The sequence below is a fragment of the Salvelinus namaycush genome, chromosome 24 (assembly GCF_016432855.1).
Source record: "Salvelinus namaycush isolate Seneca chromosome 24, SaNama_1.0, whole genome shotgun sequence".
Classification (NCBI taxonomy): domain Eukaryota; kingdom Metazoa; phylum Chordata; class Actinopteri; order Salmoniformes; family Salmonidae; genus Salvelinus; species Salvelinus namaycush.
Window position 1 is genome coordinate 22563397 of NC_052330.1, and position 144179 is coordinate 22707575.

At 44.1% G+C, this 144179-nt stretch overlaps 4 protein-coding genes across 6 annotated transcripts; 2 read left to right on the forward strand and 2 right to left on the reverse strand.

Moving 5' to 3' along the window:
- Nucleotides 1–23737: 23737 nt before the first annotated feature.
- On the reverse strand, nucleotides 23738–42171 carry LOC120019336 (MAX gene-associated protein-like). Its single transcript, XM_038962629.1, has 23 exons — nucleotides 40922–42171; nucleotides 40009–40762; nucleotides 39760–39838; nucleotides 39443–39547; nucleotides 39190–39306; nucleotides 37795–38365; nucleotides 37319–37544; nucleotides 37012–37240; nucleotides 36687–36877; nucleotides 36312–36473; nucleotides 34991–35030; nucleotides 34630–34871; nucleotides 34068–34304; nucleotides 33536–33815; nucleotides 32984–33328; nucleotides 32009–32898; nucleotides 31780–31874; nucleotides 31631–31676; nucleotides 28667–28849; nucleotides 28355–28466; nucleotides 28060–28203; nucleotides 27247–27384; nucleotides 23738–27004 (listed from the first exon to the last, which is right to left on the reverse strand). Exons 1-23 carry the CDS (start codon nucleotides 42169–42171, stop codon nucleotides 25434–25436), a joined length of 8007 nt encoding a protein of 2668 aa, XP_038818557.1. The 3' UTR covers nucleotides 23738–25433.
- A 7266-nt stretch (nucleotides 42172–49437) lies between these two features.
- Nucleotides 49438–51413, reverse strand: LOC120019337. The gene is given in 8 exon segments (XM_038962630.1): nucleotides 49438–49792; nucleotides 49794–49852; nucleotides 49855–49944; nucleotides 50219–50328; nucleotides 50331–50571; nucleotides 50882–50936; nucleotides 50938–51231; nucleotides 51379–51413. Coding segments are annotated over 8 exon segments (1017 nt in total). The 3' UTR covers nucleotides 49438–49659.
- A 7505-nt stretch (nucleotides 51414–58918) lies between these two features.
- On the forward strand, nucleotides 58919–95751 carry LOC120019088 (bromo adjacent homology domain-containing 1 protein-like). 3 transcript variants are annotated; one of them, XM_038962333.1, is made up of 7 exons: nucleotides 58919–59320; nucleotides 83478–85271; nucleotides 86170–86528; nucleotides 86739–86898; nucleotides 88052–88131; nucleotides 88504–88595; nucleotides 91260–95751. In XM_038962333.1, exons 2-7 carry the CDS (start codon nucleotides 83498–83500, stop codon nucleotides 91447–91449), a joined length of 2655 nt encoding a protein of 884 aa, XP_038818261.1. In that variant the 5' UTR covers nucleotides 58919–59320; nucleotides 83478–83497; the 3' UTR covers nucleotides 91450–95751. The 3 variants fall into 3 exon arrangements, with proteins under 3 accessions (XP_038818261.1, XP_038818260.1, XP_038818263.1); XM_038962332.1 differs by lacking the exon at nucleotides 58919–59320 and adding an exon at nucleotides 70045–70233; XM_038962335.1 differs by lacking the exon at nucleotides 58919–59320 and adding an exon at nucleotides 70045–70233 and having other exon boundaries at nucleotides 86239–86528.
- Nucleotides 95752–100213: 4462 nt separating this feature from the next.
- On the forward strand, nucleotides 100214–113475 carry LOC120019338 (mucin-2-like). The gene is made up of 7 exons (XM_038962632.1): nucleotides 100214–100369; nucleotides 103250–103435; nucleotides 109905–110046; nucleotides 110208–110324; nucleotides 110873–110901; nucleotides 111779–111805; nucleotides 112333–113475. The coding sequence occupies exons 1-7, from the start codon at nucleotides 100219–100221 to the stop codon at nucleotides 112836–112838; spliced, it is 1158 nt and encodes a 385-aa protein (XP_038818560.1). The 5' UTR covers nucleotides 100214–100218; the 3' UTR covers nucleotides 112839–113475.
- The last annotated feature ends 30704 nt before the right edge of the window (nucleotides 113476–144179 follow it).

Below are 144179 nucleotides of genomic sequence, written 5' to 3' on the forward strand. Positions count from 1 at the left end.
GGCTCCCTTGAGCACCGAGCCTGCCCAACCTTACCTGGTTGAATGCTCCCCGTAGCCCGACCAGTGCGGGGAGGTGGAATAACCCGCACTGGGCTGTGCTGGCGAACCGGGGACACCATGCGTAAGGCTGGTGCCATGTACACCGGCCCGAGGAGACGCACTGGAGACCAGATGCGTTGAGCCGGCTTCATAGCACCTGGCTCGATGCCCACTCTAGCCCGGCCGATACGTGGAGCTGGGATGTACCGCACCGGGCTATGCACACGTACAGGAGACACCGTGCGCTCTTCCGCATAACACGGTGTCTGCCCGTACTCTCGCTCTCCACGGTAAGCCTGGGAAGTTGGCGCAGGTCTCCTACCTGACTTCGCCACACTCCCCTTTAGCCACCCCCCAATAAATTTTTGGGGTTTCTTCTCGGGCTTCCTACTGCGCCGTCGTGCTAACCTCATTCGCCGGTATCCCTCCGCACATTGCTCCATAGAATCCCAGACGGGCTCCGGCACTCTCCCTGGGTCGACCGACCACCTGTCTATTTCCTCCCAAGTGGTATAACCCAGATCCTGCTCACGTTGCTGAGCTAGCTCCTCAAAACGCCGCCTCTCCACTTTTGCTGCCTCCAGCTCAGCTTTGTGGCGGCGATGTTCCCCTGGCTCTGCCCAGGGTCCTTTTCCATCCAACTCGTCCTCCCAATTCCAAGAATCCTGTGTAATGGGCCGCTGCTGCTGCTTCTCGCTGCTGCCCGTTACTACGCTGCTTGGTCCGAGTTTGGTGGGTGGTTCTGTAACGGCAGCCTTCCTCCTCTTCACGAGAAGAGAAGGTGTAGCAGGGATCGGACCAACACGCAGCATAGCCAGTGCTCAACATGTTTAATAAACGAAACTGTGAACACTTACACAATACAAAAATAACAAACGTGGCAAACCGAAACAGTCCTCTCTGGTGAAACGAACACAAAGACAGGAAACAACCACCCACAAACCCCAACACAAAACAAGCCACCTAAATATGATTCCCAATCAGAGACAACACAAAACACCTGCCTCTGATTGAGAACCATATTAGGCCAAACATAGAAACAGACAAACTAGACACACAACATAGAATGCCCACCCAGCTCACGTCCTGACCAACACTAAAACAAGTAAAACACACAAGAACTATGGTCAGAACGTGACAGAACCAAAGGGAGTGACATATATACAGTATATATATATTTCACCTTTATTTAACCAGGTAGGCCATTTGAGAACAAGTTCTCATTTACAACTGTGACCTGGCCAAGATAAAGCAAAGCAGTGTGACACAAACACAGAGTTACACATGGGATAAACAAACGTACAGTCAATAACACAATAGAAAAATCTATATACAGTGTGTGCAAATGTAGTAAGATTAGGGAGGTAAGGCAATAAATAGGCCAAAGTTGCAAAATAATTACAATTTAGCAATTAAACACTGGAGTGATGGCTAGTGCAGAAAATAAATGTGCAAGTAGAGATACTGGGGTGCAAAGGAGCAAAAAAATAAATAACATGGGGATGAGGTAGTTGGGTGGGCTATTTACAGATGGGCTGTGTACATTTCACGCTCGTCGTAACGTTGAAGAGAGGAGGACCAAGGCGCAGCGTGAAATGAATACATTCTTGATTTATTTAACGAAGACGAAAATGCAGAACACTTGACAAACTAATACAAAACAATAAACGACGAACGTGAAGCTAATGAAAACTAGTGCTGACACAAACACTACACATAGACAATAACCCACAACCCACAATACAAAACAGGCTACCTAAATATGGTTCCCAATCAGAGACAACGCAAAACACCTGTCTCTGATTGAGAACCATATCAGGCCAAACACATAGAAATAGACAAACCAGACATACAACATAGAATGCCCACACAGATCACACCCTGACCAACCAAAACATAAAACATACAAAGCAAACTATGGTCAGGGCGTGACAGTACAGGTGCAATGATCGGTAAGCTGCTCTGACAGCTAATGCTTAAAAGTGAGGGAGATATAAGACTCCAGCTTCAGTGATTTTTGCAATTCGTTCCAGTCATTGGCAGCAGAGAACTGGAAGGAAAGGCGACCAAATGAGAAGTTGGTGTCACGCTCGTGATTAAAGATGGACCAAGGCGCAGCGTGTGTAGAGTTCCACATCTTTATTTCGGTGAAACTTCAAAACAAAACAATAAACCAACAATGAAACGTGAAAGTAGTGGTGCATGCACAAACACAAAACAATATCCCACAAACACAGGTGGGAAAAATGGCTACCTAAATATGATCCCCAACTAGAGGCAACGATTACCAGCTGCCTCTAATTGGGAACCATACAAAACACCAACATAGAAATATTGAGCTAGAACACCCCCTAGTCACGCCCTGACCTACTACACCATAGAGAACCAAGGGCTCTCTATGGTCAGGGCGTGACAGTACCCCCCCAGTGTCGGCTCCTGTGCGGGTCGTAGCCCCCCCCCAGACCCCGGATCCGACCATGGGGCCGTGCTGAACGCCGTGCTTGGACTGGGCACCGGTGCAGAGGAGGGCTCCGGCCCTGGAGCTGGGTTGGACGCCGTGCCTGGACTGGGCATCGGCGCAGAGGAAGGCTCCGGCCTTGGAGCTGGGCTGGCCGCCATGCCTGGACTGGGCACCGGCGCAGAGGAAGGCTCCGGCCTTGGAGCGGGACTGGACGCCGTGCTTGGACTGGGCACCGGTGCAGAGGAGGGCTCCGGCCCTGGAGCTGGGTTGGACGCCGTGCCTGGACTGGGCATCGGCGCAGAGGAAGGCTCCGGCCTTGGAGCTGGGCTGGCCGCCATGCCTGGACTGGGCACCGGCGCAGAGGAAGGCTCCGGCCTTGGAGCGGGACTGGACGCCGTGCTTGGACTGGGCATCGGCGCAGAGGAAGGCTCAGGCCTTGGAGCGGGACTGGACGGGACTGGACGCCGTGCTTGGACTGGGCATCGGCGCAGAGGAAGGCTCCGGTCTTGGAGCGGGACTGGACGCCGTGCTTGGACTGGGCATCGGCGCAGAGGAAGGCTCCGGCCTAGGAGCGGGACTGGACGCCGTGCTTGGACTGGGCATCGGCGCAGAGGAAGGCTCCGGCCTAGGAGCTGGTTCTGTATGTTCTTCTTGAGGTTTAGCAGAACCACCACACAGCTACAGATCAACACACACACACACACACACACACACACACACACACACACACACACACACACACACACACACACACACACACACACACACACACACACACACACACACACACACACACATTACTACACTGTTAACTTTATTGAACCAGAACTTGCCCATGCAGTGTCATTTTCAAAAATTGCCTCACGTGCCTTGTCTAGAATAACTACATGACATAAAGGCAATTTGCGTTTCCAAAAAGGCTGTGATTTGGTATTTTATGAATACAGAATGGACAGGACAGTTGGGCTATGTCTGAAGTAACACTAGCAACCCAACAGGTGTGTTAGTTAACTAACAGGATTCCAAAGGGCTGTTTATTCTACTGTTCTGATTCCTGCAACAATGCTTCTCTTAATCCTTAATATGTAATATGTAAAGTAGTATTAATACTGCAAAGCTTCCATTGATCCTAAACAGAATCGCTAAGCCAGGCTGATAATCGTATGAACCTCTTTGAGCTTCTACCTGCCTGCCATTCAAATCTGATACCTGAGTCCCCATCATAATGTATGTCTATCACTCCTTGATATCACCAATTCCTGGTCACAGTTATTGTGGGGTTGCAGACACCCTGGCAGCTCTGAATATTGTAACACAGCGCTGCGTGAACCAGGTCCCTGGACTATTAAGTGTACCAGGAGCATGCAGTACACACACACACTCACACAGACACAGACACACACACACACACACATACAGTCCTTGGCACAGAGCTAGTCCAAGGACCTAATGATCTTGTTGTTCCAGGCATTGGCATGATAATACGGTTATGACAGAGGTTTTAAGGAAGGAGAGCCTACTTACTGCATTTCTGCCTCTGTTTAATGTTTCTGCTTACAGGCAGCGTTAACAGCAACCCTGAGAAACTCTGATTATCCACTAAATACTTAATTTGTCCATCACTCTAACCCCAGCCAATCTTAGTGTGGACTCATTCAACACTGCTACTGTTGAGCCAGGACCTTGCATAGTCTGCATGAGGCAACAGCAACTTTGTGCAGAGCACAGCTAAGCAAAACCTCAGAACAGAGGAACAAATGTAGGGAATGAGTCCCGGGATAAAGGCAGAGAATTACAGAGCCATCTTGATGGGTTTAAACATCCGATGAGCACTGTCAGAACAGAGAAGAAAAACTTGGTTCCTCCATGATAGCACACAACACACACAGTTACCACAAACAGTGCACTGTTTCATTGTACAGTGACAGAAATCTCTCTTTTGTTGTTTACAAATACAAGCACGGATCTCTCTCTCAGTCTCATCTCACCCAGCAGGATAGGCCACCAAACCAGAGTGGGGGTCACAGGCCAGACAACTGTTGTCAGATGCTGTAATTCCCAGGACCCTCTCCAGAGTCACATACAGGGGGAGACAGAGAGTTGCCATTTTAACAAACATTTTTTCCATTCCCAAATCGACCCCTAGCCCCCGACCCCTGGCCCCTAGCCTGTAATCATTATGCACTGGTGGAGTTCTGAGAGGGTTTTATAGGTAGGTATTGCATGTTTGTTTATGAACCCAGGAAGATTAGTCCTGGTGGACAAATTGTGATGCTTTAAACAGCTTTTGGGGCCTTGACAGGTAAAAAAACACTTTAATACCTCACTGGAACATTTGGACATTGAATTGCATCTATTATCGATACAGTATGAGAGGAGGCTTGATTGATTAGTTAGCACGCTGTTAGTGTGTGCTGTTCTGTTCTTGATTTTCTGAACAATAGATCACATGATCAGATGGAGGATCCACTGATTCAACCTCATGCAATGGAAAAGTGTCAGTCATCTATCTTTGACACTGAACTGAGGAAAGACGCGTAAATGCCTAAAAAATATATATTTATATTTTTTAAGCCTAAAGCCACCTTTCTGAATTGGTGTTTTGTAATGTTCATCTGTCAGAGATCAAGAAACTGAGATAAAGTGTATTGAACAGATTTAACCCCTCCAAGCCCTTTAGGTCAGGGACGGCAGCCAGGGAAGGAGACCTGACACTGTCCAGGCTTGGTTTGGCATGTCAAACTGAGATAAAGTGTATTGAACAGATTTAACCCCTCCAAGCCCTTTAGGTCAGGGACAGCAGCCAGGGAAGGAGACCTGACACTGTCCAGGCTTGGTTTGGCAGTTAGTGTCTTCTTTCCTAATAGGCTATGTGATATTCAGCACAAAGGCGAGCAATATATTCAAAGACATATAGACTACAGTACACAATAGGCATTTGTATTGTATTAATGGCAAAATAAAACACTAATATATCTTGATTAGATACGTATTCAACCCCCTAAGCCAATACATGTTAGAATCACTTTTGGCAGCGATTACAGCTGTGAGTCTTTCTGGGTACGTTTCTAAGAGCTTTGCACGCCTGGATTGTACAATATTTACCCAATATTCATTTTCAAGCTCTATCAAGTTGGTTGTTGATCATTGCTAGACAGCCATTTTCGAGTCTTGCCACAAAGTGTCAAGACGATTTAAGTCAAAACTGTAACTAGGCCACTCAGGAACATGTATATTTGGCCTTGTGTTTAGGGTAATTGTCCTGCTGAAAGGTGAATTTGTCTCCATGTGTCTGTTGGAAAGCAGACTGAACCAAGTTTTCCTCTAGGAGTTTACCTGTGCTTAACTCTATTCCATTTCTTTCTACCCAAGCATACACATAACACGATGCAGCCACCACCAAGCTTGAAAATATGAAGAGTGTTACTCAGTAATGTGTTGTGTTGGATTTGCCCCAAACATTCAGGACAAAAATATAATTTATTTGCCACACTTCTTGCAGTAATGCCTTATTGCAAACAAATGCATGTTTTTGAATATTTGTATTCTGTACAGGCTTCCTTCTTTTCACTCTGTCATTAAGGTTAGTATTGTGGAGTAACTACAATGTTGTTGATCAATTTTCAGTTATTTCCAATCACAGCCATTGTTTCTTGCTTACCAAGAAGACAGTGAATGTTCCTGAGTGGCCGAGTTATACTTTTGACTTAAATCTGCTTGATAATCGATGGCAAGACCTGAACATGGTTGTCTAGCAATGATCAACAATCAATTATCAGACAGAGCTTGAATCATTTTTTAAATAATAATGGCCAAATATTGTACAATCCAGATGTGCAAAGCTCTTAGAGACTTACCCAGAAAGACACAGCTGTAATCACTGGAAAGGTGATTCTAACATGTATTGACTCAGGGGTGTGAATACTTATGTAAATTCGAAATGTCTGTATTTTATTTTCAGTAAATGTGCATGTTTTCTAATTATGGGGTATATGTCATTATGGGGCATATTGTGTAGACGGTTGAGAAAACAAATCAATCAAATGTATTTATATAGCCCTTCTTACATCAGCTGATATCTCAAAGTGCTGTACAGAAACCCAGCCTAAAACCCCAAACAGAAAGCAATGCAGGTGTAGAAGCACGGTGGCTAGGAAAAACTCCCTAGAAAGGCCAGAACCTAGGAAGAAACCTAGAGAGGAACCAGGCTATGAGGGGTGACCAGTCTTCTTCTGGCTGTGCCGGGTGGAGATTATAACAGAATACGGCCAAGATGTTCAAATGTTCATAAATGACCAGCAGGGTCAAATAATAATAATCACAGTGGTTGTAGAGGGTGCAACAGGTCAGCACCTCAGGAGTAAATATCATTTGGCTTTTCATAGCCGATCATTGAGAGTATCTCTACCGCTCCTGCTGTCTCTAGAGAGTTGAAAACAGCAGGTCTGGGACAGGTAGGACATCCGGTGAACAGGTCAGGGTTCCATAGCCGCAGGCAGAACAGTTGAAACTGTAACAGCAGCACGACCAGGTGGACTGGGGACAGAAAGGAGTCTTCAGGCCAGGTAGTCCTGAGGCATGGTCCTTGGGCTCAGGTCCTCCGAGAGAAAGAAAGAAAGAATCAGAGAGAGCAGAATCATAAAACACGGGACGAGATGTTAAAACTGTCCATTGTGCCAATAGATGGTATGCACTCACATGAGATTTGCCGTGATATTGACAGAGTGGCATGGGAGGTTTATTTCTTAGACTGGGTTAAGATGTCAATTTTGGGACACATCCTCAGTAGTGTGCCTTCGAATCAGTGGGTGTTTCGGCCTTTAATCACTAAACACCCTCATCAAAGGTGGCCAGCTAAAGGGTGATCAAGCCTTAGCTTGTGTCCCATGCCCAATTAAGATTTCCCACTGGACTATGCAAGGCAGGGGTGTCCTCTTCCCTGAGCCAGCCCTACAGCTGACCACATACCTCATATGCCCTCCTCAAGTTGGAGGGATCTGAATTGGGTTCTCAGGTGGGGGTGGGGGTCATGAAGTTATAGCCCAGCAAGGGTCCTTCCGTTTGATCCAGATCCACTGGCTGCCTCTTTCAGCTGCTTGAGAAACTGCTCTGACGGTCTGCCGCAGAGCCTGTCCATGGATTCCAAGTTCTTTCAGCAGCCTGATGGTGGAAGAAGCCACGAATCCTCTGCATCCCACTTCAACTGGCCAGACTTTTGCATTCCAGCCACGCTGAGTTGCGTCTGCTGCCAACTCTGTGTAACGCAGTTTCTTACGCTCGTAGGCCTCTTCAACAGAGTTTTCCCACGGGACTGTGAGCTCTATGATGTACACAGCCTTTCGTGAAGGGGACCAGAGTACCATGTCTGGCCTAAGGTTGGTAGAAGCAATCTCAGGTGGAAAAATGAGTTGCTGGCCAATATCGACAAGCATCTTCCAGTCCCGGGCCATGCCTAGGTGTCCAGTTTCTGGCTTTGTAGGAGGATGCTTGGGCCTTTTCTGTCCCTCCCGGATGAATGTTGTTGTTTTGGCGGGATTGCTTGTTTTTGGAGGTAATGAATTGGTTGCACAACTCTTGGTCTCAAGTGCTGCAGCCAGGCTCTTGAGGACCTGATTGTGCCTCCAGGTGTAGCGACCTTGTGAGAGGCTGGTCTTGCAACCTGTCATTATATGCCTGAGAGTCGCTGGAGCTGGGCAGAGGGGGCAGGTCGGGTCCTCGCCATACCATTGATGTAGGTTTTTTGGTGATGGAAGCACATCATAAACAGCTCTTATGATGAAGCTGATGTTGCTTGCCTCCATTTGCCAAAGCTCACTCCAATTGATCTTTCTCCTCTCCAGGCCTTCCCACCGCGTCCATTGCCCTTGTTTAGCAAGAGAGACAGCCTTTGCACTTCTTGCAGACTCCTCCTGTCTGCGCACCTCCTCGACCACCAGCTTCCTGCGTTCAGATGTTGTTGCCTTATGGAACGTTGGTTTGCTTGCTGCCAGGCCAAAGCCTCCTCTTCCATGCTGGATATTCCCCACAATGTCTTGGTGTCTCAGGGCTGAGGGCTCAGGGCTCATCCAAGGCACAGCCTTGGATGATGTCCATTTCCATCCAGTTTGTAGGGGAGGTGCAGCCTTGCTAATGGTCTGGTCTTTGGAGTCCTTCAATGTCATCTGAAGTCTTACTTTAGAGCACTTGTACTCCTCCGTTAGACTTGTAAGAGGTAGTTCAAGGACCCCTTTGCCATAGAGGCCGATGTTACTCAGGCATCGTGGGACACCCAGCCATTTCTTCACGTATGAGGTAATGGTTCGCTCCATCTTCTCCACTGTTGTTATTGGGACCTCATAGACTGTGAGTGGCCACATTACCCGGGGGAGAAGTCCAAACTGTAGGCACCAAAGCTTGAGCTTCCCAGGCAGTAGGGTCTTGTTGATGTTCTCAAGACCGTCGGCGATGTCCTGTCTTACTTGCTGCACTTGATCTTTATCCCGGAGGCTTTCGTTGTACCATCTACCCAGGCTCTTGACGGGTTGCTCAGACACCGTTGGTATCGGGTCATCTCCAATGCAGAACCTCACATCTTTAAGCTGTCCCTTGACTATGGAGATGCTTCGAGATTTGCTTGGCTTGATTTTCATCCGGGCCCACTTGATGTTATCCTGCAGTTTTGCAAGTAGCCGCCTGGTGCATGCTGCAGTGGTGGTCAGTGTAGTCATGTCATCCATGTATGCTCGGATAGGTGGGAGACGGAGCCCTTCCTTAGTTCTCTCACCGCCGACCACCCATCTCGATGCCCTGATGATGACTTCCATGGCCATAGTGAAGGCCAGAGGTGAAATTGTACAGCCTGCCATTATGCCCACTTCCAAGCGCTGCCATGTTGTTGTGAAGTCAGGTGTTGTGAAACACAATTGCAGGTCTTGGAAATAGGCCTTTACCTGTGTAGTGATGGGTTCTGGTACGTGGAAAAAGTTGAATGATTCCCAGAGGAGTTCATGGGGAACTGAGCCAAAGGCATTGGCCAGGTCGAGGAAGATGACATAGAGGTCTCTCTTGTCCTTCTTAGCTGTTTGGATCTGGTGCCAAATCATACTAGTATGTTCCAGGCAACCAGAGAAACCAGGAATGCCTGCTTTCTGTACAGATGTATCAATGTACTTGTTCCTTTCCAGGTAAGTGGACAGCCTCTGTGCTATTATACTGAAAAAGATCTTCCCTTCGACGTTGAGAAGGGAGATTGGTCGGAATTGACTGATGTCTGTCGCATCCTTCTCTTTCGGGATTAGCACACCACCAGCCCTTCGCCATGCCTTTGGTATTATTTCCCTCTGCCACACTATCCTCATGAGCCTCCAAAGAAAGCGTAGAACATCCGGGGCGTTCTTGTAGAGCTTATATGGTACTCCATTAGGCCCAGGAGCCGAGGCCGCTCTTGCTCGTCGGACAACGTTCTCTACTTCCTTCCATTTTGGAGGGTCAGTGTCCAGATTGAATTCTGGTGGTTGAATAGGTGGGATGTCATGTGGGATGATTATCTGCTCATGCCTTTTCGTGTCCTGGTGGACCTTTTCCAGATGTTCTTCCAGTTCTGGCTTTGGAGTTTTAAGGATTCCGCACTTTTCCTTTGCGAAGAGGTCTTTGACAAACTTAAAGGGGTTTTAATAGAACCGTGTTCTTGAGTGTTCCTTCTTCCTACGAAGTTTCCTTAAGTTTTCCGCTCTTCGCAAGGTTGCCAGCCGACATTTGATGTCTGCTTGGAGTAGCATGAGACCTTCTCTCTCTGCATCAGAGGCCTTCTTCCACTGCTTTCTCAGCTGCCTTCTCTCTCTGACAAGTATCTCGATCTCTTGCTGCCTCCTAGATTTGGCTGGCGCGGGTGGTGTCTTGCCACTTCTCCTTTCGTTTACTCCAAAGCGCTCTTCTCCGTAGTGGTAGATAATGTCTCCCATCCTTTCAAGCTTTTTCTCTGCTGTTCCTACCTGTTGTTCCAAGATTTTTGTCAGGTCGTTGTTGATTGTTTCCCACTCTCTCTTTTCAACAGCTTTGGGCCACTTCACACTCGGTCTGTGCCCTTTGACCTTTTCCTCTTTTAGAGGTCTCTGTGGTTGGGTGAGTTCATCCACCGGCATTTCTGTGCTTGTGTTATCCTCCTCCGTTACAGGGGTGCTGATGCTCTGCGAACTTTGGTTTGCGTCCCGTTGCTGTGCTTCATTCGACTGATTTGACTGGCTGCTTCATAAGAAGTACTGGTCAATGCGAGGTCCCTGTCTCTGCTCTCCCAAGCACCTTTTCCTCCCTTGATGGATCCTTAACCCCCTTGCCGATGTTACGCTCTCCCAACCACAGCTGCACACCTGAAGTGTGTGTCCTGCTGCTGTTATGGTTGTCTCATGTGCTGTGTTCCTACTCGTAGTCGTTTCCATTCCTGGGTCCGTAGCCGTGTGATCAGTCGTTGAGCCATCTTGCGCCCCAGCTCTCGCAGGCTCTAGGGGTATGTTCCTTTGTTGACTTTCAGTAGCACTTAGCGGGTGTCTCCAACATACTGAAGCAGCGTCGGAGACTGCCAACATGGGTAGCTAGCCCATTACAGCCCCATTGGGGTCTATTCCCTCCGGTCAGCTGTCTCTCCAAGCTGTCACACAGACTTTCCTATGTTGTCAGCTGTCCTTTCACAGCAGTCACTGGACTAGTCACTGCATACTTAAATTCACACAGGACACCGGATAAGACAGGAGAAATACTCCAGATATAACAGACTGACCCTAGCCCCCCGATACATAAACTATTGTGCATAAATACTGGAGGCTGAGACAGGAGGGGTCGGGAGACACTGTGGCCCTATCCGATGATACCCCCGGACAGGGCCAAACAGGCAGGATATAACCCCACCCACTTTGCCAAAGCACAGCCCCCACACCACTAGAGGGATATCTTCAACCACCAACTTACAATCCTGAGACAAGGCCGAGTATAGCCCACGAAGATCTCCCCCATGGCACAACCCAAGGGGGGGCGCCAACCCGGACAGGAAGATCACGTCAGTGACTCAACCCACTCAAATGACGCAGCCCTCCTAGGGACGGCATGGAAGAGCACCAGCAAGCCAGTGACTCAGCCCCTTTAATAGGGTTTGAGGCAGAGAATCCCAGTGGAGAGATGGGAACCGGCCAGGCAGAGACAGCAAGGGCGGTTCGTTGCTCCAGTGCCTTTCCATTCACCTTCACACTCCTGGGCCAGACTACACTCAATCATAGGACCTACTGAAGAGATGAGTCTTCAATAAAGACTTAAAGGTTGAGACCGAGTCTGCGTCTGTCACATGGATAGGCAGACCATTCCATAAAAATGGAGCTCTGCAGGAGAAAGCCCTGCCTCCAGCTGTTTGTTTAGAAATTCTAGGGACAGTAAGGAGGCCTGCGTCTTGTGACCATAGCATACGTGTAAAGAAAGATAGGTAGGAGCAAGCCCATGTAATGCTTGTAGGTTAGCAGTAAAACCTTGAAATCAGCCCTTGCCTTAACAGGAAGCCAGTGTAGAGAGGCTAGCACTGGAGTAATATGATCAAATTTTGGGGTTCTAGTCTAGATTCTAGCACCGTGTTTAGCACTAACTAAAGTTTATTTAGTGCTTTATCTGTGTAGCTGGAAAGTAGAGCATTGCAGTAGTCTAACCTAGAAGTGACAAAAGCATGGATTAATTTTTCTGCATCATTTTGACAGAAAGTTTCTGATTTTTGGAATGTTACGTAGATGGAAAAAAGCTGTCCTTGAAACAGTCTTGATATGTTCGTCAAAAGAGAGATCAGGATCCAGAGTAACGCAGAGGTCCTTCACAGTTTTATTTGAGACGACTGTACAACCATCAAGATTAATTGTCAGATCCAACAGAAGATCTCTTTGTTTCTTGGGACCTAGAACTAGCATCTCTGTTGTGTCCGAGTTTAAAAGTAGAACATTTACCGCCATCCACTTCCTTATGTCTGAAACACAGGCTTCCAGGGAGGGCAATTTTGGGGCTTCACCATGTTTCATCGAAATGTACAGCTGTGTGTTGTCCGCATAGCAGTGAAAGTTAACATTATGTTTCCAAATGACATCACCAAGAGGTAAAATATATAGTGAAACAATAGTGGTCCTAAAATGGAGCCTTGAGGAACACCACAATTTACAGTTGATTTGTCAGAGGACAAACCATCCACAAAGACAAACTGATATCTTTCCGACAGATAAGATCTAAACCAGGCCAGAACTTGTCCGTGTAGACCAATTTGGGTTTCCAATCTCTCCAAAAGAATGTGGTGATCAATGGTATCAAAAGCAGCACTAAGGTCTAGGAGCACGAGGACAGATGCAGAGCCTCGGTCTGACGCCATTTAAAGGTAATTTACCACCTTCACAAGTGCAGTCTCAGTGCTACGATGGGGTCTAAAACCAGACTGAAGCGTTTCGTATACATTGTTTGTCTTCAGGAAGGCAGTGAGTTGCTGCTCAACAGCTTTTTAAAAATATTTTGAGAGGAATGGGAGATTCGATATAGGCCAATAGTTTTTTATATTTTTGGGGTCACGGTTTGGGTTTTTCAAGAGAGGCTTTATTACTGCCACTTTTAGTGCGTATGGCACACATCCGGTGGATAGAGAGCCGTTTATTATGTTCAACATAGGAGGGCCAAGCACAGGAAGCAGCTCTTTCAGTAGTTTAGTTGGAATAGGGTCCAGTATGCAGCTTGAAGGTTCAGAGGCCATGATTATTTTCATCAATGTGTCAAGAGATATAGTATTAAAAAGGTCCTGGCAGTGTTGTGCAGACTCTGGACAACTGAGCTTTGGAGGAATACGCAGATTGATAGAGTCCGTAATTTGCTTTCTAATGATCATGATCTTTTCATCAAAGAAGTTCATGAATTTATCACTGCTGAAGTGAAAGCCATCCTCTCTTGGGGAATGCTGCTTTTTAGTTAGCTTTGCGACAGTATCAAAAATACATTTTGGATTGTTCTTATTTTCCTCAATTAAGTTGGAAAAATAGGATGATCGAGCCGCAGTGAGGGCTCTTCGATACTGCACGGTACTGTCTTTCCAAGCTAGTCGGAAGACTTCCAGTTTGGTGTGGCGCCATTTCCGTTCCAATTTTCTGGAAGCTTGCTTCAGCGCTTGGGTATTTTCTGTATACCAGGGAGCTAGTTTCTTATGACAAATGTTTTTTGTTTTTAGGGGTGCGACTGCATCTAGGGTATTGCGCAAGGTTAAATTGAGTTCCTCAGTTAAGTGGTTAAGGAGGGAGTCTGGAAGGGCATCTAGGAATCTTTGGGTTGTCCGAGAATTTATAGCACGGCTTTTGATGATCCTTAGTTGGGGTCTGAGCAGATTGTTTGTTGCGATTGCAAACGTAATAAAATGGTGGTCCGATATTCCAGGATTATGAGGAAAAACATAAAAATCCACAACATTTATTCCACGGGACAAAACTAGGTCCAGAGTATGACTGTGGCAGTGAGTAGGTCCGGAGACATGTTGAACTAGGGTGACCAGACGTCCCCGTTTTCCGGGGACAGTCCCCGTTTTTGGTGGCCTGTCCCCGGCTTATTCTTGAGAATGACCGGGCAGTGGAGCCTACCGGTTGACGTCTCAATCGCGTTGTGCTTGTTTTGGCCAAGAGAGGGGGCTGAGGGGGGGCTCGCTATAGCAGCTTCATTCACTCTTCTTCTTCTACTAACTACTTGCTCGCGTTAGTTTTAGAGAAAACTGCTGTGGAAAACTTGGCCAGAAGCTAACAAGTGTCAAGTGAATCCACAACATCACCACAAACGTCTTTTCAAGCCAGGTAAATTACAATCGTTTGAGATACTAGCTAGTATTGTTATGTCACAATTTATTATATAGATATATGATCTGCTCTATAAGGTTTTAAATAGGTTATGCTAGCCTATGTTAGCTATGTAGACTAAGTTAGCGAGCTAGGTTAGCTCGCTACTGTTATGGTTTCTAGGTTTTAAAAAATCCACATGTAAACATGCAGTGGACGGGCTATTTTGAAAATATGATTATATTAAATGATTGCACAATTAATTATGAGAATATTTTTGTAGATTACAATTTTAATGGTTTGACATAATAAGTAGTGTGAAAATATATTTTGACATTTTGAAACATTAGCATAATGTTTTCTGTTAGAGTGGAGAGGAGGAAGACTGGATAGGAAGAAGAGTGAGATAGAGGAGGAAAGGTAAAGATATGATTACAGAGCCTGCCAATTCACTATTCCAAACAATGTTTTTGAGATAAAATACAAAAATGAGGCAGCAATGGGAATCTGTTAACCAAAGTATTTTATCTAATAATGTACTATTTATTATTAAAGATTGGAGAGGAAGGAGAAGGAAAAATGAAGGGAGTAAAAAGAGTGAAGCGAGGAGAGTAGAAGAATGAGGTGGAAAGGTAAAGAGAAGGAAAGGAAGAAAGACGAGGAGAAAGATTAGAGAAGAAAAAGTTAAGAGAGTAACAAGAGTGACACAAGGAGAGTGAAGAAGAGCAGACGGAGGTACAATGAACAATTTCCAAGAAACGGAAATGCACTTTTTATGACAACATGATGAGAAAATTTCCATTTATACACTCAGGTCAAGACGATAGAATGGTTCACTGCACCCTTTGTAATTCCTCTTTTTCAAATGGCAGCGGGGAAGAACAGCAGTGATAGAACATCAACAGGCAAAAAAGCATAAAGCCTCTCTGATTGCCCATGTTGGTATGCCCTCTGTCACCACATTCTTCAAGAAGGTAGAGCCTTCCCAAGAAGAATATGATTTAGCTGTGCAGGAGGGTGTCTTTGCATACCACACTATGCGACACAATCATAGTTACAGATCTATGGACTGCACAGCACAACTGACACGGAAGCTTTATGAGCCAAAGTGTACATGTGCTAGGACACAATGTGACGCCATAGTGAGTAACGTGTAGCACCATGGACAACTACTTTGGTATCACAGGACCTAGACCAGGTTAGGTTACACTTAGGTTGGAGTCATTAAAACTCGTTTTTCAAACACTCCACAAATTTCTTGTTAACAAACTATAGTTTTGGCAAGTCGGTTAGGACATCTACTTTGTGCATGACACAAGTTATTTTTCCAACAAATGTTTACAGACAGATTATTTCACTTATAATTCACTGTATCGCAATTCCAGTGGGTGAGAAGTTTACATACACTAAGTTGACTGTGCCTTTAAACAGCTTGGAAAATTCCAGAAAATGATGTCATGGCATTAGAAGCTCCTGATAGGCTAATTGACATAATTTGAGTCAATTGGAGGTGTACCTGTGGATGTATTTCAAGGCCTACCTTGAAAGGCCTACCAAACTCAGTGCCTCTTTGCTTGACATCATGGGAAAATCAAAAGAAATCAGCCAAGACCTCAGAAAAAAAATGTGTAGACCTCCACAAGTCTGGTTCATCCTTTGGAGCAATTTCCAAACACCTGAAGGCACAACATTCATCTGTACAAACAATAGTACGCAAGTATAAACACCATGGGACCACACAGATGTCATACCGCTCATGAAGCAGGCACACTGCAGGAAAAATGCCCCAATGTGACCATCAATGAGGATTGTTTGACAAGGTTACTGGCTTGCAATAGTTCCTAAAGGGGGGATCGCTTGAAGAATGGAAAACATCTGAGACAGTAGTCAGAGATGGAGCACGGTGGTTACCCACTTCAAAGAGAATGACATCCCACACACTAACCTGGCTAGATTAGCGTCTGTTGTCATGTGCTTACCTGGAAGTAATGCACCAGTCGAGAGTGTTCTGCCAAATGAATGATATATGGACAGCAGCAAGAAATAGGTTCACTGTTCCTACCATCAAGGCCATGCTTATTGTGAAGACAAACTTCAACCTCCCTTGCCAGGAGTTCATGGAGAAGCTGGCCAAAGACAGAGCAATCCTGGACAAAATACATTCTTCTGAGAAATATACAGATTAGGTTGGTATAAGTATTTTATGTAGTTACCAATCTCATCAGCATCTTATTTCTTTATTATGTTAAGTATTTCACATATACTATTGTCTGTTTTTTAAATTTTGCTCATGTTCTCTTCTGCTCTTATTCTACCCAGACTACCAGGACCACTGAATGGCTGTTCAGATCGGACAGTTCTGTCTTGTCTGTAGTGTTTCTGTAATATAGTTGTTTTCTCTATCACAGTGTGCCTATTAGATTAAATACATGAAACCGGAATTGTCCCCCTTTTTTTATTTCATAGATAATAACATTGGATATTTTAATGATATATTGACTGCCGAACTGGAAATGTCCCCAGTTTTCATTTCAGAAATCTGGTCACCTTATGTTGGACAAAACCCCCTGAGTTGATGATGGCTCTGAAAGCCTTTTGGAGTGGGTCTGTGGACTTTTCCATGTGAATATTAAAGTCACCAAAAATTGTAATATTATCTGCCATGACTACAAGGCCCCATATGAATTCAGGGAACTCAGTGAGGAATGCTGTATATGGCCCAGGAGGCCTGTAAACAGTAGCTATAAAAATTGCTTGAGTAAGCTGCATAGATTTCATGACTAGAAGCTCAGAAGACAAACGTCAGGTTTTTTTTTTGTAAATTGAAATTTGCTATCGTAAATGTTAGCAACACCTCCGCCTTTGCGGGATGCGGGGGGATATGGTCACTAGTGTAAACAGTAAATTCATCAGGCTTAAGCCATTTTTCAGTCAGGCAAATCACATCAAGATTATGATCAGTGATTAGTTCATTGACTATAACTGCCTTGGAAGTGAGGGATTTAACATTAAGTAGCCCTATTTTGAGATGTGAGAGATCACACTCTCTTTCAATAATGGCAGGAATGGAGGAGGTCTTTATTCCAGTGAGATTGCTAAAGCGAACACCGCCATGTTTAATTTTGCCCAACCTAGATCGAGGCACAGACACTGTCTCAATGGGGATAGCTGAGCTGACTACACTGACTGTGCTAGTGGCAGGCTCCACTAAACTGGCAGGCTGCTAACAGCCTGCACCCTATCTCATTGTGGAGCTAGGGGAGTTAGAGCCCTGTCTATGTTTGTTGAAGGATGGAGTCATCACTCCTCAGCAGGCCAGGCTTGGTCCTGTTTGTGGGTGAGTCCCAGAAAGAGGGCCAACTATCTACAAATTCTATCTTTTGGGAGGGGCAGAAAACAGTTTTCAACCAGCGATTGAGTTGTGAGACTGCTGTAGAGCTCGTCACTCCCCCTAACTGGGAGGGGCCAGAGACTCTGCTGTAGAGCTCATCACCCTAACTGGGAGGGGGCCAGAGACTCTGCTGTAGAGCTCATCACTCCCCCTAACTGGGAGGGGCCAGAGACTCTGCTGTAGAGCTCATCACCCTAACTGGGAGGGGGCCAGAGACAATTACTCGAAGCCGACACATCTTTCTATCTTATTTACAGGCTGAAGCTATGTTGCGCTTGGTGACCTCCGACTATTTCATCCTAACATCGTTGGTGCCGACATGGATAACAATATCCCTATACTCGCCAGTTTTAGCTTTAGCCAGCACCATCTTCAGATTAGCCTTAACGTCAGTAGCCCTGCCCCCTGGTAAACAGTGTACAGTCGTGGCCAAAAGTTTTGAGAATTACACAAATATTAATTTCCACAAAGTTTGCTGCTTCAGTGTCTTTAGATATTTTTGTCAGATGTTACTATGGAATACTGAAGTATAATTACAAGCATTTCATAAGTGTCAAATAATTTTATTGACAATTACATGAAGTTGATGCAGAGTCAATATTTGCAGTGTTGACCCTTCTTTTTCAAGACCTCTGCAATCCGCCCTGGCATGCTGTCAATTAACTTCTGGGCCACATCCTGACTGATGGCAGCCCATTCTTGCATAATCAATACTTGGAGTTTGTCAGAATTTGTGGGTTTTTGTTTGTCCACCCGCCTCTTGATGATTGACCACAAGCTCTCAATGGGATTAAGGTCTGGGGAGTTTCCTGGCCATGGACCCAAAATATCGATGTTTTGTTCCCAGAGCCACTTAGTTATCACTTTTGCCTTATGGCAAGGTGCTCCATCATGCTGGAAAAGGCATTGTTCGTCACCAAACTGTTCCTGGATGGTTGGGAGAAGTTGCTCTCGGAGGATGTGTTGGTACCATTCTTTATTCATGGCTGTGTTCTTAGGCAAAATTGTGAGTGAGCCCACTCCCTTGGCTGAGAAGCAACCCCACACATGAATGTTCTCAGGATGCTTTACTGTTGGCATGACACAGGACTGATGGTAGCGCTCACCTTGTCTTCTCCGGACAAGCTTTATACCGGATGCCTCAAACAATCGGAAAGGGGATTCATCACAGAAAATGACTTTACCCCAGTCCTCAGCAGTCCAATCCCTGTACCTTTTGCAGAATATCAGTCTGTCCCTGATGTTTTTCCTGGAGAGAAGTTGCTTCTTTACTGCCCTTCTTGACACCAGGCCATCCTCCAAAAGGCTTCGCGTCACTGTGCGTGCAGATGCACGCACACCTGCCTGCTGACATTCCTGAGCAAGCTCTGTACTGGTGGTGCCCCGATTCCTTAGCTGAATCAACTTTAGGAGACGGTCCTGGCGCTTGCTGGACTTTCTTGAGCGCCCTGAAGCCACCTTCACAACAATTGAACCGCTCTCCTTGAAGTTCTTGATGATCCGATAAATGGTTGATTTAGGTGAAATCTTATTGGCATGAATATCCTTGCCTGTGAAGCCCTTTTTGTGCAAAGCAATGATGACGGCACGTGTTTCCTTGCAGGTAACCATGGTTGACAGAGGAAGAACAATGATTCCAAGCACCACCCTCCTTTTGAAGCTTCCAGTCTGTTATTCAAACTCAATCAGCATGACAGAGTGATCTCCAGCCTTGTCCTCATCAACATTTACACCAGTGTTAACGAGAGAATCACTGACATGTCAGCTGGTCCTTTTGTGGCAGGGCTGAAATGCAGTGGAAATGTTTTTGGGGGGATTCAGTTCATTTGCATGGCAAAGAGGGACTTTGCAATTAATTGCAATTAATCTGATCACTCTTCATAACATTCTGGAGTATATGCAAATTGCCATCATACAAACTGAGGCAGCAGACTTTGTGAAAATTAATATTTGTGTCATTCTCAAAACTTTTGACCACGACTGTATGATTGCTGGATGATTCGTGTTAAGTCTAATACTGCGTGTAATGGAGTCGCCAATGACTAGGGTTTTCAATTTGTCAGAGCTAATGGTGAATGGTGGGAGGCTTCGGCATCTCAGACCCCGTAACGGGAGGAGTAGAGTCCAGAGGATGCTCGGCCTCTGACTCTGACCCGTTGGTTAATGTGGAGAACCGGTTAAAAGTTTCTGTCGGCTAAATGAGCGACACCGGTTGAGCATTCCTACAGCATTTCCTTCCAGAAGCAATGAGAAAATTGTCCGGCTGCGGGGACTGCTGAAGCTGAGCTATCCTTGCCGTAAGGCGATCGTTCTCCTGTATATTATGAGTACAGCGATTGCAATTAGAAGGCATCATGTTAATGTTACTACTTAGCTTTGGCTGTTGGAGGTCCTGACGGACCACGTCCAGATAAAGCGTCCGGGGTGAAAAAGTTGAATGAAAAAAGTTGAGCGAGGGAAAAACTAAAAATATAAACGGTAATTAAAAAGTTAAAACCGTAAAGTTGGCAGGTAGCAAAGTAAGGTTAGCAACAAGCCGCACAGCAGCACGTAAACAAGTCTACAAGTTGTCGATTTAATCTATTTTGAATTCATGCTGTAATACAACCAAATGTGGACTAAATCAGGGGGTATGAATCCTTTCTGAAGCCAATGTAGTTAGTTATTTTTTTTCATTGAGTTACAGTAATTTTAAAGATACTTTAGCATGATTTGGACATGATTTGGTGCAACAATAAGAGGGACCTTACATCAAAACATCATAGTGAGGATATTAATAATGAGATTATTTGATTTAATTTAAATAAGATACCTAGACTTTAGCTTTTAATAGTTCATTACAAAAGAAATGTCAAACAAATATTTACAACATGTATTTTAAGACGCTAATCTTAGGGGGAGGTAGTTACCCCACGTCACTCTGTTATCTGGGTTAATTTATACCACACTAAAGCAAATTGTTGCTTTAAAAATTTTCCAAAGTGACACCCAATAGAAATATAATCTACATGCAATGACATTAAAAGCCTTTATCCTAGTTACCCTATCATTCACTGGCATAAAACTCTAGAAAATCAAAGCACCGGTCTCCCACCTTGTTGTCAATGTTGCACTTCCTATTGTTCCGTAGTTTGACGGATGGGGAACGCAGCAGATTCTTTATCCGATTTTTTTTATTGTTGACCCGTGCCCGTCTAATGTCATCCTGGTGGTAAAATACCCCGATAAATAGACTGTTGCATTAAAAGTTACTGCGATGTTTCAACCGTGAAATCCTTGTTTAGGCAACAAACGGCATAGATTTGTGTACAGTAACACTTTTAATCTCTTGAGTAGGTTAAGGCACTTGACGGCCGTACGGTAGTCGGATTAGCTCACATTTGGTGATTAAACTCCTCCTCTCTCTAGTGGAGTAGGAGGCCCATAGACGCTGATCAAAGGTCAGTTTTGTTCCCACATCCCAATGGTATATAGGCGGGGTGAGAGCGGCAGAGCATGCTGATCCTAGATCAGTGTGTGTCTGTCATTCATCCCTACTTGGCAAATTGGGTAAATTAACACTGAGAAAAATAAAATGTTATTTATCTAATATGATAGTGAGATTAATATGATTGAATTTAGTAGATCAATTAAAGTCAGCCTACATCTGAACACTGTAGCTTACAAGGCCTATAATCAGAGTGGAAGAGGCCAAGCGAAAGGGATAATTGGGCCCAAAATCAGTCTTCTCTACCAGGTGGTTTTATTTCTTTCGCTCCCCAAGCGGGGAGTTTTTGTATGGAGGTCAATGAGTATGTCGAATTAGTTTTACAAGAAATGTAATAGCTTTTTTGCTACATGTCACTTATTTGATCTAATAGAAGTTTAGTAATGCTTAGGTCAGGGACGGGCAATTGGCGGCTCGCAGACCCCGTTTTGTAGGCCTGCGGACCAATTTCACTCAGGTCTCAATTTACTGTTGACTTAGAATAATAGAATACACATGGTGCAATTTCACTCAGTGGGGGTCTCAATTTACTGTTGACTTAGAATACACATGGTGCAAATTCGACATTTGTTTGTTCAACAGCAGTCACTCAGTTAGCCCATGTCAGCAAATATTTTTAACGTTTGATTGGTAAGTTAGTCTAGCGGCCAGCTATGTAAACTTTTAGTAAAACCGACTGAAATGGGGCCCATTGATCATCAGTTATCATATTAAAAACTGCAAACATTTTCCTCCACCCTATGGCAAAATGTGTAGAATTGCAAGAAATTAGCTGTAAAACAGCACATTTTTCTTTCCTTCCCATAGCAAAGTAAGTAGAATTGCATGAAATTAGTTATAAAATTGCAACATTCTCTCTCCACCCCATGGCAAAATGTGTAGAATTTCAGGAAATTAACTTTAAAACTCAAATGTTTTGTTCACAAGTTGGGCATAGTGTGGGTACGCAGACACACTGCGGCCACCATGATGAGTTCTGTTTTTTTGTGGCCCCCACCCCTATCAGTTACCCATCTCTAGCTTAGGTTGTTACGAGTGTACTGATATAAGTAGGACACGTGACAACTTTGAGAAAAACACTTTATACCCAAGTTGTGCACACGCGTATCTGACCTCTCATTGGACATTATGTTAACTAACCTCCAGACAAGCTTCAATGCTATACAACTCTCCTTCCGTGGCCTCCAACTGCTCTTAAATGCAAGTAAAACTAAACACATTCAACCGATCGCTGCCCCGCACCTGCCTGCACCTGCCCGCCCGCCTAGCATCACTACTCTGGATGGTTCTGACTTAGAATATGTGGACAACTACAAATACCTAGGTGTCTGGTAAGACTGCAAACTCTCCTTCCAGACTCATATTAAGTATCTCCAATCCAAAATTAAATCTAGAATCGGCTTCCTATTTCGCAACAAAGCATCCTTCACTCATGCTGCCAAACGTACCCTCGTAAAACTGACTATCCTACCGATCCTTGACTTCGGCGATGTCATTTACAAAATAGCCTCCAACACTCTACTCAGCAAATTGGATGCAGTCTATCACAGTGCCATCCATTTCGTCACCAAAGCCCCATATACTACCCACCACTGCAACCTGTATGTTCTCGCTGGCTGGCCCTCGCTTCATATTCGTCGCCAAACCCACTGGCTCAAGGTCATCTATAAGTCTTTGCTAGGTAAAGCTCCGCCTCATCGCAGATCAATGGTCACCATAGCAGCACCCACCCGTAGCACGCATATTTCACTGGTCACCCCCAAAGCCAATTCCTCGTTTGGCAGCCTTTCCTTCCAGTTCTCTGCTGCCAATGACTGGAACGAATTGCAAAAATCACTGAAGCTGGAGACTCATATCTCCCTCACTAACTTGAAGCATCAGCTATCAGAGCAGCTTACAGATCATTGCACCTGTACATAGCCCATCTGTAAATAGCCCATCCAACTACCTCATCCCCATATTTTTATTTTTTTGCTCCTTTGCACCCCAGTATCTATACTTGCACATCTATCACTCCAGTGTTTATTTGCTAAATTGTCATTATTTCGCCACTACGGCCTATTTATTGCCTTACCTCCCTAATCTTACTTCATTTGCACACACTGTATATAGACTTTTCTATTGTGTTATTGACTGTACATTTGTTTATTCCATGTGTAACTGTTGTTTGTCGCACTGCTTTTCTTTATCTTGGCCAGGTCGCAGTTGTAAATTAGAACTTTTTTCAACTGGCTTACCTGGTTAAATAAAAATAAAAAATTGGCTAGAATGGTCCCACCTGATCTTGCCTCCTCCCGACTGATTTCCATTTAAGACATTACTTTTCATTGTTAGAGCCACTTGAGTATCTGGTCAATAGAATGGATAATCTGTGCTATAATGCAATCATTACCCGTATTCGCCAGTGTAACAGACGTTTAAAACATCAGTTTAAGCATTGTGCCATTAGAACCAATAACAAAACTGCAATAATTAGTCAAATTATGATTCTTCTATAATATCCTACACCATCACATTGTGAATTGGTTGGGTTTCATGAAGGTTAAGACAACTGCCACAGCAAAGAAACGCATGTACAGGTTTATTTATTTTCAAGGCCACAGTATCTTGCCAGCACATCTGAGTGACTGAAGTAAAATGGTAATTTCTTTACAAAAAAAGGAAAGAGGAACATTATACAACAAGACAGATTTATAAAAAATAAAACACATATTTACAAAGGTTATTTTCATAGATTACAGTATAGCTTAGATTGAGTCATGATGAGTCACACACGAGGTTGAAATACAAATGTCTTGACTACAAGTTTTTTTTTTAGTTTTTTTTTTTTACATGTTATGCATAAGTTCCTCAAAAATCAGACATAGGAATCATTGAAAAACAGATGGGGAAGCAATCCATAAGGCAAACCAAAATATTCAACATGGTTGTGACAGTGTAGAAGTTACAGAAGATTTAAAGTGCTAATTCAGATTTTTTTAAATTCATAGGCCTGGGAACCAAGAGCGCATTTGAAAGACTGGACGCACCAACCACAGCTAAAATACAAAAAGTCTTTACAGTGGCATAGAAAGAACATTTACAGTGTTTTTGACATGAACAAACATGAATGTTGTACATCTCAAATTAATGATTTTCAGGGCCTATTGATAATGTCTAATTGGGCCAGAAAGTAATTGATCTGTTTTGTTGTCATGTTCATGCATGTTCATTATTTTGTAGGTTAAATCGAAGACAACACACCCCTACATTAATAAAGACACAGGGAGTGAAGTCATGAACAAACTGTGATACTGAAGAGAAAAAAAACAGACCTTCTCTATACCGTAATCTTCAAAAATGAGTGGTTTGATGATTAAATAACAAGAAATCAACTTTCCAGAACATAATAGACTTCATCAAAAATGCATGACGTGTCACATTCACCCCAATATGGGGCTAACGTCCTATGTACCTGTACAACGGCTCAAACAGCAGTCAAACCTGCAGTACACATTCATACAGTACATTAATTTAATGTTTTGCTCAAAGATTTAGGATGTTGGGAAAACGGACTGTCCTTTAGGTGTAAGTTATTGTCTACTTTGTTGTGTTCCAGAGAAGGCAGATGAGTGCTAAAGCTAAGAGAGGGTTAACTCACACAGGCATAACTGTCCAGGGTCCTTTGGATTTGTGAACAGGCACATGCGGTGGTCTCAATGGGATTTCAGGACCTCTTTCCACCAATTAAAGCTTGAATCCTTAATTGAAACAATAACAAAGCGATTCCCCGCCTGTTTTTGTAAAAATAAAAAAAGCAGCTGAGGGACGGGCCTGGTGAAATGTAACCACTCAAATTCATAGAAAAAGCTATGGATGCAATGACTAACCATCCAAGACATAAAAAATGTTAACCGTGTTGAGGCTATGCAGGGTTTGTTTACATTTACTTTGTTTACAAACATTGGAGTAAAACAAGCTTATATTTTGGGTTCTGATGAGGTACGACAGTTGAACTAAGCTCATGAGGCATTTAATTATAAGTTATATTCTTCAAGAATCAATGGATGCAGCAACTAAGGATTCTAGCTTTAAATGACAGTTAATGGCACATCTGTTAGGAGAATGATTCTCTTGCTCCTCTGGTTAGAGCTAGGCTGAAATGCAGCGTCATCGGAGTGGAAGGAGCGAAAACAAGTTGTGGACGCCATTTTAGACTACTACAGTATCGAGATGCACCAATGGAAACAGTGTGGAAATGCAGCCTTAGTCTCAGTTTCACTAGGCCTTATCAGACCTTGTTGTCCTCTTCCCACTGACAAGGCCCTTCACCGATACAGCGCGGGTCACATGTCGTGTTCCAGGCCGAGCCACAGCCTGTGGCGTTTTACCTGGGCTTCCTTTAGTCGTCGCTACAGGGCTAGTAACCTCAGCCCCTCCTCGTGGAGGTTTGGTTGGGCTGCCCTCAGTCTTCACCACAGGGATACCCCCCCCAGCACGAGTCCATCTCGCCGGGTTTAACCCAGCCCGAGTTACAGGGCTAGTAACCGCATCCCTAGTCACCTTGGCCGGACTAGAACCATCTCCAGCTCTCCGCACCTTGGGTGGCCTACTCCAAGTTGCAGGGCTACCGGCAGCACTCTTCACAGGCCTACCCCCAGCCTGAGTCACTCTGGCTGGGCTACCCCCAGGCCCAGTCGTCGCCACAGGGCTAGTAGTAACCCCAACCTGTGATACTTTAGGTTTTCTACCCCGCCTCGTAGGGCTTATGCTACGTTCCCTTGGTGTTAGTTGGATTTCACCACCCCCAGTGTTAGTGTCTCGACCTGGGGGTATTCTTGTGACTAAGGTAGGGTTACTAGCACTACCTGTGGTTTGTGTCACGTTGGTCTGGTCATTGCCACCGGTCATTACCACAGGGATATTCACCACAATCCGTGATACTTTACGGGGCCGACCCCGCGGAGCAGGGTTAGTAGTGATATCTCCAGTTGGTGGTGTTCTGATGTCAGTTTGTGGTGTTTTTATGTCCAAGCGAGGCCTTCCACGTTTTCTCTTTAGTAGTTGAGCCTCTGAGCTGTCTGTCGAGCCTTCCTCTCCCTTTTGTGTCAACAAACCATCCTTTTCCTTTGATGTCACCAAGCCAACCTCTGCCTTCAGAATGATCGAGCTATCATTTTCCTTTGGTGTGACTGAGCTATCCTCTCCTTTTTGTGGGACCAAGCGATCAGCTTCTTTCTGAGACACCGTGCTATCCTGTTCTTTTTGTAGTTCTGAGCTATCCTTGCCCTTTAGTGTCACAGAGCTCTTCTTTCCATTGTGTTGGACCGGTCTATCCTTGCCCTTCCGCCCCACTATTATGCCCTGGTGTTCAGAGAGCGCCTTCACCAGTATGGCTGCCTCTCCCTTGGTCAGAGACAGGCCCCAGCCTCCAGCATCACTCTCACCCCCCATCTGCAGTTCCTCCAACGGCCTCCAGATGGCACTGTTTAGGGGAGCGATCTCCACAAGCGGACACTTCATACCAGAAAGCCTCTTGATTGAGTTTTTATTGATTAGTGACTTCTTCTTTTTGGGAGTTGAGCTGTTATCCTTCTCTGTGGAAGTTTCTTCTTCCATGGATCCATTACAGACAGGGGCCTGTGGTTCCTCCTTACCTAGTTCTGGCCTCTCTGCTGGTGGGCTGTCGGAGGGCTGCTCAGCCTCCCCAGACACTCTCCCCTGGTCCTTTTCTGGGCCAGAGGCAGCTCTCTCCTTCTCCACAACCTCCTTGGCTGCTGAGGAGGTGGGGGTTAAGAGGGAGGTGACTGTTGGTCTCTTCATAACTTTCAGTGTGTAGACTGATCTTCCTGCTGTGGATAAAGGAAATACTCAACCGTTAGAATGAGACTCACAACAACATATTCTAGTCAGAATGCCAGTCTAACGATCATAACCCTTGGCACATTTTACCCATATAGTGGACCTCAAAACAGTTATTACGCTCTTCCAAATCAGCATCGTTGATATTTCATATCTAGATATAGAACTTGCATAACCAATTAAACAAGAGTGTGAGACCAAATATGGGTGTCCTGTTCCTGTATGCGCTCACCTGGTTTGGAAGCACGAAGCATGGAAGCAGGAAGTATGATCTTGCCGCTCTTGGTGCGTAAAACAGCAGCCACTGGTTTCACAGAGCCACTAGCTGCTCCTGCCTGACCCAGAGAGCTAGCTTGAGACACCTGGGACACTGGGATATACAGATAAATATATTTATAAATAAGAGCTGTATCTAAATGGTTTATCAAAGTTAGCTAGCTAACTCATTGATCCTGCTTAGTGTCCATACTCCCTTGGGACACTGGGACACAGAAAAAGGTGAATCAGGTGCATAGGTGTAGGGATGGTACAAAAGCCTGCAGACACTAGCTATCTAGGGGGGCAGGCATGGCCATACCTCATAGCCTTTCTTGCAGTCAAATGACCAAATTGCCCTCTAGTGGCCTCATGGGTGGAACATTATTAATCAACATTTCAAAAAACGTGCAGAAAATCTGGATTTTCTATGTCAAACGATTTTGTTATATTTTGTATTCTGTGATGTATAGAAAGTGTAATATTGGGATGAAACCTCAAAAATGTAATACATTTAAACTATGACATGGTAAATGTGTCTTCTTTGTTTTAAGACCATAACCATGTGTGTGATGTGTATACTTTAGTTTTAAATTAGATTTGTTTAAGACTACCAAGAAACACTCTGTGTGACACTGATTTAGCCCACTACAGTAAAATGATCATTATTAAAAGGGGTCACAAATCCAAAGCTGTATCTGAATGTTTATTTAAGTTAGCTGGCTACTTCATTGATCCAGCTTAGTGCTATACCTCCTGTTGTCAGACATAAGAAGCAGGTTATTATTACCTGTCATGGTGTTGGGACTAGGGGTGGAAGTAGAGGAGGTGGGGCTAGAGGTAGGGGGGACAGCTGCTCTCCTCTGGGCAGCTAGAGTCCGTTTCTTCTCCCAGATCTCCTTCAGCTTGGCCTTGATCAGCTCCTCTGGCTTTCCTACAATACAAATGAAAAAAACACAGAGTTCACATTAATATGCTTCTTGCAATCACATAATAAAAGCATCTCAAGTAAGTCAGTGTTAAGTAATGTTTAAGTAAGAAAGTGATTAAATAAGTAAGTGATAAGTAGCTCCAGTCAAACGCACCAGACATGTATGCGATCTCCTTGACATAGACAGTCTGGATCTCAGTCAGCATCCTCTTTTTCTCCTCCAGAGACTCAGAGTCCACCGACAGGGTACGAATCTCCTTCAGAGCCTGATGAAATAATACATGTTAAAATCCTTTTTATTATTAACCATCTATACCAAAAAATGCGACCATGAAAAAGTTGAGGTTATTCATTAAAAGGATATGAAAATAATGTATAGTTCTTGTGTCTACCACAGTACAGCACAGGACAAAATTAACCAAAACAAATAGCCGGTTACACAGCCACATAACATACTGTCCCATACCTGTGAGAGGAGGTGCAGCTTGGAGACCTTGGGGTCCAATTCTTCCATGAACAGCACCTGTTTGAGTCTGGTGAAGAGCTTCTGGTGCTCGCCGCGACGCAGCCTCTCGGTCAGGGTGCGGTTCTTACGGCCCCCTCCCTCACCAGACCCAGACCCCTCCTCCTCTCTCATATCCCTCTGATGCTGCAGGGAACAGGAGTCAAAGGTTAAGGGTTGAGAGTTATTGAGCATTCTATTGGGTATTCCAAGGTATTCTTAGACCTCTTAAAGGGGAATGGAAACACTTTAGGAAGTAAAACTAAGCAAAGAGATTTATTCCATCCACTAATATTAAACATGTGCATTTGACATATACACCTCTATTTTTAGGATTTTGATATTGAACAATGTTTATTTGAGTTATGGGTAGCGCCATCTTGAATTGCCATAGTAGCGATTGACACCAATGCGTCATTGGCAGACTTGAGCAAATTGTGAGTTTTAGCATGGGACTGAAAGTGAATGTTGCCACCAGGAGGCGACTCACCCCACTGGACCTGAAAGGTTTCTCACAACTTTTGACAGCTTTGTCATTGAGATCAGGACAACAATATTAAGGTAAGAAACTGTGTACGATAATTTGTACATTTTAGAGTATTTTTTCCAATTGATGAGTATGTGACTTGCCAACAAGCCAAGTAGACAGTCAGCTAAAACGAAGCAAGGTAGCTAGCTAGTTGATTTAGCTCCTATCTTGTCTTGTCTTTTTGATGTAAGTGTACAAAATAAAATTACCATATTGACAATTTGTAACCACGCCAGCCCAGGACCTCCACATTCGGCTTCGTCACATGTGAGACCAGCCACCCGGAAAGCTGATGAAACTGGGTTTGCACAACCAAAGAATTTCTGCACAAACTGTCAGAAACCGTCTCAGGGATGCTCACCAGGGTCTTGACCTGTAGTTTGGCTTTGTAACTGACTTCAGTGGGCAAATACTTACCTTCGATGGCCACTGGCACGCTGGAGAAGTGTGTTCTTCACAAATTAATCCCCTTTTCAACAATACCAGGCTGACAGGAGTGTATGGCGTTGTCTGGGTGAGCAGTTTGCTGGTGTCAACGTTGTGAACAGAGTGCCCCATGGTGGCGGTGGGATTATGGTATGGGCAGGGATAAGCTACAGACAACGAACACATTTGCATTTTATCGATGGCAATTTGAATGCACAGAGATACCGTGATGAGATCCTGAAGCCCATTGTCATGCCATTCATCCACCACCATCACCTCATGTTTCAGCATGGTCCCATGTCTACATCTGTACACAATTACTGGAAGCTGAGAATGTCCCAGTCCTTCTATGGCCTGCATAGAAGGCCTGCATACTCAGACATGTCACCCATTGAGCATGTTTGGGATGCTCTGGGCCGACAGGTTATTGAAGAGGAGTGGGACAGCATTCCACAGGCCACAATCAACAGCCTGATCAACTCTATGTGAAGGAGATGTGTTGCGCTGAGGCATGAGGCAAATGGTGGTCACACCAGATACTGACTGGTTTTCTGATCCACACCCCTACTTTAATAAAAATAGTTTTCTGTGACCAACAGATGCATATCTATATTCCCATTCATGTGAAATCCATAGATTAGGGCCTAATGAATATATTTCAATTGACTGATTTCCTTATATGAACTGTAACTCAGTAAAATCTTTGACATTGACATTCTTTCGTGAGCTGGCTGCTCGTTCTAAATAGTATAATCGAATCTGTTCAAAACAGTGGCAGCATGTGCAGCACTGGTCATTGGGTTTTCGACATGCAAAAGTGAAACAGGTGTATTTATGCTGTTAAACGGCAACTGCTCCGCCCACAACCGTAAGGCTCTCCAGAGGGTAGTGAGGTCTGCACAACGCATCACTGGGGGCAAACTACCTGCCCTCCAGGACACCTACACCACCCGATGTCACAGGAAGGCCAAAAAGATCATCAAGAACAACAACCACCCGAGCCACTGCCTGTTCACCCCGCTATCATCCAGAAGGCGAGGTCAGTACAGGTGCATCAAAGCGGGGACCAAGAGACTGAAAAACAGCTTCTATCTCAAGGCCATCAGACTGCTAAACAGCCACCACTAACATTGAGTGGCTGCTGCCAACATACTGACTCAAATCTCTAGCAACGTAATACATTTTTTTTAATGTAATAAATGTATCACTAGTCACGTTAAACAATGCCACTTTATATAATGTTTACATACCCTACATTACTCATCTCAAATGTATATACTGTACTCTATACCATCTACTGCATCTTGCCTATGCCGTTCGGATATCACTCATCCATATATTTATATGTACATATTCTTATTCATTCCTTTTACACTTGTGTGTATTAGGTAGTTTTTGTGAAATTGTTAGGTTATATTACTTGTTAGATATTACTGCATGGTCAGAACTAGAAGCACAAGCATTTCGCTACACTCGCATTATCATCTGCTAACCATGTGTATGTGACCAATAAAATATGATTTGATTTGAAAAATGCACAGATCGCATTACATATCTTAAAGAAACTATCAGTAGTTCGAAAACTTGGCATCATATTTTCTGTCATGCTGCTTTGTTGACAATTCCAACCAACTTTCGCCCCAGACATTCAGCCGCCGTCGCTGTGATGTTTTAATTTATGGTTGGAAACCAGTCAATTTAGCTCATTAACGCACGCAGTGTTCATGGTCTTTCAGAGAGTTTTGGGATTCAGCCATTTTTGGAAAATCCTGCAAGTGATGCAACAATGCCAATTTACAATTCCAGTTAGCTGGTGTTCTTAAAGCCTAGTGCTTTCATTCCCTTTTAAACTATGTTTTTTGCAATACATGAGAGCTAAGAACTTAACTAGACAGCTCCGTAAGAGGGCCTAAGAATACTGCAAAACAAGATGTTACTCTGCAGTTGTAATGGACAGATGGGAGAAGTCTTACCTTTTCTTTTGGTTTTGGTGCCGTTTCCCCATCCTGACTGGTTTTTCTGTTAGGAAAAAATATACATTTTATTAACCCCAGCTTCCTTGAGACAGTCTCACGCAAAATCATACAGCTAAATAGCCTACACAAACACACTCCAGTCTTACTGTGTGTGTTTGACAGCGGCCCTCATCTGAGCGATGGTGATTCCCTGTCTCCTCTCCTCCACCGTCTCGATGTCCACTGGTTCCTCCTCGTCCTCCTGGGGTGAGACAACAACAATCTGGCTTTACAAAACACTACACCACAACTCAAACAAGTGCAACTGCAGTGAATGTTTACACACAGAATACAAAAATTACAAAAATCAAACCAGCAAAAATTAAGCTCGCTTACGTTGGCATATTCATCACTGTCGGAATCCGAGTCATCCGAGGAATCGTCCGTGGAGTTGTCCGAATCAGAGTCCTCAACCTTAAAATCAGGATGTCCGTTCTCATGCATTCTTAGAGTGGTAAACCGACTGAACTCAGTGTCTTTCTTCCATGATTCTGGGCTCCATAGTCCCGAGCCCTCCCCCACCTCCCCTCTCTCTGCATCACTCTCGTCCGACAGCATCTGCTCATCACAGGTCAGCTCATTGGGCTCCACGGGACAAGAGGTGTTGGCTTTGGCTGATCTACAGTCAGATTTAAGGTCCTTTGACTGAGTCAAACTCTGCTTTTTCTGGGCTAGAGCTGATCTGGAGTCAGATGTATTGGTATTGAACCCTGGGGTGTAGGAGTGGTCTTCGGTTTTAACTGGTGTCAATGCCAGAGGCAAGGGAGAGGAAGAAGAGGTTCCTCTTGGGTTCTTCTGTGCCTTTACCTCGCCAGGTCCAGCAGAACCCACGGCTGTGGTTCTGATTAGTTCAGGTAGCCGGGGAGCACCTCCTCCAGTACCTCCAGGCTTAGGGAGCTGGATGAGGGTGAAGCCCCCAGGCAGGGACACTCCAGCTGGGCCTCCCACGGTGCCCTGGCCTGGACCCCTAGAGCCCTGGTCCCCTGCAGTCGGAGGACAGATCCTGAAGGAGTAGGTCCCAGTCTGGCCCAGGAAGCTGGGGGTCTTCAGGGAGGAGGAGACAGTGAGAGACAAGGGGGAGGAAGAGGAGGAGGTCTGGGTTGGGGTGATGGCACCCAACTGGCCCATGATGAATTTGATGAGGGGAGCGTGGGGAGGGGGGTGGATGGAGGTGAGAGGGCTGGGAGGTGGGAATGTCTTGGGAGTGGACGGCTTGGTAGCAAAACCTGTTGGGACAACACAAGACATTAGAGGGTGTTGAGGATGTGGTTGTGCGTGTGTGTGTGTACATTCATCAGTACATGAACTCACGAGTTGGCTTGTCTTGATTCTTGGCCTTTATGTGACGCATACGATTCAGAGGTACCAGCTTGATCAACTGTCCGTTGGGCTGACGATACATTTTACAGCCCTGGGAGGAGGAGACTGTCTGTAGTAGCATCTTTCCAGCAGGGGGCGATACACCAGGGGGCGATACACCAGGGGGCGAGCCTTGGGAGGTGCCTGGGGCAGGAGGAGGGGCCATGGGTACCAGGAGCAGGGGAGAGCTGACTGGGTCTTTAGGGTTTGTGGTGGTTTGACTGGTGGAGGTTTTGCCTTTAGATTTGGTGACACCTAGGGACCATGGTGGTCTGTACGGAGGAAGCCTGTTCTTCCCTGGAAACAGACCGCAGGGACAGTAAGAAAGAGAGGCCTTTTCTGAGAGAATACAGAACTATCGCCATCCTTGAACCATCAGGCTTCGGTTACTCTACTGTCTAATTACATCATAATTAATACAGTACAACAAAATGTGCAAGTGTAAAGGTTAAGTTGATAACTTCTACTTCAAGCCTCTATTGAGGAGCAGTGAAAGGATCTTACCTGCTGGTGTCTGGAATACTTTCTGGGCCAGAGCTACTTTCTTAGCCATAGCTATAATGCTACTACTGCCTTGAGGAGCAACAGCAGTGGCTGCGGTCTTCAAGTGCCCAGCACCCACAGGTGTTTTCTTCGCCCTGGGGAAGCAGTTTAGAGACTTTTGAGGGGCCTTGGCTACAGAGCGCAACCTGCCTGTGACGAACGCAGCTAGCCGATTGGCCGGGTGCAGAGCTCCCATCTGCCCCAGCAGCAGTCTGGCCTGGGAGTAGGATTTACCGTTCACCTGGGGAGGAAGAAAAAGAAAGAAGAGAAAGAATGGAGATAATATAGGCAGAACAGATGAACATAAAGAACAGCTTCCCTGTGGAGGATAGAGCTTTTCACAAAGTCTAGGTACAATTGTTAAATTAGAAATAACTCAGAGCTCCTCAATAAAAACAAACCACTACAAACTACACTTTATGGCTAGGTCTCTTTTCAAAAATTGATTTTAAAAATGTCCAAAATGGAGGTCAAGTGAACCTAATAAACCCACCTGGATTAGTCCTACAGCAGGGCAGGTTGGTTGTTTCTTCCTGGCTTTCAGTCTGCCTGCTGGCACTACTCCTGTCAGGAAGGGAGTCACTCCAACCTGCATCTCCGGCTCCTCAGGCTTAGGGATGCCCTCTTCCTCCTCGTCTTCATCACTGTCGTCACTACTGTTGTCTGTGACTTCACTATCAGATTCATCACTATCATCAGTATCACCGTCTTCAGCCTTACTGATGCAGACCTTGAAGTAAGGAAGTGGATGATAATAAATCACACTAATGAGCATTCATTTGTCACTGATCAAGTTATGCATTTTAAATCTGAAACATGGAGCATTTCTGAACATTATGTATGACAGCATGAGTTGGTCCAAATAATTGCTTCTTTAAGACAGGAACGGAAACGGCATGTTTATTGTTGTTGTTGAGTTGAGTTTATTTTTACAGGGACAGTGCACATTAATCAACGTTTCAGTAAAAGTGCCGGTTTTAGCCAGCCGGCTAATTTTCAACCGCAGTCCCTGGGCAGGTTATTGCTTCATTCTAAATGGTTATTATCCCCCCTACCTTGAATATGATGATGGTGCTCTCAGCCTTGCGTTTGTGTGTGTTTGAGAGGAGGCGGACGTGGTAGGGGCCAATGTTGAAGGGTTCGGACAGACGGTTCTGGGTCATACGTCGACACAGAACCCCCAGGACCAGTTTCCGGTGCTGGTCCCAGTTACACTCTGACTGGATCTCCAGCTGCCTAGTGGGCTCAGGAACTTTAGGCTTCTTGGCCTGGGTGGAGGGACTTTTCACTCGTACTACTACAGGGGGAAAGGTCAGATGTCACAGGTTAAGGGTTTCGGGGTAAACAGATTAAAACACAACATCTTGAACGGCCTCTTAAGAACTGTGGTGAGCAGTGATTCTGTGTTCATCTTACCTGGTTTATTTGGAGGTGAGAGGATGGCAGCGATAATTTTCTGCAAAGACAAGAACATTTATAAATGACATTAACTGAGAGGGACTCAGACTAGCTTGGTTACTCCTCTTCCATAGCAAAATGTTTGTCTGCCCCTAGTGACTAGATTAACTTCCTAAATCAGTGATCGCCAACCTTTTCTGAGTCAAGATCATTTTCGCAGTCAAAAAGCAAGCCGAGATCTACCGCTCAGAATTGATTTAATACATGACTTTAAAAAATGTAAGCCTATGCAACATTAACCTAATAAAACACTTAGGTAGGAATGAGGTTTGTGCAGTAGGCCTAATACATTATCACAGCATATTGGCTATATGCCTGGCCTGCCAATATTGTTCTTCTCAAACCATATTATATTTCAAAACTCAAGCTTTGATAACAAAATAGATCAGTTGGTGAGGCACAGCGGAGCATAAATTTAAACAAGCTTTTTTATTTTACTGGACTGATGGTACCTGATGGTCAGTCTCGGTGGAGGTAGAGAGAGAGCAGCAGAGGGTCTGCCTCTCACGGTCCCTGCTCTCCTCTTTCCTCCAGTGAGACTGACCAGAGAGGGGACACCGTCTTCCACCTGATGATCGAGTCTCACTGCATCTGCCTCATGCACAAATTCATGTTGTTCTTATGACCAGAGAAAGTGAAACATTCCTCGATATTTAAATAGACGAGCTGCTAACAATAAAAACGCAGGCCTATCGATACACTTGGCTGCAGAGCGAGTAGAAGTAGGGAGAAGCGTGTTTTATGTTTCGCAATAGTGTTCAATAAAAACAGTGTTGACAGTGCTGAATAAAAACATGAAGTCACTCATAAAAACAGCGGCTGTTTGCTGTATTCTTTGACAGTCTCTCTCTGGTCATGGTTTTAAAAAGTTCTGAAATCTCACGTAGGCTAGTATCAAACTTCGGTGTGGGGTCATGGAAGCTGTAGGCGTAATGATTTGAGCTATCTGATTGGCCAGCACAGTAGGCACACTTGATTTAGTCACAGCGCTCCTGGACCGCCGGGTAGGCTGAGTTTGTGCCTTCAGACAAATTAAAATGGTTCACAATGGGAACACTTTGCCTACCCAGCGTGCAGGGCTTCTGAATCAAGTCCACCTACGGCCAACAGCGCAAGACAGGAAAACAAATTATAGGAGCACAAGACTTTATCATGGGCTTTTCTACAGAAATGTTCGATGACTGACTAGGAATGCCTTGAAGATTGACCAGTCGATCGCACTCCTTAATGCATCTACTCTGACAATAAATATTTAGTGTGTGTGTGTCCTGTGCCTCACCTTTCTGCTGCTGGGGATGATGGAACTATTATTGTCCTTAAAGAGGTGGACCTGTGGCGGCAGCACCTGGGGCGGCGGTTGACTGTTAAACTCTCTGACTCTGGCGCACGTCATCATACTCTCAAAGTACTTGTAGACTGGGTCCTTGTCCTCCTCTCGCAGCTGCAGATTGCACACACACACACACACACACACACACATTCCTTCATAACTTTTTCATATACAACTTTTGTCAAATCAAGGTTTCCATCATATCACTACAGTTGAGTAATTTAGGGTGGTAGTTTGACACTATATGATGTGTCTCAAATGTTCCCCCATTCCCTGCATAGTGCACTACCAGGGCCCACAGTATACTATGACAGAGGAATTTACCTCGGGGGTGAGACGAGGTACGTAGCGCTTGGGACCAGGGTTGTAGATTCTGGTTAAAGGCTTGATGGGTATGTTGGGGGCAGGTTTGGGGCTGAAGAGGGGTTCGGGGTCCACCCCTGATGTGCAGTCCCACAGGGTAGAGACACAGACGCCTCGATTGGGCTGGACCTCATGCTCCATGTTAGACACAGCTGGGCAGGGAGAGGAGAGGAGAAGACACTTTCATTAGCTTGTTCAAGTTGGTGCAATGTGTTATTCATTTGGTCAATAGAGAATATAATACAACTCTCACAAGTCCCCAATTGCACCCTGGGTATGAACTTACTGTAAACAGGCAGTGTCTGGTGCTGGCCGTTCTCTGCTGCTGTGGTCTGTTTGGTGATCCTGCGTTTAAAGCAGGAGCAGCCCAGCATACAGTCAGGTCTGTAACAGTGGAGCGGACCCCTGGACACCCGGGCCAAGCTGGAACACACACACCCCAGCCTGCAGAACTCAGAACCACACTCTGGACTGTCCACTGGACTGACCTGGGGGGCACGGCTCTTAGGGAGACCCTGGAGGGCAATGACAATGAGGAGAGAGACCATCAGAAAATGCTTGTTATGTGTGTGTGTCTATAAACTAAGTCCTACCTGCGCAGTGAGCAGTGCCATCAGGGCTCTCTCCACTCTCTCAGTAGTGATGTGTGTTCTATCGTGTCCTTGGTAGAAGATGGCATCTTCCATCTCCATCATTCTCAGCTGGATCTTAGAGAGACCAACCAGTCTGAGCTGTTTCTTAGAGAGGCCAGTCAACCCGCTGGAGAGGCCTCTCCCTGGGCTGGAGTCCCTTCTCACGGCCCCCTGACCTGGAGGAGACCTGGAGGTACGAGGAAAATGTTTAATGAAAGGCTTTATTGTCCATTTTAGGGTAAAAAAGGAAACTTGTTGTAGGCTTACATTAGACAGGTTCAATCCCAAATATCTACATAACATCCAAACTATGAAAACAATTGACATTACTGGCATTTCAGACCTATTTCATATTGCTTTGGGACAACAACAAATATAGATGTGTAAACGATATGATTTGGCATGGGTATAGCATGTCTTTAGTGACATTTCCTTACCGTTGCGCAGTAGGAGGGCTGGTGACTTTAACCCCAGCTGTAGCTTTAGCAGCAGTAGTTTTGTTACTGTTGGTGACCTGGATGGGCCGTAGCACAGAGGAAGATCTGGCTTTGCCCTGGGCTGGTGTTATATGGTGCTGTTTGCCCTGTGCTGGTGTGGGTTTGGGTTTGGCTGCTTTAGGAGGGGTCCTGTTGATAGGTGGAGGGGGTTTCTTTAGAGCTGCGTAGAGGAGGGGTTTCCGAGAGAGGGGGCAGGGTCTACAGAAGGCGGGGGGGGGGGGGGCACGTGTCTTCAGAACGCTGTCGAGGGTCCGCACGTAGCTGGTGCTGGTCACAGGCAGCTGATAGGCCACGGAGCCCAGGGGTTTGTGGGAGAAGGCAGCAGCGCGGTCGCTGATTCGCTGGGCCTCGCTCTCCAGGTATTGGTCGAGCATTTCGCTGCAGAAGGCCGAGCGGTTGGGGTTGTGGTTCTTAGAGGTCTCTTTGGTCCTGATGAACTTGTCCCTCCAGCCCTTGATCTTGGTCAGGTCACTGGTCTTCCCCGTCCTGGAGACAAAGGACCTGCTTCCATCTGCACAGCGAAGAGACAAGACCGTTAGAGAAGAGATACGGTCCCAATTCCAAATCAACCTCTAGACCCTTCACCTAGCCTCTACCTCTCTGGTGTTTGGAGACTAAGTAGAGCCATCATCATATTGCACTTATCCAGTCCCTTCAGATCTGCAAATACTGACAGGATTGGGGCTTGTGGGTTATCATCAGACCAAATAATAACCTCACCCATTAACACTCCCCCATTCTACCACAGTGGTGGGAGTCACATTACTAGGGCTAATTCTGAGTGTTTAAGTTGATGTAAATCCCATAATTGCCTTGCCTTATTATCTGCCTGACTGACGAGGGGGTTCAATGTGGATGATGACAGTAAACTGGCTATGAAGTGGTCAGTGACTGATGTATTAAACTAGCTGAGCCATGCAATTGAAAAAGCGCTATCATCTTTCAAGTGTAATTCATTTACTACTAGGCTATTTCTCAATCAGGAAATAATAACATGTCTATTAATACGTCCCCTTGTTGGCAACCACGACAACATCCCTACGGCCGCCACGACAACATCCCTACGGCGGCCACGACATCATCCCTACGGCCGCCACGACATCATCCCTACGGCCTCTACCTATGGCTCTACTCAAAAACCAGTAATAACTCAGTGAAAGTAAATAATACGTTTTGTGTTGGTGTCCCATATAATGATCACTGGAGAGCTTTAAGATATGAGTTTCAACCATTTTTAGAAACAACCAGTAATCTCACTGCTGTTTTGCAGGTCTTATTGCTCCTGTATGCGGCCTACATCGCTAGTAAATTACCCATCACTTAAGTGTGACTCACCAGTGGAGGTAGCGCTGCCCAGCCCAGTGAACACAGGCGGAGACAGCGGTAGACGCACCCCCAGATACTGTAGATCGATGGCCAGGCCTGGGTCCAGGGAACTCAACTTCAGCCCAACTATAGGTAAGGGGAATAACACACACATTATCAATGGTGAACATTACTGTGAAATATCTAACTATCTTAGATGGAGAGGGAGGAAGAGAGAGAAATACAGAGTGCATGCGTGAGTGTGTGTGTATTGTCCACTCACCCTCCTGTAGGACAGGGTGGATGACCTGTCTGTATTTGAGTGTGTTCAGGTCTTGCAGTAAGATAGTCTGCAGACCTGCAATCTTCTCCTCAACACTCTCCAGTACTGCACACACACACAGGTTAGAAAATAATAGAATAGACCGGTGTGTCATCATTATTGGAGACTTTCAGAAATGCATGCTGTATTGTGAATGCCAATCAGGGAAAACAGTAGTGGGTGTTGATGTTCTATTTTGTGTCTCCAGCAGGTCTTGTTGCCAAGTACACTGTAATTGACAGGCCCCAGTAGAATAGAACTTCTTCGCTCCCACTTACCAGTTTTCTCTGGCTGTTCCTGAGTGACTGGTGATGTGTTATTGGATGGCATGTCCTCCACATGGACACCAAGAGCTTCCTGTGACACAGAGGAAGAGATGACCGTGTCAATACTGTCTGCACCTTCAGCAAAGTTAAACAAAGTTTCCCTCCTATATTTCCGACTCTGGGGTTTCTAAATTAACATTTCCGGATGTCTGAAATTCCTATTTCCCATAACTCTGACCGCACACAAGTGTCGTGTTTTACCTTGGAAGTGAAGGACACAAAAAGTAGACCCTCCACGTCATCCAGTTCTGGTTGCATAGCAACAGGTATTGGGCTGCTAGTTGCAGTGACAGCCGCTGTCGCCGCCTTAGTACCCTTAGAGACTTTTCCGACACTGCCCCACCGATTGCCCCCCGGTTTACGCCCCTTCTTCCATGGCTTAGGGACGGCAAAGGGGGACGCGGTGGGGGTCAGAGGTGAGGGGGTAGGAGAAGGCTTCGGTGCAATCTTTTGAGGTTTGGATGTTTTAGGGGTTAAGCTCGCAGCCTTGTCCTCTTGAGTTTCTGTAAGCGAAATGGGTGCGGTCATGGTTGGTTCTACAAGCGGAACCTTCTGTGAAGGCGGAACCTCAGACTCCATTGGTTCTACAGTGGAAGGTTTTAAAGGCTTTGAACAGCTGTTGGTGTGTAACACAGTAGACTGTGAAGTATTCTGAGGGTTAGCAGTCAGGCTGGCCTGTATGGAGGGGTCCATCCCAGCACCCAGTCTCTCCCCCCCAGCCCCCGGGCTGTTCTCTGGCCTGGAGGCTCCTGAAGGCAGGGCTAGCTGGGCTCGGAGGTACTGCCTGTGGAAGACATGGTCACTGTCACTGTAGTCCAGATCTATCCCCTCTTCACTGGCAGACACATTAGTCTGATTGGCGTCTGAATCTGCTGTACCAGGAGCTACTTTCCTCAACTTCCCTGAGACTTCAGCCCCCACAGGGTGAGTTGTAGGGAGAGAACGTTTCTTCATGCTACAAGACAATAGGGGGTGCAGATGAACAAAAATATATTAGCGGTGTATCAAGAACGAATGGAAAACGGAATAGCAACAGTAAAACACTAACATTCAGTGAATTGTAAGGAAAACACTGGAATTATAGTACAACACGATAACAGAAAGCTTCACTCACCTGATATCAGCCACAACATCGTTTACAGTCACAATATGCTCAGTCCCCTCACCACCATTGGACCTAACAGAGCTACGACCAGGGGAGCGGATATCTCCCTTCCCCGCATGAGGGTGCTCCGGCCTGGGCTTTGCGAGGCGCGGGCTGCCGCTGTCCTCCCGGAAGCCCTTAGCAAAGGGGTTATAATCTATCTTCAGCTGGGTGATCCTGGTGTTCTGGTACGACGTCACTGCATAGAACTCGGTCTGCGGGAACGTGAAGGTCATGACCTCCGGGCCGAGGAGCTGGAGGTCAAGCAGCTTAGGGTCAAAGCCAAGGTCGTCTCCATCTGCGACGGGGATCACGTGTAAACTGGGCCTGTAGCGGTGCATGGAGTGCAGCAACACATGTCCCTCCTGGTCCAGGCAGTGGTTAGTCAGTTTGAGTTTATAGAAGGAGACCAGGCTGGCCATCCAGACCTTCCCCAGGGCTGATGAGTCCTGGTGGGGAAAGAGTCGGCATGAGGCCTGGGTGTGTGGTTCTCCAGGACCACTGGGTTCCCACTCCTTCAGGTTCCAGCGATGGCGGTACGTGTCGACGGGGGTGATTGACAGGACCAGGCAGTAACGACGTGTTGGTTCCAAACCCATCAGGCGGTAGCGGCAGTAGGGAAACATGCGCCGGCCCTGTTTGGTGAGGATCATCTCGGTTCCACAGCAGTGGAACTCCCTCCAGACATTGCTGTTCTCCAGAGTGACCCCCACACTACCACATGAGCTTATCGCTGAGAGGCCTCCCTCCTCGGGCTGCAGGCCTCCGGGGGCTGGGCCACTGGCAGCAGATGATGAAAATGGTGAGGGGAGGGCTGGGTTGGCACCAGTGTTTGTTACGGTGGCAGCTGCTGATAAAGATGCTGATGCTATGGGTGGGTTAGCTGGCTTAGCATCAGAGTTTATCCCACTATCTATGGGTACGGCTATGGTTCCACTCGCTTCTTTGTTTGTAATGGCATCAGTGGATAATGTTATTGCTAAGTTCACGTCACTGTGTATGGATGATGCCATAGCTAGGTTGACTTCAGTGTTTGTTATGGTGTCAGTGGATGAAGTCATGGCTATGCTGGTTAAGCTTGCATCCTTGTCTGTCATGGCTACAGCTTGGTCCTCCACCCCATCCTCGTTGGCCAGGCCTGGCTCCATGGTGACGCTGTCAAATGGGATTGATGTGGTGACAGAGGTAGTAATGGCCGAGTCCTCTACACTCTCCTCCATTACAGTAGGGTCCTCCATAGATGGGACAGAGTAAACGGTGTATACTATTCTTCTTCACTTAAACATTTTTTTAAAAAGCACCTCAAGTTGAACTATGGTTATTTTCAGTTGACATCCTGGAATAATGAAAAAATAATGTTACGTTAGAAAAATGTCTCATGTCAATGGCCAGATAGTGAACCAACTAACAACATGTAAGGACATGTCTAAATTAATTATTACAGCATAATATATATGTTGTGAAAATTGTAAGAAAAACATGGAGATGAAATAAGATTTGAATTTATCAAAATACATTGTTTTCAGATGTGTGACCTTTCATGTGAAGTTTAGTGTCACCCAAAAGCAGTAGGCGATCCCTAAAGCGTGGACTTTATCCGAGAACACACATTACATACATTTTCTGTTTATCAGCTTGTTTTTGGAATTTTCTTGAACAATGGCATTGTATTCATGCAATGTGTCATTCAAGTGTAGCAGATGAGGTTGGTCAGCTCACTAGGCTCTCTTCAATAGTAAGTTGCCATAGGCTTTAGTTCAGATGGATAACACAGTCTTGAGTTGGGTCCTATGGAACAAAATTGATTAGCCTAGTTACTAGCTTAAGTTACATAGATGCTAGGCCTATATTAAAAAACGTTATCTAAACTGATTAGGTTAAATTAGCCTAGCTAAACGTTTAGGCTAACGTTACAACAATATTTCCCTGTGCAGGTTAAAATGCAATTATGACATTAACTGGAATGTCCTTGTCAATTTAAGTTCAGAAACAATACAAATACCACGACTTCCTTTCATGTAGCCTATAGAAGTGTTTATTGGAGGTGTTACCGTTATTATTTGTTAAATATGGTTATTCCAAATAATATTTCCATCTCAACAATCAAACCAGTATTATATTCCATGAGCTTTAAATCGTGTATTTCTTCAAAAACACATGCCAGTGTCGAGTATAAAAGTTGCTTGACAACACCCCTCGTCCTCTCCTCCCCAAGCCTTGTTGTAGGCCTCCAGATATTTAGCCAGCAAGTTAAAAAGTTGGACATTCACTGACGCCTACCTTCCACCACCGTATGGCGTGTTGCGCTGTTTGGAGAGCAATAATAACAGTGCAAACTCCAACTGTTGCGTGCCGTCGTCGAAACAAAAGGCCTCGAAATAATCTTCGAGCGTGCACATAAATTCGCAAATGGAGGCCGCCGAAGCCACGCAATGTAGCCTAGCATCGACCATGCACACAGGCTACCAAGGCGCATGCACAACATCAACCCTCAATGGCGCGTGATTTCCCACGCCAGCGCGAGGAAAAGCGGGAGTCCATCCCGAGGATCTCTGCCACCTCGAGTCCAATTCGTGGCGTCGAACAACTCCGGCGAAAAGTCTGTGCAATAAATAACAAATACACAAATTGACTCTACCTTTGTGAATCGTGCAGGAATCGGATAGCGAACTGTCTGTTGTGACTCTTCGAATCTTGTGCATGTCCGTCCACTTCCAGACTATCTCTCACTCCTTTCGAACATCTATCTACACATTCTCACTCCACGGAGACACACACACACACTCAAAACACACACATCCGTGCTCGGGGTGTGACGTAAGTCACCATGGCGGCACACACACTCAGGTTCGGTCCGTGTGTGTTGCGCAGGCTCCCTCCAGAGGTTTAGCGGGCAGTTATTTCTTCCGTGCAGCCGCCACAAAAAAAAAGCATAAAATACGATTCAATCTTTAGTACAGCTGATAACGCGGAAAAAAACGTTTAGCCTATCTGCTCTGTTTTGAACACCTCCATTGGGGGAAATGGCCATTTTAGCCTGTATTCCTGCTGTAGCCTATTTGTGTGTGTGTTTATCTGCCTGTCTGTCTGATGGTTGGACGTCTGCCTGATATTTGGTCTGCCTGTCTGACTTATGATCTCTGTCTTGATCTGTCTGTCTGATGATGGTCTGTCTGTCTGTCAACAGCTAAATTACAAGTTATATTTTCACTAGTACGCTATAGTCTACCCTCAACTTGATAGGCCTATGGGCTGTGGTTATAACCATAAACCATAAGCTATGCCATCAATACACTGAATAATACATATAAACATATTTACCATATGGGACAGGAGCCAATAGACAGCCTATGCTATTATTTTCCCATGTCAAAGTGTTTAAGTTGTTACATTGTTGTAGCCAAACTGCAATGTCAGAAAGTTCCAAATGTAGCCAAATACAATGTTACAGTAGGCTAGGCTAGTGTGATAGAAATGATGCGATTTGTAAAATAGCCTAGTTATTAAAAGTCAATATTGACCATCCAGTCTATCAACCCTGTCCATGGTTACTGCTGTGAAATATAAAAGCTCACAGCGCAAATTGTTACAACTTAAACCACCCAAACTGTTAGCAACAATTGTAGCCCTATGTGAACGCGTTAGTCTGCATGGTTTATGCCCCGTATTTTTATATCAGTACCATATATGACATTTTGTTAATGTTATTTCAGCGCGAGTGACAATGCTTCATATTTTGTGTTCAATTTGTAACTTCTATCCTATATATGCTCTTATATGCGCCATTGTTGTCATTTTTTCGCACTGGAATAACATCAACAACGTGATTCCTGACTCCTCAGCCCACCTCGGGGGGAGTGAAGGACAAGGAGCCCAGACACAGGACTCCAGGGCCAGCAGAGTATTACAACCTATTGCCGCCTTCGACAGGCTGTGAGGGCCGCAACAACAATTTTCTTTCTAGGTTAGAACACTAATTAGAGACAAAATCCTGAATTAGAGACAAAATCCTGCCTCAGACATCTACACCCTGTCATCCTAAAATAAATAGCCGACAAACACCTTTCGGACTATTGGGGGATATTTTGTGAATGCTTCGAATAGTCAATCGTTTATAACATTTCGAGTGTCGGTATAAGCATGCTTAAACACTTCCCTATTGGACTCAGATACAGGCCTCACCCGCACGTTTGATGAATGTTTTAAAAGACAAAAACGACATTTCAGATCTACGAAATATCAAAATAATATTTGCATCTAAATTATATCGGGAATGAGGAATCACGAGAAGCAAAAACGAATGAGTGGTCTTATAATAGTGGCGACGTGTGTATGGCATAAACCTCACAACAACAATAACAACATCAAGACGCATTAGGGAAATACAAGTAGACTAGGCTAGTCTATTCTATTGTAATTCGGCATTGAACTAAATAAATGTGTCAATTGAAATAAATCGTTCATGATTATCAATCAATAATCATCACTACTATTGATGATTAATCACTGATTATTTCAACAGGATTTGAGCAGTTATTTTGAGTTAAAACGAGTCTGAAGCCGACATACGTTTTTTTTGTTAATTAAAATTCCCTGTCTGACAATAGATCTTATATGACTGTGATGTAGTTTAGATTATCATGTTGAGTTGAAAACCTATTGTGAGTGGAGTGAGAAATGAGATGACTTGAGCCTTTACCCTTTCTGCACAGTACAGCCTGTAACTCCTGTAACTATGGACAGATCAATGAATCTAAATCACTCTATTCCTTATTTATTTGAGATGCAATTCATCACCAGTTAAAATTGCTTAGAATGTAACAACATGCATGTCAAATATTTATATTTACACAATGAGTATAGTCAGTTGTTCCTCCAAGTGTGCTACTGATCAGATTTGTTTCAAACAAACATAAAAATGTGTTACTAGTAAAGCTATCCTCTTACAAACATTTTGACCCTGGTTTCCACACAAAAGATCCATTTCCTAAATACTTCTGAAAATGTTTTAGAGAAGTATAGAATATTCCCTATTCCATACAGTTATTGCACTCCTAACACATCATGGTGGATAGTTCCCAATATGATTTTATTTAACAATTTAAAATACATAAAATGTTGCACCAGGCAACCGATACATATACAAAACTTGTTGAGGTTACATAAACAAAAAAGTCAAGACTTATTTTCATTGTTGTCAAGTGTCATGTGCACTCTGTGTCATACATTCAATCATAGACAAAGTTCAATGTTATATATACAGTTGAAGTCAGAAGTTTACATACACTTAGGTTGGAGTCATTAAAACTCGTTTTTTCAACCACTCCACAAATTTCTTGTTAACAAACTATAGTTTCGGCTAGTCGGTTAGGACATCTACTTTGTGCATGACATGTCATTTTTCCAACAATTGTTTACAGACAGATTATTTCACTTATAATTCACTGTATCACAATTCCAGTGGGTCAGAAGTTTACATACACTAAGTTGACTGTGCCTTTAAACAGCTTGGAAAATTCCAGAAAATTATGTCATGGCTTTAGAAGCTTCTGATAGGCTAATTGACATCATTTGAGTCAATGGGAGGTGTACCTGTGGATGTATTTCAAGGCCAACCTTCAAACTCAGTGCCTCTTTGCTTGACATCATGGGAAAATCAAAAGAAATCAGCCAAATTGTGGACCTCCACAAGTCTGATTCATCCTTGGGAGCAATTTCCAAACGCCTGAAGGTACCACGTTCATCTGTACAAACAATAGTATGCAAGTATAAACACCATGGGACCACGCAGCCGTTATACCGCTCAGGAAAGAGACGCGTTCTGTCTCCTAGAGATTAACGTACTTTGGTGCGAAAGGTGCAAATCAATCCCAGAACAACAGCAAAGGACCTTGTGAAGATGCTGGAGGAAACAGGTACAAAAGTATCTATATCCACAGTAAAATGAGTCCTATATCGACATAACCTGAAAGGCCGTTCAACAAGGAAGAAGCCACTGCTCCAAAACCGCCATTAAAAAAAGCCAGACTACGTTTTGCAACTGCACATAGGGACAAAGATTGTACCTTTTGGAGAAATGTCCTCTGGTCTGATGAAACAAAAATAGAACTGTTTGGCCACAATGACCATCGTTATGTTTATAGGAAAATGGGGGATGCTTGCAAGCCGAAGAACACCATCCCAACCGTGAAGCACACGGGTGGCAGCATCATGTTGTGGGTCCACTTCACAAAATAGATGGCTGCATGAGGTTGGAAAATTATGTGGATATATTCAAGCAACATCTCAAGACATCAGTCAGGAAGTTAAAGCTTGGATCTTCCAAATGGACAATGCCCCCAAGCATTCTTCCTAAATTGTGGCAAAATGGCTTAAGGACAACAAAGTCAAGGTATTGGAGTGGCCATCACAAAGCCCTGACTTCAATCCTAAAATTTGTGGGCAGAACTGAAAAAGCGTGTGTGAGCAAGGAGGGCTACAAACCTGACACAGTTACACCAGCTCTGTCAGGAGGAATGGGCCAAAATTCACCCAACTTATTGTGGGAAGCTTGTGGAAGCCTACCCGAAACGTTTGACCCAAGTTAAACAATTTAAAGGCAATGCTACCAAATACTAATTGAGTGTATGTAAACTTCTGACCCACTAGGAATGTGATGAAATAAAAAGCTGAAAAAAAATATTCTCTCCACTATTATTCTGACATTTCACATTCTTAAAAAAATAATCCTAACTGACCTAAAACAGGGAATTTTTACTCAGATTAAATGTCAGGAATTGTGAAAAACAGAATTTAAATGTATTTGGCTGAGGTGTATGTAAACTTATGACTTCAACTGTACACACACACACACACACACACACACACACACACACACACACACACACACACACACACACACACACACACACACACACACACACACACACACACACACACACACACACAAACCAGTCAAAAGTTTGGACACACCTACTAATTCAAGGGTTTTTATTTATTTTTTACTATTTTATACAATGTAGAATAATAGCGAAGACATCAAAACTATGAAATAACACATATGGAATCATGTAGTAACAAAAATGTGTTAAACAAATCAAAATATATTTTAGATTCTTCAAAGTAGCCACCCTTTGCCTTGACAGCTTTGCACACTCTTGGCATTCTCTCAACCAGCTTCATGAGGAATGCTTTTCCAACAGTCTTGAAGGAGTTCCCACATATGCGGAGTATTTTTTGGCTGCTTTTCCTTCACTCTGTGGTCTAACTCATCCCAAACCATCTCAATTGGGTTGAGGTCAGGTGATTGTGGAAGCTAGGTCATCTAATGCAGCACTCCATCACTCTCCTTCTTGGTCAAATAGCCCTTACACACCCTGGAGGTGTGTTTTGGGTCATTGTCCTGTTGGGGAAAAAAATGATAGTCCCACTAAGCGCAAACTAGATGGGATGACGTATCACTGCAGAATGCTGTGGTAGCCATGCTGGTTAAGTGTGCCTTGAATAAATCACAGATAGTGTCACCAGCAAAGCACCATCACACCTCCTCCTCCATGCTTCACGGTGGGAACCACACATGCAGAGATCATCCGTTCACTCTGCGTCTCACAAGACACGGCGGTTTGAACCAAAAATCTCCAATTTGGACTCATCAGACCAAAGTACAGATTTCCACTGGTCTAATTAATGTCCATTGCTCATGTTTCTTGGCCCAGGCAAGTCTCTTCTTCTTATTGGTGTCCTTTAGTAGTGGTTTCTTTGCAGCAATTCGACCATGGAGGCCTGATTCATGCAGTCTCCTCTGAACAGTTGATGTTGAGATGTGTCTGTTACTTGAACTCTGTGAAGCATTTATTTGGGCTGCCATTTCTGAGGCTGGTAACTCTAATGAACTTATCCTCTGCAGCAGAGGTAACTCTGGGTCTTCCTTTCCTGTGGCAGTCCTCGTGAGAGCCAGTTTCATCATAGCGCTTGATTATTTTTGCGAATGCACTAAGAAATTTTAAAAGTTCTTGAAAGTTTCAGGATTGACTGATCTTAATGTCTTTAAGTAATGATGGACTGTCATTTCTCTTTGCTTATTTGAGCTGTTCTTGCCATATTATGGACTTGGTCTTTTACCAAATAGGGCTATCTTCTGTATACCACCCCTACCTTGTCACAACACAACTGATTGGCTCAAATGCATTAAGAAGGAAATACATTTCACAAATTCACGTTTAAGAAGGCAGACCTGTTAATTGAAATACATTCCAGGTAACTACCTCATGAAGCTGGTTGAGAGAATGCCAAGAGTGTGCAAACCTGTCATCAAGGCAAAGGCTGGCTATTTGAAGAATCTCAAATATAAAATATATTTTGATTTGTTTAACACTTTTGGTTACTACATGATTCCATATGTTTTATTTCCTAGTTTTGATGTCTTCACTATTATTCCACAATGTAGAAAATAGTAAAAATAAAGAAAAACCCTGGAATGAGTAGGTTTTCTAAAACTTTTGTCGGGTAGTTTACGTCTAAAAACCGGGCTTTGACTTCTTAAAATTACTTCCAAGAAAATAGAGAATCACCTACATCTAACACAGAGCGTTTATAAATATACCACAATTACTTCGTTACATGTTTCAGAGAAGAGGTTATTCCCTTATCCCATAATCATACTGCACAGAAAATTGCTTACACCTGACACCTAAAAATTATTTCTTACATTACTTCTTAAATTGTTTCACAGTAAACAGGTTACTCCCTATCCCATACACATAAGGGCTGATTGTGGTATAGGACGATGTGATGAAGAATTCCACCTCGGTCCAAAAGGGGAAGTCGTAGGGACTGAAGGATCCATTCCACCTGGAACACCCCCATGGCAGCCAGGATGCCCACTGTGTTCCTATCGATCCCCAGGTAGAGACCTTCTTCCTGGGAGGCTGCTCCACTGGCGCCCCTGCTGCACTCAGCGCTGGCACCACCATCCTCCTCTGAACCAGCAGCACCTGGTGCACCAACATTTTAGTCATTCAGTAAAACTTCTATACATAACGAGTTATAATACGGTAGGTGTGTTCAACTAAAGAAGGGGAGACAAAACATACCAAGACAATGTGTCTGTCAACTGGACAACCCTAAGCAAACAAGTGGTCACAGACAGAGCATTGCCACTATCCACAGATCTAGAATCCGATCACTCTACCCTCAAAACTAACCTTATTAACTATTAGAGGGATGTGGTTAGGGGCAACCTCTACCGACTCCAAGGTGGTTACAGACCTTTACAATGAGACAGGTGGTGACGATGACAATGAATAGAGGCAGCAGGTTGCAGAGCAGGATGAAAATATACTTGAAGACCCAGTTAATGGTCGGGCAGTTCACTGGACGAAGTCTGGAGGGCAGCCTCCGTCTTGCGTATAGTTATCCATATGACCATCCATGTTCATGAGATAGGTAGGAGTTCCCAGGAACATGGCTAGCATCACACACAGCCCACTCACAGCCCAGGCCAACCAGATGTTGTCCAGAAAGACGGGCAAGATGCCCCCAGTCTCAGCATCTGGGAGCTTCTGGTACCAGAAGATGCTGATAAGGAATGTGAAGAGGATGCTGCCGATTTCGCCGAACACCTACATTACAAACGAATAGATCAATAAATTATCACATTATACAATTATCTCAGCTGCTGTCAACTTATTTCTGACAGGAATGATTTCTAAGTACATTTGTACTTATGAGACTGTGTAAATTCCGCCCAACCAGAGCACAAACTCATATAACCCTCCACGCTGTAACACAACAAAAAGCACTGTCAATAGCCTACCACTGAGCCAGAAAAGCAATTTCGAGATCCAGGGTGACAGTACTTCTAGGTCTTGGGAAGGCAGTAGCACTTTAGCCATCCGCTGCTACATATACTGTACTCTACTTTACTCTCACCATGAGGAACTTGAGCGTCCGGCAGGACAAGGGGGTGAGGACAGACACAGAACATGATGACGTTGCAGATGTTTACGACAAGGAGCTCTTCCAGGTTGGAGGTAGCGAGGCTCAGGAGAAACCCCTCAAATGTTTTCAGATGGGAGATCTGGTTCTTTATTAAAGACAGGATCAGGACTACATTACCCATAATGCCCACGATGGAAATGAAGATCTGTTGGAAACTTGGCCAATGTGCTTGTAAGAACCCCTTGCCTGGCAAGCCAGAAGAAGATGGACTGCCTCTCTTGAGCCTGGTGCCTCTGCAGGTTTCTCCTTGCCACTGTCGCCTCTGCTTGCTTGTTGGGAATCTATAGGCTCAGATTATTTGCAAAATTAAATATACACATCAAATTTGATTGATTGAAGAACCGTTGTTCTGTCCTTCTCCACACACCAATACACTTCTTGTGTGTGTGTGTGAGCTTATAGTTGATCTGTTCTCCACTTCTTTCTACTTTTCCACCTCAGTGACCTCAAGCTCTGTTGTCATGCCTTCAAAGGCATCTGAACCCAGACTGCTGATTGGTTAAGATCATTAGGTGACAAGGAAGCAGAGGATGCTGGAAAAGCAGAGGCCTGGGACTGGGAGTCCCTTAAATTGCACCTTGGAGCTTCATTTGGACAGCCTCAACTCTGAGATGAGAACACTGAGTCTAACTTTTAACATTTATACCACTGCATGGCACAAATAAATGAGCTGGCATAATTAAATTGGGTTGTTGCGTAACAAGGTAGAGGTTGATTTCTACCCATTCAACTCGACTCACACAATCTTCCTCTGAGTTATTACTTCCATTGCAAACATGTGTCACCTAAAATCATATGGAAGCAAAAAATCAGTACCTCTAAGAATTTAATTTCATTAAATTCTGATGATTATAATATGGGTTTAATTCAGACATAGGATGTAAAAGTGCCTAAACAAAACCTCTCCTCCCACTTAGAATTACTCCGAAGTCAGACAAGTTCCATATAAGGCCCTTCCTGTAAGGACAACAAATAGAAAATGGGTTAAGTTTCTAGGTTGTCAGCGGTTACACAGTGTGGATTAATAGAGAGATTAACAGGAAATGGAGCGAGAGCATAAAATGTAGGCACAATTATAATTAGTACAGCATACAGGTATTTGGATTTGGTACACGTAAAACACACCTTTTTCAAGGTGAAAAACATTCACTCATCCTTTCACACTCTTCCTCGTTCCTCTCATCACTCTTTCAATCCCTCAGACTCTCATTCTTTCTATCTCACCATCTCTCTTTATTATTTCCTTTAATACCTCATGCTCACTCCCTCGCGTCTTTGTCCTCAATCTCTCATTCCCTTACTTTCACTCTCTTACTGTAATACTCTCTCCATCTTTCACTCCTCTACCCCCTCACCCTCACTATTTCATCTCTTCACCCCCTCTCTCATTTCTCTTGTTTGTAAGGAAGCCTTCATGAAGCAAGACACACTCAGCAAAATAGGACAGCGAGTAAAGATGTGGGGATTGATTCTCAGTGGATAGTACAGAGTGCGGAAATCTGTAATAACACAATATCACTACACTGGTGAATTGTGAGGGAGGAGTGTAAAATCGTGATGAAAAGCTTTTGCCAATTTCAGCAGGCAGTCTATGATTCACAGGTAGACAGTGTTATTTCACGGCACATCTCTTTTCCTCCATCAGCACTGACAGGTCTGTCTTTAACACTTACCCGGTCTCATTTGAGATCTGCAAAGGGGAGTGAACGAGAGCAGAAGGGAAGGGTCAACTTACTAGAACGAGATTGAGATGCAGTCAGACCAGAGAGAGAGAGAGAGAGAAAGAGAGAGAGAGTGCCCAGTGGTTATGAGTGTGGACAAGTGACAAGGAGAGGAAACAATTAGTGGATTGAGATGCATACAGAGAGTGAGTGAGTTCCTGGTGGTGAGGACAGGAGACGATGGGAGGAATGCATCATACCTGCTGTATTTCTGTATTTTGAAAGTTATATACTGTATCTTGAATACTTGATTTCTGTCATGCAAAGCATTTTGGGACTATATCAACAATGGACTAATACCAAAAGATAGTTTTTTGGTGGAGTTTTCCTTTAAGTGGCCTTAAAGCGTAACGGAGGAAAAGAAGACAAGGAAAGGAAACCACTTTAGACTATTGAGATGTATCCCCAGCAACTCAGAATGGGTAAGTGAGTGTCTGCTGGTGCGTGAGTGAAGAGATAAAATGTCCTCAGCCCTGCTGTTCTAACACCATAGCACATTAGATCATGTCCCATCTTGTCTGTTTGTTCCAACAGTCTCCAAACGAGGTCTCCAGCTACCACCACACAGCCTTGTTTAAACCCGTTACTTCTCCTCTACTCTCTTACAAACAGACCCACTTCCCTCCTGCATCAGCTTTTAATCATCAATTGTATTATGTGTCTACTGTGGAAACCATGTCAAAATGGAATAGAAATGTTTACCCTGAAATGGACAATAACGCTTTGGAACATTGAATTCCCCCTTTGTACTCCAAGTGTGGGCTTTTATTTTATCTGAATAAAGCGGGTTACTTCCAAGGGGCTTTTAATGCCTTCAAATACAGTACCTCAAACAAGAATCATAAAGACGAGTCATTCGTTGCGTATTAGAGACTACTAGGCTATGCTCCTTGTGCCCTCGCTGTTGGCCATTTGCCATTATCTCTTTTGACCTAAACAGGACAAAATGGCCACTTGACTGACCGCCACATATAGTAAGTGTTCTAACAGTAGCACGCCAGACTGCATGGGCCAAAAATCTGAACATGCTCCAGTGGCTTTACCTAATGCTACTGTTAGAACTGAATGTTTTAATAGAGATATGATATGGCTTCATACATATTCTACAAAGGACTTTGGTTAGCTTTTTACAGTGCCTTCAGAGAGTATTCAAACCCTTTGACTTTTCCCACATTTTGTTGTGTTACAAAGTGGGATTAAAATGGAATAAATTGTCACTTTTTGTCAACAATCTACACAAAATACTCTGATGTCAAAGAGGAAGAAAAGGTATTACATTTGTGCAAAATGTATGAAAAATACAACATATCATAAAACATAACATATCTTGATTAGATAAGTATTCACTCCATCAATACGTTAGAATCACCTTTGGCAGAGATTACAGCTGTGAGTCTTTCTGGGTAAGCCTCTAAGAGTTTTCCACACCTGGATTGTGCAACATTTGCCCATGATTCTTTTAAAATGTCTTCAAGCTCTGTCAAATTGGTTGATGATCATTGCTAGACAACCATTTAAGTCTTGCCATAGATTTTCAAGAAAAACTGTAACTCTGCCACTCAGGAACATTTACTGTCTTCTTGCTAAGCAACTCCAGTGTAGATTTAGCCTTGTGTTTTAGGTTATTGTCCTGCTGAAAGGGTGAATTAATCTCCCAGTCAATGTCGAACCAGGTTTTGCTCTAGGATTTTGCCTGTGCATAGTTTCATTTAGTTTATTTTTTTTATCCTGAAAAGCTCCCCAGTCCTTAATGATTACAAGTATACCTATAACATGATGCAGCCACCACTATGCTTGAAAATATGGAGAGTGGTACTCAGTATTGTGTTGTATTGGATTTGCCCCAAACATAACACTTTGTATTCAGGCCAAAAAGTGAATTGCTTTGACACCTTTTTTTCAGTATTACTTCAATGCCTTGTTGCAAACAGGATGCATGTTTTGGAATATTTTTATTCTGTAAAGGCTTCCTTCTTTTCACTCTGTCAATTAGGTTAGTATTGTGGATTAATTACAATGTTGTTTATCCATCCTACATTTTCTCCTATCACAGCAATTAAATTCAGTAACTGTTTTAAAGTCACAATTGGCCTCATGGTGAAATCCCTGAGCTGTTTCCTTCCTCTCCAGCAACTGAGTTAGGAAGGACACCTGTATCTTTTTAGTGACTGGGTGTATTGATACACCATCCAAAGTGTAATTAATAACTTCACCATGCTCAAAGTGATATTCAATGTCTGCTTTTACATTTTTATCCATCTACCAATAGGTGCCCTTCTTTGTGAGGCATTGCAAAACCTCCCTGGCCTTTGTGTTTGAAATTCACTGCTCGACTGAGGGATCTTACAGATAATTGTATGTTAGGGGTACAGAGATGAGGTAGTCATTGAAAAATCATGCTAAACACTATTATTGCACACAGAGTGAGTCAATGCAACTTATTGTTAAGAAAATGTTTACTCCTGAATTTATTTAGGCTTGCCTAAAAGGGGTTAAATACTTATTGACTTAAGACATTTCAGCTTTACATTTTTTATTAATTTGTAAAATAAAAAATAACTGACATTATGGGGTATTGTGTGTAGGTCAGTGACAAACATCTCAATTTAATCTAATTTAAATTCAGGCTGTAACACAACAAAATTTGGTGTGAATGCTTTCTGAAGGCACTGTACGTATAAAGTAATCGTGGAATGCTATGCCACCAGAGATTACTAAGGCAAAAAACAAGTTCAGCTTTTAAAAAAACAGATAAAAACATCGGCCCAAGGCAACTTCCCTGAGGGATACCGCAAACACAATTTTCACCATCAGTTTACGAAGAACAGGCAGCAAACTGATTGGGTGGCTGTTTGAGTCAGGAAAGGGTGCTTTACTCTCTTACTATTTTTTGAAAGTGGAATTACTTTCGCTTTCTTCCACACCTGTGGACATACACACTCCTTTAGGCTTTGGTTAAAGACATGACAAATAGGGGTGGCAATACAGTCTGCTACCATTCTCAATAGTTTCTCATCTAGGTTGTCTATACTTGTTAGTAAATCATTGGATTTGATTAATTCATTTGCAATTGCATCTTTGAGAACTACAATTTCGTATCTATTTGAAATGTTATGGTTATTTTTCTAAAAACGTATTAGGTTGCAAATGGAACTGGGGCCATGTAAATAATTGTAAGGCTACTCATTTTGAATCCATAGGTGGCACCTTGTGTGACCATAAAAGCCTGTGTGCGATTGGACAAAGTAATATAATTTGGTTGCAAAAGTCACTGGCCTGCCATACAGCATATAAATATAATTAGTATTGTGACACATAATTGCCATGGTAATTAGAATTACAATGGAATGTTAAGTCAATAAGCATTATGGGTAATTAAGTAATTTTCCATCATATGCGTTGTGACATTGTTGTTGCTCTGGTTACCAAGATAAAAAAATTAAAACGGACAAATAAACAAAAATACAAAACACAGTGGAATATAAAGTGGCCTATGGCATGTATCCGGACAATGCACTTCTTATGAGCCTAAAATAAAATAAACCAACATGAAAAACACAGCAGATTATACCAGGGGCATGTCACTGTGTAACGGAGACAAGAACGCGCCGTAAGCGTAGTGCTCAGCTCAACAGCTGGAGTCGCTGTGAAGCGAGTTTAGAGGGGGTGCGTGAACGTGCCGTAAGCTCACTCTACAGTAGAGGTCTTCTCGGGTCCAAAAAGTTGGTCCGAACAGACCCGAGGACAATCAGACCCGGATATGAATGGACCTGATATTTTTTATTAAAGGGGGACCCGAACCCGAATGGACCCGAGGACAACCAGACCTAGACCCAACCCGTACCCTAATGGGTCCGGGTCTAGATCAAAACCGATTGGACCCGAGTGACAAAAAAATTATGTTTATCAGCCAAGTTGCTCTTCTGATAAACAAATAGGTATTTATATGTGTGCTAGGCCTTCTAGGCCTTCTATAAGTCAGTAAATTAATCTTATTCGAAAATAAATATGCTATAGGCTATGCAGAGCCGTGGTCAGGTCCATTCGAGTCCACTCAGGTCTATCAGCTTAGGTTACATAGACCCGAGACCCGATGACAATAAAACAGGACCCGACCCAGACCTGAGGGAAAAGTTTGAATTTTGGACTCAAACCCAATGGGGTCCCGGTCGGGTCCTGGGTAATTAGTTCCCACCAGGACCCGTGAAAAGCTCTACTCCACAGCTAGCTGGAAATGTCGCCAATGTAACTGCTGAATTGGATCCTTTTCCATAGCTCAACTGGTTAGTATGTTGTCAAGGAGGGCAGTCATCTGTGTTAGTGAGGCCGAGGGCACTGGGTTCGAACTGTGGTTCAGACCGTTTACCCCGAGTTGTATTCAGAGAGGGAGGAAGCTAATCCTGCTAAGCTAGCACACTGATAACGATTTCAGCCGGACGCCGAACTTCTTTTGAGGGTAAAATGAAGAAAATTTTAGCTATATTGTAGAAGCAGATCCCACTGCAGTTGTGTGGCTTTGGTATTATAATGTAGCGAATGGAGGGACAGGGATGCAAACCCAAGTTGCTGGTGTAAAAGGCAATCAACATATGCATCGCACCAATAGGGTTAACCCATTTAATGGGAATTGTAGTGTGGCTCATATAGCGAGAGGATTGCTACACTGCACCCTCCGAACGGGAAGGCAATTCCCCATGCTTCGACCTGCCACGGCCCCCCTCACACGTCCGGTTGCCCCCTCACGGCTGCCATCTCACTTCTGACACCAATGTAGCGAACGGATCCCAGGCGTGAAAGGCAAACACCCTACGCATCTCACCAATAGGGTTAACCCGCTTGGGAATTTTAACGTGGCTCATACAGCGAGGATGACTACAATAATATAGAATGCATCATAACTCCACCTATTAAATGAAATGCTGCTGGAGAGTAACACATTTTGGCTACAGTCTCACGCTCCTTACTGCTAGGCAAGAAAGCAATTTCTAGTATTCAGGGAGGTTTATGCCACTTTGCTGAGTTAGGGGTCACTAATGATTTTTCAATACCGAATCTTGATTTAGGTGATTAGGGTTGGTTAGGGGTGGTTGAAAACCATGGCAACCAATGCATTTCACATTCTCACATTCTGCAACAACAGTTGCTGACTAAGGACGCTCAACACCAGTTGAATATGGCCGGTGTTGTAAAAATCGGCAAAAAAAGCTTAATTAAATTGTTGCCGGCAGCACAGTTACAGTCACCAACGCTCTGGATAACATGAAAACAGCCCTGCTATGGGCAGGTAAAATGGCCAGAGTGAGGAGTTCGCTCATTAATATCTGGAAATAGCTAGCAAGCTAGCTAACTTTAGCCAGTTAGCTTGGGTGCTTGACTGCCATTGTGAGAAACGCTTTGAATTTACGAGCAGACAATCTGACAACGCTCTGAATTTACGAACGCACAGAGCTCACTCAGCGCTCTCTGGCACTCCAGATTGAATTTACGAACGCACCCAATATCAAAGGCAATATTAGAGCGAAGTCCAGCCTCTATTTGCCCCAAAAGGATTGTGAAGACAATTGAGTAGGTAGCCGTGCATGAATGAACTAATTGAAACGCTGTTGGGCCATTTACTATGTCGTCTGCAGTGGTAGTCTCCAGATCTCATATACAAAGATGCTCAGATCCGTGGTTGTTTAGGCCTGTGATTCCTCAAATATGCTAAATAATAGAAACATTTGCAGGAGGATAGCCTGTGTTTGAGTGTCTCCACCTGTTAATTTTGTGGTAGCCTTGTCTAAAATGGATGCATGTTCATTAACTCAAGTTTAGGCTATACTATATAAAAAGTTGCATCCTGGAGGACGGACCCGTAAAGGCCCAATACCCCCTATATTGCTGTTGAACGATTGCCGACCAAGCGCTGGTGCCCCTTTTAAAAGTATCTCCATGTTGTCCTCAAATGTGATCGGACACACACCCCTCCTGGGTGATGCTGTTATGTAAAATACGCTACACTGCCAAAAAAATTATATATATTTTTTTACATGCGAAGAAAACAGTTCTGAGATGTTTTACCTGTGTTGAAGCCCGGGTCTGCTGAGGATTGGTACACTTTTCACAGCCAGTGCAACAGAGTAGCTTAGCTCCAGCACTTGGGTTTCTGGCGAGCAGCCTTATTTGTCACTGGTGCGCAACTGAAAACTGCCACACAGTGCAGCTAGGTTGCACAGTGCCATAACGGATAAAGCGACGTGTATCTCTACACTTTAGCCCGCCCCAATCAACGGTATCAACTCGTGTGTGGAAATAGGTCCGTGTTTGAGTTGATGTAGCTAACGCTAGGGAGTACCTTTCGGCGAATAGGATGATGCTTGGAGTTGTTTACTTCTTTCGTCGATTGTTTTTGGGGGGTCCTCGAAAAGAGTGTGGAAAGGCTAGAGGAAGCCACATCTAATTCGGCGACATTGACGTTCGCTGAGACAAGCACTTCAAGTAAAGAGCAGAATCCAGCAGCCCCAGCATCGGACAACTAGCTAGCTAGATAGTTCGTAGTTGTTAGCTATCCACCTCTGTTAAACAACAAGGTGTCCTGGAGAGTATTATACCAAGATTGCAGATTGTTAGCGTGCCAATTAGGACAGGAGTGCCACGGAGACCCATACGGGTGAGTAGCTTGCGTTGCTGCCTCTTTTCTCATGGGTTCGTTCGTGGAGTAGCTAGGTAGCTAGCTAGCTAGATAATGCCACTAAACTAGCCCATACTATTTCGCTGTTCTTCCAGTGATGGCGATTGCGTTTGCTGTGTTTGTTTCGAGTCGTGTGTGTGTGCGTTAATGAGTGAAGTAGCCATGAAAATAGGAAATTGTTTCGGGGAGTGGTACTTGGCTGTGCTGCTAGCCTAAAAGCGTGCGCGATGTATAGTGGTCATCCACTCCAGCCCGTGTATGCTACTGCAGTGGTTCCCAACCTTTTTCGGTTACTGTACCACCATCTGAACTTTGCTCTGCTTGGAGTACCCCTGAAGTAACCACTCATGTGCATTTTACCAGTAAGCCTATGGTCTCATGAGTCTTCTCAAGTACCCCCTGTGGATAGGCCAAGTACCCCCAGGAGTCCTAGTACCCCTGGTTGGAAACCACTGTGCTACTGTGTCACTGCTACTCGTGCTAGCCAAGAAGTGAGCATTCGGAGCAATAGAGTCGATGTTGTGATTCAAAAGCGTGCAATTAGTTTTGAAATCTGGTGTAGTTACCAATAAATTGATGTTTAGTCTTCAATAAATACAACAATTAGGCAATGTTACAGCCTAATATATTATTATTTTATATGGTGGCAGGTAGACTAGCAGTTAGAGCGTTGGGCCAGTAAACGAAATGTCGCTAGTTCGAATCCCCGATCCGACAAGGTGAAAAATGTCGACGTGCGCTTGAGCAAGGCACTAAACCCTAATTGCTCCAGGGTCGTCATTGGTAGAACCTGGCCGTGACCCCACTCCGCCTAGGGAGAGTGGGATCTGCACAAAAACATATTTCAAATTCATCACGTGCTTGTGAATACAAACATGCACATATGTGCTTATTTGTCCTCTATTTCACAAATCAAATTATTATTAGCTTGCTAACCCACCTGGATGCATGACTCAACAACGAGCATAACATTTAGTTTAGTTTAAAACTTTATCCTTCTTATGATCCTTTATAACACATGTATTAAGCTTTGTGCTTCCTTAACTTATGTTGTTATGTTCTTTGTCGCATGTTTCTCTGAGTCAGTTTCATGGTGTGTGTGCGTACGACACCGAACATCTCATTTCAAAATCATGGGCATTAATATGGAGTTGGTCCCTCCTTTGCAGCTATAACAGCCTCCATTCTTCTGGGAAGGCTGTCCACTAGATGTTGGAACATTGTTGCAGGGGAATTACTTCCATTCAGCCACAAGCGTATTAGTGATGGAGGGCACTGATGTTGTGTGATTAGGCCTGGCTCGCAGTCGGTGTTCCAATTCATCCCAAAGGTGTTCGAGGGGGTTGAGGTCAGTGCTCTGTGCAGGCCAGTCAAGTTCCTCCACACTGATCTCGACAAACCATTTCTGTATGGACCTCGCTTTGTGCATGGGGGCATTGTCATTATGAAACAGGCAAGTGCCTTCCCTAAACTGTTGCCACAAAGTTGGAAGCACAGAATCGTCTACAATGACATAGTATGTTGTAGCGTTAAGATTTTCCTTCACTGGAACTAAGGGGCCTAGCCCGATCCATGAAAAACAGCCCCAGACCATTATTCCTCCTCCACCAAACTTTAGGTGGCACTATGCATTCGGGCAGGTAGTGTTCTCCTGACATCCGCCAAACCCACATTCATCCGTCGTACTGCCAGATGGTGAAGCGTGATTCATTACTCCAGAGAATGCGTTTCCACTGCCCCAGTCCAATGGCGGCAAGCTTTATACCACTCCAGCCGCCGCTTGGCATTGCGCATGGTGATCTTAGGCTTGTGTGCTGCTGCTCGGCCGTGGAAACCCATTTCATGAGGATCCTGACGAACAGTTCTTGTGCTGACGTTGCTTCCAGAGCCAGCTACTACTTGGTAGTGAGTGTTGCAACCGAGGACAGGCGATTTTTAAGCGCTATGCGTTTCAGCACTCGGCGGTCCCGTTCTGTGAACTTGTGTGGCCTACCACTTTGCGGCTGAGCCGTTGTTGCTCCTAGACATTTCCACTTCACAATAACAGCACTTACAGTTGACCGGGGCAGCTCTAGCAGGGCAGATATTTGACGAACTGACTTGTTAAAGGTGGCATCCTATGATGTTCCAATGTTGAAAGTCACTGAGCTCTTCAGTAAGACCATTCTACTGCCTATGTTTGTCTATGGAGATTGCACCTGTCAGCAATGGGTGTGGCTGAAATAGCTGAATCCACTAATTTGAAGGGTTGTCCGCATACCTTTGTGTATATATAGTGTATATCAAAATATGCAAATGAGACCATATAGGTCTTACATGTGCCTATACTGCCAATCTACTTTAATAGACACTGGATAAAGTCATTATATTTTGGGGGGCTTTAATTTGAAAAAGACTCCAGGGGCCTAATTTATCAACTGTGTAAATTTCTCACAAAATTCTTGCATATGTGGAGATTCTAGGATTTGCGTGCGCAATAAATGATTGGGATTTATCAAACTGTCACACGCAACACATGCGCATGTGTTCATTAATAGATCAGAGCCATACTATATTTCTACGCTCGTGAACAAGCGTAACAACCAATGATATAAACCCTGGATGGCTGATGCGGTGTATTGGCCAGTGAGAGGCTTTGAAGCCACCGATCAGCCTTACTGGCACTCCCCAGAAGGACCAGTCCTCCGTAGGAATTCCTTGACTTCTACAGTATTTCAATTAAATGTGTCAAGGACAAAATGACATGTATTTTTGTTGTTGTGGTGGGGGAAGGTAACATTAGAACTTTTTTTTTAAAGTACACTTTAAGGAAGATGTTTTATGTTTATTTTTTCTTTGTATGTTTAGCTCACATAATTTAAAAGTATGCATTTAAGGTTTCTGTAATAGAATAAACGTGGCAAAAACAAATGTAGATATTCATAATAAAGCGCCCCCTGTCAGTGATCTAGTGTATATTTAAATCATTGGTACAACCCTGCCTGGAAAACGCCCTCTCTCCACCTTGTATGCTAACAACAACGCTCTCATTTGCTGTATGATTTTGAGATGTTGGAACTGGGCCATGATGGTTTCTAAAGCGCAATGGCAAAATGTATTACAGTTCTGTAGAGGTGTGGGCAGAATGTGGTAATCTTTTGCAGTGACTTTTCCAACTTAAAATGCATTCTGCAAGATTGTCTTTTCAACAATTTAAAAGTAAATGCTTCAGCCCACACTTCTATGAAAAAAGACAAATTGTTGTTCAATATTTTGTTTCAGGACATGATTGTGTTTCTATCTCCTGCCTTTGGGCGGCAGGTAGCCTAGTGGTTAGAGCGCTGGACTAGTAACCGAAAGATTGCAAAATCGAATCCCCGAGCTGACAAGGTAAAAATCTGTCGTTCTGCCCCTGAACAAGGCAGTTAACCCACTGTTCCTAGGCCGTCATTGAAAATAATAATTTGTTCTTAACTGACTTGCCTAGTTAAATAAAGGTAAAATAAAAATAGTCTCTGAGATTAAATAGGCCATGATTTCGTGCTCCTACCACACAGCAATACTAGCATATACTGTCAAAAGGCTACTGGTTTATTTACTTTCGCGCATACTTGGCTATTGAATGAGCAATGGATAAATAGTAGCCTAATATTTGTTGTGCAGCTGGAATAACCCAGTCATGTCAGAAAAGGAGAGACATGTCCTGCAGTATATGATTTAGGCCTATAAAGTAAAGTAAACACATTAGGCTACATGCTGCTATGCGATCTCCTAACCAAATGCATCTGTTTTATCATTAGGCCCACGTTTGAAAGTTTTTGTTAGCCTACCATTATTATAATTCCTGTGCATCGAACGCTTCAAATTCCCCATAAGAACAATATTTGCTTGCAATACAACTGATCAACTCCCAGAAATTGTGTACGCGTGGTCTGAGCTGTACTTTGAGATATGCACACTTTTGGGTGCGCATGCACCTTTGATAAATGAGGCCCCAGGACTCTTCACAGATTTTTAAAATAAAAAAACAGTATTGCCATGTGTCAGAAATGCATTTCGGCATACATTTGACAAAATAATCTTCTCTAGAACACAATTTTAGAGATATCGGCAATTGCTTCAGTAAAAGTCTGAAGAATATAAGCACACAAAGTGGTGACTGCACAAGCTTCTGAAGATGAGGTATACAGTGCATTCGGAAAGTATCCAGACCCCTTGACTTTTTCCACATTTTGTTATGTTACAGCTTTATTCTAAAATTGATTAAATTGTTTTCTTCCCCTCATCAATTTAAACACAATACCCCATAATGACAAAGCAAAAACAGGTTTGTAGACTTTTTGCAAATGTATACACTACCGTTCAAAAGTTAGTGGTCACTTAGAAATGTCCTTGTTTTTGAAATCATTTTTTTTTTGTCCATTTAAAATAACATGAAATTGATCAGAAATACAGTGTAGACATTGTTAATGTTGTAAATGACGGCATAGGTGTACAGAGGCCCATTATCAGCAACAATCACTCCTGTGTTCCAATTGCACGTTGTGTTAGCTAATCTAAGTTTATAATTTTAAAAGGCTAATTGATCATTAGAAAAACCCTTTTGCAATTATGGTAGCACAGCTGAACACTGTTGTTCTGATTAAAGAATTAATAAAACTGGCTTTTTTTTTAGACTAGTTGAGTATCTGGAGCATCAGCATTTGTGGGTTCGATTACAGGCTCAAAATGGCCAGAAACAAAAAACTTTCTGAAACTCGTCAGTCTATTCCTGTTCTGAGAAATGAAGGCTATTCCATGTGATAAATTGCCAAGAAACTGAAGATCTCGTACAACGCTGTACACTACTCCCTTCACAGAACAGCGCAAACTGGCTCTAACCAGAATAGAAAGAGGAGTGGGAGACCCCGGTGCACAACTGAGCAAGAGGACGGGTACATTAGTGTCTACTTTGAGAAACAGACGCTTCACAAGTCCTCAACTAGCAGCTTCATTAAATAGTACCCGCAAAACACCAATCTCAACATCAACAGTGAAGAGGCGACTCCGGGATGCTAGCCTTCTTGGCAGAGTTGCAAAGAAAAAGCCATATCTCAGACTGGCCAATAAAAAGAAGATTAAGATGGGCAAAAGAACACAGATGCTGGACAGAGGAAGATTGGAAAAAAGTGTTATGGACAGACAAATCTAAGTTTGAGGTGTTTGGATCACAAAGAAGAACATTCGCGAGACGCAGAAAAATGAAAAGATGCTGGAGGAGTGCTTGACGCCATCTGTCAAGCATGGGTGAGGCAATGTGATGGTCTGGGGGTGCTTTGGTGGTGGTAAAGTGGAAGATTTGTACAGGGTAAAAGCCTTCCTTCTTCAAGATCCCTATCACTCAATTTTGCAACTCCATGCCATACCCTGTGGACGGCACTTAATTGGAGCCAATATCCTCCAACAACAGGACAATGACCCAAAGCACAGCTCTAAACTATGCAAGAACTATTTAGGTAAGAAGCAGTCAGCTGGTATTCTGTCTGTAATGGAGTGGCCAGCACAGTCACCGGATCTCAACCCTATTGAGCTGTTGTGGAAGCATCTTGACTGTATGGTATGTAAGAAGTGCCCATCAAGCCAATCCAACTTGTGGGAGGTGCTTCAGGAAGCATAGGGTGAAATCTCTTCAGATTATCTCAACATATTGACAACTAGAATGCTAAAGGTCTGCAAGGCTGAAATTGCTGCAAATGGAGGATTATTTGACGTAAACAAAGTTTGAAGGACACAATTATTATTTAAATTAAAATCATTATTTATAACCTTGTCAACATTTTTACTATATTTCCTGTTCATTTTGCAACTCATTTCATGCATGTTTTTCATGGAAAGCAAGGAAATTTCTAAGTGACCCAACTTTTGAACGGTAGTGTGTATATAAAAAAACAAACAGAAATATTACATTTACATAAGTATTCAGACCCTTTACTCAGTTCTTTGTTGAAGCACTTTTGCAAGCGAATACAGCCTCAAGTCTTCTTGGGTATGATGCTACAAGCTTAGCACACCTGTATTTGGGGAGTTTCTCCCATTCTTCTCTGCAGATCCTCTCAAGCTCTGTCAGGTTAGATGAGGAGCGTCTCTGCACAGCTATTTTCAGGTCTCCAGAGATGTTTGATTGGGTTCAAGTCCAGGCTCTGGCTGGGCCACTCAAGAACATTCAGAGACTTGTCCCGAAGCCACTCCTGCGTTGTTTTGGCTGTGTGCTTAGGATTGTTGTCCTTCGCCCCAGTCTGAGGTCCTGAGTGCTCTAGAGCAGGTTTTCATCAAGGATCTCTCTGTACTTAGCTCTGTTCATCTTTCCCTCGATCCTGACTGGTCTTCCATGCCACTGAAAAACATCCCCACAGCATGATGCTGCCACCACTTTGCTTCACCGTAGGGATGGTGCCAGTTTTCCTCCAGACGTGACACTTGGCATTCAGGCCAAAGAGTTCAATCTTGGTTTCATCAGACCAGATAATCTTGTTTCTCATGGTCTGAGTCTTTAGGTGCCTTTTGGCAAACTCCAAGTGGGCTGTCATGTGCCTTTTACTGAGGAGTGGCATCCGTCTGGCCGCTCTACCATAAAGACCCGATTGGTGGAGTGCTGCAGAGATGGTTGTCCTTCTGGTTGTCCTTCCTTCCAAAAGGCACCTAAAGGAATCTCCGACCATTGAGAAACAATATTGAACTATTTGGCTGGAATGCCAAGCGTCACGTCTGGAGGAAACCTGGCACCATCCATACAGTGAATCATGGTGGTGGCAGCATCATGCTGTGGGGATGTTTTTCAGCGGCAGGGACTGGGTTACTAATCAGGATCAAGGGAAAGATGAACGAAGCTAAATACAGAGATCCTTGATGAAAACCTGCTCCAGAGCGCTCAGGACCTCCAGAATGGGGTGAAGGTTCACCTTCCAACAGGACAATGACCCTAAGCACACAGCCAAGACAATGCAGAAATGGCTTCGGGACAAGTCTCTGGATGTCCTTCAGTGGCCAAGCCAGAGCCCGGACTTGAACCCGATCTAACATATCTGGAGAGACCTGAAAGTAGCTGTGCAGCGACGCTCCCCATCCAACCTGACAGAGCTTGAGAGGATCTGCAAAGAAGAATGGGAGAAACTCCCCAAATGCAGGTGTGCCAAGCTTGCAGCATCATACCCAAGAAGACTCAAGGCTGTAATTGCTGCCAAAGGTGTTTCAACAAAGTACTGAGTAAAGGGTCTGAATACGTATGTTTTTTTAATTTGTTAATAAATTAGCAAAAACAGGTTTAGAAGTTTTAGCTATGTCATTATGGGGTATTGTGATGTCATTATGGGGTATTGTGTGTAGATTGATGGAGAAAAAAGCAATTTAATCAATTTTAGAATAGGGCTGTAACGTAACAAAATGTGGAGAAAGTCAAGGGGTCTGAATACTTTCCGAATGCACTGTGTGTATATGATATGTGTGTGATATATATATATATCTCAATAGCCATCACATCCACAGCTGTTACGGATGTTACAGATATCAACATGCTGAAAAAGGATACTGACAATGAAAAGGGAGAAACCAATTATAGACCATATATAACCTTGATGAAAGTTAGCTTCACAGAGAACATTTCAAGATCTGATGTAAGGTGCATGTTTTACCACAAAAAAATCATACAAATGTTTTGTAACATTGCCTGTCCCAGTCACCTGCTATCTTTATAAGACTGTAGAACGCGCAAACGAAACTCAAGACACTTCAATTTGGTTTGCATTGCTTCATTAACATCTCATCTTCATAACTAACACTGGGGGACAGCTGTGAGTGGAAAAACAAGCTATTTGAGCCCATTCTAATAGCCTTGGATTACTCTGTAATGGTTCAAATTTAGTACATTTCCTACTTTTCAAATAAAGCCTGAACTCCAACATATACTGTAGACCTTAAGGATAATTATGGAAATGACTAACTTTAATGTGAATGTGTAAAAGACGTCACACTTCTTGCTTAGTCAGTACCGCTTCTTCCTGATTCGGCTCACAACGAGGCTCGGACCCAGGACCTCTGCCTTGCTAGCACACGTGACCGCCCTCCTGAAGCATCTTACCTGTCGGCGCCACGCAAAAAGCTAGCTATTTGCAGGCGCAAGTGGGGACACTTGGGCTGAGGAATAAGTTTCACACATCCCCATGAGCTACACATACTCAGGTTGACTTTTACACAAAACTGCCCTTCTACAGATGTCCCCCTCACACAGTATAGCCCATCTCTCACAGGTGTAGATGAAGTTTGGGGTGCAACATCATTACAACAATTCCAGTCAGACCTGTATGGAGGACAGGAGAATGGGAAGTATTTGTCATTCTAAACTAAAGGGTGTCACTGACTGTGATAAAACTCCCCTGGAAACAACAGCACAAAAATGTTCCCTTGCCATTAGGTGGGGAAGATGGTACAGCATGGAAGTGTCATCAGATAAATGGTTTGGGAAATTACCACTTTGTATTAGTCACTCTGCTCTTTCTCTCCTTCCTGCTACATATTACCAGAGCTGAAAAACAATTCCATGACTTTATATTGTTTGTGAACAGCCCACGGATAGAGTTTGTGATTAATATATCACCTTAAAACTGTGTAGTTTAAATCTTGGCAATGCAAGGATTTTTGGTTCCTTGTTTTTGTTTTAATATTATTAAAGTGATTTTTGTCTCCATTTTCCAGGATTATAAGGCTTTGGGTGAACAGATAAAGTTACTCTTTGACGCCCTGGTTTATTGTCGATTAGACATTAATCTCTGGGGTAGAGGGTACTGTAGTTGGCTATAGTATATAAAAGTTATTCAGTCACTAGCTGTAGTTTTGTAGGGAAGCAGCCGGTAGCCTAGTGGTTAAGGCGAATACCCGAGCCGACAAGGTGAAAAATCAAATAACCCGAATTTGCTCCAGGGGCGCAGTAATGGCTGACCCTGTAAAACAACACATTTCACTGCATTTATCTGTGTATGTGACAATAAGATATTTGTTCTTGTTTGCATTATGCTTAATTTTGTTGTATCACAGAGGTCTCATCAGCCTATAATGCAGTGGACTCCTGATAGGCTACTGGCTTGGGACTGTTGTGACAGTGCAGTGTGAAACTGAAAAACGGTAGTGCATTTAGCTTAGCTGAAGTGCACTTTTCAGGAGTTGACTACTGATTGTGCCCTCAGTTATTGACATATCAATGAAATATGTCAAATTGTCAGTCATATGAACGGCTGTGTAAAATGTTTATTAACTGGTTATTATTATCCAATGTATGGTTGCTGTGTGATTTAAAGTGAAATGTTTAACTTGTATATAGGACAGATGTTACACATATCGAGATGGCTCTATCTATAGAAATGGCATACAGAAGCAATGTCAGTTGTTTCAGTTGAAGCCTTCAAGTTATCTGATAATTTACATTCTGTTCAGTTTGCAGCTCAAATCCTTTTCCTCAACCAATTTTCTGACCGAAATGATGCAATTGACAGACATTCAACTACATTTTTTTAAACAAAGATTACCGTGGCTTAAATATGGATACTCTGGAAACACAGCCTACAACTGAAAGAGCGACGATTGGTGGTCGCGTGGCCAGATGTCTCGGCCTTGAAATCACACATGTTTCACCTTAATGCACATGGTGTTGTGGGGGATTTAAAATCGTATAGGGTTCATCTTAATAGTCTTCAACAGCTTCCTCTACTTGTCTCCTCTCCTTAATCTTGATAGTCTAAAGGAGCTTCCTCTCATTCATCTGCTTATATCTGAAAACCCATACCAAGGAAAAGCAATATGGTGGATACCCACTGGGGATTTGCTTTCAGCTGTCCAGTTCCTTCATATCTGTGCTGCTGAAGGAAAGGAGACAATGAGAGGAAGCAACTCCAGACTATTGAGAATTGCTGCCTATGCATTATTACATTGTACTCACCTGACACCAACACAAAACTAGGACCTAATCACTATAATTTATCATATTAATTTGCCCGTTATTACACGGAGTGTGGAGGCCCGCATATTATTAATGCGCTCGATTAATTTCCTCTGCAATATGACTGGGTGGTGTTTGCATGTACCTATAATACAGCAATAGATACTGTAATAAAGCGATTAATAAAACCGGTAATAGCGGTAGCCTAATACACATGAAGCAGCTTATGCCTGGTCCAAAGGTTCAATCATTTGGACCCTATAATAGTGAGTGTTAGGCTTTGTAATATATTGATTGAAATTATAATTATTTCCATATCCAATTAACTGTTTGGGCACGCTAAGAAATCAATTAGGCCAATAAAATGGAGGGTTATTATTTGAAAAGCGTTCTCATTTTATTCCACCACAGGCAATGAGAATGAACTGGTGTTTCCCTGCATGTTTTACATTCTCTTGGGTGTACATTACAATGTTGTGATAGCTGTACACACCAGGAGACGTGTGGAAATATAGCTAGTGGTTTACTCAATGTGGTCTGGTCACGACAAAATGACAGGGTGAGGCTGGCGTTGAGGGCGGACAACATCGCTCCATAGCCGGTGCAATTAACCGAGTTGAATCAAGTTAATTCGAGACACTTCGCAGGGGGACGCATATTCGACAAATATTTGGGGTTTTAGTCTTGAAATTAACCGCCAGGCCTTTTCGCTATTGGAAGACTGGGATGTCAGCGAGGCTCGTCTGTATAGCAATTGGTTAAAATGAAGTTTTCTGCAAATCCGTGAAGCCGAACCAGGAAGAGCAAAGCACATCGCGCAGGCAGCCACCGTCCTCTCTCCACTCCCCAGCTCTCCCCCAGTCAGTACAGAGATCAGTTCAGCCATCACACCAGTCCAGCACTATTTCGACGCTTCTCCAGGCATAGTATGACGGAGTCGTCGGAGTGTGTAAGTTAATATCTCTCAAATATTTCTTCCTTAACGATTTTCGAGTGCCGAGTGTTGAAGTTGCGTTCGGAGCCCGTCCAAAAAGGAGTGCATAACCTATTTTCGCTTCGGAGAACGAAACCCCTTCTGCCATGCAAAATCGATAGCTGTAGCTTGCTAGCATACGATATCCTTGGGGTTTCAGACTAAGTAGTGGTATAATAGATAATTATTTCGATGTTATTTTCATAAATAGCATGGAAAAAGTGTTTGTGGCACCATTATTTTGGCTGCGGTTTGTGTTCGGGTCGCCCACAGCCCCGTAGATGGCAGGCTACTCAGAGACGTCTAGCGAGCGAGGCGCAGCCTGCCTACTGTAACGTTATGTCGGCCCCGATGTCCTCAAGTAGGCTATAGGACGGTTGTGTATGTTTGAGCAAGTCAAATAGGTCACCAGGGCGAAACTCAGGTGTTACATGTAGCGCTTGAATCGATTTAGATGGACTGTAGAGTAGACCCTCTGAAAACCATTTCATGACAAACAAGCCGACGCCTCGTGTTTATTGTTTTTGTTCTGGCATCGAAAGTGTTCAAAATACCCCCCTGCATCAGTTCAAAACACCTTACCCTGTGGGTTATTTTGGGGAAGTTGTCGGTCCCCTTGTCATTGCCCCCATATCTCACACGGTGTTAAGGTGTAATTACATAGATTAATGTCAGCGTGAATGCCTGGTTCTGGAAATAATTGTGTCTAAATGTGGAGTAGCTTGCTCTGAGAAATGGTAGGCAAGATAGATACATACTTATTAGGTGTCTGTATGGCCTGTAGGCTAGGCAACACAGGACATGACTGTTTGTTTTGTAACTTGTTTACCAAATGAAACCAGTGGCAGTGGGCTCTACAGTCATGTAACAATTATTTCATACAAATAATATGTAATTGTCTAATTGGTTTCTGCTGATTTTAGAATGTTTGCTGAAATGTACTGTCTGCTGGATTAGAATGTCTGGTGAATTTCATTGACTGTTTAAAATGCCCAGATGTGTCAGATTGTCTCCATGCATATGGAAATCTCCCCGACCTCTCACGTACTCGATAACGGTCCAATCATGTTTTGACTATTTTCATCTCTTCAATATTGTTTGTTTTGAGTGCGTCGGCATGCGCTTCAGTTTTGCTGCATTCCTTTTATTAAGTATTGTTTAGCATCTCCGCATTTTCATTTTTACAGAGAATCAGAAATTCTAGAACGTTCTTTCAGAAGAAGCATATGGAATAGACTACATTGTGGAAAGTTTACTGCTTCTTGGTAGTAAATGAGAAAGAAACCCACCAGGAGCCACATTTTCTCAAGCGGGTGTGAAGTGCAGTTCGACCCAATTATACATGATCGTGCTGTGGAAGGGTCAATGATCTCTGCTGAAGATGTTAAGTGAATTTCAAGGAATCCCTTTTTTGTGACTACTTAAGAAGGCCAAATTGATATCATTCACAGCTCAGCATAAATAGATTAGTCATATTTTGACACACACCTCTATTTTCATGATTTATTGGATTATTTCGTAGATTAGTGTTGATGTTATTAACTAAAATATACATTTGTGTATTAGAAGGTAGGGCCGTGACAGTCATGGAATTTTGGATGACTGTAAAATGACCAGCCAAATGACCGTGGTCTCGGTCATAACCGTTTTGAGTCGCATTGGTTATCTATATATTTTTTTAATGAACACATTTATATATATATAAAAAAATAAAAAAATGTGTCCTGACTGCATGTACTGCTATAGAAATAGAATGAATAGAACAGGAATCCTCATTCAAATGAATGATGGCATAATGGGTGGCGGACATTGCGAGTGTACCCATAGGAGCAAAGTTGGAAGTAAAAGCAGGAAGTGTACCCATCAATATGGGCTGTGATTTGTTGATTCAGCTCAATTGGCATAAAAAAAAAATACATTCTATTGCATGAGCCACATCAGTCAACATAATTTAAATGAACATTCTACATTACGGCGGCAGGTAGCTTAGTGGTTAGAGCGTTGGGCCAGTAACCGATAGGTTGCTAGATCGAATCCCCGTGCTGAAAAGGTAAAAGTCTGTTGTTCTGTCCCTGAACAAGGCAGTTAACCCACTGTTCCTAGGCCGTCATTGTAAATAAGAATTTGTTCCTAACTGACTTGCCTAGTTAAATAAAGGTTACACACACTCTGACCAAAGTTATTTTGTTGGCATGTATGTATGTCCCCATTACCAGTAAAATATAATCAGAACCTATTTTTCATTTACTTGCTGTGCTGTTTCCTTGTTCATTTGTTCAGTCGTTTCATTCTCAACCAGGATTTCATCATACATGTCAAGCAGTGAAGTTTCAGCTCTGTCTGTCCGTGGCCTCTCTTCATCGGTGCGCACTGTCACTGTGTCCGTTTCCATCTTGTCCAGCTGTGTCTAACATTTCACGTAAACCCTGTTTCTTGTCTGTATCGAAGTAGCGGTCCTTGTACCTAGCATCGGGCATGGTGTCTGTCTACACAGTATAGAGGCTCAGAGAAAATGGCCCTAGGAGTGTTCATGTTTCCAAGTTTCAAACATGTTCTCAAGTGCCATTGAAATGGAAGCAGTGGTATGAGAACCGGCATATTCTTGAGCATGCAATACAGCTTTCCTCAGTACAAAATCCTTGTTGACCCACTGTGCTGTCAGACAGCATGCTCATGGGGCTGACATCGCTGGTCCAAATGTCAGTCGTGAAGTTAATAGCAGTGACCCCCATAGCAAGTAGCTCATGGATGTGTTTCAACAATACTGTGTAACTCCGGTAGGGCAACATCTGAAAAATAGTGCCTTCTTGGTCGACGAAAGCCAACATCACCCACGACAGAGAACGGTTGATTGTCAAGGCCAATGAATTCCATTATCTTGGCGTTAATTGATTTCACCTTTGAGTTGTCTCGCTGAAATGTTCTTACTCTTTCAAATGACTGCTGGACTTGAACTTGTTTAATTGTTGGAAGTGTGCACTTAGTATTTTTCTGCTTTTGTTCTGTGTAACACTGTATTTTTCGTGGCGTCATTACGCCATCTGCCTACGTTATATAGGTATGCATGTCAGCTTTGACATCGGTTTTGGACATCAGCGTTAAACTAGACATCATGCCGATGTTGGCATTTTTAGCTAATATTGGCCGATTCTGATATGCTCACCGATTTTATATATTGTGCATCCCTACAAATTATAGGGTATTTAATTGTGTTGTTCATAATGTGGACATAATGACAACTTTTTTCAGCTTCAGTATAAAATTCCAAACACTTAAGACATTGTCAATAACCATCAATAGCCCTAATGTTGGATGTTAAGAATAAAATGTCTCTTGTAATGGCTGTTTGGATTCTTCGTAAAGCACATTGCATTTTATTCATCCCTTTTTAGTGAGTTTGCTTATAAAAAATAATACTCCTGATTCTACCAGACTATTGATTGATACATATGATCATGTTTGACTTTAAGTGAAGGTAATGGATGAGATGGTAGAATTCATTTTTGGCAACTTTTGAATACACAGTTCTTTCTGTGAGAAATGTCTTGTTGTGGATATAGATACCCACCTTCTTTGTGGTATGTGGCTCCTGTTGGCATGGTTTCATTTCGGCCCCTAAGCCCTTCCCCTAGGGGCCCTACCACTTCACTGTAAGAAATGGATAGCAGAGAATGAGTAATCAGTATACAGTGCATTCGGAAAGTATCCAGACCACTTTTTATACATTTTGTTACGTTACAGCCTTATTCTAAAATGGATTAAATCATTTTTCCCCAACATCAATCCCCACGCAATACCCAATAATGACAAAGCAAAAACAGGTTTTTAGTAATTTTTGCATATTCATAAAAACTGAAATATCACATTTACATAAGTTTTCAGACCCTTTGTTGAAGCACCTTTTTGGCAGGGATTACAGCCTTGAGTTTTGGGTATGAAGCTACAAGCTTGGCACACCTTTATTTGGGGAGTTTCTCACATTCTTCTCTGCAGATCCTCTCAAGCTCTGTCAGGTTGGATGGGGAGCGTCGCTGCACAGATATTTTCAGGTCTCTCCAGAGATGTTAGATCTGGTTCAAGTCCAGGCTCTGGCTTGGCCACTCAAGGACATTGAGACTTGTCCCGAAGCCACTACTGCGTTGTCTTGGCTGTATGCATAGGGTCGGTGTCCGGTTAGAAGGTGAATCTTTGCCCCATTCTGAGGTCCTGAGCGCTCTGGAGCAGGTTTTCATCAAGGATCTCTCTGTACTTTGCTCTGTTTTTCTTTCCCTCGATCCTGACAAGTCTCACAGTCCCTGCCCCTGAAAAACATCCCCACAGCTTGATGCAGCCACCACCATGCTTCACCGTAGGGGTTGATGCCAGGTTTCCTCTAGACGTGACGCTTGGCATTCAGGCCAAAGAGTTCAATCTTGGTTTCATCAGACTAGAGAATCTTGATTCTCATGGTCTGAGTCTTTTAGGTGCCCTTTGGCAAACTCCAAGCTGGCTATCATGTGCCTTTTACTGAGGAGTGGCTTCTGTCTAGCCACTCTACCATAAAGGCCTTATTGGTGGAGTGATGCAGAGATGGTTGTCCTTCTGGAAGGTTCTCCCATATCCACAGAGGAACTCTAGAGCTCTGTCAGAGTGACCATTTGGGTTCTTGGTCACCTCCCTGACCAATGCCCTTCTAACCGATTGCTCAGTTTGGCCGGGCGGCCAGCTCTAGGAAGAGTCTTGGTGGTTCCAAACTTCTTCCCTTTAAGATTGATGGAGGCCAGTGTGTTCTCGGGGACCTTCAATGCGGCAGACATATTTTGGTAACCTTCCCCAGATCTGTGCCTTGACACAATCCTGTCCCGGAGCTCTACGGACAATTCCTTCGACCTCATGGCTTGGTTTTTGCTCTGACATGCGCTGTCAACTGTGAGACCTTTTATATAGATAGGTGTGTGCCTTTCCAAATCATGTCCAATCAATTGCGTTTACCACAGGTGGACTCCAATCAAGTTGTAGAAACATCTCAAGGATTATCAATGGAAACAGAATGCACCTGAGCTCAATTTCGAGTCCCATAGCAAAGGGTCTGAATAATTATGTAGATAAGGTATTTTCTAAAAACCTGTTTTCACTTTGTCATTATGGGGTATTGTGTTTTAGATTGATGAGCAAAACAATGAATTGAATTCATTTTAGAATAAGTCTGTAATGTAACAACAACAAAAAAGTGAAGTGGTCTGAATACTTCCCGAATACACTGTAATGATGTTCCATCTAGCTCTTCAAGACCCTTAGCTCCATAAGTGGAGCTTCTATAGGGCTTTCATCTGTTCAGTCTTTTCAAATGGGTAGGAGGATGGCTAGGATAAGGGACTAGAGATCCAAATGGAACTGGGCAGTACTTTTATATCAGTGAAAACTTAAAGTATATGTGTATACAGAATATATGTGGAAGGGTTTATACCAGTGGTCACCAACCGGTCAATCAACTAGGAATGCCTTGAAAATGGTGTTGACGTTAGGTGCACTTGATTCAGAAGCCTTGTGCACCAGGTAAACAAAGTTTTCCCATTTTGAACCATTTCATTTGTCTGAAAAGAAAACCTCTGCCTACCTGGCAGACCGGGAAATCTGTGGCTAAATCGAGGCTTACTGCACTGGCCAATCGGATAGCTCAAAACCCGCTCCTACAGCGCTTCCTTGACCCCTGTCACAGCAAAGTTTTATTCTGGCCTACGTGAGATCGAATAACTTTTAAAACCATGACCACAGAGAGAATGTCAAAGAATACAGCAAAGAGCTGCTGTTCTTATGAGTGAGTTAATGTAACAACAACAAAATATTCAGCAATGAGAGGCATACCCTCTGCTGCTCTCTCCCTCCCTCCACTGAAACTAATGCCACGTTCAAGACAACTGGGAACTCTGGGGGGGTGGGGGCGGGCGCGAGATCCGACTGGGGAAAAATCGTTTTGAATGGTCATCCAACTCAGAATTCTATCTTTCTAGACCTCCGACTTTCCGACCTGAAGATCACTGACATCATGATTTGACCTCGTTTTTTTCCCAGAGTTCCCAGTTGTCTTGTTCAGTACCATGACCATCAGGTGCAGGTATCATCAGTCCAGTAAAAATAATAAAAAAGCAAATTATTTCAGTTTTTGCTCAGCTGTGCCTAGGGTTGTGGCGGTCACAAAATTTCTTCAGCCGGTGATTGTCAAGCAAATAACTGTCAGACTCACTGTAATTAACCTTTAACTAACATAAACACATTTAGCATCTCCTGGCTTCAACACAGCCTGCAAGCCATTTTAAAAAGTCTAATAAATTCATGTAATATAGCCTACACCTTCACAATAAGTACATTATTTATTCTAGACAGGTCTAAAGAAGCATGATATGAAGAAAATGTAGTCTATTTCAGAAGAAAAGAATAGCGTACTCTGAGTTGTCCTGATGTGGCTATGGCTGTGGGCTACACTAGTTCATTTAGCAGACAAGATGTGCTTATAATTTGTTGCTATTATTTTATAGTATGAAGAATACAATTGAACAAAGCTGATTAAAATATAAATATTTTCTCCAAACGATTGGAGGGAGTGCGCACATGCGCATTCTGCGTTGAGCGGTTAACAAAAAAATAGGTACACCTATATGCTTAATTTAGAGTTATTAATGTAACTTTAGTTGTTCTACAAACATTAGGCTATATGTTTTGATTTTTAATACATTGTAAGGCTCAGGCAGGTTACTTTATAAATGTAATCCGTTACAGTTACTATTTACCTGTCCAAAATTGTAATCAGTAACGTAACTTTTCGATTACCCAAACTCAGTAACGTAAACTAATTACATTCAGTTACTTTTAGATTACTTTCCCCTTAAGAGGCATTAGATGAAGACAAAAATGTATGTTACCAATTGAACGACATCTATTGCAGGATAAATCAATGTTAAAGTTTACATAGCTGACCATATATGGATGTAAATTTTACTTTATGTGTTGGTTATATTGGCTTCTTCTAACCCATCGCTTTCTACTACATATAATAATACAATTAAATTATATCTTTACATTAAAACCCAAAGTATCAGAATTCCAGTTATTCCAATAAATGTTATACTCCCTGATCTTCAAGAATAGGACTTGAAAGTATGGAAGTATAGACTAGCCAAATGGTTTTACCTGAGCATAACCCCAAAACTAAAGATTTCGTAGCAAGCCCTACTCTGTTGTTTATGATTTAGTTGTCATGGAGGACTGATTGGGCTCATTGATTTGAGTTGAAATTAAAATTAAATGCTGCGCTCATTGAATGGCATGCTTTGAGCACTATTGAAAAGTGCTATTTACATGTGAAAAATGAATGCCATATGCTGCATTTGCTATGGGCCTATTGTTTACCTTTTTGTTGGTGACACTTTGATATCTTGATAATATACAGATATTTATAGGGCAAATCTACGTACGAAATAGTAACAAAAGGGCCGCCCTGCCTCTGTTTTGGTATAAAGCTGAGCGATGGGCCTGGAGAAATGTAACCACTCTCAGATTAATAGACAGCTATGGATGCAAGGACTGACCATCAATGATATCAAAATTATAGTTTTAACCATGTTATAAGGTTACACAGTGTTTTTTTACATTTACAATGTTTACAAACATTGGAGATAAACAAGCTTATATTTTGGCTTCTCATGAAGTGTGACAGTTGAACTAAGCTGATGAGGCATTTATACAGTTGAAGTCCGAAGTTTACAAACACTTAGGTTGGAGTCATTAAAACTTGTTTTTCAACCACTCCACAAATTTCTTGTTAACAAACTATAGTTTTGGCAAGTCGGTTAAGGCATCTACTTTGTGTATGACGTAAGTAATTTTTCCAACAATTGTTTACAGACAGATTATTTCACTTATAATTCACTGTATCACAATTCCAGTGGGTCAGAAGTTTACATACACTAAGTCGACTGTGCTTATAAACAGCTTGGAAAATTCCAGAAAATGCTGTCATGGCTTTAAAAGCTTCTGATAGGCTAATTGACATCATTTGAGTCAATTGGAGGTATACCTGTGGATGTATTTCAAGGCTTCAAACTCAGTGCCTCTTTGCTTGACATTATGGGAAAATCAAAAGAAATCAGCCAAGACCTCAGAAAAAAGATTGTAGACCTCCACAAGTCTGGTTCATCCTTGGGAGCAATTTGCAAATGCCTGAAGGTACCACGTTCATCTGTACAAACAATAGTACGCAAGTATAAACACCACAGGACCACGCAGCCGCTCAGGAAGGAGACGCGTTCTATCTCCTAGAGATGAACGTACTTTGCTGCGAAAAGTGCAAATCAATCCCAGAACAACAGCAAAGGACCTTGTGAAGATGCTGGAGGAAACAGGTACAAAAGTATCTATATCCACAGTAAAACAAGTCCTACAGCGACATAACCTGAAAGGCAGCTCAGCAAGGAAGAAGCCAATGCTCCAAAACCGTCATAAATAAGCCAGACTACAGTTTGCAACTGCACATAGGGACAAACATAGTACTTTTTGGAGAAATGTCCTCTGGTCTGATGAAACAAAAATAGAACTGTTTGGCCATAATGTTTGAAGGAAAAAGGGGGAGGCTTGCAAGCCGAAGAACACTATCCCAACCGTGAAGCACGGGGGTGGCAGCATCATGTTGTGGGGGTGCTTTGCTGCAGGAGGGACTGGTGCTCTTCACCAAATAGATGGTGGAAAAGTGAGGGGAAGAAATTGTGGATATATTGAAGCAACATCTCAAGACATCAGTCAGGAAGTTAAAGGTTGGTTGCAAATGGGTCTTCCAAATGGACAATGACCCCAAGCATACTTCCAAAGTTGTGGCAAAATGGCTTCAGGACTACAAAGTCAAGGTATTGGAGTGGCCATCACAAAGCCCTGACCTCAATCCTATAGGAGATTTGTGTGCAGAACTGAAAAAGCATGTGCGAGCAAAGAGGCCTACAAACCTGGCTCAGTTACACCAGCTCTGTCGGGAGGAATGGGCCAAAATTCACCCAACTTATTGTGGGAAGCTTGTGGAAGGCTACCCGAAACGTTTGACCCAATTTAAACAATTTAAAGGCAATGCTACCAAATACTAATTGAGTGCATGTAAACTTCTGACCCATGGGAATGTGATGAAAGAAATAAAAGCTGAAATAAATCATTCTCTCTACTATTATTCTGACATTTCACATTCTTCAAATAAAGTGGAGATCCTAACTGACCTAAGACAAGGACTTTTTACTAGGATTAAATTTCAGGAATTGTGAGAAACTGAGTTTAAATGTATTTGATTAAGGTGTATGTAAACTTCCGACTTCAAATGTATGTATGTACATTACATTAATGTTACATTATGTTACATTACATTAATGTTATGGTATGTTTGTGGCAACTACAGATTTCCCCTTTAACTTCTTATGGCTGCATCCCGCTACCTGGATCGATATGACAACAGCCAGTGAAAGTGCAGGGCGCAAAATTCAAACATCAGAAATCTCATAATTAAAATTCCTCAAACATACATGTGTCTTATATCATTTTAAAGGTAATCTTGTTGTTAATCCCACCAAAGTGTCCGATTTCAAATAGGCTTTTCAGCGAAAGCACTACAAACGATTATGTTAGGTCACCACCAAACCACAATAAGCACAGCCATTTTTCCAGCGAAAGATAGCAGTCAGAAAAAGCAGAAATAGAGATCAAATTAATCACTAACCTTTGATTATCTTCATCAGATGACACTCATAGGACTTCATGTTACACAATACATGCATGTTTTGTTTGATAAAGTTCATATTTATAACAAAAAATCGGAGTTTACATTGGCGCGTTACATTCACTAGTTCCAAAAACATCAAGTGATTTTGCATAGCCACATCGTTTCAACAGAAATACTCATCATAAATGTAGATGATAATACAAGTTATACACATGGAATTATAGATATACCTCTCCTTAATGCAACCGCTGTGTCAGATTTCAAAAAAACTTTACGGAAAAAGCAAATAATGCGATAATCTGAGACGGAGCTCAGAACAATAGCCAAATTAGCCGCCATGTTGGGGTCAACAGAAACCAGAAAATACATAATAAATGTTTCCTTACCTTTGATGAACTTCATCAGAATGCAGTCCTAGGAATCCCAGGTCCACAATAAATGCTTGATTTGTTCGATAATGTCCGTTATTTATGTCCAATTAGCTACTTTGGTTAGCGCGTTTGGTAAACAATTCCAAAGTCACAAAGCGCGTCCACTATAACGTGACGAAATGTCCAAAAGTTCCGTAACAGTCAGTAGAAACATGTCAAACAATGTACTGAATCAATCTTTAGAATGTTGTTAACATACATCTTGAATAACGTTCCAACCGGAGAATTAGATTTGACTTCAGAAGAGCGGTGGAACGGAGGTCCTCATGTGAACGTGCATGTGAAAGCATGGTCAGTTCGTGGCAGACCTGACTAATTCCTGTCTCCTTCGGCCCCCCTTCACATTAGAGTCATCAGACAAAGTTCTATTGACTGTTGACATCTAGTGGAAGCCGTAGGAAGTGAAAACTCATCAATATCTCGCTCTAATTTTAATGAGAGCTTGGTTGAAAATCTGCCACCTCAGAAATAATTCAAACAGGAAGTGGAACTTCTCAGGTTTTTGCCTGCCATATGAGTTCTGTTATACTCACAGACATAATTCAAACAGTTTTAGAAACTTCAGAGTGTTTTCTATCCAATACGAATAATAATATGCATATATTAGCAACTGGGACTGAGGAGCAGGCAGTTTACTATGGGCACCTCTGTGCACCTTTCATCCAAGCTACTCAATACTGCCCCTGCAGCCATAAGAAGTTAAGTCCATCAAAAGTGTGCGAGTTTGAGCATGTGTCCATTAGGCCTATGGATCGTTTTTTTTAATCAGCAGGAATTAGATTGAGCAATAAAAGCTCCGCTTTTATTACATAGGCTGGGATCCGCATTATGCAGCTGTTGCAAGAGCGCATTTTTCACTGGCTGTCCACTGGTTTCAAAAACAATGATTGATAGGCAGCTTAAACTTCTCAAATTCAACCATTATTGGGTTCAAATACACATTTATATTTCTGAACAGCCATCCACAACAACCACAATCCGTATGGCGCAAATAGATAAATGAGAGAGCAGCAGTGTGATTCAAATCAATGCGCTATGTAGATATCAATAATAAGTAATGTCCGTATCGCCGTCGACTACACCACTGCTCTCGTCCTTACCTCCTAGCGTTTATTCAAGTTGGATAATCTTTAGATGCCGACAGCAGTCGCACCATTGGATGACATAGCTTGGACTGTAGCCTACAAAAGTCTATTCCTGCCCTTTTCCCGCGCTCCATCAAACACATTTGGTGTGTCATCATAGTGGTCTCTGACTTGTGGTCCGACTCGCTCAGGTGGAACAAACTTGTGCCTTTTTTCAATGCTGAGTTTGAATGTCATTGAGAAAACAGAAGTGTCAAAGATCCCTGGTATGCTGCGCAATCCAAAGCGCCTCTCACTCACAGGCTACAAGTGAAGACCGACACATCGGGGACGCAACTGCGCGAGTCCTTATCCAATTCCGAGGTGCATATTGAAGATATTGGAAGAACTGTCCACATTTTACTTTCCGTCGGCCAACAAGATCAGTAGGCCTAACGAACAGCAAAAGCACTAGATATTGTCAATTTACTATCCCCCATGGTACAAAAGTTGACCTATTCTGTACAATAAATAAATATTACAAACATGTTGTGGGATGCGTTAGATCCCAAATTAATAAAACCACTAGCATCAAAAAAACGTTTTTATGCAATGTGGCTGACACAACCGATCAGAATGTTTAGCTTAAAATGTTTATAAACTATAGGCTATTTCTTCACATTATAGGCGCAGCAATGTGCTCATGGTAGTATTATCAACAGTGACTGCAAATGCAATTGGGCATTTTATTATAAAGGTGCATTTTTATGGTGAAAATTAAGCTCACGCGCTGCTTATATATGCCAGTTATGCTCTACACTCCTTGTAAAGCAGATTAATGTACTTCATTTTAAGAAGTTATTGGCCTCCCGAGTGATGCAGTGGTCTAAGGCACTGCATCGCAATGCTAGCTGTGCCACTAGAGATCCTGGTTCGAGTCCAGGCTCTGTCACAGCCGGCCACAACCGGGAGACCCATGCGGCGGCACACAATTGGCCCAGCGTCGTCCGGGTTAGGGGAGGGTTTGGCCGGCAGGGATATTCTTGTCCCATCTCGCTCTAGCGACTCCTGTGGCGAGCCGGGCACAATGCACGCTGACACGGTTGCCAGGTGTTTCCTCCGACGCTTTTCCCTGTGGTTTATTTTCATGCCAGCCAGCTAGGATATACTCCCGTTGTAAATATAAGCAATGTGCTTAGTATTAGGAGAGTTGAGAAATAAATACAGTAGGTCTAGCCTATAGAAAGCTGATGGGATCCTCATCTTTTTATTAGCAGCCATCACTCTGTTTTCTCCTGCAATTGCATAGCCTATAGAAATGTTGTGCAACATGAGCTCATGGGCTCTCATGAAGTGTTTGATTAGATTATCGAATATGTTTGCATTGATGTCAGTGATTAGAGGGAAAATAGAGTGCTGAGTACCAGGCAGTTAGCATGTTTGGTAGGTTACTAATGACAAGCAGCAGCATCAGAGCTTGGAGAAGCCTAATTACCGTCACTAAACGGTCATGTGTAATTTGACTGCCTTCATGACTCGTGACCGCTGGTATGGCGGTAATACGGTCACCGCAACAGCCCTAGCTGTGCCTCGGAAGTGCTACACCAACTGATATATTTTGTAATCAAAGCTCAAGTTTTGAAATATAATATGGTCGAGAAGAACAATATGGGCAGGCCAGTTACAGAACTTTTTATTAGGTTAATGGTACATTCTTTAAGTCTTGTTTAAAAACAAATTGTGCGGTAGATCTCGGCACTGGTTTAGGTGATAGGCTAGGGATTAAAGAGATACCAGGGTTGTATTCATTAGGACACAGTGTAGCAAAACGGAAACGATGAGAAATACAATAAAATAAACAATCTTTTTTTTATTGGACAAATTCAGGTAGTCCCTCCCTGCTTGTCTGTTTTCTTCCGTTTGGTGCCTAATGAATACGTCCCGGGCCATATTACCCTGTTTTTAGGAGTGACATTAACAGTCTCTCCTCCCCAGGCCTAGTGGTGCAGCATGTGATGACCCACGCCCAGAACAAAGGTTCTCTTAGCCAGAGTCGCAGCACAGTGACGCGGGAACACTGCCCCGATAGGTCACATGGTGAGACCATGGGCGGGGCCTGGCCTGAGCGCACGCTGCGATTCGGCAGGACCATGAAGAAGGGCGGGACTAAGCGAGGAAGGGGTGGGGTTAAAGAGATGATGGACAGGAGGGAGAAGACTCCGGAGCGGAATAGGAGGCGTAGCAGGAAATCTTATCCCTTACGAGGAAGGGGAGGTGCTCCGGAGGAGGAGGGACTTAGCTGTCACGTTTTGCTCACCCGACTGGAGAAGGACATCCAGGAGCAGGAGGACACCAGTGAGAGGGGGAATGATTCGCCAATTCAACCGCCTGTCAAACCTGAATCCCGGAGCAAGAAACTGGACAAAGGAAAAGACAAAGCCAAGGGGAAACTCCTGGCAAAGAAGATGATACCAAAAACTAAATCAAAAACCACCAGTGATGAGCAGGGGTTGCCATTTCCAGAGCCGCGTAAGCGACGGCTAGCTTCTCTCAACGCTGAGGCCGTGAACAGTCTGCTGTTGGAGAGACCTAACGAGACCCAGCCGGCTTCTAAACAGGCCAGGAGACAGCAGGATGAGCATACCAGCGGTGAGTCGTTCCTGGGGACAGATCCAGCCAGGCGCGGGGTGACCGGAGGTCCTAATGCTCCAAGAACCAGCAGCAAGGCCTCCGCATCGCACAAGCCTGACCCGTGCCAAAGCTCCAGGAAGACTAAGAAGGTCTCCAAGAAACCAGCCAAACCAGACAGAGGACAGAAGAAAGAGATGATGACTTTACAGATGTTACACACCCCTGCTCCCCGACGGCTAGCTGGACTCAACGCTGCCGCGCTGCTAAAGTTAACGAGCACCTCGGCGACTAGCAAACAGCGAGTGAAAACGACATCAACGACTACGACGATGGACTGCAAGGCTACGAGCACCGCATCAGTTGACGTGGAGCAAAAGCAACCGCAACCGCGACCGAATCTTAAACCGTGCAGCCGCCAGCCTAAGCAGAAGGGAAGGCAGTTGATTCCAGAAGAGGTAGGCTGTTCTGCCTGCAAGAAGTCCAACTTTGAGCCCAAAGTGGAGTGGGAGTCTGGCGGTTGCACCCACCGGCTAACCAAACCAGGCTACCAGTCGCGCAGCATGCTAGCCTACCCGTTGAAGCCCGTCGTCAAAGAGGAGCAGGTGGAGGCAGAGCTGAGCCCATACTACTGCTGCCCCCCAGAGGGCTCTGTGGAGTACTGCCATCGTCTGGCCTTGTTCCTGGGTCAGCAGGCCTACGCCGACTCTGAAGAACGACCTTTAAACTCTGCCCTAACCTCTGTGAAACGGGAGTGCCTAGTGACGTCACCCTCCCATCCCCACTCCCACGCAGCCCTGACCCTCAGCCCCCACCCCTGCCTCTGCACCGCCGACCCCGCCTGCTTCTCCAGCTACTACGTCCACATCGCCCATCCTACACACCCTGGAGCTCCGTCAGCCAACCTCAGCTCACGACCTCTGAACTTTGGCTCCTCGACGCTGTGTCCCGGCCGGGTGTCTGGCTCCAAGCTGCTGGGTCCTCCGGTGTCCCATTCCTCGACGCTGTCCCATCCTGCCTTCTGTGGCTCAGTGGGCACTCCCTGCTACAGCGAGGCCTGCCGGGTCAGCGGCTACACATACAGAGCCATGCAGCCGGTCAACAGCAGGGGGTGCTCTTTCTCCACAGGCTGCTCCGGGTGTACACACAGCATCAAGACAGGTAAGAGGAGGACACGGGGAATGTAGGCCTACTGACTAGGCCCCTATATGCTGATTTAAAAAGTAGTGGTAGTTTGGAATTATGTAGTGCATGTACTGTAAATATATTTTATAATGGAATTCTAACTCATTGAGCACACACTCAAAGGCACATCCATTGTTTATGCTTCTCAGATTGCAAATGAGGATGTGTTATTATCACCTGTGTGTTCTCGCCATTTGGCGTGATCGTGACTGAATTATGTTAATTTTCTTACAAGAGGAAGACATATCTTTGTCTCTCTGTCCCAGACATTGAGTACATTGCAGTAAACAAACAGTATCTACAGGGAATCAGAGAAAAGCATGACATAGGAATCGAGTTAGGCCTATGTATCATGACATCTAGTGAGGCCTATGTATCATGACATCTAGTGAGGCCTATGTATCATGACATCTAGTGAGGCCTATGTATCATGACATCTAGTGAGGCCTATGTAGCATGACATCGAGTTAGGCCTATGTAGCATGACATCTAGTGAGGCCTATGTATCATGACATCTAGTGAGGCCTATGTATCATGACATCTAGTGAGGCCTATGTATCATGACATCTAGTGAGGCCTATGTATCATGACATCTAGTGAGGCCTATGTATCATGACATCTAGTGAGGCCTATGTAGCATGACATCGAGTTAGGCCTATGTATCATGACATCTAGTGAGGCCTATGTATCATGACATCTAGTGAGGCCTATCTAGCATGACATCGAGTTAGGCCTATGTAGCATGACATCGAGTTAGGCCTATGTAGCATGACATCTAGTGAGGCCTATGTATCATGACATCTAGTGAGGCCTATGTAGCATTGTTTATGGAGTAAACACTAGTCTATTCTTCCTCCCTTCGCTCTCCCTCCAGAGGGTTACTCCTCCCCCCAGGGTGACCACAACCCCTCCCTCCTGGTTTCTCCCTCTCTCCCCCTCTCAGGCTGTCCCCTCCCTACCACCCCGTCCTCCACCCAGGCCAAGCCCCGTCTCCTCACCCCCCTGTCTGACCGCAGTGTGCCCCAGGCCAGGCTGAAGCTGGCCAGGGAGTGCCCTCAGGGCTCCAAGCCCCCTAACGGCTCTCTGTCCATGGGGAGAACCAGGCTGTCCCAGAAACAGCCAGCTCCGACACCCAGTCTATCCCCCGCCAAGCAGAAGAGGGTCAGCCACCGACGGGCCACCAACGGGTGGCTGCCTGTAGGAGTGCCCACAGAGAAAGAAGTGTTCATTGCGGTATGTGGGATCAAGTTTGTGTGTGTTGAGGTACTGAGAGTTTACTTCTCTCATACTACCATGGTAACCTAATCATCCCTAGCTTTCAATTGGCTCATTGTTGTTAATGAGAATGTGTTCCGAGACCTTTCTGATAGAATACTGCTGATGTCGCCAGTGACTGGAGAATAAAGATAAGTGTGTTTTGTGTTTTGACTGTGTGTGTATCAGGGGGAGGACGAGACGGCCTTACGGCAGTGTTATGAAGGAGTACAGAGAGACGGCGAAGTGATACGTGTCCGAGACACAGTGCTGCTGCGCGCCGGTCCCCGGAAGAAGTCCCTGCCCTACGTCGCCAAGATATCAGCGCTATGGGAGGACCCCAAATCTGGTGAGAGAGACAGCAGGATGTCTGAACCTGTTGTTGGGGTATAATAATTGTGTGTGTGTCAGGGTTTCCGGCACCGGACATCGTGGTAGGGAAGATTGAATATTTTCTAAACACCATTCTAAACAGCGCACCTGATAGCGGTTCCATATGTTAGAAACTTAGAAAGAGGGGGAATCTAAAGATGCAGCAGGATGGGTTGCTAATTTGACTAGGACTGTGCCTTTGGCTTCTGGGCAACAAAAGAAAGTTGATATGAAAACCAATAGAACAGGAGAGAAATGGCATAGTGGTTGGTCCAGTAGGGAAGTAAATGTAAATTCTATAATTACTCCTGTCTATACAGAATACTTCTACAGAAAGCATGACTTAGCCACAGAGGAATTGGGAATCATTAGGTTATTTAAATAAATAGCTGTGGATTGTTTCAAATAGCTCGTAGGCTAATGCCTATTTGGGAATGGGTGGCGCGCTTCAATTACCATTTGAGAAATAAAAATAGTATCTCTTTAATTGTGCACCAAAACTGTTTTTAACACGCGATTGCATTTAGAATTGTTGTGCAATGAATGGGCTTGTAAAAGCCCAAGTTTTACTCCAGCAGCACCCAGCTGAGGCTCAGCAGGAGAAATCCTGCTCAGAATAGGCTCTGTATGCTGTGCGCGTGTGATAGTTGTGTTGAATGAATAAGATACATGATGACTAATGAAAATACACAGGCCAATTTAATTCCAATAAGTTATGCAAATTAAACTATAGACCGATAAGCATGACGGTCAAATTAATTTACATCGACTGGTATTTCCATAAATTAATAAAAAGCATTATTTTGCAATGGGATTTTATTTCTTCTTCTGCCAGTCATTTTGGCCTGCAACAGTTTTATTTATCAGCTTTTCATTTTTTGGTGTGTCAAAAAACGTCTATTTCCGGCTAATGGAATCCCTGGTGTGTGTGTGTGCTGTGAATGGTTGTTTATGTCTGAAATGCTGCTTATGTCTGGCTGGTTAAAGACTGGGCTGGTCCTTTGATCCTCTGTAGTTGTTTCACTGTCTGCTGTGTGTGCACGTGGGTGTGAGTGTTTGTTTGTGCACGTGCGAATGCGTGATCACCCTGTCTGGTGTTTTGACCGTGTGGGTGTGTGTCTCCTCCTCAGGAGAGCTGATGATGAGCCTGTTCTGGTACTATCGACCTGAACACACACAGGGAGTCCGAGACCCCAGCATGCACTGTGAGGTGAGGACAACTCTCTGACTCCACAGAACAACTCGGAATAACTCTACTCTACTCAACTCTGGCTGCATCTCAGTAGTCTGAAGAGGCCTCCCCTTGTCTTCTCTCTTCGTCACCTTTCCTTAATTTCAGTAGCCTAGAGCCCTCTCCTTGTCTCCTTTCCTTCATCTGCACTGATGTGTGCTGACATAACTGGTGGAAGCAGGTTTCCAGTAGGCTTCTACCATATTGCTTTCACCTGTCTTCTGTTTCTCCATCAGTGCAGATGCAAGACATGAGAAGAATAATGAGATTCTGTGCCTCTCATCCATCTTGTCTCTGTACCTTTTGATTGTGTGGTGATTCATATTTCTATGTCTGTTTCTCTCTTTTCAGAATGAGATTTTTGCATCTCGGCATCAAGACGAGAACAGTGTGGCCTGCATCGAAGACCGATGCTATGTTCTCCCACTAGCGCAGTACTGTCGGTAAGAAACCCCCCCCCAAAAAATATATATACACAGACACACACACACTGAGAAAGACCGTATATCCATCATTAACACACACCATTGTACAGTTGAAGTCGGAAGTTTACATACACTTAGGTTGGAGTCATTAAAACTCATTTTTCAACAACTCCACAAATTTCTTGTTAACAAACTATAGTTTTGGCAAGTCGGTTAGGACATCTACTTTGTGCATGACGCAAGTAATTTTTCCAACAATTGTTTACAGACAGATTATTTCACTTATAATTCGCTGTATCACAATTCCAGTGGGTCAGAAGTTTACATACACTAACATGCTGACCAGACCAGACACGTCGCGTGCGCGAGCGTCGCAAAATAAATGTAGAAATCCATGTTATTCAATTATTGCACCCACACTGCTCGCACGCGCCAATGAGCGTCTGCGACGCCAAGGGCTAAAATTGAAGGCGTTCCTATTTCTGACGCAGATCGCGCTGAAAGTCATCTCCTCATTGGTTTATAGAAGCAGGTACCCACGTGCCATTTCCTCATTGGTTATACCCACGTGGGTGATTGAAAGATGAACTTTGTTGCCGGTTGTCGTGGTAATACAATGAAAGTTTAGATGCGATCACCATATAAGTTCAAAGATGAAAAGGCCTGGAAGGAGGAGAGATGACTAGAAACGATTCGGTTGGCCGTTTTATGTGTGGATTAATTGTCGGAGTAGAGGTCCTTGTGCATTTCAGGTAAAATAACAACTCAATGTTTATATCTCAGGACAAATTAGCTAGCAACAGCAAGCTAGCTAAATAGGACAAATTAACGTTAGCTAGCAAGTGCAAGCTAACTAGCTAAATTGCCATACATGTTTAATGCTTTTCGACCTGTCCCCAAATTAATGTCATTGGTTAACAAATCAGAGTTTGTTTTGATATTTTAACCTGCGTGTCGTGATCGCGTTTGGTGTGGGGGGGCAAAATAAATTTATGCACGATGGCGCACGTGCGCAGCCGGTTTGGGTTCCGTGTAAATTGACTGCGCCTTTAAACAGCTTGGAAAATTCCACAAAATGCTGTCATGGCTTTAGAAGCATCTGATAGGCTAATTGACATAATTTGAGTCAATTGGAGGTGTACCTGTGGATGTATTTCAAGGCCTACCTTCAAAGTCAGTGCCTCTTTGCTTGACATCATGGGAAAACCAAAAGAAATCAGCCAAGACCTCAGAAAAAAGATTGTAGACCTCCACAAGTCTGGTTCATCCTTGGGAGCAATTTCCAAACGCCTGAAGGTACCACGTTCATCTGTACAAACAATAGTATGCAAGTATAAACACCATGGGACCACGCAGCCGTCATACCGCTCAGGAAGGAGACGCGTTCTGTCTCCTAGAGATGAACGTACTTTGGTGCAAAAAGTGCAAATCAATCCCAGAACAACAGCAAAGGACCTTGTGAAGATGCTGGAGGAAACCGGTACAAAAATATCTATATCTACAGTAAAACGAGTCCCATAGCGACATAACCTAAAAGGCCGCTCAGCAAGGAAGAAGCCACTGCTCCAAAACCGCCATTAAAAAAAAGCCAGACTACGGTTTGCAACTGCACATGGGGACAAAGATCGTACCTTTTGGAGACATGTCCTCTGGTCTGATGAAACAAAAATAGAACTGTTTGGCCATAATGACCATCATTATGTTTGGAGGAAAACGGGGGAGGCTTGCAAGCTGAAGAACACCATTCCAACCGTGAAGCACGGGGGTGGCAGCATCATGTTGTGGGTGTGCTTTGCTGCAGGAGGGACTGGTGCACTTCACAAAATAGATGGCATCATGAGGAAAGAAAATTTTGTGGATATATTGAAGCAACATCTCAAGACATCAGTCAGGAAGTTAAAGCTTGGTCGCAAATGGGTCTCCAAATGGACAATGACCCCAAGCATACTTCCAAAGTTGTGGCAAAATGGCTTAAGGACAACCAAATCAAGGTATTGGAGTGGCCATCACAAAGCCCTGACCTCAATCAAGTAGAAGATTTGTGGGCAGAACTGAAAATGCGTGTGCGAGCAAGGAGGCCTACAAACCTGACTCCGTTACACCAGCTCTGTCAGGAGGAATGGGCCAAAATTCACCCAACTTATTGAGGGAAGCTTGTGGAAGGCTACCTGAAACGTTTGACCCAAGTTAAACAATTTAAAGGCAATGTTACCAAATACTAATTGAGTGTATGTAAACTTCTGACCCACTGGGAATGTGATGAAAGAAATAAAAGCTGAAATAAATCATTCTCTCCACTATTCTTCTGACATTTCACATTCTTAAAATAAAGTGGTGATCCTAACTGACCTAAGACAGGGAATTTTTACTCAGATTTAATGTCAGGAATTGTGAGAAACTGAGTTTAAATGTATTTGGCTGAGGTGTATGTAAACCTCCGACTTCAAATGTAGGTGAAACTCCTTGCTGTTCTCTTTAGCCCAGTGCAGAGGGTAAGATGCTTCTGAATTTACACCTTTCATCGTCAAGGCATTCTTTAGTGGGTAATATCACTGACACTAGAAGCACTCTTAGGGAGAGACCTTACTGGAGCATGTTCACTTGACTGGAGGTAGAAATTTAAAGTAGGGAGAAGAAAAGGCGCGACTGCATTCAAAATTCACTTTGATTTTCCATCTATAGATTTTGTGCCTTGGTGAAGCGGCGTGCAGAGGGTGTGCCCCCTGTCGCTGCCAGAGTGGTCCCCTGCCCCTCAGACTTCGACCCCCCCGACCACCGCCAGGTGCCCGCCGACATAGACCCTGAACTGGTGTACCTCTGCCGCCACGTCTACGACTTCCGCTACGGACGCATCCTGAAGAACCTGCAGTAGGGGACAGCAGAGGACAGGCAGACAGACCAACCGTAGTGGAGCACACGCACTCCTACACATGGGGCTGAAGGATGAGAGGGGGAACCCCTGAAGGGTTTTGGGGGTCCCCTGAACTGGAGGGAGGGCTGCTGAAGAATCAAGTATTGGAGGGGGACCACTGATATCTGAATCCCCAGAATGGCGTTAAAGGAGTGGGTACTGAAGTACCTTACCCCCTTTTACAACTGTTACTAGGGAGGTGAAGTTTTGACCCCCTCAACTGGAACGAGAACTGTACCGGCAACGGACAGAAGGGAGAGATCAGCTAGCTGTCCTGGTTAACCATGTCCTGCTATACCAGGGCTCATCACCATGTGCATGGACAGCCATGTTGGTGACCTAACAAGAGGAAGAACTGCGCTACCAGAGCCGTACAGGGCTCGTCATGACAATGATGTTAGAGCCTGATGTGATGACAACGTTCTTCTTCATTTGTGTTTGTCTCTGAGGCAGCTGTGATCGAGAGGGCACTTGCAGCTTGAACACACACACAATTAGGTTGTGTGTGTGTGTGTGTGTGTGTGTGTGTGTGTGTGTGTGTGTGTGTGTGTGTGTGTGTGTGTGTGTGTGTGTGTGTGTGTTCAGTCTGTTGGCTACAGTGAAACCACAGGTGCAGGTTCACAAAGGAAGTGGAAGTCTCACCTTCCCCTCCTGCATTGTCCGAACAGAACACGACACACTATTCTGAAGTACCCTCAGCGCTGGCTGAGTCTCTAATCATACCCTATTCCCCATAAAGTGCATTACTTGGCAGATAAATGTTACTGTATAGCAGGGTTCCCCAATAGGCAGCCCCCCAAGTTTTCTGAACAAAATTATTTTTATTTATTTATTTTTAAATAATGGTTGTTGTGGGACATAAAAAAACAGTGAAATCAGCTCAAAGTGATTTTAATTTAGGAAATCTGTCAAGTATTCCCACGCATGAATGGAGATGATCATATCCCAGTGGAATCAAGGTTTGAAATTATGTTTTTGTCAAATACTATATCTGTTTGGGATACATGTGGTCAATTTGCAGGGTACAAATAATTTATAACCATCTTCCGGCTCCCCGACCATCCGCTCAAGAAGAAATTGTCCCCGGCTGAATGTAATTGGGAACCCCTGCTGTATAGGGCTTTGGTCAAAGACAGGGCACTATATGAAGAATAGGGTCATGTGAGATTAAATCCCCCCTGACCCCCTTTTTCTGTTCCTAAGAACAGGACTGTCGTCATGCTTTTGTCCAACGGTCCAATGGAGAGCCCCCTTACTGTGGAGGGCTAACCTCTCCCATGCTCTGCATTGGCCTATCAGACGGAGGGTTGTTGATGTCAGTGCCCACCTCTTTGGAGTGTTCAGAAGGCTGAAACATTCCAGAACGTTCAAATGGAAATGTAACGTATTGCAGAGACCATTGCTTACTATACATGTCCATCTTAACTTTCTGTAATGTTGCACTCTCCTGAACGCGACCCTGTTGTTCCCATGACTTGCCTTATGACTTGCAGGTAGAGCTTTAGGCAGCTAGTCCCACCCAATTAGAAATTGGATGAGTAGAATGGAAAAAGTATAAAATCACAGACAAAATCCACATAGATTTCACCCCGGTCAACACTTTGCCATTGTTGTTTGAGTAGAATACTGAGAAAGGCTTGGTTTCCTCAGAAATTCCGAGTGATAAGCATTTTATTCAACATTACAACATGGTACATCCAATATGGCTGCTGGTCTACATGTTGTGGATCTTTGTCCATTCTACTCATTCTACTTCTATCCCCCCATCCCTTTCCATCCTTCGAAGCTCCGCCCTCTCCAAGATAAACCAAAGGATGTCACGAAGCAGAGCACCACCACTCCTCTCCTTCTCTTGTCCTCTTCCCTCCTCTCGTCTCCTCCCTCCCTTGTTAGATTGCACTAATCCATTACTTAATTACAACGTCTATGATTGTGTTCTGATTTATGTTAAGCTACTAATATGTTATATTATAACTGGGGACAATACTGTGTATTATCACTGTCTGTGCGCTTAGTAGAGAATGGAAACTAAGGCTGTGTCATGGCAACTTTTATCAATGCATAACTACTTTATGTGTTTTACTATTAGAGACATCCGCCAGCATACTATCTATGTGTTACTTCAGGGGTGGACGACATTACTCCTAGCGAGCTACTGGGTATGCAGGCTTTCTCTCCAGCCCTGCTCTAACAACTGATTAGTAAAAGCAGGTGTGTTAGTCGGAGCAGGGCTGGAGCAAAAACCTGCATATTCAGTAGATCTCCAGGAGGAGTGGTGGTCACCTCTGGTTTATATGTTACCTGCTATCCAACCAACCTGTCATATCATCTAATGAAATAATATGTACAATGAAAAATCATTCCTGTAGATTGTGGTTCCACACTGGTATTATTGTTGTTCATCCACGCTGTCCAGGGGGGTTCAGGTGAGTTGGCATCTTGGTGTAACTCGCTGTCCAGGGGGGTTCAGGTGAGTTGGCATCTTGGTGTAACTCGCTGTGCGGAATGACGTAATGTGATGTTCCAAAGGTTTGGCTTGGAATCTCTGAAAAATGTCCTTTTGATACGCGTTATTGAGATGTGTTGGTTTTTAACCACAATCATTCAACATTGCCTTGTAACCTTCTGCAGAAGTGTCTGTCCGTCACGTGTAGTCCTAGACAAGCGGCAGTGTCTGACTGAGTTAGTACTTCTTAAAACACTACCTTGGATTGCTTTCTTACTGTGCAAATGTTCTATTGCTGGACTTTGTGCCTAATCTGCAAAGTTTTGAATAATACCCAAAAGCCATCTGAAACATTTTCCATTCTAACAGTTTGAATCATACCCCAAAATAGCGACTAAACAAAGCTTGTATCGGATAAATCATATAAAGGTTTAAATTTAAATATTATCAATAGGTATTTTGTTGCTAGTGGTGCCCAGATTCTTTGAAAAAAATATATATATTCTCCTACTTTACAATTTTTCCTTATCAAAAATATTTTATTATGTCAATTTCTTAAGATGGCATATGCAATATATTTTTCAGAGGGACTATTTTTGACAAATGTATGTGTAAATCGAGGAAGTAAAACTTTTTCATTTTATTTTAGCTTAGTTTTGAATTTGAATCACAAGTCATAAATTGAGATTTGACCAAAAACCTGGAAGATGAGAAATGGGAAGGGTTAGGTTATGTTTTGGTTAATTTCTGACTATAAGGGTTGGTGCAAGATCTGAGGTCCCTACCTAAAAGATGTTGGTTACACTTTATTTTACAGTCCAGTATTCACTTGGGCCCAGATTCACAAAACACTTCATAAGATTGTCGTAAGTGCAATTCCTCCACAATATCTTAAGATTTAATGATTTTCTTACGAACTTCTCAAATATCTTCTTACAAATCATCTTAAAATGTTTGTTGCAAGGAAACCGTTTTAACTAGCTATCTAGCTTGTATGCCAATCATGTTAGCATATTTCTTCCTGAGATTACTGTTCTAAAACATGTTTTGGGGTTTAAAATAATACGTTTGTGAGTGAATTAAACATTTTCAATTGCTTTTATGAGCTTTTTCTCCCACTGCCCTGAGTTTAAGACAAGGGTTTGGCTATCTTTAGAATTAACATTTCCAATAATTTTATTTAAGAATCTAATTTCTTAACTTTTTACTTAAGGAGAAACATAAGAAATTGCGCAAGAACCTTTTTGAGGAATAGCAACTTGGCATAACTTTCTTCTTAAGTCTATAGTTAAGGAAAAAGTGTCAGTTAAGAAGAAATGTCTTCTTTAAAAAGGTTTTGTGAATCTGGGCCCTGGTATTTACTTTAAATTTGCATGGTTAAATGGCAGTTAGTTACCTAATATTTACTTAGTAATTACATTTTAGTTTCTTAAGGATTCATTGGAAAAAGTATAACTTGGTACCAAGTAGTTACCAACCTGAGTTGAATTCTTTGAAATAATAACCAGAAGGCAGAAGGTGCCATTTGAGACGTGACCTACTCTGTAGTCTGCTGTGGTGTTACCACTTAATATCTTTCTGAATACTATATAAATACCAGCTAAAAGAGGACTGTAAATAGAGTTTTATGAAATTATTAAGTGTACATATTTGAACCCTGACTCTGTGACCCCTGACCCTCTGTAGACAGCAATTGCACAGTGCAGTAGTAGTATTTTTTTGCAAGACCTGTAGCTGATGATTATATTTAAAAATGAATACATAAATATTTAAATGGAGTAAACCAATACAATATATAAAGATTTCAATTTAACTTATTTGGATAATGTGTTTAATTAATTGAAAAAAGCCCTCTTGCTAATAAGACTTTTGTGGTCAATAATGAAAAACGATTGGTTTCTTGTTATTAGTAATTTATGAGTTTGGAGATTAAATTATTGAATGGAGATTCACAGAGGTTGTAGTATTTTGTACTTATATAGCTAGCGGTGTAGAAGGTTGTTTCTGTAACAATGCTATATTACTGCCCAGCCAGACAATGGCAAGGCCAGGTTGGCTGCAGCAGAAACAGACTGGCACCAGAGCTGGTTTCTATCTAGAGGTGCCACTTGGCATCAGGGGTAAAGAAGACCAAAGCACATTCTGACACAAAGTTAGGGGAGGTAGAAGTTACACTCTAACCACTGATCCAGGATCAGATATGTCCTCATCCCCCTGTTTGTTAAGGTTAGAATTGTGGTTGGAGGGTGAATCTAAGCTGATCCTAGATCTGTGGTTTATGGAGTGAAGTGTCTACATGTCTGACCTTAGGGTTTGACGTCTGGGAGGTTGCCATGGTAACGGGGGTCACCTAAGCCCTCCCCTCATCGATCTATCCAATTAGAGGACATAGTCATTCTACACCTGAGACGGCCTGGCTATAGGACGATAAACTTTATCTTTCTGCGGCAGTTTTCTGTCTAGTGGAGTTTTGCTGCTGATATTTTTTGTGACGTCGTAAATTGTCATTTTGGATTTTGACTTAGTCACATTGTTTCATGGGTAGATTCACATGAGAGAGTTGAAGATACAGACTTGACCTGATCAGCTGTTCTGCACCATCAGCACACAGACCCACCATGGCTTTACTCCCAGACGTGTATTTACAGCATTGAGCCCGTAGAGGGCACTACATGAACAGAAATGGGGTGTCCCACTGACAACTTCAGAATAGAACACCCTGGCTATGTCCCAAAGCTCTTTAACATTTACTTTCCTCATCTCCTTTCATTTATGTCACTGAGGAGGGGGAAATTATATAGTATAGGTGTTGTGTGATATTTAACTGTCAAACATTTAAAGTCCTATGGCAAGAGAAGTGAGGAAAGGAGATGGTATATTATGTTTGGGCTATTGGGACATGGTCATGATATATCATGTGTACCTATGGTTTCCATGGTAACATGGGTCAAATGTTCCTGACCTCTGATCTCCACCATTCCACTTCTCACTTACCCAGGAAGTGTTTTTATCTCTGCACCAATCGAAACTAATCACCCGACCAATGCCTGAAACTCTGCTTTCTGTATTACTGCTAAGTGTCAGCATATATTTTGATATATTTAACAATGAGGGATCTAAAAGTCTAGATATTTTTGGAGTAGATAAAGGATGTGTGTATCAGATAACTGTCACTTTGTCATGCTCTCTGAAAATCTCTTGGGTTTTTGGTAAGAATTCTAGAATCCCTGCTGATTTAATGTTCCATTGAAAGACTATTTATAAAGTTTAAGTCCTTTGTGAAAAAAATCTTTGGCATGTTCTTTATTGTGATTCTGCCATATGTTGCTTTGAAAGTTGAATGCAAAACTAACAATCAGATGGCCACTTGTGTGTGTGAGTGTGTGTCATTATGGCTTTTGGAAGGTATACTGGTATGTAAGTAGCAACCAACGACCACAAGGTGACAGTAGATATACTACAGGTTCAGGACTTTGGCCTCCTCTTCAGAGACATATTTCCCTCGGCTCATCTTTGTACAATGCTTAATCCGGCTCAGGGCATTAGGAATGCGCAGTGCTCTATGTGGCCAGACACTAGCACAGCATAGCTACTGGTGTCCATCCCACAGACTTAGACACACAGGCAGTACAGAGCGGGATCACTGAACACTACAGTGGAGGATCTGACAACTCAACAGCTCCAGCAGGCTTTCACGATTTGATTTCAAACTTCAAACATTTAGTAGCAGTAAGGATGGACTGGGACCAGAAATCGTCCCGGGCATTTCTGAAACACTGGCCCATTTTTTTTTTTATTGGACAGCGTTTATGAAATGGGACAGCAACCAATTATCTAAATTATGATCATTCTGCTCCAAAATCATTATAATATTTATTAACAACCATGGGCACACGTCATTTCTCTTTTTTTTTTCAACCAAAATGTTTTTCTCCCATGAGCTCAGCCCATTGGCCTAAAGGTGGACCAGCCCAGTGGGCATTTTCCTGAACTGCCCTATGGCCAGTCTGTTTCTGAGTAGCACCCACAATCCATTCCCATCAGTACTGTAGGCCTCGAGCACCCCGCAATCCACTCCCATCAGTACTGTAGGCCTCGAGCACCCGCAATCCACTCCCATCAGTACTGTAGGCCTCGAGCACCCACAATCCACTCCCATCAGTACTGTAGGCCTCGAGCACCCACAATCCACTCCCATCAGTACTGTAGGCCTCGAGCACCCACAATCCACTCCCATCAGTACTGTAGGCCTCGAGCACCCACAATCCACTCCCATCAGTACTGTAGGCCTCGAGCACCCACAATCCACTCCCATCAGTACTGTAGGCCTCGAGCACCCACAATCCACTCCCATCAGTACTGTAGGCCTCGAGCACCCACAATCCACTCCCATCAGTACTGTAGGCCTCGAGCACCCACAATCCACTCCCATCAGTACTGTAGGCCTCGAGCACCCACAATCCACTCCCATCAGTACTGTAGGCCTCGAGCACCCACAATCCACTCCCATCAGTACTGTAGGCCTCGAGCACCCACAATCCACTCCCATCAGTACTGTAGGCCTCGAGCACCCACAATCCACTCCCATCAGTACTGTAGGCCTCGAGTACCCACAATCCACTCCCATCAGTACTGTAGGCCTCGTGTACCCGCAATCCACTCCCATCAGTACTGTAGGCCTCGAGCACCCGCAATCCACTCCCATCAGTACTGTAGGCCTCGAGCACCCGCAATCCACTCCCATCAGTACTGTAGGCCTCGAGCACCCGCAATCCACTCCCATCAGTACTGTAGGCCTCGAGCACCCGCAATCCACTTCCATCAGTACTGTAGGCCTCGAGCACCCACAATCCACTCCCATCAGTACTGTAGGCCTCAAGCACCCGCAATCCACTCCCATCAGTACTGTAGGCATCAAGCACCCGCAATCCACTCCCATCAGTACTGTAGGCATCGAGCACCCGCAATCCACTCCCATCAGTACTGTAGGCCTCGAGCACCCGCAATCCACTCCCATCAGTACTGTAGGCCTCGAGCACCCACAATCCACTCCCATCAGTACTGTAGGCCTCGAGCACCCACAATCCACTCCCATCAGTACTGTAGGCCTGCTATTAGAAAAGGAAAGGCTGGGTGGCTTCTATGGGGGACAGTTACGCAGTTATGAGGGTGACCGATACCGGTGGTATCACAGGTCTAATGGAAGGTGATGCCACTACGTGTGTGTGCAATACTAGCTGAAACTAACTACGCTACATCAGCAGTGGGCAGTGCAAACATACTGATACTGTGCAGTGCAGCACACTTGGGATGGCAGACCATCTGCTTGAATACCAATCTAGTAAAGTGCAAAATAGACAAAGGAAGAAGCTTACTCTAGGTCTTATTGGTGAGGCCCTTGTGTACCCTAATGCCCTTTCATCTGTTGTTCAACTCTTCCTTTACTGCATAGTAGGATATACCTACCCCTAGACACTGATAAGGTATGTTTGAGTGTTTCCACCCTAATGATTAAGGATAGGATTGGGGAGGGTTAGAGCTGATCGTAGATCAGTGGGTAACTTTTATCCGGAGCTGCCTTCCCCATAATTATAATTAACATGGTCAGCTTATTGTCCCTGTGATGCCTTTAATGAATTAATCAAGATTCCTCCTAATCTTCTGTAGCTCATCAGCCCTACTTGGCCTACGATGCAGCAGCCTGACCAGCTGGCAGTCTGATGCAAGCACTTTGCTTTAGTGTGGGTGGATGGATACATATTTTGAAAACATCAGCAGTTTGGTATCAGTGCAAGACCAATAAATCTTTGTTGAGGAATATGAATTGTGTGTTTGTTAACTATTCTCACTTTGGCTCTGAGAGTGTTGTTATACAAACCCAGGTAGCCATAGCAACCCCTGCCCACATCTCTGGTGGAAGCTGAAGTTAACCTGTTTGAGACCAAGTGCCCTTTCACCTCTCCCCCCCTCTCTCCCTTCCAGCACTCCACTCCTCTACCTTCCTCCCCCTCTTCTTCCATCACTCCACTGTCCTGTCGTTCTTGGCTGAGGGCTTGAGATGGCTTACCAGGGCCTTTTAATCTCTCCTTAATGACATCATCTTCCCACCCATCTCCCTCTAGGCTCCATCTACTCTCCTCTATGGCTCTGGAACCAGGGATAAAAGAGGGAGGGGAGCGGATAAGGGAAGGTGATTGACTGAGCTCAGTGGAAGAGGAGGAGTGTAAGCAACCCTTTTGTAGGATCACACCCTCACACACTCGCACACACAGAGGTGGGTAGGCATGGCGTCTGGGACGTCGATGGAGGACAGTCCCATGGAGGAGTTGGTGGACCAGGGGTTGGGTATGGAGGAGATGGGACTGAGGAGGCCCTCTCTTAGGGAGACCTACCACCAAGACTCCCTGCTGGCTCCAGACACAGACTTCATGACCGGTACTGTATGTGTGGGGGATGGCGGGGTGGGGTACAATTCATATAGGTAAAGCAACGAAAGGGAAGATTCCTCTGAACATACATTATTTTGGGGGGGAGGGGGCAATTCCAATTGCTACAAAGTGTCACTTTACCTCTAGTAATTGGGGGCCTGACTGTGTGATGGGGGGGTATTGTTGTCTGTCAGAGGGTTTGTGTGGGTATGCAAGGAGGGTGGTGAATTTGGGATATGAATAGACACATGTTCTTTCTGCCATTCTCAAAGCACACCATCTTGGAAAGGAGAATATCAAATTACTGCCCTCTACATCAACATAATTGCTATAGGCCTATGGTTTTCTAAATGTTTGTTTTAGGGTTGTTTCTATGTTGTGTAGTGTGATTCTATTACATAATCCTGTTAGCTTGAGCGTGTGTGTGTAGGCTGTGTGTGTGTAGGCTGTGTGTGTGTGTGTGTGTGTGTGTGTGTGTGTGTGTGTAGACTGCGTGTGTTTGTAGGCTGTGCGTATGTGTGTGAAGGCTGGGTTTGTGGTTTGTATAGTTGAGTTAGTGCAGCAGTAGAGATTTGAGCTGGGTGCTACTAATTCCCTTTTCCAGGGCTGGGATTACAGGCTATTCTAATCCCAATCCCACATTAGGTTTCTGGAGGTGGCACAGGCCTGATGTCACAGCCAAAAACAGGAAGAGAAACACTAAATCAGAGAGTACACCGGGTCACAATGCCAAATATAGCAGACTACGCTTATCTGCATATATGGCTAGACTATGCCTAAAATAACCTGTATTTGCTAAATGCTATGGTATATCCTCACATATTCACTCTCCTAAATAAATGAGATGTGTTGACACTTGGCATGGTTTGTCAGTCACTGCTGGTGTATTAGCATGTGTTGTGTGTAACGTTCAGCCTCCATCAGTCAGAGTGGCCTGTACTATTGTAAATAAAAGACTGGAAGAGCGGGCGATCAATGAGCTGGACAAGCTTCTTACAGGAGAACAATACAAGGCCATGCAACCTGTCTCTCGCTCTCTCTGTTCTTACTTTACATCTCTATTTGTGTCTAACTCTCTCTGTCATCTCTCTCTCTCCATCTGTATTATTTTCTCTCTCTCTCTTTCTGTCTCCCTCCCTCTCCTCCTCTCTCTTTCTGTCTGCTTCTCTCTCTCTTCCTCTCCTCCTCTCTCTCTTTCTGTCCCCCTCTCCCTCTCTCTTCCTCTCCTCCTCTCTCTTTCTGTCCGCCTCCTCCACTCCTCCTTTCTCTCTCTCTCTGTCCACCTCTCTCTTTCTGTCCACCTCTCCCTCCCTTTCTATTTTCCTCTTTATCAGCGCTCTCTTTCTGTCCACCTCTCCCTCTATCTCTTCCTGTCTGTCAGTCTGACAGAAGGTTAATCAGGGTGGGGGTGGGGTTTCTCGTGCCAAAGAGGCTCAGTCTGAGGGATTATCATTGTGCTATTGTATAACACACACACACACACACACACACACACACACACACACACACACACACACACACACACACACAAACACCTCACTTTAGGTTGAATTGGAGAGGATAGGAGTGTATAGGCATGATCAAACACTAACACACACACACATGCACACGCAACCTCAGATCAAGGCTTGAAGCAATGTTGTAAACATCAGCATGCCCCACAACAGCAGACACCACCCAGAGAGAGAGGGAGTGTGATAAAGGAGAGACCGAGAGAAAAAACCCTTAATAATGTTTCATAACCTCACCTGACCTGGATTTGATGCTGTTACAGAGGAAAACAGGACAGGAAGAGAGAAGAGAACAGTTGTTGTGATATACATTTAGTGATCTTGGTGTGAGGCTGGTTGGAGCGGAGAGGAAGGGAGCTCCGTGTTCTACTGTGTGACAGAACTGGAACAGAGGATGGAACAGTGGAGATGAGAACACCAGCCAGTGGAAAACAAAGAGAAAAAGAGAGAGAGAGAGCTGGCAATCACTAGGATGGAGGAAGATATTGTCTGTCAGACAGTGGAAGAGAGGAGGAGGAGGAGTTCTGGAGTGGAGGAAGGGTTACCCAGTATGAGGAATCTTTATGACATCTCCTCACTGCACAGGGTTTCCAAAGGTATACGACAGCTTCTGTTCTTTTTCTTTACCATTCCACCAGTCACTTACTAGCATCACTCTCATAGGGATTAGAGTCTACTAAAAGGACACAGATGGCACCTATTGTCTTGGTCTTTGTAGTAGCAGATGTATTTCATTTGATCTCTGTGGTCGTGCTTTCATATTTATCATTTTTATCTGAGTGATGTGTGTGTCTGTGGCATGTGTGTGTGGTGTTTGTTATGTGTGAATTATAGTGCATGTGCTATTGTTTGTTTTAGCTTTTATGTCTACAGTATTTATGTTACTGTGTAAGGTGTCTGTGTGATATGTGAAGAATTCTGTTTGAGTCTGTGACTGGTCAGTCTGTTTGAGTCTGTGACTGGTCAGTCTGTTTGAGTCTGTGACTGGTCAGCCTGTTTGAGTCTGTGACTGGTCAGTCTGTTTGAGTCTGTGACTGGTCAGTCTGTTTGATGAATCTGTGTGAATATTCAGTCTGTTTGAGTCTGACTGTTCAGTCTTTTTTAATGAATCCGTTTGAGTCTATATCAATCACCTGGAAGCATCAGTAACGCTGTGTGTGTGTGTGCTAACATGGTCTTGAATTGCCCAATGGCCAGTGGCTTTAGTTCAGTGGGCTAAGACAGTGTTAGTGGCGCTGGTTGGGTACAAATGGCTTTAGCTGTCTATGTTACCGTAGCTTGGTGGCATGCGGGATGGATATAGTGAACCATCTGACGTACCTGAAGCAGTGGCTTTAGCTCAGTGGGCTAACTCTGTGTGTGGTTGTGCTCCCCAGATGACTGCAGCTCTGCAGCGAGCGGGATAGATGTAGCAGACCGCCTGACATACCTGGAGCAGCGGATGCAGATACAGGATGATGAGATCCAGCTTCTGAAGATGGCCCTGGCAGACGTCCTCAAGAGACTCAACATCTCAGAGGAACACCAGGCCACCAACGCCAAGAAAGGACCTGCTGAGAAAGGTACACACACATAGTGGGGTCCAAAATGATTGACACCCTTGATAAAGATGAGCAATAATGACTGTATAAAATAAATAATTCAAATAATGAGCTATATTGTATCCAAAAAGAATTTGGGAAATGATATTGTTTTATACTAATACAATTGCTCAGAGAAAGAGATTATGTTTAACAAGTAATCTTTTTTTTTCTCAAAATGGTAGGAGTCAAAATGATTGACACCCCTAAGGATTCTTTATAAATAAAGTAGTCAAAAGTTTAGTATTTGGTCCCATATTCCTAGCAAGCAATGACTACATCAAGCTTGTGACTCTACAAACTTGTTGAATGTATTTGCAGTTTGTTTTGGTTGTGTTTCAGATTATTTTGTGCCCAATTAGTATGTCATGTATTGTGTCATTTTGGAGTCACTTTTACTATAAATCAGAATAGAAAGTGTTTCTGAAGACACCATGATTACGGGTCATCCTTAATGAATCGTGAATAAGGATGAGTGAGAAAGTTACAGAGCGTCAAAGATCATACCCCCAAGACATGCTAACAATTCACCATTACCAATAACAGAGGAGGTTAGCATGTCTTGGGAGTATGATCTTTGACGCTCTGTAACTTTCTCACTCATCATTATTCATGATTAATTCATGATTAGCCATAATCATGTTAGCATCCACATTAATGTAGAAGTGTTTAGAAATATATTCTATTCTTATTTACAATCGTCTGAGACCAGCCACCCGGACAGCTGAGTATTTCTGTTTGTAATAAAGCCATATTGTGGGGGAAAACAAATTCTGATTGGCTAGGCCTTGCTCTCCAATGGATGGCCCCTGCCCGGTCATGTGAAATCCATAGACTAGGGCCTAATGAATTTATTTCAATTGACTTATTTCCTTATATGAACTGTAACTCAGTAAAATCGTTTGAATTGTTGAATGTTGTGTTTATATTTTTGTAAATGCTACATTGTTGGGCATACTGCCAAATTCTCTAAAACAGCGTTGGAGGTAGCTTATAGTAGAGAAATTAACATAAAATTATCTGGCAAATGCTCTGGTGGACCTTCCTGCAGTCAGCAAGCCAGTTGCACGCTCCCTCAAAACTTGAGAAATCTGTGGTATTGTTGTAACGATTGTCGTCGGGAGAAGGAGAAGAGGACCAAGGTGCAGCGTGGTACGTGTCCATATTTATTAAATGAACACTGAAATAACAAAAATAACAAAGCATAACGACCGAAACAGTTCTGGCTGGTGCAGACACACAACAGGAAACAACAACCCACAAAACACAGGTGGGATGAGAAAACCTAAGTATGGTTCTCAATCAGAGACAACGATAGACAGCTGCCTCTGATTGAGAACCACACCAGGCCAAACACCTAGAAATACAAAACATAGAACTAAACATAGAATGCCCACCCCAACTCACGCCCTGACCAAACCAAAATAGAGACATAAAAAAGGAACTAAGGTCAGAGCGTGACAATTGTGTTATGTGACAAAACTGCACATTTTGGAGTGGCCTTTTATTGTCCACAGCACAAGGTGCACCAGTGTAATGATCATGCTGTTTAATCAGCTTCTTGATATGCCACACCTGTTAGGTGGATGGATTATCTTGGCAAAGGAGAAATGCTCACTAACAGGGATGTAACCAAATTCCTGCACCAAATTTGGGAAAATAAGCTTTTTGTGCACATGGAACATTTCGGCGATCTTTTTTTTCAGCTCATGAAACATGGGACCAACACTTTACATGTTGCGTTTATATTTTTGTTCAGTATATACAGTGCCATCAGAAATTATTCAGACCCCTTGACTTTTTCCACATTTTGTTAGGTTACAGCCTTATTCTAAAATGTATCAAATAGTTTTTTTCCTCAACAATCTACACACAATACCCCATTATGACAAAGCAAAAACAGGTTTTTAGACATTTTTGTTCATTTATTTAAAATAAAAATCAGAAATATCACATTTACATAAGTATTCAGACACTTTACTCAGTGCTTTGTTGAAGCACCTTTTGCAGCAATTACAGCCTCGAGTCTTCTTGGGTATGACAGTACAAGCTTGACAAGCCTGTATTTGGGGAGTTTCTCCCATTCTTCTTTGCAGATCCTCTCAAGCTCTGTCAGGTTAGATGAGGAGCGTCTCTGCACAGCTATTTTCAGATCTCTCCAGAGATGTTTGATCCGGTTCAAGTCCGGGCTCTGGCTGGGCCACTCAAGGACATTCAGAGACTTGTCCCGAAGCCACTCCTGCGTTGTTTTGGCTGTGTGCTTAGAGTTGTTGTCCTTCGCCCCAGTCTGAGGTCCTGAGTGCTCTAGAGCAGGTTTTCATCAAGGATCTCTCTGTACTTTGCTCAGTTCATCTTTCCCTCTATCCTGACTAGTCTCCTAGTCCCTGCCACTGAAAAACATCCCCACAGCATGATGCTGCCACTATGCTTACCATAGGGATGGTGCCAGCTTTCCTCCGGATGTGACGCTTGGCATTCAGGCCAAAGAGTTCAATCTTCGTTTCATCAGACCAGAGAATCTTCGTATTATTCTGTATGTAACTCTGTGACACTCCATATAGTCTCTATGGGGGTGCCACAGGGTTCAATTCTCGGGCCGACTCTCTTCTCTGTATACATCAATAATGTCTCTCTTGCTGCTGGTGATTCTCTGATCCACCTCTACGCAGACGACACCATTCTGTATACCTCTGGCCCTTCTTTGGACACTGTTAACTAACCTCCAGACAAGCTTCAATGCCATACAACTCTCCTTCCGTGGCCAACTCTCCTTCCGTGGGGGTCTCAATTTACTGTTGACTTAGAATACACATGGTGCAATTTCGACATTTGTTTGTTTAACAGCAGACACTCAGTTAGCCCATGTCAGCAATTATTTTTAACGTTTGATTGGTAAGTTAGTCTAGCGGCCAGCTATGTAAACTTTTAGTAAAACCGACTGAAATGGGGCCCATTGATCATCAGTTATCATATTAAAAACTGCAAACATTTTCCTCCACCCTATGGCAAAATGTGTAGAATTGCAAGAAATTAGCTGTAAAACAGCAAATTTTTCTTTCCTTCCCATAGCAAAGTAAGTAGAATTGCATGAAATTAGTTATAAAATTGCAACATTCTCTCTCCACCCCATGGCAAAATGTGTAGAATTTCAGGAAATTAACTTTAAAACTCAAATGTTTTGTTCGCAAGTTGGGCATGGTGTGGGTACGCAGACCCACTGCGGCCACCATGATGAGTTCTGTTTTTTTGTGGCCCCCACCCCTATCAGTTGCCCATCTCTGGCTTAGGTTGTTACGAGTGTACTGATATAAGTAGGACACGTGACAACTTTGAGAAAAACACTTTATACCCAAGTTGTGCACACGCGTATCTGATCTCTCATTGGACATTGTGTTAACTAACCTCCAGGCAAGCTTCAATGCTATACAACTCTCCTTCCGTGGCCTCCAACTGCTCTTAAATGCAAGTAAAACTAAACGCATTCAACCAATCGCTGCCCCGCACCTGCCCGCCCGCCTAGCATCACTACTCTGGATGGTTCTGACTTAGAATATGTGGACAACTACAAATATCTAGGTGTCTGGTAAGACTGCAAACTCTCCTTCCAGACTCACATTAAGCATCTCCAATCCAAAATTAAACCTAGAATCGGCTTTCTATTTCGCAGACAAAGCATCCTTCACTCATGCTGCCAAACATACCCTCGTAAAACTGACCATCCTACTGATCCTCGACTTCGGCGATGTCATTTACAAAATAGCCTCCAACACTCTACTCAGCAAATTGGATGCAGTCTATCACAGTGCCATCCGTTTTGTCACCAAAGCCCCATATACTACCCACCACTGCGACCTGTATGCTCTCTTTGGCTGGCCTTTGCTTCATACTCGTCGCCAAACCCACTGGCTCCATGTCATCTACAAGTCTCTGCTAGGTAAAGCCCCGCCTTATCTCAGCTCACTGGTCACCATAGCAGCATCCACCCGTAGCACGCGCTCCAGCAGGTATATCTCACTGGTCACCCCCAAAGCCAATTCTTCCTTTGGCCGCCTTTCCTTCCAGTTCTCTGCTGCCAATGACTGGAACGAACTGCAAAAATCACTGAAGCTGGAGACTCATATCTCCCTCACTAGCTTTAAGCACCAGCTGTCAGAGCAGCTCACAGATCAATGCACCTGTACATAGCCCATCTGTAAATAACCCATCCAACTACCTCATCCCCATACTGTATTTATTTATCTCTCTCCTTTGCACCCCAGTATCTCTACTTGCACATTCATCTTCTGCACATGTACCATTCCAGTGTTTAAATGCTATATTGTAATTACTTCGCCACCATGGCCTATTTATTGCCTTACCTCCCTTATCTTCACTAGGGTAGGGGGCAGCATTCAGAATTTTGGATGAAAAGCGTGCCCAAATTAAACTGCCTGCTACTCAGGCCCAGAAGCTAGTGTATTCATATATATAGAAAACACTCTAAAGTTTCCAAAACTGTTAAAATAATATCTGTGAGTATAACAGAACTGATATGGCAGGCGAAAACCAGAGGAAAATCCAACCAGGAAGTACTATTATTTTGAAAGGCTGTTTTTCCATTGAAAGCCTATCCTCCATACAAAGACTTAGGACCCAATTCATGAGCTCTGTGGCTTCCTCTACATGTGGCCAGTCTTTAGGCATTGTTTCAGGCTTTTACTCTGAAAAATGAGGGAAATACAGCACTTTCAGTGGCCAGTGGACATTTCCAGCCATGAGTCCTGTGCCTGATCGGGAACGCGCCTTTCTTGTTTCTCTTTTTCTATTGACGAAGCTTTTGTCCGGTTGAAATATTATTGATTATTTATGACAAAAACAACCGGAGGATTGAGTTTAAACATCGTTTGGCATGTTTCTACTAACTTTTATTGGACTTTTTTTGGACTTTTCGTCTGGACTTGGTGCACGCGCCTTGAGCATTCGGATTACTGGACAAAACGCGCAAACAAAAAGGAGGTTTTTGGACATTATCGAACAAAACAAACATTTATTGTCTAACATGGAGACCTGGGTGCGCCACCAGATGAAGATCATCAAAGGTAAGTGATTCATTTTAATGCTATTTCTGACTTTTGTGACACCTCTCCTTGGTAGGAAAATGGCTCTGTTTTTCTGTGGCTAGGCGCAGAGCCAACATAGTCGCAAAGTGTGCTTTCGCCGTAAAGCCTTTTTGAAATCTGACACAGCGGTTGCATTAAGGAGAAGTTTATCTTTATTCCTATATTTAACACTTGTATCGTTTATTAATGTTTATGATGAGTATTTCTGTAATTTGATGTGGCTCTCTGCACTTTCACCGGATGTTTGTTTGAGACAATGCATTTCTGAACATAACGCGCAAATGTAAACTGAGATTTTTGGATATAAATATGAACCTTATCGAACAAAACAAACATCTATTGTGTAACATGAAGTCCTATGAGTGCTATCTGATGAAGATCATCAAAGGTTAGTGATTCATTTTATCTCTTTCTGCTTTTTGTGACTCTTTGGCTGGAAAAATGGCTGTATGGTTTTCTGTGACTAGGACCTAACATAATCACATGGTGTGCTTTCGCAGTAAAGCCTTTTTGAAATAGGACACTGTGGTTGGATTTACAAGAAGTTTATCTTTAAAATGGTGTATAATACTTGTATGTTTGAGGAATTTTAATTATGGGATTTCTGTTGTTTTGAATTTGGCGCCCTGCAATTTCACTGACTGTTGTCGAGGTGGGATGCTAGCGTCCCACTGGTACCTACCTCATTTGCACACACTGTATATAGATTTTTTCCTATAATACTTTTATGTTTGAGGAATTTTAATTATGGGATTTCGGATGTTTTGAATTTGGCGCCCTGCAATTTCACTGGCTGTTGTCAAGGTGGGATGCTAGCGTCCCACTGGTACCTACCTCATTTGCACACACTGTATATACATTTTTTCCTACTGTATTATTGACTGTATGTTTGTTTACTCCATGTGTAACTCTGTGTTGTTGTATGTGTCAAACTGCTTTGGTTTATCTTGGCCAGGTCGCAGTTGTAAATGAGAACTTGTTCTCAACTAGCCTACCTGGTTAAATAAAGGTTCATTAAAAAAATGAAGACAAAGGTTAGGTGAATTTACGTGAAAGGTTAAGTGAATTGGGTTTGGTTTAGAATAAGGGTTAGCTAAAATGCTACAGTTGTCCCCAACGCGACTCGAAAACACAACCTTTGGATTGATAGACAGTCGTTGATTACACCCACCCATCCTTCACGACCAACCACCCTACTTTTGTTTCTGTCTAAAGTAACAAAATCATTAGTACATCAGTATCCTATGTCTTGGAGGTGCTCAGAAATGTGTATAGTATGTTTTGTATAGCTCTGAGGCAATGCTACATACACACACACCCTCCTCACCCACATTTCCCCTATGCACCAGCAGCTAGGCCTGTGTCTCTTGCCCTGCTGTCCAGACCATCAATGAACAGCCTTGCCTCTCTGAAGAAAAGCTCCACAAGCTCTACAATGCCCTCTACCTCCACCACACGGAACTACAGCCCCTTACCAGGAGCATCAGCCAAGAGGTACAGTACACAATCACTAACAGAGAGGTACAGTATGATTACTAAACCTCTACTGTAACTCTAGCTAGATAAATTTCACCAAATTAATCATACACTTGCTGTTGTCCCACTCTCTCCCCCGCCTCTCTCTTTTTTCTCTCCCCTCCCCCTTTCTCCCTCAGTGGTGTGAAGAGTTCAGCAGGCAGTCTGAAGGACTGTACCTCTAAGACAGCTCGGCCCGGCCCCCGACCTGGCCCCTCAGGCTCAACAGCGGCCCCCGGCAGTAAGAAAGCCGATAGGTATGTTAGTAGGCAGATACTGCACAGGAACTTAGACGTCTGTGTCAGTAAGAGGGAAGGGGTGTTAAAATGTGTTCTGAACATAGCCACGGAAAGTAAGGGTGATGAGGGGGCTGTAGCATGCCCTGAAACAAATCACAAGACATTTTTGTTGGGATTTCTCACAACAGTAGTGCACTGGGCCTTTATAAGTCCTGCATTAGCGGCAGCCCCATGCCCAAACATCTTCCCGTGGCTATAACTGTTCTGTACTGAGTCTATAAGGCTCTTACGTAGTTTCAAATACATCCCTAGAGCAGGAGTCACAACTCTGGTCCTTGAAGGTCTGCTGGTTTCCATCCTAGTTCGTCAATCAGACACTGGTTTATATCTGGTAACCTGGTGTAAAAACTAAAAGCATCAGAACTGTGGCCCTCGTGGACTGTGGACTGGAGTTGTCCATCCTTGTTCTAGACGAGCGTGAGATTGAGAATAGATGTGAGATTGAGAAACATTTCCATGCTTGTGGGATGGGGCCTAACTTCTTCTTTCTCACTCTCTCCTTGCAGCAAAACCAAGGAGCCTGCAGCCAGTGTAGGTAAGACAATTCTTTAATGTCTACTGTAGTGTGCTCTTCCCACTAGCAGGGAGCAGCACTAAGATGGACAACAGGGCTTGGGTAGAGTAATGGCCAGGTTTAATATTTGTATTTATTTATTTAAACTTTATTTAAGGTTAATGAAATGGGAAACAAGCTGTTGGTTAGATTGATCCTACTGTAACATACCATTGATAAATGGCAGTGGTGGAAAAAGTACCCAAATGTCATACTTGAGTAAAAGTAAAGATACCTTAATAGAAAATGACAAAGTAATTACTAAGTAAAAGTGAAAGTCACCCAGTAAAATATTACTTGAGTAAAAGTATTTGGTTTTAAATATACTTAAGTATCAAAAGTAAATGTAATTGCTAATATATACTTAAGTATTAAAAGTAAAAATCTTTTCAAATTCTTTATATTAAGTAAACAAGGCAGCACAATTTTCTTGTTTTTTTATTTAGGTATAGCCAGGGGCACACTCCAACAGTCAGACATAATTTACAAACGGAGCATTTGTGTTTAGTGAATCCGCCAGTTCAGAGGCAGTAGGGATGACCAGGGATGTTCTCTTGATAAGTGCATGAATTGGACAATTTTCCTGTCCTGCTAAGCATTGAAAATGTAATGAGTACTTTTGCGTGTCAGGGAAAATGTATGGAGAAAAAGTACATTCTTTTCTTTAGGAATGTAGTTAAGTAAAAGTTGACAAAAATATATAAATAGTAAAGTACAGATACCCCCAAAAACGACTTAAGTAGTACTTTAAAGTATTTTTACTTAAGTAATTTACACCACTGACAAATGGTTAGAGTGGCTACTATAACTCCCACATAGAGTGACCTGCTCTCTCTGTTTCTGTGTTTGTTTTCTACAGGGTCGAGGCATGTGACGCACTGTAAAGGTAGGCCTCAGTCCAACCTCTTGGAATAACATTGTTAACCTCAACTGGATATGTCTTAGTCTAGCTCTCCTAGTAATGGCTGAATGGAGTCAATGAAATGGTACCAAACACGTGGTTTCCATGTTGTTGACACCACTCCATTGACTTCATTCCAGCCATTACTTTGAGCCGTCCTCCCTCAGCAGCCTCCACTGAGTTCTACATACTATGACTGTATTCTCCACCGCCTGTTACTGATCCCATGCATTATCTATCTCAGAAGAGACAGCGTCTGTCAAGTTTGTCAAGTTTATGGAATAATATCTACTAAAAGCTCAAATCTAATCTGTGGCAAATACATCTTCTGGTTTCTAAAGTACAAGTAAGCACTGTATTTGAACACTTGTTTTATCCTTGTCTCTCATTTTCTCACCATGTATCATCATGACTTCTCTTCCCTTCCCATTCCCTCTCCACGACACATCCACACCTTTCCCTCCCACCTCAACACTTCAACCCCTGACCATCTCCTCACACCCCAACACTTCAACCCCTCACCACCTGCTCCCTCACACCCTCACACCCCAACACTTCAACCCCTCACCACCTTCTCCCTCACACCCCAACACTTCAACCCCTCACCACCTGCTCCCTCACACCCCAACACTTCAACCCCTCACCATCTGCTCACACTAACATACATCACTTCGTCCCCTACTTTCACCCTCAACCTTTACCCCTCATTTCACCTCTTCACTTAGTGACTATGCAGATCTATCTGAGCCCCCAAACAAAAAGGACTGGGTCTTCTGAAGTGGCCAAATCAGCCCCCACGGTCCCCAATTCCAGACCAACCAGAACCCCCACCCCCCCTCAGACCAAAGGAGTCCCCCCAACCTCCGACCGAACCAAGCCCAAGACACGCAAAACACACCCTGCCTTCACCCTCCCCCTGCAGAAAAGCACCAATCAAAATACGTATTCTCCTCTGGACACGTTCAATTACAAAAGCCCCTTCAAATCACCCAGCCATTACTTCCAGATCTGTTACTAAGCAATAGAGTAGGTTATGAGGATGTAGAAGTTGCTCCTTAACACAGGTCTGGGGTGAGATATTGTTCTAATCCTCATAATGGTTAGGGTTGGATAATCTGATCCTAGATCTGTGGTTAAGGGCAACTTATATTTGGGCTATTACAAGTGTAGGCCTGTAAGGGAAATCGGTTTTCCAGATGTTTGAAAATGTATAGCAATGTGAGGTACTTACTGTAGAAGTGGAGGTTGTCTTTAGTAATGTTTGAGATGGACTCATAGTTACAAAGTTTGGGTATTGAGGTTTTTGTTTGACCAGACAAGAGAATAGTGAGTTTATTTGATTGTTTTGTTGAATTTCCTAGCACCATCAGTGACCATAGTCCTCTTCACTTTGTTCTCTGTAATTTCTTACATATTTCTGTCTCTGTCAACTGGAAGCCTCTATTTTTTTCTGCTGGTTCTTTCTGTCTTAATGTCTCATTTATGTTTTACATTTTAGTAATTTAGCAGTTTTGTTTGTTTTGTAGCTTTATGTCAGTAAAATATGGATGTATGAGTTTTCATTGAAATCTCCCTGACTTTGAGGGGGATGTACAGTATGAGTGGATTCTCTTATTCGATTTCTGTGTGTATCTCTGTCTCTGTTGACAGCCATTAATAAACATTTCAGTGATCACCTGCTTCGACTACTTTTTCTTTCTCCTTTCTCTTACAACACAAATGTTAAGTCATTTAGCAGACGCTCTTATCCAGAGCGACTTACCGGAGAATTGAGGGTTTAGTGCCTTGCTCAAGGGCACATTATCAGATTTTTAACCTAATCGGCTCAGGGATTCAAACCAGTAACCTTTCGGTTACTGGCCCAACACTCTTAACCGTTAGGCTAACTGGCGCCCCCTATGGCCTGCTGTAATAATAACAATGTAATAACAAATTATTACAAGATATGTCCATGGTGTTTGGAGTTTTACTCTGTGTGAGTGAATGTGTGTGTGTGTGTTTTGTACATAGTATTGTGGAAAAGTTCTGTTAGAAACCTCTATGGAGATGCATAGTGGGGCAGAAATCTCTGCCGTCGGCTCACAGAAACTGTAGGCCTCAGTGTACGTGAGGGTCAGAAGGCTAGATGTATGCTATCCAACTCGGTGACAACATGACATTGGGTAGGCTAGTTTCAGTAGTTATCTAAATTGCGTATGCACCCCCCTTGAACTTAGTGTGTTGTCTTCACACTTGCAACATGGAGTTCAAGTGGGTAAGGGATGCTCTCTGCTGGCCAGAAGATAATTGGGCCTCTGTTTCCTTTCTCAGACACTTTAAAGCCCCCATGCAATCTTTGTAATTGTATTTTTAAATCTTCACTGTATGTCTAATAAAACAACTTAATTTCCCTGAGCCTCATTGGACCTTGAAACGCTCGGTCTAATGGTGTAGGCATTAGGAAACAAAATAGAAAATATTTACATGCACAGACCTGATTGGCTGATAGGATGGTCTAGAGCCCACCCCTTTCCCAGATGAACAGTCATTGGCCTATTATAAACAGGTCACATTGTGAATATCATGATGTGGGCCAAAAGTTCCATTCAACCTGAACAGGCTGAAATTCCAGGCTCTTAAACAAAAAAGGCATTATCATAATTTTCACAATTTCAGTGTTATTTCGACCTCATTGTGTGGAAATATAATTTAAGAAAAAACTGTAAAATCACAATTTAACTGGAATGCCCCTTTAAGTGGGCTCAACTTCAAGGATATTTCTTCTTTAATGGTATCTGAAGAATATGTGGCTTGAAAATCAAGGCTAGACAGCAGAAGTGAAAGTCTGTGACCACACCAACATCTTAGTTGGGTACAGATCATTCACACCTGCCATCTTGCAGGCTATGTTCAATGATTCCGTCGATGTCGATTGATGTTATGTCCTTGGCCCTGTACTTTGTCTGCATGCAGGTCAGAAGATCTTAGTCGTGTAAAATAAAGGTTCAATTAATAAATAAAATAAAAATAGGTTTGAGGTGTCCTAACCCAAAACCTAGCCTACAAAAGGGAAAGGCATTCACTTTTGACCTTACAACCCCATCTGTTTACCTGTCCGAGGGGAACAGCTGTTCCCTGTAGTGTAGCCAACTAAGATGGGTTCAACAAGGATGGATATCAAATGGACATCCAATTCCTCTCATCATGGATTTAAGTAGGCCTAATACTGTTTTTCATTAAGTGCTAGACATGTTACATTATTACCTGGTGGTGTTGTCAGGGTCACAGGCTTAGTGGTCACACTTCAAAAAAGAAACATCAGTTTGAACCCGACGACCATTGAATATCATTGGTTTGGAGAGGAAACAGAAGGGTGGTATGGACTTAGCCTACAGTAGCTACAGCAGCTGTAGGCCTTCAGCGGAACGAAGCCACTGTGAATGACCCCCCCCCCCCCCCTCTCTATATCCCTCCCTCCCGCGCGTCCACTCCGTGTGCTGGACGAAGGGAAGATGGCACCCCAGAAGCTGCTGTCAGCCGCACAGACCGGTCTCTCGCCAGGACAGTTCTCCGTAGCGTTCTGAAATGGCACCGAAAACACTGGCAGGACCTCGAGAGGGACTGGTTAGAGATTCACTTTAAAAGAGACTAAAACTGTGGCATCGTTTTGTGGCATTTACCCCACCCTGTCGCCTTTCTAGCATCTGCCTTGCTCTGCATATCGCCGGCAGGCTTCGTAGCATTGGCGTAGCCTAGGCTATAGCTAGATAATACATATTATAATATTTACATCGACTATATTCTGGACTGAGAGAATCGTCCAGAAAGGGTGACATATTGAATACAGGTCATTCTTCATTTATCATTACGTTGGAGAGAAGAAGATGAGGTAAGCAAAGCATGCTCTGGCTTTTTGATACAGCCCGTCCGCGTTATTAATGCACAATGAACGACACACAGAGACTGCCGCTGCTGCTACTGCAAGGCTGGATGAGATTCGAGGACGGATTGTATGGGATTGTACGGGATAGAGTCGGATAAACCGAAAATATCAAATTCATAGTATAACATTTTATTCGTGCTGTCGAGGACGCACTTAGCAAATATACCGCTCTTAAAGCCAGGCTTTTATTATAGTCACATTTTGTTTTTAGGATGACCGGCGACTCTACCTTTATTTGAGCCTATGAGGTGGGGCTGTGAATTATCCATGTGAATAGGGGAAAAGGAATCCGCTTCAGTGTCAAAAAGCAACGAGCATGGCCATAGACACAGGGGAGAAAGCATTGATAAAACACACAAGCAGCAAACGTCTCAACCCAGCTTTTGCTCGTGCTCCCATACAATCTCTGTGATGTGTCACCAACACCGAGGGAGTAGTCTGCAGATGGATCTGTTGTCATAGAAACCAGACTACACGTGCGTCATGTGTAACATGGTTATAAGTGGTGGCTCTAACATATAAATATAATTCAATCCATTCTAATTCTATTCTGGGTTATAAATGGTTCCAGAATGCCATGGAATTGGAATTTTGATTCTATGGTTTTGATTCTATGGGCCTTTTTGGATTGTAGGGCAGACATTAACTCATAACTCATAGGATTTCTTATCACCAAAAATAACCTACAAATGTAATTTTATCAGGCCATCAGATCCTGCAACATGCTCAGGTGAACACACACACAAGACACACAGACCCAGGTCAACTGGTCTGTGATCAGTGTTTACTTCCAATATAGGGAATGCTTTCCCCTCTGTGTCTTGTGTTGATTGTGGTCTCCGTTTTGTGACCAGCAGCTCCTACTGGTTCAAAATAATTTACCATGTTCCAGTACTTTCTCACTGAGCCAGTTCCAGTATTATCTCACTGAGCCAGTTCCAGTACTTTCTCACTGAGCTAGTTCCAGTATTATCTCACTGAGCCAGTTCCAGTACTTTCTCACTGAGCCAGTTCCAGTACTTTCTCACTGAGCCAGTTCCAGTATTATCTCACTGAGCCAGTTCCAGTACTTTCTCACTGAGCCAGTTCCAGTATTATCTCACTGAGCCAGTTCCAGTATTATCTCACTGAGCCAGTTCCAGTATTATCTCACTGAGCCAGTTCCAGTACTTTCTCACTGAGCCAGTTCCAGTACTTTCTCACTGAGCCAGTTCCAGTACTTTCTCACTGAGCTAGTTCCAGTACTTTCTCACTGAGCTAGTTCCAGTACTTTCTCACTGAGCCAGTTCCAGTATTATCTCACTGAGCCAGTTCCAGTACTTTCTCACTGAGCCAGTTCCAGTACTTTCTCACTGAGCTAGTTCCAGTACTTTCTCACTGAGCCAGTTCCAGTACTTTCTCACTGAGCCAGTTCCAGTATTATCTCACTGAGCCAGTTCCAGTATTATCTCACTGAGCCAGTTCCAGTATTATCTCACTGAGCCAGTTCCAGTATTATCTCACTGAGCCAGTTCCAGTATTATCTCACTGAGCCAGTTCCAGTATTATCTCACTGAGCCAGTTCCAGTATTATCTCACTGAGCCAGTTCCAGTACTTTCTCACTGAGCCAGTTCCAGTACTTTCTCACTGAGCCAGTTCCAGTACTTTCTCACTGAGCTAGTTCCAGTACTTTCTCACTGAGCCAGTTCCAGTACTTTCTCACTGAGCCAGTTCCAGTATTATCTCACTGAGCCAGTTCCAGTATTATCTCACTGAGCCAGTTCCAGTATTATCTCACTGAGCCAGTTCCAGTATTATCTCACTGAGCCAGTTCCAGTACTTTCTCACTGAGCCAGTTCCAGTATTATCTCACTGAGCCAGTTCCAGTACTTTCTCACTGAGCCAGTTCCAGTACTTTCTCACTGAGCCAGTTCCAGTATTATCTCACTGAGCCAGTTCCAGTATTATCTCACTGAGCCAGTTCCAGTATTATCTCACTGAGCCAGTTCCAGTATTATCTCACTGAGCCAGTTCCAGTACTTTCTCACTGAGCCAGTTCCAGTACTTTCTCACTGAGCCAGTTCCAGTACTTTCTCACTGAGCTAGTTCCAGTACTTTCTCACTGAGCCAGTTCCAGTACTTTCTCACTGAGCCAGTTCCAGTACTTTCTCACTGAGCCAGTTCCAGTATTATCTCACTGAGCCAGTTCCAGTATTATCTCACTGAGCCAGTTCCAGTATTATCTCACTGAGCCAGTTCCAGTATTATCTCACTGAGCCAGTTCCAGTATTATCTCACTGAGCCAGTTCCAGTATTATCTCACTGAGCCAGTTCCAGTATTATCTCACTGAGCCAGTTCCAGTACTTTCTCACTGAGCCAGTTCCAGTATTATCTCACTGAGCCAGTTCCAGTATTATCTCACTGAGCCAGTTCCAGTATTATCTCACTGAGCCAGTTCCAGTATTATCTCACTGAGCCAGTTCCAGTATTATCTCACTGAGCCAGTTCCAGTATTATCTCACTGAGCCAGTTCCAGTATTATCTCACTGAGCCAGTTCCAGTATTATCTCACTGAGCCAGTTCCAGTACTTTCTCACTGAGCCAGTTCCAGTACTTTCTCACTGAGCCAGTTCCAGTACTTTCTCACTGAGCCAGTTCCAGTACTTTCTCACTGAGCCAGTTCCAGTATTATCTCACTGAGCCAGTTCCAGTATTATCTCACTGAGCCAGTTCCAGTATTATCTCACTGAGCCAGTTCCAGTATTATCTCACTGAGCCAGTTCCAGTATTATCTCACTGAGCCAGTTCCAGTATTATCTCACTGAGCCAGTTCCAGTATTATCTCACTGAGCCAGTTCCAGTATTATCTCACTGAGCCAGTTCCAGTATTATCTCACTGAGCCAGTTCCAGTACTTTCTCACTGAGCCAGTTCCAGTACTTTCTCGCTGAGCCAGTTCCAGTACTTTCTCGCTGAGCCAGTTCCAGTACTTTCTCACTGAGCCAGTTCCAGTACTTTCTCACTGAGCCAGTTCCAGTACTTTCTCACTGAGCCAGTTCCAGTATTATCTCACTGAGCCAGTTCCAGTATTATCTCACTGAGCCAGTTCCAGTATTATCTCACTGAGCCAGTTCCAGTATTATCTCACTGAGCCAGTTCCAGTACTTTCTCACTGAGCCAGTTCCAGTACTTTCTCACTGAGCCAGTTCCAGTATTATCTCACTGAGCCAGTTCCAGTATTATCTCACTGAGCCAGTTCCAGTACTTTCTCACTGAGCCAGTTCCAGTACTTTCTCACTGAGCCAGTTCCAGTACTTTCTCACTGAGCTAGTTCCAGTACTTTCTCACTGAGCCAGTTCCAGTACTTTCTCACTGAGCCAGTTCCAGTACTTTCTCACTGAGCCAGTTCCAGTACTTTCTCACTGAGCCAGTTCCAGTATTATCTCACTGAGCCAGTTCCAGTATTATCTCACTGAGCCAGTTCCAGTATTATCTCACTGAGCCAGTTCCAGTATTATCTCACTGAGCCAGTTCCAGTATTATCTCACTGAGCCAGTTCCAGTACTTTCTCACTGAGCCAGTTCCAGTATTATCTCACTGAGCCAGTTCCAGTATTATCTCACTGAGCCAGTTCCAGTATTATCTCACTGAGCCAGTTCCAGTATTATCTCACTGAGCCAGTTCCAGTATTATCTCACTGAGCCAGTTCCAGTATTATCTCACTGAGCCAGTTCCAGTATTATCTCACTGAGCCAGTTCCAGTACTTTCTCACTGAGCCAGTTCCAGTACTTTCTCACTGAGCCAGTTCCAGTACTTTCTCACTGAGCCAGTTCCAGTACTTTCTCACTGAGCCAGTTCCAGTACTTTCTCACTGAGCCAGTTCCAGTACTTTCTCACTGAGCCAGTTCCAGTACTTTCTCACTGAGCCAGTTCCAGTACTTTCTCACTGAGCCAGTTCCAGTATTATCTCACTGAGCCAGTTCCAGTATTATCTCACTGAGCCAGTTCCAGTATTATCTCACTGAGCCAGTTCCAGTATTATCTCACTGAGCCAGTTCCAGTATTATCTCACTGAGCCAGTTCCAGTACTTTCTCACTGAGCCAGTTCCAGTATTATCTCACTGAGCCAGTTCCAGTATTATCTCACTGAGCCAGTTCCAGTATTATCTCACTGAGCCAGTTCCAGTATTATCTCACTGAGCCAGTTCCAGTATTATCTCACTGAGCCAGTTCCAGTATTATCTCACTGAGCCAGTTCCAGTATTATCTCACTGAGCCAGTTCCAGTACTTTCTCACTGAGCCAGTTCCAGTATTATCTCACTGAGCCAGTTCCAGTATTATCTCACTGAGCCAGTTCCAGTATTATCTCACTGAGCTAGTTCCAGTATTATCTCACTGAGCCAGTTCCAGTACTTTCTCACTGAGCCAGTTCCAGTATTATCTCACTGAGCCAGTTCCAGTACTTTCTCACTGAGCCAGTTCCAGTATTATCTCACTGAGCCAGTTCCAGTATTATCTCACTGAGCCAGTTCCAGTATTATCTCACTGAGCCAGTTCCAGTATTATCTCACTGAGCCAGTTCCAGTATTATCTCACTGAGCCAGTTCCAGTATTATCTCACTGAGCCAGTTCCAGTACTTTCTCACTGAGCCAGTTCCAGTATTATCTCACTGAGCCAGTTCCAGTATTATCTCACTGAGCCAGTTCCAGTATTATCTCACTGAGCCAGTTCCAGTATTATCTCACTGAGCCAGTTCCAGTATTATCTCACTGAGCCAGTTCCAGTATTATCTCACTGAGCCAGTTCCAGTATTATCTCACTGAGCCAGTTCCAGTATTATCTCACTGAGCCAGTTCCAGTATTATCTCACTGAGCCAGTTCCAGTACTTTCTCACTGAGCCAGTTCCAGTATTATCTCACTGAGCCAGTTCCAGTACTTTCTCACTGAGCCAGTTCCAGTATTATCTCACTGAGCCATACCCAGAACTCAGTTGTTCTATCAAATCTCACACCGAACACAGCCACCCTAACCAATAGGGACAGTTCTTCCTGCGAATCAGATCACCAACCCAATCAGAACTGGCCTTACTGTAGTGCAGCACTGAATCGTGGCCAATCCGCCAAGGTTTTACTGTCGCTCTGTGGTGACTGCCAGCCTTTGGCACAGGTCTGCTGCAGGCAGAGGAACCCCAGGTTGAGGCTAATTGTTGTTGGCAGTGTTTGGGCAGCCAGTCTCTCTCTTTCTGTGTGCGTGTGTGTGTGTGTGTGTGTGTGTGTGTGTGTGTGTGTGTGTGTGTGTGTGTGTGTGTGTGTGTGTGTGTGTGTGTAGGCTGTATCTCCCAAGGTCAGAGTGGGAGTGTGCCAAGAATGCCCACAGTCAGACAGTGCTCTCTATCTATGCCCACAGGGCAGTATTCCCTGTCCCCTCCTCACCTCTCCTTCTGTCTCCCCTTCTTTCACCTAGGACTCCAGCCTACTCTTTCCCCCTCCATTATCACACTGCTCCCTCATCCCCATCTCCTCCCCTTTCTCCCATGCACCCTGTCTCTCCTTTACCCTCTCCCCTTCCCTGCCACCCTGGCATTGAGCATAGCATATACCCTACCTAAGACACTTTTCATCAACTGTTTTTGTATGCTCGAACCCTGTAGGCTTACTGTGCCATTAGCTAACCCAAGCTGACCCTAACAAACTGACTGACTTCAATGGTTATATAATGTCTGTGACCGTCACATATGTCTGGCTGGGGATGTAAACTCATGTAGCCTACACTGTTATAGAGCTGTACAGTAGGTGGCAACATTGACTGTGGTTCAACCATTCTTCATCTGTAGTAATGTGTATGGGTGTTTTAGGGTGTGAGTGTGTGTTCGCGTGGTTGTTTGCGCATGTCAGTGTGCATGCACTTTCATGTATGCTCTTGATTGATTGATTGTGTCTCTGTGTGTTTGTGTATTGTGACAAATGTTCAACATGTGAGCCTCTCCATGCTATGTGTGTAGGCCAGTAAGTGATTGTTGGTCTCTCTAACAGGGACTTAATGGCCATTGATTCTAACCAGATGAAGTCATCTCTACAGGTCAAACATACATTAGTCAAGGTTACAGACTCAGAACCTCACTGGTTGCATCCCAATACCACCCTATTCCCTATAAAGTGCACTACATAGGGAATAGGGTGCCATTTGGAGTGCAGACACTGTTTCCTTTCAGAGTTAACCTACAGTATACTGGACTAAAAGCTTTGTCACTGTTGGTTCACACACACTGACCTGCATTCAATCACGTTCATGGTGAATTTCACATCACTAATAGAGTTTTCTATTTTACCAAGTGTATGGGGTTTTGCTTAAATGGAACAAATAAATTAATTATCTGAATTAAACTTCCCAAAGGGTGTGTTGAGGGGGGTGGGACGGATTATATTAAAATAAGGCATGATAATATTTAAGTCTGTGCCCCAGTCATGGAACCTGGTCTCAGAGAATTTCGTATTATTCAGTATATAAATCCGAGACATTCCATTTAGTATATGTTACGTTTCGTATGGTATGTATTCATTTGTGGATGTCCATCACCCATTTTGTATAATATGTTAGGAATTATAATTCATATTATATGTTGCGACTTTGCGAAATGTATATGTTACGAATTTGCTAAATGTATGATATGCTACAAATTCTTGTCACGGCCGTTTAAAGGAGTGGACCAAGGCGCAGCGTTTTGAGCGTACATACTTGTTTATTTAACGATGTCGCCAACAAAACAATAAACAACCAACCGACACGTGAAGCTAACGTAGTGCTCACAGGCAACTAAACATGGACAACTACCCACCAATACAGGTGGGAAAAAGGCTACCTAAGTATGGTTCTCAATCAGAGACAATGATAAACAGCTGCCTCTGATTGAGAACCACACCCGGCCAAACACACAGAAATACAAATTATAGAAGAAGGAACATAGAATGCCCACCCAAATCACACCCTGACCAAACCAAAATAGAGACATAACAAGCTCTCTACGGTCAAGGCGTGACAATTCTAACTAGGTGGCTAATGTATGCTAGCTGGCTAATGTTAGCTAGGCTAGGGGTTAGGATTAGGGGTTAGGGTTAAAGTTAGGGTTAAGTTTAGGAGTTAGGTTAAAGGGTTAAGGTTAGGGTTCGGTGAAGGGGTAGCTAACATGCTAAGTACAGTCGTGGCCAAAAGTTTTGAGAATGACACAAATATTAATTTCCACAAAGTTTGCTGCTTCAGTGTCTTTAGATATTGTTTTCAGTTGTTACTATGGAATACTGAAGTATAATTACAAGCATTTCATAAGTGTCAAAGGCTTTTAATGACAATTACATGAAGTTGATGCAGAGTCAATATTTGCAGTGTTGACCTTTCTTTTTCAAGACCTCTGCAATCTGCCCTGGCATGCTGTCAATTAACTTCTAGGCCACATCCTGACTGATGGCAGCCCATTCTTGCATAATCAATGCTTGGAGTTTGTCAGAAGTTGTGGGTTTTTGTTTGTCCACCCGCCTCTTGAGGATTGACCACAAGCTCTCAATGGGATTAAGGTCTGGGGAGTTTCCTGGCCATGGACCCAAAATGTCGATGTTTTGTTTCTAGACAAATGGCAAGGTGCTCCATCATGCTGGAAAAGGCATTGTTCGTCACCAAACTGTTCCTGGATGGTTGGGAGAAGTTGCTCTCGGAGGATGTGTTTGTACCATTCTTTATTCATGGCTCTGTTCTTAGGCAAAATTGTGAGTGAGCCCACTCCCTTGGCTGAGAAGCAACCCCACACATGAATGGTTTCAGGATGCTTTACTGTTGACATGACACAGGACTGATGGTAGCGCTCACCTGTCTTCTCCGGACAAGCTTTTTTCCGGATGCCCCAACATATCATACTAAATAAACTTTATTGGATTTACGTACAGAATAATACGAAATTCTCTGAGACCAGATTGAGGCATGTTATTACATGTTAAGTCTATTAGCAGGTTATCAGTTAGAGTAGTAATATTATGTGTATTAAGGTGAGATGTGAACGTGTTGGAGAAGGTGGCTCTCTCAGGATGTGTGGGTATGTGGTGGACATAGTTTTGCGTGCTGACGTGTCAGCCTGCCACGCAGTGTCCTCGTGGAGTGCAATGTAATCGGCCACAATCGGTGTCCAAAAATGCCAATTACTGATTGTTACGAAAACTTAAAATCGGCCCTAATTAATCATCCCGATTAATCGGCCGACCTCTAATTGATAGTCTTTACTGTGACTGTGACTGTGATCAGACAGCAGCAGTGTCGTCTCGAATTAATCTGCTGTTCTCACACTGGTGAGTTAAACCATTTAACGAGTAAGCCAACCATTAACCACAGACTAACATGAGAATAGACTCACTCATTACTGCTGGGAAGTATAGAAGGGAGTATAGAAGAGACAGATTTTAGGTAGTGTTGGTGTCAGTATACATACTATGAAAAAGACAGGTTTAGGTCATTTCTCTGTCTCCAGCAGGTCCCATTAATAGCCTAACGCTTCTAGCCAGCTGTAGTTGATTTATATATATATATAAATGATGCACTTAAACCTCCCTGTGAGAGAATTCTGAAATGTAATTTAGCACTGAAAGCATGCGGGCCATCGATCTAGCCCGAAGCGTAATGGTTTGGGTTGATGTGTATTGGAGTGTGCGGTTAGTGGTGTGTGCGTGTGTGCGTGTGTGCGTGTGCGTGTGAGTGTGAGTGTGAGTGTGTGTGTGTGTGTGTGTGTTTCAGCTGGGCTAGGGGTGACTACCAAGTATAATTCAAGTGCCTGTAACTCCAGTTCCATGGCAGCCCCCTCACTACTCGATGCACCACAGAGACCCTGAAACTATTGGGCTTATATTCACTGCTTCTGGAATATCCTTTGCTTATGAGGGTACCATGATGCTACCTTTCAAGCCTTTACCCCTAGCCTGAGCACCCCTGTAATTCAAACCCTGCGGCTGAATTATATGGATCTTCTTGGTCCTTTGAGGTTTACTGTAAGGCTTGGTTCCAGGTGGAATCTATTCACTGTGCACTTTTAACTGGCACAGGTGAGTGCTTTGTAGTTCCACAGCTGTGTGCTCTGAAGTAAACTATAGTTCATTGTTGGAAAATTCTAACTCCTAGAAATGAAGCAGAGGCATGGCTGAGAGATACAGTACACTTCCAAGCTGTGGAATTTGTATCTTTCGAATTCATCAAATCAAAATCAAATCAAATGTATTTATATAGCCCTTCGTACATCAGCTGATATCTCAAAGTGCTGTACAGAAACCCAGCCTAAAACCCCAAACAGCAAGCAATGCAGGTGTAGAAGCACGGTGGCTAGGAAAAACTCCCTAGAAAGGCCAAAACCTAGGAAGAAATCTTCTATTTCTTTACGCAATCTTTATTGCACTCCACACTGCCCTCTCCCACCTGGACAAGAGGAACACCTAGCTGAGAATGCTGTTCATTGACTACAGCTTAGCGTTCAACACCATAGTGCCCATAGTGCCATTCAGTGATCTGGCAGTGTGCTGCCAAGACAACAACCCCTCCCTCAACGTCAGCAAGACAAAGAAGCTGATCGTGGACTACAGGAAATGGAGGGCTGAGCACTTGGGCTGTGAATAACCACGTAACTGATGGTTAAGGATGAAGACAGTCATGAAAATAAAATAACCGTCAAAACCATTTAAATAGGCCTGCATTCATGTATCATTTATTTTATTTTTATTAACTTTATTTTCATGTAGGTAAACTTTACCTAATAGAGGGAGTGTTTACTAATGATTATAAGCAATTGTTCTTGCTAACTTAGTATGTCTATTAAAGTGTTCACGTCTCCTCTTCTTTCCAACTGTCCTGCTACAGCAGCTACTTCGCTAGGTGTTAGATGCTAGGTGCTAGATGCTAGGTGCTAGATGCTAGGTGCTAGATGCTAGGTGCTAGATGCTAGGTGCTAGATGCACGGGGGTGTATAGCACTATGGCACTTCAGTAAAAGCTATTGTTTCTGTGGACTTTCTTTTATACAATGCACATTTTCATTGCTTGCTAGTAAATATATCAATCAGTCTTTTAAAAAGCGTTGGATGTGTATGACTATTCATGAATTATTCAACAGCGGTCGACACGGTTGTTCTATTTCCGAGGCCTATAATGTGCTAATGTTGTGTCAAATGGACAATGCTCCAATCACCTCCAACCTGGCATGGTATCATTTGATGCAAAATATTTTCTTAAGTTATCAGCCCAGTCCTGGCCGACATGCCGCCCTCCTATCCCCACAATGTAGAATAGTAGCCTAGGCTATACAGTGTCGGCCCACAATGCACTTTAATGAATGTGGTAGCCTACCCTTTGTAATATCGGTCGTTAATCCCTGGCATTTGGTTACATACATTTCTGTTAATACATGTACAGTTGAAGTCAGAAGTTTACATACACCTTGGCAAAATACATTTAAACTCAGTTTTTCACAATTCCTGACATTTAATCCTAGTAAAAACTCCCTGTCTTAGATCAGTTAGGATCACTACTATTTTAAGAATGTGAAATGTCAGAATAATAGTAGAGAGAATGATTTATTTCAGCTTTTATTTCTTTCATCACATTCCCAGTGGGTCAGAAGTTAACATACACTCAATTAGTATTTGGTAGCATTGCCTTTAAATTGTTTAACTTGGGTCAAATATTTCGGGTAGCCTTCCACAAGCTTCCCACAATAATTTGGATGAATTTTGGCCCATTCCTCCTGACAGAGCTGGTGTAACTGAGTCAGGTTTGTAGGCCTTCTTCTTGCACATGCTTTTTCAGTTCTGCCCACAAATGTTCTATAGGATTGAGGTCAGGGCTTTGTGATGGCCACTCCAATACCTTGACTTTGTTGTCCTTTTGCCATTTTGCCACAACTTTGGAAGAATGCTTGAGGTCATTGTCCATTTGAAAGACCCACTTGCGACCAAGCTTTAACTTCCTGACTGATGTCTTGAGATGTTGCTTCGATATATCCACATCATCTTCTTTCCTCATGATGCCATCTATTTTGTGAAGTGCACCAGTCCCTCCTGCAGCAAAGCACCCCCACAACATGATGCTGCCACCCCTGTGCTTCATGGTTGGGAGGGTGTTCTTCGGCTTGCAAGCCTCTCCCTTTTTCCTCCAAACATAACAATGGTCATTATGGCCAAAGAGTTCTATTTTTGTTTCATCAAACCAGAGGACGTTTCTCCAAAAAGTACTATGTTTGTCGCCATGTCCAGTTGCAAACCGTAGTCTGTTTGTTTTATGGCGGTTTTGCGGCAGTGGCTTCTTCCTTGCTGAGCGGCCTTTCAGGTTATGTCGATATAGGACTCGTTTTACTGTGGATATAGATACTTTTGTACCTGTTTCCTCCAGCATCTTCACAAGGTCCTTTGCTGTTGTTCTGGGATTGATTTGCACTTTTCACACCAAAGTACGTTCATCTCTAGGAGACAGAACGCGTCTCCTTCCCTTGCGGTATGACGGCTGCGTGGTCCCATGGTGTTTATACTTGCATACTATTGTTTGCACAGATGAACGTGGTACCTTCAGACGTTTGGAAATTGCTCCCAAGGATGAACCAGACTTGTGGAGGTCTACAATTTTTTTTCTGAGGTTTTGGCTGATTTCTTTTGATTTTCCCATAATGTCAAGTGAAGGGGCACTGAGTTTGAAGATAGGCCTTGAAATACATCCACAGGTACACCTCCAATTGACTCAAATTATGTCAATTAGCCTATCAGATGCTTCTAAAGCCATTACATAATTTTCTGGAATTTTCCAAGCTGTTTAAAGGCACAGTCAACTTAGTGTATGTAAACTTCTGACCCACTGGAATTGTGATACAGTGAATTATAAGTGAAATAATCTGTCTGTAAACAATTGTTGGAAAAATGACTTGTGTCATGCACAAAGTAGATGTCCTAACCGACTTGCCAAAATTATAGTTTGTTAACAAGAAATTTGTGGAGTGGTTGAAAAACAAGTTTTAATGACTCCAACCTAAGTGTATGTAAACTTCCGACTTCAACTGTATTAATGTACAGCTTCTACCCCTAGGCCATACGACTGCTAAATAGTTAACCAAATAGCTACCCGGACTTGATTTGAAATAGCCTTTTTCCTTGTGGGGACCAGCAAAATGTCCCCACTTGTCCGAATTGTCCTTGTTTTACTATCCTTGTGAGGACTTCTGGTCTCCAAGAGGATTGTAAAACCAAAAACACACACACACCCTTTTCCTACATACCCTCTGCCAGCTCCCTGCAGTGTGTGGTAATTAAAAAGATCAGCATGTGTGATTCAGCCTCTACTCTATGTCTATGTGTCAGAGAGAGAGAGTGTATGTTTCAGTTTGTGTGTCGTTCAATCCCCTGAGAGGATGAGCTTGTCTGAGTTACCCAAGAAGACAGGGGACGTCACAGATCTTTCTCTCCCTTCTCTCCCTTCTCTCTCTCTCTCTCTCTCTCTCTCTCTCTCTCTCTCTCTCTCTCTCTCTCTCTCTCTCTCTCTGTCTCTGTCTCTGTCTCTCTCTCTCTGTCTCTTTCTGTCTCTCTGTCTCTCTCTCTCTCTCTCTCTCTCTCTATCTCTCTCTCTCTCTGTCTCTCTGTCTCTCTGTCTCTCTGTCTCTCTGTCTCTGTCTCTGTCTCTGTCTCTGTCTCTGTCTCTTTCTCTCTCTCTCTCTCTCTCTGTCTCTGTCTCTCTCTCTCTCTCTCTGTCTCTCTCTCTCTCTCTCTCTCTCTCTCTTACTCTCTGTATGTGTCAGGGGTGCGAGGAGCAGCATGTCCCTCTTCCTCCTCTTCTTCCTCTCTATCCTCTCCTCCCTCTTTGCATCTCTCCTCTTTCTCTCCAAGGCCATGTACTCGTTGGACGATTATGGGTAAGGCTGCAATTTCTCCTCCTTTCCCACACTCTGTCCATTCATTGTCATGGTATAGTGCTTTGAGACAGTAGTAGCTTTAATTGAACATTCTTGATAACAAACACTTTGTACACTCTTAGAAAAAAATGGTGCTATCTAGAACCTTTAAAGGGTTTCCCTGGCCGTCCCCATAGGAGAACACTTTGAAGAACCCCTTTTGGTTCCAGGTAGAACCTTTTTGGGTTCAATGTAGAACCCTTTCCACAGCCTCCCGAGTGGTGCAGCGGTCTAAGGCATTGCAGTGCTTGAGGTGTCACTACAGACCCGGGTTCAATCCCAGGCTGTGTCACAGCTGGCCGTACCCGGGAGATCCATGAGGCTTCGCACAATTGGCCCAGCGTCGTCCGCGTTAGGGAAGGGTTTGGCCGGCCGGGACTTCCTTGTCCCATCTAGCGATTCTTTGTGGCAACCGGGCGCCTGCAAGCTGACCTCAGTCGCCAGCTGGATGGTGTTTCCTCTGACACATTGGTGTGACTGTCTTCCAGTTTAAGCGAGCAGTGTGTCAACAAGCAGTGAGGCTTTGCAGGGTTGTGTTTCGTAGGACGCAATGCTCTCGGCCTTCGCCTATCCTGAGTTTGTAGGGGAGTTGCAGTGATGTGACAAGACTGTAACTACCAATTGGGGAGAAAAAGGGGTAAAAGTACAACAACAACAAAAATAACCCTTTCCACAGAGGGTTCTACATGGAATCCAAAATGGTTTTACCTGGAACCTTAAAGGGTTATCCTATGAGGACAGCCGCGGAACCATTTTGGAACCGTTTTTTCTAAGTGTAGACTTTGTAGACTTTGTTTTTGTCTTCTGTAAAGTGAGGCTATCATTTAATGATGAATTTCTCAAACTGTGTATATGTGCGTCCGTAATTCTGCGCCTGTGATGACTGCGTCTTGATTAGCGATGTGACTGACAGTGACAGAGTGATTGATGCAGTGTGTGTGATCCATTCACAGCAGTGATGGTCTGTGTGTGTGTGTGTGTGTGTGTGTGTGTGTGTGTGTGTGTGTGTGTGTGTGTGTGTGTGTGTGGTGTGTGCGTGCGTGCGTGCGTGCGTGCGTGCGTGCGTGCGTGCGTGCGTGCGTGCGTGCGTGCGTGCGTGCGTGCGTGCGTGCGTGCGTGCGTGCGTGCGTGCGTGCGTGCGTGCGTGCGTGCGTGCGTGCGTGCGTGCGTGCGTGCGTGCGTGCGTGCGTGCGTGCGTGCGTGCGTGCGTGCGTGCGTGCGTGCGTGCGTGCGTGCGTGCGTGCGTGCGTGCGTGCGTGCGTGCGTGCGTGCGTGCGTGCGCGTGTGTGTGCGTGTGTGTGACAGGGAGTGTGACTCACGATGACTATCTCCACATAGTCACATGGGCTCATCTTGCTCCACACTCATATACTCTTAGAAAGAAAGGTTCCAAAAGGGTTCTTCGGCTGTCCCCATAGGAGAACCCTCTGGGTTCCAGTTAGTGTAGAAGCAGGCCATTAATATAGTGGTGGGAGAATGAATGAAGCAGATAGGAATGAAGGTTTCTGTATGTGGATTTAAAAGCACAAGCAAAAGGCGTCTGCTCTAAACCTGATGTTGCCCCTCCCCCATATGAGAGCGCTTGAAAAATCAGCTGTGGCAGGGGTTTGACTGGCGATGGATCTGATTGGCTGCTGCAGCTGTCACTCCTGCCCAATTCCACAGCTCCCCGGTCTCTGACCTTGGAGAGCGCCGTTGAACCTGACCAGAGATCAGCTTAGAGACAGCTGCGAGGACACACACACACACACACACACACACACACACACACACACACACACACACACACACACACACACACACACACACACACACACACACACACACACACACACACACACACACACACACACACACACACACACACACACTTCCCTCCCTCCCGATCACTTCCCTGGCCCTTACACTCTCACCCTCTGTCACCCTCTCTATACTCTTCCCTCTCTCTTCTTACTCTCCCCCTGCTGTCTCTCCTGTATACTGACTCACTTCATCTCTCTCTCTCCCTATCCTCCCTATCTCTTTCCCTCTCTCCCTCTCTCTCTCTCCCTATCCTCCCTATTTCTTTCCCTCTCTCCCTCTCTCTCTCTCTCTCTCTCTCCCTATCCTCCTTATCCCTCTCCCTCTCTCCCTATCCTCTCTCCCTATCTCTTTCCCTCTTTCTCTTTCTCTCGCTCTCTCTCTCGCTATCCTCCCTATATCTTTCCATCTCTCTCTCTCTCTCCCTCTCTCTCTCTCCCTATCCTCCCTCTCCCTCTCTCTCTCTCCCTATCCTCCCTATCTCTTTCCCTCTTTCTCTTTCTCTCTCGCTCTCTCTCTCTCGCTATCCTCCCTATATCTTTCCATCTCTCTCTCTCTCTCTCTCTCTCTCTCTCTCTCTCTCTCTCTCTCTCTCTCCCTATCCTCCCTATCTCTTTCTCTCTCTCCCTCTCTACTCTCTACCTCTTTCTCTCCCTCCATCTCATGGTATGTGTCAGACAGAAGGCTATTCCCCTGCAGTATTTTAATGGACTGGCTGTTAGCACTCCGACACACACACGCACACGGACACACACACAAATACAGACCCTCTCTCTCTCTCACAGACACAAATGAAGGTGTGTCTCTTTAAGGATTAGAATGCAATCTGCAGCCAACCACTAACCTGAGAGAGAGAGAGAGAGAGAGAGAGAGAGAGAGAGAGAGAGAGAGAGAGAGAGAGAGGAAGAAGATGGAGAGAGAGAGAGAGAGAGAGAGAGAGAGAGAGAGAGAGAGAGAGAGAATGCAAAAGAGAGAGAGAGAGAGAGAGAGAGAGAGAGAATGCAAAAGAGAGAGAGAGAGAGAGAGAGAGAGAGAGAGAGAGAGAATGCAAAAGAGAGAGAGAGAGAGAGAGAATGCAAAAGAGAGAGAGAGAGAGAGAGAGAATGCAAAAGAGAGAGATAGAGAGAGAGAGAAAGAGAGAGAGAATGCAAAAGAGAGAGAGAGAGAGAGAGAGAGAGAGAGAGAGAGAGAGAGAGAGAGAGAATGCAAAAGAGAGAGAGAGAGAGAGAGAGAATGCAAAAGAGAGAGAGAGAGAGAGAGAATGCAAAAGAGAGAGAGAGAGAGAGAGAGAGAGAGGTGGGGGGAGGGGCCCAGTATGCAACCAAACCATGGCAGGGTTTCTTTTCTCTCTCTCACTCTCTCTCTTTCTCTCTCTCTCTCTCTCTTTCTCTCTCTCTCTCTTTCTCGATTTCCCCTCTTTCCTATGTTTTATTTCTCTCTCTACCTGCCCCCACGTCTATCCTGGCTTTCCCCTCTTTCTACCTGTTTCTCCATCTGTCTGTGTCTTTCCCTTTCTAACCTGTTCTCTTGCCCTCTCTTTCAATTCATTTCAATGGAGCTTTATTGGCATGGGAAATAAGTAATAAATAAAAGTGAGAAGAAACAAATTTAATAACATCAACCAAAAACTATTAGAAATTACCAGTAAACTTTGCACTTAAAACAGTTTAAAAAAGATAAAGGCATTTCAAGCGTTATATTATCAGCTCCAGTATGTACACCTGTTTTAGCAATGTGAAAATAGTTGCAGTACGAACAGTGGGGGAAGATACATAAACAGACAGATATTAGTGGTATTTACAATGTTGTTTGAGCTCCACTTATTGACCTTTTCTCATGGCAACGGGCCACAAATCTTGCTGCTGTGATTGCACATTGTGTTATTTCGCCTAACGGATATGGGAGTTTATCGATGTTTGATTTGTTTTCTAATTCTTTGTGTCTGTGTGATCTGTGGAAGCTACAGTACCAGCCAGAAGTTTGGACACACCTACTCATCCCAGGGTGTTTCTTTATATGTACTATTTTCTACATTGTAGAATAATAGTGAAGACATCAAGACTATGAAATACCACATATGGAATAATGTAGTAACCAAAAAAGTATTAAACAAATCAATATATTTTATATTTGAGATTCTTCAAAGTAGCCACCCGTTGCTTTGATGACAGCTTGGCACACTCTTGAAATTCTCTCTAGTCACCTGGAATGCATTTCAATTAACAGGTGTGCCTTGTTAAACGTTCATTTGGGGAATGTATTTCCTTCTTAATGCATTTGAGCCAATCAGTTGTGTTGTGACAGGGTAGGGGGGTATACAGAAGATGGCCCTATTTGGTTAAAGACCAAGCCCATATTATGGCAAGAACAGCTCAAATAAGCAAAGATAAATGACAGTCCATCATTACTTTAAGACATGAAGGTCAGTCAATACGGAAAATGTCAAGAACTTTGAACGTTTCTTCAAGTGCAGTCGCAAAAACCATCAAGCGCTATGATGAAACTGGCTCTCATGAGGACCGCCACAGGAATGGAAGACCCAGAGTCACCTCTGCTGCAGAGGATAAGTTCATTAAAGTGAACTGCACCTGGGATTGCAGCCCAAATAAATTCTTCAAAGAGTTCAAGTAACAGACACATCTCAACATCAACTGTTCAGAGGAGACTGCATGAATCAGGCCTTCATGGTCCAATTGCTGCAAAGAAACCACTACTTAAGGAGAGTAGGAGAGTAGGTGAACGGATGATCTCAGCATGTGTGGTTCCTACCATGAAGCATGGAGGAGGAGGTGTGATGGTGTGGGGGTGCTTTGCTGGTGACACTGTCAGTGATTTATTTAGAATTCAAGGCACACTTATCCAGCATGGATACCACAGTATTCTGCAGCAATACACCATCCCATCTGGTTTGGACTATCATTGGTTTTTCAACAGGACAATGACCCAAAACACACCTCCAGGCTATGTAAGGGCTATTTGACCAAAAAGGAGATTGATGGAGTGCTGCATCAGATGATCTGGCCTCCACAATCACCTGACCTCAACCCAATTGAGATGGTCTGCGATGAGTTGGATCGCAGAATGAAGGAAAAGCAGCCAACAAGTGCTCAGCATATATGGGAACTCCTTCAAGACAGTTGGAAAAGCATTCCTCATGAAGCTAGTTGAGAGAATGCCAAGAGTAATTAATAATTTGATTTGTTTAACACTTTTTTGCTTACTACATGATTCCATATGTGTTATTTCATAGTTTTGATGTCTTCACTATTATTCTACAATGTAGAAAATAGTAAAAATAAAGAAAAACCCTTGAATGAGTAGGTGTGTCCAAACTTTCGACTGGTATTGTATACAGTTGAAGTCGTAAGTTTACATACACTTTAGCCAAATACATTTAAACTCAGTGATTCACAATTCCTGACATTTAATCCTCGTAAAAAGTCCTTGTCTTAGGTCAGTTAGGATCACCATTTTTTTTAAGAATGTGAAATGTCAGAATAATAGTAGAGAAAATGACTTATTTCAGCTTTTATTTCTTTCATCACATTCCCAGTGGGTCAGAAGTGTACATACACTCAATTAGTATTTGGTAGCATTGCCTTTAAATTGTTTTTGGGTCAAACGCTTCAGGTAGCCTTGCACAAGCTTCCCACAACAAGTTGGGTGAATTTTGCTCCCAAGGATGAACCAGGATAAACCAGACTTGTGGAGGTCTACAATTTGTTTTCTGAGGTCTTGGCTGATTTCTTTTGATTTTCCCATGATGTCAAGCGAAGAGGCACTGAGTTTGAATGTAGGCCTTGAAATACATCCACAGGTACACCTCCAATTGACTCAATTGATGTCAATTAGCCTATCAGAAGCTTCTAAAGCCATTACATAATTTTATGGAATTTTCCAAGCTGTTTAAAGGCACAGTCAACTTAGTGTATGTAAACTTCTGACCCACTGGAATTGTGATACAGTGAATTATAAGTGAAATAATCTGTCTGTAAACAATTGTTGGAAAAATGACTTGTGTCATGCACAAAGTAGATGTCCTAACCGACTTGCCAAAACTATAGTTTGTTATCAAGAAATTTGTGGAGTGGTTGAAAAACAAGTTTTAATGACTCCAACCTAAGTGTATGTAAACTTCCGACTTCAACTGTATGTCTCTAATGTGGTCATAGAGGTTAGGAAGTGGTTGTGGATATATCCTGTCTTCTCCTGAGAGCCATGTCTGCCTATGGCTACCTTTCTTAATAGCAAGGCTATTCTCACTGGGTCTGTACATAGTCAAGGATTTTCTTATATTTGGGTCAGGTATTCTGCCACTCTGACAGATAGCATTCCAATTTGCTCCATTTTTTTGGTTGATTCTCTCTCTCTTTCTCTGTCTCTGTTTTTTTCTCTTAGTATTTGTCTCCGTGTCCCCCCCTCCAGCTGTTTGCCTATAGGCCTATCTGTAGATCTGTTATTTTCTCTCTCTCTCCCTCTTTACCCCTCTCTTTCTGTCATAACTCATAGAAACACTTGCGGCCCTATGGGTGTCCACCAGACACACTATTAAAGACTACATCATGTCTTTAGACCCATTGCCTTCACATAGAGAGTTCACTGTCAGCAGTCACACATCACTTGGTTCTGATTGGACACATACTCCCCTCTGACAGAAGGTTAGGATGCTCAGTGATCAGCTTGGTTCAACATGTTGTATTACTACTAGCTCAATAAATAAAGAGAAAGGATGGCAGACTGACAGAGGGATTGTCTGCTCAGCTTGGATACGAGACTACCTGACCAGTATGGTTGAAATGTTAGCTCAATAAAGAGAAACGGTGGCAGACTGGACTGAAGTATTGGCTCAGCTTGGACCAATATAGTTGAAAGGTTGTATTTCTAACTGATCTCTAGCTGCTGTAGTGTGTCTGTATGTGTGTGGCTTGAGACCAAGACATTTATTACAGGAGCCTTCTATTGTCAGGGGAGCAGTTTGGTGAGGGAGGAACCTCTCTGGGATATTGACCTGAGCTTCTCCTCATCACACAACAACAGACTCAGTACCTCATCACACACAACAACAGACTCAGTACCTCATCACACACAACAACAGACTCAGTCCCTCATCACACACAACAACAGACTCAGTCCCTCATCACACAACAAAAGAGTCAGTCCATCATCACACACAACAACAGAGTCAGTCCCTCATCACAAACAACAACAGACTCAGTACCTCATCACACACAACAACAGAGTCAGTCCCTCGTCACACACAACAACAGACTCAGTCCCTCGTCACACTCAACAACAGACTCGGTCCCTCGTCACACACAACAACAGAGTCGGTCCCTCATCACACACAACAACAGCCAGTCCCTCGTCACACACAACAACAGGGTCAGTCCCTCGTCACACACAACAACAGAGTCAGTCCCTCATCACACTCAACAACTGACTCAGTCCCTCGTCACACACAACAACAGACTCAGTCCCTCGTCACACACAACAACAGAGTCGGTCCCTCATCACACACAACAACAGCCAGTCCCTCGTCACACACAACAACAGAGTCAGTCCCTCGTCACACACAACAACAGAATCAGTCTCTCGTCACTCACAACAACAGACTCAGTCTCTCGTCACTCACAACAATAGAGTCAGGCCCTCGTCACACACAACAACAGAGTCAGTCCCTCGTCACACACAGCAAAATACTCAGTCCCTCGTCACACACAACAGCAGAGTCAGTCCCTCGTCACACACAACAACAGAGTCAGTCCCTCGTCACACACAACAACAGACTCAGTCCCTCGTCACACACAACAACAGACTCAGTCCCTCGTCACACTCAACAACAGACTCGGTCCCTCGTCACACACAACAACAGAGTCGGTCCCTCATCACACACAACAACAGCCAGTCCCTCGTCACACACAACAACAGACTCAGTCTCTCGTCACTCACAACAATAGAGTCAGGCCCTCGTCACACACAACAACAGAGTCAGTCCCTCGTCACACACAGCAAAATACTCAGTCCCTCGTCACACACAACAGCAGAGTCAGTCCCTCGTCACACACAACAACAGGGTCAGTCCCTCGTCACTCACAACAACAGAGTCAGTCCCTCGTCACTCACAACAACAGAGTCAGTCCCTCATCACACAACAACAGAGTCGGTCCCTCATCACACACAACAACAGAGTCAGTCCCTCGTCACACACAACAACAGAGTCAGTCCCTCGTCACTCACAACAACAGAGTCAGTCCCTCGTCACTCACAACAACAGAGTCAGTCCCTCGTCACACACAACAACAGAATCAGTCTCTCGTCACTCACAACAACAGACTCAGTCTCTCGTCACTCACAACAATAGAGTCAGGCCCTCGTCACTCACAACAATAGAGTCAGGCCCTCGTCACACACAACAACAGAGTCAGTCCCTCGTCACGCACAACAACAGAGTCAGTCCCTCGTCACTCACAACAGCAGAGTCAGTCCCTCGTCACACACAACAACAGACTCAGTCCCTCGTCACACTCAACAACAGACTCGGTCCCTCGTCACACACAACAACAGAGTCAGTCCCTCATCACACACAGCAACAGACTCAGTCCTGTATCACACACAACAACAGACTCAGTCCCTCATCACACACAACAACAGACTCAGTACCTCATCACACACAACAACAGACTCAGTACCTCATCACACACAACAACAGACTCAGTACCTCATCACACACAACAACAGACTCAGTCTCTCATCACACACAACAACAGACTCAGTCTCTCATCACACACAACAACAGACTCAGTCCCTCGTCACACACAACAACAGACTCAGTCCCTCATCACACACAAAAACAGAGTCAGTCCCTCATCACACACAACAACAGAGTCAGTCCCTCATCACACACAACAACAGACTCAGTCCATCATCACACACAACAACAGAGTCAGTCCCTCATCACACAACAAAAGAGTCAGTCCATCATCACACACAACAACAGACTCAGTCTCTCATCACACACAACAACAGACTCAGTACCTCATCACACACACAACAACAGACTCAGTCCCTCATCACACACAACAACAGACTCAGTCCCTCATCACACACAACAGCAGAGTCAGTCCCTCGTCACACACAACAACAGACTCAGTCCCTCGTCACACTCAACAACAGACTCGGTCCCTCGTCACACACAACAACAGAGTCGGTCCCTCATCACACACAACAACAGCCAGTCCCTCGTCACACACAACAACAGGGTCAGTCCCTCGTCACACACAACAACAGAGTCAGTCCCTCATCACACTCAACAACTGACTCAGTCCCTCGTCACACACAACAACAGACTCAGTCCCTCGTCACACACAACAACAGAGTCGGTCCCTCATCACACACAACAACAGCCAGTCCCTCGTCACACACAACAACAGAGTCAGTCCCTCGTCACACACAACAACAGAATCAGTCTCTCGTCACTCACAACAACAGACTCAGTCTCTCGTCACTCACAACAATAGAGTCAGGCCCTCGTCACACACAACAACAGAGTCAGTCCCTCGTCACACACAGCAAAATACTCAGTCCCTCGTCACACACAACAGCAGAGTCAGTCCCTCGTCACACACAACAACAGAGTCAGTCCCTCGTCACACACAACAACAGACTCAGTCCCTCGTCACACACAACAACAGACTCAGTCCCTCGTCACACTCAACAACAGACTCGGTCCCTCGTCACACACAACAACAGAGTCGGTCCCTCATCACACACAACAACAGCCAGTCCCTCGTCACACACAACAACAGACTCAGTCTCTCGTCACTCACAACAATAGAGTCAGGCCCTCGTCACACACAACAACAGAGTCAGTCCCTCGTCACACACAGCAAAATACTCAGTCCCTCGTCACACACAACAGCAGAGTCAGTCCCTCGTCACACACAACAACAGGGTCAGTCCCTCGTCACACACAACAACAGACTCAGTCCCTCGTCACACACAACAACAGACTCAGTCCCTCGTCACACTCAACAACAGACTCGGTCCCTCGTCACACACAACAACAGAGTCGGTCCCTCATCACACACAACAACAGCCAGTCCCTCGTCACACACAACAACAGGGTCAGTCCCTCGTCACACACAACAACAGAGTCAGTCCCTCATCACACTCAACAACTGACTCAGTCCCTCGTCACACACAACAACAGACTCAATCCCTCGTCACACACAACAACAGAGTCGGTCCCTCATCACACACAACAACAGCCAGTCCCTCGTCACACACAACAACAGGGTCAGTCCTTCGTCACACACAACAACAGAGTCAGTCCCTCATCACACACAACAACTGACTCAGTCCCTCGTCACACACAACAACAGACTCAGTCCCTCGTCACACACAACAACAGAGTCAGTCCCTCATCGCACACAGCAACAGACTCAGTCCCTTATCACACACAACAACAGAGTCAGTCCCTCATCACACACAACAACAGACTCAGTCCCTCATCACACTCAACAACTGACTCAGTCCCTCGTCACACACAACAACAGACTCAGTCCCTCGTCACACACAACAACAGAGTCAGTCCCTCATCGCACACAGCAACAGACTCAGTCCCTTATCACACACAACAACAGACTCAGTACCCCATCACACACAACAACAGAGTCAGTCCCTCATCACACACAACAACAGACTCAGTCCCTCATCACACAACAACAACAGTGTCAGTTCCTCATCACACAACAACAACAGACTCAGTCCCTCATCACACACAGCAACAGACTCAGTCCTGTATCACACACAACAACAGACTCAGTCCCTCATCACACACAACAACAGACTCAGTACCTCATCACACACAACAACAGACTCAGTACCTCATCACACACAACAACAGACTCAGTACCTCATCACACACAACAACAGACTCAGTCTCTCATCACACACAACAACAGACTCAGTACCTCATCACACACAACAACAGACTCAGTCTCTCATCACACACAACAACAGACTCAGTACCTCATCACACACACAACAACAGACTCAGTCCCTCATCACACACAACAACAGACTCAGTCCCTCATCACACACAACAACAGAGTCAGTCCCTCATCACACACAACAACAGAGTCAGTCCCTCATCACACACAACAACAGACTCAGTCCATCATCACACACAACAACAGAGTCAGTCCCTCATCACACACAACAACAGACTCAGTCCCTCATCACACAACAACAGAGTCAGTCCATCATCACACACAACAACAGAGTCAGTCCCTCATCACAAACAACAACAGACTCAGTACCTCATCACACACAACAACAGAGTCAGTCCCTCGTCACACACAACAACAGAGTCAGTCCCTCGTCACACACAACAACAGAGTCAGTCCCTCGTCACTCACAACAACAGAGTCAGTCCCTCGTCACACACAACAACAGAATCAGTCTCTCGTCACTCACAACAACAGACTCAGTCTCTCGTCACTCACAACAATAGAGTCAGGCCCTCGTCACACACAACAACAGAGTCAGTCCCTCGTCACACACAACAACAGACTCAGTCCCTCGTCACACACAACAACAGAGTCAGTCCCTCGTCACACACAACAACAGAATCAGTCTCTCGTCACTCACAACAACAGACTCAGTCTCTCGTCACTCACAACAATAGATTCAGGCCCTCGTCACACACAACAACAGAGTCAGTCCCTCGTCACATACAATACCAGAGTCAGTCCCTCGTCACGCACAACAACAGGGTCAGTCCCTCGTCACACACAACAACAGACTCAGTCCCTCGTCACACACAACAACAGAATCAGTCTCTCGTCACTCACAACAACAGACTCAGTCTCTCGTCACTCACAACAATAGAGTCGGGCCCTCGTCACACACAACAACAGAGTCAGTCCCTCGTCACATGCAATACCAGAGTCAGTCCCTCGTCACGCACAACAACAGAGTCAGTCCCTCATCACACACAACAACAGAGTCAGTCCCTCGTCACACACAGCAAAATACTCAGTCCTTCGTCACACACAACAGCAGAGTCAGTCCCTCGTCACACACAACAACAGAGTCAGTCCCTCGTCACACACAACAACAGACTCAGTCCCTCGTCACACACAACAACAGACTCAGTCCCTCGTCACACTCAACAACAGACTCGGTCCCTCGTCACACACAACAACAGAGTCGGTCCCTCATCACACACAACAACAGCCAGTCCCTCGTCACACACAACAACAGGGTCAGTCCCTCGTCACACACAACAACAGAGTCAGTCCCTCGTCACACACAGCAAAATACTCAGTCCCTCGTCACACACAACAGCAGAGTCAGTCCCTCGTCACACACAACAACAGAGTCAGTCCCTCGTCACACACAACAACAGACTCAGTCCCTCGTCACACACAACAACAGACTCAGTCCCTCATCACACAACAACAGAGTCAGTACCTCATCACACACACAACAACAGACTCAGTCCCTCATCACACACAACAACAGACTCAGTCCCTCATCACACACAACAACAGAGTCAGTCCCTCATCACACACAACAACAGAGTCAGTCCCTCATCACACACAACAACAGACTCAGTCCATCATCACACACAACAACAGAGTCAGTCCCTCATCACACACAACAACAGACTCAGTCCCTCATCACACAACAACAGAGTCAGTCCATCATCACACACAACAACAGAGTCAGTCCCTCATCACAAACAACAACAGACTCAGTACCTCATCACACACAACAACAGAGTCAGTCCCTCGTCACACACAACAACAGAGTCAGTCCCTCGTCACACACAACAACAGAGTCAGTCCCTCGTCACTCACAACAACAGAGTCAGTCCCTCGTCACACACAACAACAGAATCAGTCTCTCGTCACTCACAACAACAGACTCAGTCTCTCGTCACTCACAACAATAGAGTCAGGCCCTCGTCACACACAACAACAGAGTCAGTCCCTCGTCACATACAATACCAGAGTCGGTCCCTCGTCACGCACAACAACAGAGTCAGTCCCTCGTCACACACAACAACAGAGTCAGTCCCTCGTCACACACAGCAAAATACTCAGTCCCTCGTCACACACAACAGCAGAGTCAGTCCCTCGTCACACACAACAACAGAGTCAGTCCCTCGTCACACACAACAACAGACTCAGTCCCTCGTCACACACAACAACAGAGTCAGTCCCTCGTCACACACAACAACAGAATCAGTCTCTCGTCACTCACAACAACAGACTCAGTCTCTCGTCACTCACAACAATAGATTCAGGCCCTCGTCACACACAACAACAGAGTCAGTCCCTCGTCACATACAATACCAGAGTCAGTCCCTCGTCACGCACAACAACAGGGTCAGTCCCTCGTCACACACAACAACAGACTCAGTCCCTCGTCACACACAACAACAGAATCAGTCTCTCGTCACTCACAACAACAGACTCAGTCTCTCGTCACTCACAACAATAGAGTCGGGCCCTCGTCACACACAACAACAGAGTCAGTCCCTCGTCACATGCAATACCAGAGTCAGTCCCTCGTCACGCACAACAACAGAGTCAGTCCCTCATCACACACAACAACAGAGTCAGTCCCTCGTCACACACAGCAAAATACTCAGTCCTTCGTCACACACAACAGCAGAGTCAGTCCCTCGTCACACACAACAACAGAGTCAGTCCCTCGTCACACACAACAACAGACTCAGTCCCTCGTCACACACAACAACAGACTCAGTCCCTCGTCACACTCAACAACAGACTCGGTCCCTCGTCACACACAACAACAGAGTCGGTCCCTCATCACACACAACAACAGCCAGTCCCTCGTCACACACAACAACAGGGTCAGTCCCTCGTCACACACAACAACAGAGTCAGTCCCTCGTCACACACAGCAAAATACTCAGTCCCTCGTCACACACAACAGCAGAGTCAGTCCCTCGTCACACACAACAACAGAGTCAGTCCCTCGTCACACACAACAACAGACTCAGTCCCTCGTCACACACAACAACAGAGTCAGTCCCTCGTCACACACAACAACAGAATCAGTCTCTCGTCACTCACAACAACAGACTCAGTCTCTCGTCACTCACAACAATAGATTCAGGCCCTCGTCACACACAACAACAGAGTCAGTCCCTCGTCACATACAATACCAGAGTCAGTCCCTCGTCACGCACAACAACAGGGTCAGTCCCTCGTCACACACAACAACAGACTCAGTCCCTCGTCACACACAACAACAGAATCAGTCTCTCGTCACTCACAACAACAGACTCAGTCTCTCGTCACTCACAACAATAGAGTCGGGCCCTCGTCACACACAACAACAGAGTCAGTCCCTCGTCACATGCAATACCAGAGTCAGTCCCTCGTCACGCACAACAACAGAGTCAGTCCCTCATCACACACAACAACAGAGTCAGTCCCTCGTCACACACAGCAAAATACTCAGTCCTTCGTCACACACAACAGCAGAGTCAGTCCCTCGTCACACACAACAACAGAGTCAGTCCCTCGTCACACACAACAACAGACTCAGTCCCTCGTCACACACAACAACAGACTCAGTCCCTCGTCACACTCAACAACAGACTCGGTCCCTCGTCACACACAACAACAGAGTCGGTCCCTCATCACACACAACAACAGCCAGTCCCTCGTCACACACAACAACAGGGTCAGTCCCTCGTCACACACAACAACAGAGTCAGTCCCTCATCACACTCAACAACTGACTCAGTCCCTCGTCACACACAACAACAGACTCAGTCCCTCGTCACACACAACAACAGAGTCGGTCCCTCATCACACACAACAACAGCCAGTCCCTCGTCACACACAACAACAGCCAGTCCCTCGTCACACACAACAACAGGGTCAGTCCCTCGTCACACACAACAACAGACTCAGTCCCTCGTCACACACAACAACAGAGTCAGTCCCTCATCGCACACAGCAACAGAGTCAGTCCCTTATCACACACAACAACAGAGTCAGTCCCTCATCACACACAACAACAGACTCAGTCCCTCATCACACTCAACAACTGACTCAGTCCCTCGTCACACACAACAACAGACTCAGTCCCTCGTCACACACAACAACAGAGTCAGTCCCTTATCACACACAACAACATACTCAGTACCCCATCACACACAACAACAGAGTCAGTCCCTCATCACACACAACAACAGAGTCAGTCCCTCATCACACAACAACAACAGTGTCAGTTCCTCATCACACAACAACAACAGACTCAGTCCCTCATCACACACAGCAACAGAGTCAGTTCCTCATCACACACAACAACAGACTCAGTCCCTCATCACACACAACAACAGAGTCAGTCCCTCATCACACACAACAACAGAGTCAGTCCCTCATCACACACAACAACAGAGTCAGTCCCTCATCACACACAGCAACAGACTCAGTCCTGTATCACACACAACAACAGACTCAGTCCCTCATCACACACAACAACAGACTCAGTCCCTCGTCACACACAACAACAGACTCAGTCCCTCGTCACACACAACAAAATACTCAGTCCCTCGTCACACACAACAAAATACTCAGTCCCTCGTCACACACAACAACAGAGTCAGTCCCTCATCACACACAACAACAGAGTCAGTCCCTCGTCACGCACA

Excerpts from the sequence above, each read along its gene's own strand:
- LOC120019088 (XM_038962333.1), top strand. The coding sequence starts at position 83,498 with ATGACCCACGCCCAGAACAAAGGTTCTCTTAGCCAGAGTCGCAGCACA. Across the intron at positions 86,899-88,051 it reads ATGGGAGGACCCCAAATCTG|GAGAGCTGATGATGAGCCTG; the intron begins GTGAGAGAGACA and ends TCTCCTCCTCAG. Across the intron at positions 88,132-88,503 it reads ACCCCAGCATGCACTGTGAG|AATGAGATTTTTGCATCTCG; the intron begins GTGAGGACAACT and ends CTCTCTTTTCAG.
- LOC120019338 (XM_038962632.1), top strand. The coding sequence starts at position 100,219 with ATGGCGTCTGGGACGTCGATGGAGGACAGTCCCATGGAGGAGTTGGTG. Across the intron at positions 110,325-110,872 it reads GGCAGTAAGAAAGCCGATAG|CAAAACCAAGGAGCCTGCAG; the intron begins GTATGTTAGTAG and ends CTCTCCTTGCAG. Across the intron at positions 111,806-112,332 it reads GCATGTGACGCACTGTAAAG|AACCCCTCACCACCTGCTCC; the intron begins GTAGGCCTCAGT and ends CCCCAACACTTC.
- LOC120019336 (XM_038962629.1), bottom strand. The coding sequence starts at position 42,171 with ATGGAGGAGAGTGTAGAGGACTCGGCCATTACTACCTCTGTCACCACA. Across the intron at positions 37,545-37,794 it reads AGCCCTCCTACTGCGCAACG|GTCTCCTCCAGGTCAGGGGG; the intron begins GTAAGGAAATGT and ends TCGTACCTCCAG. Across the intron at positions 34,305-34,629 it reads GCACCATCATCATATTCAAG|GTCTGCATCAGTAAGGCTGA; the intron begins GTAGGGGGGATA and ends CCTTACTTCAAG.